Genomic DNA, 144,179 nt, shown 5'->3' with positions numbered 1-144,179 from the left:
CCAAATTTAACTTCTGTAGAAACTGAGCCAAGCATAAATTTTGCCTGAGGTGCTGAATGAAAATAGAGCAAGCCAATAATGAAATTTAACTGATCTGTCTTTCCACTTCATGATATATTTAAATCTCAGCCAAGTCATTTTTCCCCTTGTCTCTCTAGTATCCTACTATAAATGCACAAGGCTGCAGTGTTTGAATGTTCATATTCTTACTACTACTACTACTACTACTGCTTCTATTAAAACTATTGTTATTAAATATTACTAACAATCAGGGACGTGTGGTCAGGGGAGGCAGAGGAGGCAGAGCCTCACTGCTCTCATCATGAAAAAAAAGGGAAAAGGGAAAAGGCGCTGAGGAGCCTCGGGGAATGGGATTGCGCGAGCCGCGGTCCCCTTCATGTTGACTCAGGAAGGCGGGGAATGGGACCACGTGTGCAGGACAGAGGGAGGTGCAGGAGGCTCCTCTAGCCTCAGCCTCCCGCTTGCACACATGGTCCCATTCCCTGCCTTCTGTCGGGTTCTGACGCTGGAGCTCATGTTCCAGGGCGAATGTGCATGCGCAAGCGGCTCTCTTCCTCACACTGAGCAATGGCAGGTTTATGGGAAGTTGCTCTTGAAAGCAGAAAGTGCAACGGACTTTTCGGACCGTCGGCTACCGTTTCCATGCCAGCTCGCTCGCGAAAGGACCCTGGAAACTGAGTCGTGGCTGGCGCCTTGTTAAGAATTCCCTGCCTTCCTGATGACATCACCAGCCTCACCAGCCATAAACCTCACCACACGTCACTGCTAACAATACAAGCCATCTTAAAGAGCTCAGTTTTTTATGTTGTTTATAGCACATATTCAGACTTTTTACCTGCTTATTCTCTAATCTTCTCCTTCCATAATTATAAATTTGCTAAAATCAGATGGGCTGTGGTTCCTATAAATGTTCAATCTATATGGAAAAATATCCAGTGTCAATCCAGTTTCACATAATGTAGAAACATTTCTTTATACTGTTGATTTATTTTCAGTTCATTAGCTAGCATAGCTGAAGCTGAAGTCCACACATCTTAAAGTTGCCAGAATTGAAAAATATTGATTTAAACTATGAAAAGAAAATCTATTTTATTTCTATTATCAGGTACTTATTTTGTGTTTCAATTTATTGTATTACAGTTCTTCCTAAATCATTCTAAGCAATCTTGCTTCATTACTTACTAATAACTGTAAAATATTCTAGTTGTGCAAGTATCATTGGGCCAATAACTGTAATGTAGTGTCATATATGTCTGCAAACAGACATGTTTCAATGATGAGTGGGCAACATTATGAACATGCTTTGGGTCACAAGTGGGGTTATCATAGCTTGGTTATCAGACTTAGCATAATGAACAAACCAGTCTAAATTATTGGACCTCTGGTTTCAATAACCACCAGGTAAAAATTAGCCGTGGTTTGACTTACTTATTCTAGTGGGAATGACATGCTTTTTATGTACTTTACTAATTATATTGTTCACAATATAGAAGAACACTCATAAAATGCCAATACATACACCTCTATGCATTCATGCTTTCTCTGCTACATTTGATTTAGATTTTTTTTTAATTTTAGTTGATTTCTTTTGGTATGTACATTATTCTTTTCTTCCTCCTTTGGTTTCTATTGCCTGTAACCTGTCAGAGTCTCTTGAAATTAGTAGCCTTCTAAATTTAATAAATTAAATTAAATTAATTTCAGCAGACAGAATTACATGAATTATGTTGCTCCACTAAGTATACCCAGATTTCTGGATCAAAACAATTGTCTGGGAAGACTCAAAAGCATTTGAAGCATCACTTGTCTCAATGAGAATAACATTATGACATGATTGCATTTGATGGGGATGTAGATTTGGTTTTTTTTAATCCAGTTACTATAGCTAAAACCAGAGTTTTATTGTAAAGTTTATAGAGTAGAATGATGTTGCTAGCTACCAATTTTAAACAATCTCTATATGTTTGCCTCTTTTATCTATACTGAAAACAGGAATTTTCATATAAGATTTAGATTCATTTTTTTTTAAATAGATACTATGCTTTTAGTGTTTAAAGGTGTTTTAAAAAGAAGATGCACTATAAACTCCAGATGCCACGGTTTTATGGCTATTTTATTTTGCTGTTTCAAATTTGGAAAGCTACTCTTTTGAGTAGAAAATGAATAGTGCGGAGTCCCATTGCTTACTGTATTACCATAAAATGTATGAGCTGAGCAAATATGAAAGTACTCTTCCAAAAAGGATGTGAAAGAATGTTTCCCAAAGTAAAATTCAAGTTGAAATAAAAAGTTCAGAGTTTAAAGTAATGGGATGTGCCAGGATTTTGATTGGAATTGGGGCAGGGGGTGGATTAGGAGGATGTGATTCTGTTTTTCAATTTACTTATTACAATGCATTTACCGGGCAGACCACTGCAACCCATGATAAATTTGTATTAAAAACACCCTAATACAAAACATTTGTATTAAAAACATCCTAATACAAAATACACAATACCAACAAAGGAAAATATTTGTGGCTCAGGATTGAAATGAGGAGTCCTTGGTGCTCTCCGAGCTTGTTTTCTTGCAGCCATTTCATTATCCTAATTAGGTAACATCATCAGTGCTAGTAAGGAGTGTTGTTTGCTGTCAGTTTATATTCTGGTGACTTGTCTGTCTGTGTGAATGGGAGCAGATTTAGAGATTCTTTGGTTGGGCTGTTTACTTGTGGTTTATTGGCGGTTCCTTGATTGGGGTATTATTTACTTGATTTTAGGTTCTGGGTGGAGAAGTGCTGGACTCTTTTTATTCTCTTTTGGGCTGGTTGGTTGTCTCTTTTGCATTGTCTATAGATTTGTTAATGTCTCTGTGTCTATTGATGGGTGATTCATCAGAGTGCCAGGCTTCTAGAAATTCCCTGGCCTTTTTGAACTTGGTCTGATCTAGACCTGTTGGCATTGCAAAGATCTCTTTGTAGTTTATCTTTGGTCTTTATAGGCTGCAAGAAAATAAACTATTAATAAATGTTTACCATTTCACACATCATGGCTATAGTTTCCAGGACATTGTTTTATATGAATAAATACTTGACTTCTATCAGCCAGAAAGACATCCTGAGTCTGAGGAACCAATAACCAAAGAGTTCCACTTTGTTGTTATAATTCACTGAAGCAGCAACATGAAACCACTGCCAAGTGGTAGTTGGTGGTTTTTTTTTTTTTGGCCTATCATCAAATAAACATTCCAAAATAGAGATGAAAGACAGACAGTACTGTGGAAAGGCATTGTTTCAGTAAAAGGATATCTTGTAGATGTTCTCTTTTGCAAATCGAGGGCACAATTTATTTGTTAGATTTTTTAAACCAAACCGGAGGTGGCTTACAAATATTCTCTTCCAAACCATATAGAATTACAATTCTTCAGTTTAGCTGAGCAACCTGTCTAACATCACCAAGCTAGCTTTGCAGAGGAGTATGATTTGAATCTGGAGCTCTTGGACCAAACCCAACATCCACAAGACCTCACCACTTGATCTCTATGTTTCCTTTGTGATGTTGGAAGAAATGTCCTTCTGGGTTCAGCTCCAAGTAGGGAAAAAGACACTTGCGACATGGAGGCTGCTTGGAAAGATGGTTTAATGGAGGAGAGGACCACATGGCTTGAGTCCTGAACAGAAAAGGGGGATCACATGCTTCAATGTTGGGTGAAGAAGAAAAGAAGAGAGGAAGGGGCTTGCTGGCTTTTTATAATCTGTTCAGTCCCACCTCACTGTTTCCTGTTCCTGTGTAAGAAATGTATTCCGAATGGTTGTCAGACTCCCTTAAGACCATGCAGGGGCAACTGTCTAGACTCTAGGCTGTGTTTTGAATCCCAAGTTTGTTTGAGTTTCCAGATTCTGTGAAAGGTTGATATTACCTTTATTATGTAAAGTAGACTAGCTCAGGCTTTAATGGCTTATTGACAAAAGGGGGTGGGCAGGAAGCTGACGGAAGCTACTTTGTCTTTAAAACATGTTTCTACCTTTTCACATCCAGGGCAATATAATATTCTGCCTTTTCAATATTTCCTAGGATATTTCATTTTTCTAGGAGAGGGGTGGGTGCTAACTTCCTACAGTAGCTTCAAACAATAAAAAGACCACTGTGGAAAAACTTCAGCAAATTATCCAAATAGATCAAAATAGACAGTGGGAACTATACAACATGGTTCTTATGAGAGGTAGGTCACTGAGTCAAAAAGAGAAGTCATTTGCTCGTGAAACTAAATAGAAGACAGCACCTAGATCAGAGTGCTAAACTGTATTTTAAATATTGTAAGAAGATCTGGGGTTTCTTTATGGAGGCTGTTATATGTTGGTGTGGGAAGAAATATCCATCTGGTTCAGTTCCAAAGGGGAAAGGCACTGGAGACAAAATGGAGGCTAGAGACTGTTTAGAAAGAAGGTCCATTTATTGATGAAGAGGACCACATGTTTATTATGGTTATGGTGCAGCTGACTACATGGAGTTGAGAGTGAGAGGTTTTTGTATTTTCTTTAAGTTTTGCATTTGAGCTTCCTGTTCCTGTGCAAGAACATGTATTCTATTGTAGGGGTTATGTAGGGGGCATAGCTGCCTCTGTAGGTTGTCTGAGCTCCCAGGCTTGGTTGAAGTTTGGACTGCTGAGATGATGCAATGAAGAGACTTGTGTTCTAAAAGGGTGTTGGGAAATTCCTATTATGGCTGAATGGCTTTTTCCTGTGTCGGATATTTGCTTATGAATAGCACTATCTATCTCTTTATCTCTTAAGTGCTGACATCTGCTGTGGGCTATTAAGAAAAGGTGGGGGTGCTTTCTCCCTCTTAAAAACATGTTTCTCCATTTCTCATCCAGGGACATATAATATTCTGCCTTTTTAATATTTCTCAAAATATTTCATTGTTCTAGGAGAGAGGTAGGTGCTAACTTTCTATATTGGGAATATTGGAAAGAAAAGAAGAAGAGGATCATCAGAAACAAGAGGGTGGATATGACCCCAACAGCAATGGGTGCACTGTTGGAAGGCCCCGTTATCTATTATCATATAGAAGTCTATGCAATTGCTAAAACACCAACTTCATGCTTCATAATTCAATCACCTAAGTGTGGCTAGGCATATCTATACACATACATACTATTTCTCTCTTAAAGGAATTAAAAAACAAACTCAGAACATAAAAATAAAAAAAAATGTGCCAAGCAAGAAGATTGGAAAAACGCTTCCTTTCATATGATCACCTACTCTCACAAACGCACACGCAACAGATAATTTTAATGTATTTATTATCTTACAATTGTCATATTTTATAGTATCATTTTATTTTAAGCCACCCAGAGTCAAGAAGACAATCAGATAGGGAGTGAATAAATTTTATAACTAAAATAAACAAATAACATTACTAGAACAGCTCTTGATAGATTTGTTATTCCTCAACTGTACAAGGCACCAGTAAGATGCCTTCCTCTATCTCCATCTTTTTTATTTAAAGGAAATCAGTGTGATTGGAAGGAAACCAAACACCATACTCTAGACTTTCTTTTACTTTCCAAGAAACATTAAAGGAAAATGTGTCTAAGGAGATTCTCAGTCGTCCAGATCATGGTTGTCCCAAAGGTGTTTTTTCAAGAAGCAACTGTACTTTCTGGGTTTTCTTTGAAAACGTTTCGCTTCTCATCCAAGAAGCTTGGATTTAGTCATGCTGGCCAGTTTGGACAAGCTTCTAGTTCACTTAAAGACTTGTGGACTTCAACTCCCAGAATTGAAGCTGAAGAATTCTGGGAGCTGAAGTCCCCAAGTCTTAAAGTTGCCAAGTTTGGAGATTCCTGATGATCCTGAAGCATGATGTTTGCTTTTGTTTCCTTCTCCTGTTCCTTCACTTGGGATGGTCCCCTGCCCCTTTTGAGAATGAAGGAAGGAAAGGAAGGAAGGAAGGAAGGAAAGGAAGGAAGGAAGGAAGGAAGGAAGGAAGGAAGGAAGGAAGGAAGGAAGGAAGGAAGAAGGAAGGAGAGGAGGGCAGAGAAACAAAATCTCAGCATTTGTTGTATTCTCCCTCTTATGCACAAAGAAAAGTTTTTTAAAAGAGCAGCAATGCTGGGGAAAAAAGTCCCCCCCCTTCTGAAATAGAAGATTAGTATGGTTGTATTTCTAGTAGATGCCATTTGCCATTCCACTGCTTCATTTTATCCCCTAATCCAGTTGGCTTCTGCCTCTGGAGCTTTGACATCATGAAAGCTCTTAGGAAGAAGGATCCACTGGCTGACGAGGACAAACAGTCAGGAATGTCATTTGTTACTAGTTGGGAGCCCCACCATTCCTCCTCCTCCACCACCACCTCTTTCTCTACTATCATTTTTATACAGCTCTGGTCAATTTCATAGCCCATAGCAATACTGAATGGGGAAATTGGAAACCTGCAGAATCGATTTGCAGAAGTGAGGGTCTATTTTCTTTTACAGCTCTCTCATCAGAGTTGCTATCATTCTCGTGTTAGGGGGTATTATAATCGAAAGCAGCCTGGCTGCTACTAGTAATTGGTAGGAAAGGCTGGAGCTGTTCTCAGAGAGGGAAGAGAGCCCTGTTGTGATGCTCAGAAGAATTGAATATTTCGTGCAGCTGTTGATCGTACTTGGAAGGCTCAGGGCTCAATTTTTAAAAATGGGGTAGCTACTACCCGAAATAGCACCAACCAAGAAGATTTCTCTGTTCAATTAGACAGTGTGCTGTAGTTAACCATTAATGAATGAACAAAGCATGTTAGAAATGCTCAATAAGTCTATGTGAATCAGCCCTGATTCAACTTTTACTTATTCAACTACTTTTACTTCAACTGCAATAACACAAGGGCTATCAATAGATAAAAACTAAATGTAATCTGTTCTAATCTTGATTGCAGGAAAAAACGATTCCAGCAATAGAGTAGTAAATGTGTGGTACACCCTACCTGATCCTCTTGTTAGTTCCTCTAACCCCCATACCTTTTATCTTAAGCTGTCTACCCTGGATTGTACGCATTTCTTAAGAGGTCCCTAAAGGGGCGTGCATAAGTGCACTAGTGTACTACCATCCCTGTTCTACTGTCCCATTTACAGGTACTCTTTTTATGTGTTTATGGGTAGGTTTTGCTTATTTTATCCATTTATTTGTGCCATTTTTCATGTGTTTTTCATACTTTCCTTGTACTTATTGACAAATAAAATAAAATAAATAAATAAAATAAATAAAAATAAAACTTGAACTGGAGAGTGGCATGAACTCATTCTAACTTTGTGGTTCCAGGGCAAAGCAATTCAATCTGGGCTCTTCAGTTTGTGAGGGTGGGGGTGGGGGAGGATACATGCATAGGTTTTACTGGGCAAACATCAAATGCCTTCAGAAGTTCCATTGTTTAATAGAATGGAAATAAAATAGCAAGGATGGGAGTTTTCAAAGGACATTAATCCTGCCTGATAGAACAGAATAGAGTAGAATAGAATAGAACAATAACTTTATTGTCACTTTGAATGTACACTAATCAGCATACATTAAAATGAAACTTTGTTGCATACAGCTCAAAAGGGTCACCACCTCCAATATACATTACATAAACATGACAAAATAAATAAATAAATACATACAAAATTATGTATATACCTACTTATATGACACAGAGGAACAACACAGTCTAGTTTGGATATATAATGTACATGATGAGAAAAACTAATCTTGCAAGTTTAACAGATGAATGGCATAGGGAACAAAGCTGTTACAGAATCTGGTAGTCCTGCTAGAAATACTTCAAAACCTCCTCCCAGAGAGGAGCAACAGAAGCAGACTGTGAAGTGGGTGTGTGGTGAGGTCTCTAACAATGCTTTGAGCTCTAAGCACATAGCGCTTATAAGCAATATCCTGAATAACAGGAAGTGAGCTTCTTATAATCTTCTCGGCTGTCCTTACTACTCTCTGTTTGGGCTTTCTATCTGAGGCACTGCTGCCACCAAATCAAACAGTGATGCAGTTTGTTAAAAAGCTCTTAATTGTGTCTCTGGAAAAAGTGGCTAGGACAGAAGGACGCAGGAAATGCAGAAGCTGGTTTGCACGCTTCACTAATGATGATGTGTGGAGAGACCAGTTCAGACTGTTAGTTATCTACACCCCAGATATTTAATACTGTTGACCATCTCTACAGCTGCATCCTTGATACTGAGTCGAGTATGACCATGCCGTCTCTTTCTAAAATCTACAATGACCTCCTTTGTTTTTTTTAACATGTAGAATCAGATTACTTTTATTGCAGCAGTCTACCAGAGCCTGGAGAATGAGTTTTGCATTAATTTTTAAAAAGCACAACCTTGCATTTTTTTTAAAGCTACAGGTAACAAAATGAGGAAAAGTCAACAAAGCAACCTCCAGATTTTTGAGTATAGAACACCTTTTTTTTCTGAATTCATGGTTAAGATAACTTTAGCCCAATTTAAAAACAAACATTTGTATAAATGATTTAGACCAACATTCTGGGAGTCTACACATCTTAAAGTTTCCAAGTTTGAGAAACTGGTTTACAGAGTAGATTTCACACACACAAACACACACACACACACGTCTTTCTAAGATACCAAGTTTAGAGACCACTTTCATTTGTGTGGTGATGCATCTTTTCTGCTTCTAATTATCCGTTCAGAGTTGACTGGAGAATTAGCTTAGTTCTTAGTTCTTTCTTTCTAGGAATGTTCTCAGTGGATTTGACTGGGTGCCAGGCTGGACAGTTGCAGTGGCAAAACATAATTCTAAAGCAAGATTGAAGATTTTTATTCATTTATTTATCATTTTGTCATGTTTATGTAGTGTATATTGGGTGACCCCTTGAGAGCTGTATGCAATGAAATTTCATTTTAATGTATGCCGATTAGTGTACCTCCAAAGTGACAATAAAATTATTCTAAGTCTAAGAACCTTATAATAGGGTTTATTTGGGAAATAAAATTCATTAGCTGGCAACTCATATCCATATCAGATAGCTATCAACTCCAGCATTCTTCAAATAAAGAAGTAAAGTTGCAATGCTGTATGTTGTTTGTAACAATCCCAGGATCAAGTCATTTATTGAACTTGTAAGTTGCTTTGCACTCATCTGATTCAATTCATTAGTATATTGATCTTTGATCCATGAACCTTTTTAATGCTGTCATTCAAAGACATCTTTGTCAAAACTGAAGCATCCTTTCAAAACTTTACAATCATTGTCTTAATGCATAATGGTCACAACCATTCACTATGGCAGCATTACTATTACTATTAGACTTCTCATCGTTCCTATCACCCATCTCCTCAATTTCCTCTGGGTCTGGTTCACGGGCATCCTGAGCCCACCTCACCCAGTCTATCCACACTCCATTGTTGTGGAGGACAACCTTCTCAAAGCTTCTCATGATGCAGCTAGCACAGCCAGAGACAAAGAAGGAATACACCAAATATACTTTTTTCAAGGTGTCCAGCCAGAGCTGAAGAAGATTCTTGGATGAGAAGCGAAACATCTTCAAAGAAAAATCAGAAAGTCCAGTTGCCTCTTGGAAAAAAGCACCCTTGTGTCAACCATGACCTGGATGACAGAGACTCTCCATAGACATTAAGAGACATGTCCCCCCCCACCCCGCCCCAAACCCCCGCCCTAAGAACTCTCCTAAATGGAGATTTCAGCAGCAGAAATCGCAGCCCTGCGAAACAGAGCTTTCACTGACGGACAGAGCCTAAAAGGACCACAACTCCCAGTGTGCAATTCGCGGGACGTTGGCACCTGGACCTTCGGAGGGAGGGAGGGAGGGAGAACTAATGGATTAAAAAAAACTACAATTCCCAGCAACCTCTCCGGAGCCGCCGCCGCTCGCCAATCCCGGCTCGCCTAGTGCTCGTGGGGCGTTCTTTGCCGAGCCGACAGAGGCGGCGAGCACCACTGAGGCGGCGGCCGACGGAGGTGGAAAGGCGGGAGCCGCGGCGGTTCCCCTCCGGTAGCGGCAGACTCTCTTGAGGCCCGCCTTCCCCTCCCCTGCAGTATGGCTGCCACAGGAGGTGGGCACGGCGGGATGGAGCCTCCAGGCGGTTGGAGAATGGGGGGGGGGGGACAGGCGGGCGAGGGGCTTTCGAGGCCTTGCCCGGTGGACCCTTGGGAGGAGGAGGAGGAGGAGGAGAAGGAGGAGGAAGAGAGCCGGGCGGGATACCTCCCGTGAGACCCTCTTTGTGAGGGGAGGGGGTGGCTCGTCTGAGGGAGGCCGGGCGATTCGTTCTTTTCTTTCAAACTCTTGTTAATGACAACTCCGCCCATTCCCCCCCAAAAAACCCCAAAACTATCCCCTCCCCAATACAGTGGTCGCCGTAGGCTTTTAGGAGAATACTTGGGTGGGGGTATTTTTTAGGCGAGCGTCAGTCACCCCTGCTGTCATCCAGGGAAAGAAATGCTCTACAGATTGGGGTGGGTGGGTGTTTCTTTCAGAAGTAACCCGGCGTTTTCTGACAGACTTTCATCGCTTCAATGAGGACTAGAAACCTAAATTTTAATATTTTTTATTGAACAATTTTCTTCATTTTATAACAAATGAGGACTAGAAACTCTCCTGAGGGAGTCCTGTTTTCTCTTGGTCTCGGAGAGGCGCTGAAAGGAGGAGGCGCGGGGGTGGCTTCCGTTTTTTCAGTCCCATTAGCACCGAGGGGTTAAATTTGGGTTAGTTAGAGGACCACAAACAAAAAACGGCCGCGGGGAGTACGTACCTGTTGCCAGCGTGGCTGATGGTTGCCAGAAGTTGTAGCTCAGAAACGGGGGCAAGCCACTGGTACCTCTACCAAAAAATGAAAATGCAGTCATTTTGAAAGAGGAAGCCCTTTGTTTTTTGGAGTGGAACGTCATCAGAGATAGGAAGAAGAGTTTAGAAGCCACGTTTCAAGAGGGTTAATTAGACCATGTTTAAAACCAGGAAGTTAATGAGAGATAGACAGACAGACAGACCCTCTCTCTTTCTCTCTCCCTCCCTTTTTTAATCTCACAATTTACAAATAGTAAGAAAGTTGAGAGAGAAGTTGGGTTTTGTTCTGAAGGCACATGGGGGGGGGAGAGTGGGTAAAAAGAGTGGAGATTGGTGGCACTGTTCCTCCTTTTCTACCCCACACTTTGTATCTCCACCCTGTCCCCTTAATCCCAGACTTCCCTATACTGGAGCAAATCTACACGTGCAAAGTACAGGTCTCGTTCAGGTTCTGTGGCTTAGCCAAGGGAGGTCTGGGATTGAGAGAGAGTGTGTGCCCCTGCCTTTCTATATGCTTTTGTAATCATGCATTCTCCTGAACCCCTAGAAGAAGATACATTTATAGATAATATGTATAGAGGTTTTTCTGTTACCATCAAGGTTAGGCATTTTGTAGAATGTCTAGGAAACCTAGAGAATGCCAAAAAAATGGGATGTTAAGGTATGAAATGCTTAATAGTTCACACATTTCTTAGGCATTCTATGCAATTCCAAAAGGCAAAGTATAAAATACTCCCACTAAACTGCCATTCTAGCCTTCCTTGTTGTAACAAGTAGGTCAATACTTGACTTTTTCTCTGGTTTTTTTCAGTAAGAAAGTTCTCCTTACTAAAGGACTTACTGAAATTTCCATAACATAAAATTGACACAAAAATTAGTCACCAGGAGTTGAGCTTCGCCTGAGAGTATCTTGCCTTTATGTATATTACTACCATAATGTATGTTCTAGATTAAAAAGCAGCAGAACCTGATTTGTAAAATCCTCAAGTACGTCATCTGTCTTCTCTCGGAATACTGGCTTCTTTCATTTCTTTACCATTCAATTCTTTATACTGAAATACTGCTTGATTGTCATTTTGCCAGATATTCTGAAATGTTTCTAAGCTTGGTGTTCTTTCTGGTGATGTGCTAAGAGTCAATGTATTATTCTGTTGTTATTTTATCATCTATGTTGCATGTTCAAAACTGCTAACAAATAAAAATCCACACCATAATCAACCATTTATCAGTTGGCAAAAATATTTTCTAAATTCTGAGAAGACAATGCCAGAAACAACTCCCAAATGAAAACATTTCATGTTCTCTGAGTAAAGCAAGATAAAGTCCTCTTGACTCACATAAGGTTTTAAAAGTTAGTACCATTTGTTTTAAATGATGCCAAACAATATTTGATAGCTTGTACAATTCTTTCCATATAGGATTATGACCCCTTGTGTGTTGCAGCCTAGTTGCTGCATTGTTTGCCAATTACATATTTGGGACATTTTCCTGGGATAGGGTTTTATAGAGCACACTGCATGAATAATGCTTACCATATTTTACCAGTTCACATCATACATGATTCTTGTTAAAACTATCCTTGCAAGTTGACTAATAGATGAGGATCAACAACATACCCAAAATGATAGCTTACTTCTTTTAGAAGGAGTACACCCCTATTCTTATTTAGAAAACTGAATATGTGGATTTGAGCATTTTTTGGGGTCACAGAGAACAATGACTTGATTTTAAAGCTGGGACAGAAGACAGAAGTTTTAAGTCCTTTTCACATAAGTGAATTCCTCTATCCATCTTCAATAAAGGAATGTTAATCATTGTCAAATACAACATCTTGGTATTTTGTACATTCTTACTGGGTGACCTTCAGCAATCTTGTTGTGCTCCATGCACACAGAAAAGGCTCTCCTTCTCATCTCTGCATCAGCCTCTTCTGAGATGTCCTTTAGAATTAACAGCACATTGTCAAAGAACATAGAAAATGTATGGTTTGTAATTCATACATTATGTACAGTCAAATTGATGTTGACTTCTAGTAACCACAAACACTGGTTTTCGCCAGGATAATCTATCCAAACCTGACCCTTCAAGTCTCCAACAGTGCCCTCATCATCACTGTAACTAAGTCATTCCACCTTGTTGGTGGTTATCTATGTTTTCCCCCTTTTCTCAGATACAGACTTTTCAGAAAAGCAAGTACTTCACATGAAGTATCCCAAATAAGATGGTTTCAGCTGGTCATTTGTGTCTCAAGTGAGAACTCTGGAATAATTTTCTTCTACGATCTATTGGTTTGAATTTAGGGGGACAGGACAGCCATCCGTTCTTGGGAGTCTTCTCCCACACTGAAGTTCAACACTCTCTTTATTCCACATCCTTCAACTTTCATGTCCATAAGTGTCATAGGAAAAAATCATTGCGTGATTTTGATTTCTGTAGGTATGGACAAGATTTTTACAATGTCTTCATCACTACTTTGTAGCATATTTCTGAACTGCTGGTTACTGTTGATAATTGATCTTAAAAAAAGCTGAATGTACCTACCACTTCAGTATCTTTACAATCATTGATTAAAAAAAATTGGATGGAAATATTTATTTTGAAAAAATATTTAAAGCTGAAGTTTAGAGAATTAAGGAAACCTTGTTCAATTAGACCAAGTGGCCATCTAATTAGCTTGCAATTTCCAGCAAGCCTTTCTCTTGAGATCCTAATGAACAAGACAAGAAAGTATCAATAAATTAATATATAAGGACATTTTGAGGGTACCATTAAGGAATTTTAGTGATGCACTTTCTCTATAGTTGCCTCCAAACTCTGAAACAGGTATTTTGAAGTATAGAGTGTGACTGACCTCTTGACCTTTAGGAGGGCAGTTAAGAACCTATTACTTCACAAAATATTTGGGTGCTAATGGTGTCATGATTACTGTTCATTAATTTTGCATTTTTATTTGAATTTCTGTGTTGTTATATACCTTATAATTTCTATGTTGTTTTGGTTATTATTTACTACCTCTTTCCTAAGAGTGCTTTGTGTCTTAGGAAATAGTGGTATATAAAATTTATTATAAATAAATATACTGTAGATTAAATAATTGTTAGCCTCTAATACTAATAAGTTGCCCATCATAATCAGCATTTTCTTTGTTTTTGTCTCAAGTGTTTATGATGTGGCCTATTGTTGATTTTAAAAAGTCACTTGGAAATCTTTTACATTGAGTAATAGATGAGCGAATAAAGATCACAGTATTCTGAAGGAATCTCAGTAAAGCTAGACCATCAAATGAATCTGCAGTATGATGAGTTCTGAATTCTAGTTTCTAGATACTTTTTGAATGTGCTTCATTTTACATTAAGTCAAAGGGAGATTTGTTTATTTATCTCCCAACATCAGTTCGCTACTTTGTCTTCCAATTAGTCTTGCCTCTACTGAAAATTAGTACTTTGATTCCTGAGGATTTATATGGCATGTTGATTATTTCAGTTAAAAAATAAGTGCTGTAAATATAGAAACATTGGCCCTATTAATAGGTTTATGGTAATAAATCTGGGTATGCAACCCCTTTTACTTTCTGAGAGCAATCAGACAAATAATAATTGTAGATTTAGACCTAAGTGAGATAACATGAGGTATATAGAATGTTCTTTCCTTTGGCTAATTCCTAGAGTAAGCCGTCTTACTCTATGGGTGGTCCAAACATATGAAATATAAATAAAGTCCTATTGTCAAACTAGGTGCAAGCCCAACTTGGAGTGCTTCCTGCAATCTGCTTCATTGAAGAAGATTTAGAGTTGAGTTGCTATTACTAGCTCTAAAATACTATTGAAAAAAGAAAGACTGGAAACAGTACACTAGTTATCTGTGGTAGTGGGATTTAATGCTGATTTCTTTAGCAAGTATCTTACAGCACTATTCTAGAAAATAATGTAACCATCTTTCAATTACTGTAAGTATTAACAATATTTGTCACCTAATTGGTTAAGACTTCCTCTGGTAGCTCTTATCAGCCAGAATTAACCAAACAAACAATACTTTATCACTCTTGCATGGGGGCAGAAGGAAAACATCCTGATATAATTACATAAATAGTTGCTTTAAAGACATACTCAAATCTCAAAGCTGAAGTCTAAAGTTGAAGCAGATTCAAATATTTTACCAACAAAAGGTTTTGACATTTATTATTTTTACTAGTTTTCTCATATGCATGCTATTGTTTTAAGCCTATTTCATGTTTTTAAAACTGCAACATCAATAAGATACTCTCCTGAGAAAAGTGGTGAACTTATTGCATTCCTTGACAATGTGACAAAATTAGTGGACTAGCGAAATGCTTTGGATATTATTTACTTGGCCTTCAGTAAGGCACTTGATAAAGTAGACCACAACATATACTTGATAAGAAAAATATGGGTTAGACAGCATCGCCACCAGATGGATTCATAATTGGCTGACTAACTGTGCTCAACGTGTAATCATTAATGGAACTGCATCTACATGCAGGGAAATATGCAGTGGGGCATCTCAAGGCTCTGTCTTAGACCCAGTACTCTTCAGCATCTTCATAAATGATTTAGAGGAGCAGGTAGTAGAGGAACTCATCAAGCTGGCAGGCATAGCCAACATTCCAGAAGATAAACTCAAGATACAGATGGATCTTGACAGAATTAACACTGGCTCTTATCTTAACAAAATGAAATTCAATGGTGAAAAAAAGGTTCTATTTTTAGGAAAGAAAAACCAAATGCACAGGTACAGAACAGGTGATACCTGGCTTAATAGTAGTAACTGAGAGGAATCTTGGAGTCCTACTGGTAAAAGTTTAAAGGTAAAGGTTTCCATGTCCAATTGTGTCCAACTCTAGAATGTGATGCTCATCTCTATTTCTTGACTGATGGAGTCAGCGTTTTCCCAGCATTTTCTGTAGTCATGGGGTCAGCATGGCTACATGCCAAAGGCACATGGAACACACTTACCTTTCCATGAAGCGGTATGATTAATCTACTTGCATTTGCATGCTTTCAAATTACTAGGTGGACAGGAGTCCTAGTGGACAATCATTTAACTATGAGCCAGCTACGTGCTGCAGCTGCCAAAAAAACCAGTGGAGTTCTAGGCTGCATTAACAGAGGGATAGAATCAAGATCACCTGAATTATTATTACCACTTTATAATGTCTTGATAAGACCACACTTGGAATATTGCATCTGGTTTTGGTCACCACAATATAAAAACATACGTTGAGACTCTTTAAGAGCAACAAATATAATTATGGAACTGGAGGCTAAAACATAAGAATGGTTGCAGGAGTTGGGTATGTCTAGTTTAAATGAAAAGAAGGACTAGGGGTGACATTATAGCAATGCTCCAATATCTAAGGAGCTTCCACAAAGAAGAGGGAGTCAAGCTATTCTTCAAAGTAACTGAGGGCAGGACAAGAAGCAGTGGGTGGAAACTAATCAAGGACAGAAGCAACCAATAACTAAGGAGAAATTTCCTGACAGTTAGAATATTTAATTAGTGGAATAATTTGTCTCTCGAGGTTGTAGGTGTTCCAATACCGGAGGTTTTTAAGAAGGGGATTTGACAGCATTTGTCTGAAATGGTATAGGATTTCCTGCTTGAGCAGGAGATTGGACTAGAAGACCTCCAAGGTCCTAACTCAGTTATTCTGTTACTTTGCTATGGAAAAGAGTTGCAAGTCAGAACATAATGAACACATAAGAGCAAGAGAATATAAAGTATAGAAATTACAATCTAAAATGATTGGATCTTAAAATAATATATTTATTATGTTTATCCTCTAATATAATATTTCTTGTTTTTCTTGTTTGCAGAATGATAAAAATAAGATTTTCCATGTATAATTTTGAAGAGATATCTTAGCATTGTACTGAGGTTTGTTTTTTTCAACATTCAGAAATTTGAATTGTGCAGATATTTTTTAAACAAATGTTTAGGGTGTGAGGTGTTATTTGGCAAAATTTGGGAAGATATCTCTACTTTTGTCGGTGTACAAAATATTTCCCAGCATTCACATCTAATGAAATATGGTTCACGTCTTCATCCATGGGAATCGATCATAATATGTGCCATTCTTTCTCAAGTTCATTTATTTCAATTTTTCACCAGAACAAAGCAAATTTACCCAAACATTGTATGGAACTCCTTCTTCAAGCACAGCCATTGGTGGGATGGATTCTTTTCATGCTTGTAGCATTCTCCAACAGCTCAAAATGATGTACGATGAAGGACAACTGACAGATATTGTGGTAGAAGTGGATCATGGGAAAACATTTTCCTGTCATCGAAATGTCCTTGCTGCAATCAGTCCTTACTTTAGGTATATAATATTTTATTTTTAGTCTTTTATTTGTATTGTAAATAATGTATTTTTGTTCTGGTATTTATATGTGTGTTTGTGAGAGACAGAATGGACAGCAGATTAAATCATTTGAACAATCTGATTTTTTTCTACCGTATACTAGCATTCTTTTATTTACTACATTAACATAGGAATTAAAGCTGTTAGAGTCATTTGGCTATTTTTAACTGCTTCATTTCTTGTCCTCTGAATGTTCAGGGTCTATAATTATTTCCCCCAAATTTATTTGCAGGGCATTTTGGATATTACTACAATTAGTGACAACTTGCAGAAGTTGGATCACATGTATTGTTAATGTGCTTTTCACATTCATTTCCCTTTCCCAGCTTAGAAAGTTATTAGAAATTACAATTGACTGTTTAAAACTGAAATTAACAGATAAACAAAGAATAGCATTTAATGCGCTTAAGTTTCCTAACGGAGCCATAGGAAAGAGTTTTTGAGATTAATATGAACCTCTTGCCATACAGTTGGTTACTGAGTTGAAAGTATATTTTCTTCAGCTCTGATCCAGTGCATTAATCAGGTCTGTGGGACTTCTAGTTATGCCTTTGGCATCGCCATTACTTTGGCACTTGCAGGCACCATTACTGGAAAAGGCCAGGAACAGCAAAAGTTAATGTGAATTATGCCTCTATCTTGCGATAGAGAAAAGAAAGGTGTGAGCCAAAGCAGAACTCATGCTGGCAGGCACTTTAGCTTCTGTTCTAAAATAATTGTTGCAAACCTATACATATATTTGGAAATATAAATATATAGAACTGGTTCCCTCTGATAGAATTGGTCTATACCACCTGTGCCAGCAGAAGGAGCATGTCCCTGAGCCTCAGCATAATAAGCAGCACTGGAGCCTTGCAGAGGGGGAAAAATAATTGTTGGGGGAAGTTGAACAGTCCCTTACCTTGGAAGAACCGAGGCTGGAGTTGGGAGGAACCAAGCCTAGAATGGCTTGTATGGGATGGTCTTCACTGCTGGAATTTGGTTAATGACAGCAGCAGGAAGTTCTGGGATTGCTTTCACTACATGATGCAATTATGTGATGTCATGCTTTATGACCGCATAACTTAGCAACATAAATTCTTATCCGAATTACTGTTCTCCCCATAAGAGGAGAGAGGGTAAATTACATTTCAGTCGGGTGGTGTTACTTAGTTTGGGTAATGAACGTCTGCAAGGAAACAAGCAAGCTCAGAGAGTACCAAGGACTCTTCATGTCAACTCTGAGCTACAAATCTTCTCCAGTATTAATTGCATTTCTATACTAAGTGCCAATATGCATTAAACACTGTAAGAATAATAAAATCCATAAAACAATCTAAACAGTTGCCACAAGTAACGCCACAGTGTGTGTGAAATACCTGGGTAATGTTCTTGTGAATGGATGCCCTGTTTTGGTTTGATCCCAAAAAAATTATTCTAAAGCAAGATAAACCATTTCACATAGTTTATCTTACCAAAGCACCTGAAGGCAGAACAAGAAGCAATGGATAACTAATCAAGCAACCTAGAACTAAGGAGAAATTTCCTGATAGTTAGAACAATTAAACAGTGGAATGACTTGCCTCCAGAAGTTATGGTGCTCCAACAGTAGAGGTTTTTAAGAAGAGACTGGACAACCATTTGTCTGAAATGTTATAGGATGTCCTGCTTGAGCTCTTCTGCTTGACCTCCAAGGTCCCATCTAATTCTATTATTCTGTTAAATAATGTGACATTGGGAATTTTTAAAATCTGAATCATCCATTATAGCATCTCCTACTAGTGCTATTTGTACAAGGAATATTAATATGGATATAATCTGTTTCCAATAATTTAATCCCACATACTTCTGAGTTCAAAGCAACTGAAAATCTACACTGGAATAAGCTTTCACACTTGTATTTATTGTGCAATGTTTAGCTGCAGAGTTTAGTCACTGTAGTTGAGACAGCCAATTTCTTCTGAAGATGACCGCCATAGTAACCAGCAAAATACCAGGAAATCTGTCAGACCACAGATACTAAACCCCCAAACTGCCCAGTTTGAGTCACTTTAAGAAAGAAAAAACAACTGAATAGTTGTTTTTTAAAACAACTATTCACATCAAAACTCATCCCAACCTGCTACAACTATGGTGTTTGTTTATTTCAACACCTGTATTATAATCCTATACATATCTTATTAGAAGCCTTTTTAGAATTCAGTGAGACTTAACGTTGGTAAATTTTTCTAGGGTTGTGGCTTAATTCTTCAGGGTTAAAAATATTATTTCTTGTTCAAGTATTCTCATGACTTTTACCAAGCCAAATCTGTGCTTTGTGGTATAGATAAGCCAGTTGCTAATAACAACTCTTCAGGTAATCATTCGTGATGTAGCTGTTCTGAAGTTTTGTTTCCATGGTATACAAAATGTAAGAAAACACTGAATTTATTGAAGCAGGAATCGCAAATGTTTTAGTCTGATTGTTAGGAACATTGAAAATCCAGACAATGTAGGCAGTTCTCTCTTAATGGTTGCAAAAGGCATTTTGATTATCCATGTTGCAATCCTTATTTTTTAGCAGTAGCATGCATAAAGTAAGTGTTCTGTAACTCTCAACTAATATAAATGTGTTAAAAACCTAATGGTAAGATCTTAACAAAGTCAGGATTTTGTTGACATTTAAAGTCTAATGTGTTTTGCAAAGAAAATTAAGTCTGAGTATTAATAGCAGTTGAAATGATGGTTGATACATTAATTGTACTTTTTATTAATTGTATGCACATCCTCATTTTATAGATCTATGTTCACTAGTGGCCTTACTGAGAGTACCCAGAAAGAGGTTCGGATTGTTGGTGTTGAAGCAGAATCCATGCATTTAGTACTGAACTACGCATATACCTCCAAAATAACATTGACAGAGGCCAACGTCCAAGCTTTGTTCACTGCAGCTAGTATCTTCCAGATCCCTTCCATTCAGGATCAGTGTGCTAAATATATGATCAGTCACCTGGACCCACAGAACTCCATTGGGGTATTTATTTTTGCTGATCACTACGGACATCAGGAATTGAAAATCAGATCTCAAGATTACATTCGTAAAAAATTCCTGTGTGTCACCAAAGAACAGGAGTTTCTCCACTTGAGGAAAGACCAACTTGTAAGCATATTGGACAGCAATGATTTAAATGTTGACAAAGAAGAGCATGTCTACGAAAGCATTATAAGATGGTTTGAGCATGAGCCTAGTAAAAGAGAAGACCATCTGCCAGAAATTTTTGCCAAATGCATCCGTATGCCCCTACTGGATGAAGCATTCATAGAGAAAATTCCTCCCATGTTTGCACAGGCTATAGCCCAAAACTGTGTACAGAAAGAACAAAGTGGTGCCAATGGCTATACCCAGAGGCTTGGAATGACTGCTTCAGAAATGATCATCTGCTTTGATGCTGCCCACAAACACTCAGGAAAGAAACAAACAGTGCCTTGTTTAGACTCCATTACAGGGAGAGTGTTCAAACTATGCAAACCGCCTAACGATTTAAGAGAAGTTGGGATTCTCGTCTCACCTGACAATGACATTTACATTGCTGGAGGATACAGACCTAGCAGCAGTGAGGTTTCTATAGACCACAGAGCAGAAAGTGATTTTTGGCTATATGATCACTCCGGCAATAAATGGATCCCTAAATCTCCACTACTTCGTGCTCGGATAGGTTGCAAACTGGTTCATTGCTGTGGTAAACTGTACGCAATAGGTGGTCGAGTTTATGAAGGAGATGGGCGCAACTCCCTGAAATCCGTGGAATGTTACGATGGTCGAGAGAACTGCTGGACAGCTGTCTGTCCAATGCCTGTAGCAATGGAGTTTCATAATGCTGTGGAATATAAAGACAATATCTATGTTTTACAGGGTAAGATGCTTTGTGTGTGGGGATATGGTGATATTTGAAGTTAACACTGACAATTGCAGTATTGGAAGAAGAGTAATTTCATTAGATCTTGATTGTTGCTGGTAGTTTCCCTGCTAATTGTACCATACAGGATGGATGATCCTAATCATATCCAGGCAGAGGTAAATTATGCTATGGTGCATACCACTTGTTTTTATAGATGATAATATTTTGGTTTGCTGTTGAGATGTTCTGATATAACCTACAATAGGAATTACTTAACTCTATAGGCAACAGGGAGAACCACTGACAGAAGTATAATTGAATGCTGTTTAAAGGTGGTATATACATAGTTCTACTTCTGAAAGTGATATTCCATCATTCATCTTACTTTTTCTTTGCAAATTTCTTAATGTTTGGATCAGTGTTTCTCAACCATAGCAACTTAATTACTTTTAGGCAACTTTCAGAATTCCCTAGTCTGCATAGTTTGGGCCAATAGTCCATGGTTTGGACTATTGGAGATCAGATATATTTAATAATTAGCAATAAAAAGAGAGGCGAGCAAGAGGTTCACCCAATTATAGGATTCTGATACAAAGAGTATTAACCCTGTGCCCTTACCACAATCTGAATTACTATCATCATCCCATTCCCAACTCACCTACATATGCACACCACCTATTTGCATAGAAAGGAAACTCCTCTTTGGCACTAGTTAATATTTCCTTCAGTTGTGAATAGTAGTCAGGACGGAATTCAGATGGACATAGTGAAGGTAGGAGATAAATATCCTCATCCTCATACCATATTCCTAGATGAGCTTGTCCAACAGTCTTCAGATTGTTTTGGTTTTAAAAAATGTGCTTGAAAATTTGCATATTTTGTTTGCAAACCTTTCACATGAACATCTGAATCTAAAGACATCTTAGAAGCCTGCTTCTACTGGACTCCTTTTCTCCTCACACGGTCATTACTATTAATTAACATGTGGGAAACATTCTAAAGTTTTGCTTTAAACAACTTGATTTGTATCTTAAAAGACACAATATAAAAATTGCAGTTGTGATAATATCAGTACTCAACTTTCATGAAGTCAGTAAACCAAAGGAGATAAAGATTTATTTTTACAGCTGAACTATTATTTTGTTATTTGTACCAAACATTTAAATGCTGTTTGCACAATAAATGGAAAGGTTTCTACTGAATGCTTTTTGACTCATCCTCCCCAAATTATTAACATCCAGGTGTGTTGAATAGGTGATAGTTGGCTCATGTACATGTGCCAACTTTTCTGTAGAGGTACAAAAAAGATAGACTTATAATAATAATAATAATAAGTTTGAATTTATTAGCCGCTCCCTTTCCAAGTAGGACTCGGGGCGGCGTACAATGGGGCATATAAAACACAGAAAATATATAAAAACACATAGGCGTACATACAGAACATACATACAGATACACAAACACGGACTCGAACTCGGAGGAGGTAGACAATTTACATCATATAGACAGTTAAAAAACCCGCATTAAGATACCCCAATTATAAAAACCCCATATAGAATTAAAATTTAACGTTTAAAATACAATTTAAAACCAGTTAGGAGGAATAAGAATAATTACGATTGAGCCAGGCCAGATAATTGAAAGAGGTGGGTCTTCAGCTGTACACGGAAGGAGCGGAGATCGGAAGTAATCCTGATGTCACGGGGGAGGTCATTCCACAGGGCTGGGCCCACCACAGAGAAGGCTCTGCTCCTGGGTGTCGCCCCCCGGCACTGTTTGGCGGACGGCACCCGGAGAAGTCCCTCTCTGTGTGAGCGAATTGGTCGTAGGGATGTGTGAGGCAGGATGCGATCCTGCATATAACTAGGCCCTGTGCCATGGAGCGCTTTAAAGATCATAATCAAAACCTTGAAACGCACTCGGTAGACCACAGGAAGCCAGTGCAGCTCGCGCAGGAGAGGTGTTACAGGGGAGTATCTAGTCCTCCCCATAATCACCCGCGCGGCCGCGTTCTGGACCAACTGTAGTCTCCGAGTGCATCTCAAGGGAAGCCCCATGTAGAGAGCATTGCAGTAATCCAGGCGAGACGTCACTAGCGCATGGGTGACTGTGCGTAGGGCATCCCGGTCCAATAAGGGGCGCAATTGGCGCATCAGGCGAACCTGATGGAACGCCCCCCTTGCCACGGCTGTTACATGGTTATCCATGGACAGCCGGGCATCCAGGAGGACGCCCAAATTGCGCACCTGTTCCATGGGGGCTAGTTGGACGCCCCCGATGGCCAGAGATGGAAGCACCTGGTTGAACCGGGAGGCCGGAAGCCACAGCCACTCCGTCTTGGAAGGGTTGAGTTTTAGTCGGTTGCCATCCATCCAGACCCGTACGGCCTCCAGACACCGGGACATCATTTCGACGGCCTCATTGGGGTGGTTCGGAGTGGAAATGTATAGCTGAGTATCATCAGCATACAGATGATATCCCACTCCAAAACCACGGATGATCTCGCCCAGCGGTTTCATATATGTGTTGAACAGGAGAGGCGAGAGCACCGATCCCTGTGGCACTCCACATGTGAGTGGCCTCCGGGTCGAACTCTGCTCCCCTGTCAACACACGTTGCGTCCGACCAGAGAGGTAGGAGCCAAACCACTGTAAAACGGTGCCTCTGACTCCCAGCCCCTCTAGCCGGTGCAACAGGATACCATGGTCGATGGTATCGAACGCCGCCGAGAGATCTAATAGGACCAGGATAGAGGAACAACCCCTATCTCTGGCCCTCCAGAGATCATCAACCAATGCGACCAAGGCCGTCTCCGTGCTGTGACCGGGTCGGAAGCCGGACTGGCGCGGGTCTAGATAATCATTTTCCTCCAGGTGACGTGGGAACTGCTGTGCTACCACACTCTCTACAACCTTCGCCAAAAAAGGGAGGTTGGAGACTGGACGATAATTGACTAGGTCCGTTGGGTCCAGGGAAGGCTTCTTGAGCAGGGGCCTCACCACCGCCTCTTTCAAGGCGGCCGGTAGAGACCCCTCACCCAGCGAGGCGTTCACCAGGCCCAGGAGCCAGTCACGCGTGACCTCCCAGGATGCCAGTACAAGCCAGGAGGGACACGGGTCCAATAAACATGTGGTGGGTCGCAGACGTCCACGCAACCTGTCCAAATCCTCGATGGCAACCGAGTCAAACTCCTCCCAAAGCGGTCCCTCAAGACTCGCAACGGGCGTCTCTACTGAACCACTGAAAGGGGTCCATCCCATCCGGATTTGAGCGACTTTGTCCTGTAGATAATTCCCAAACTCCTCTGCTCTACCCTGTAAAGGGGCTTCCCGTGGTCTCTCAAACAAGAGGGAACGGGTCACCCGAAACAGGGCGGCAGGGCGGTTATCTGCAGACGCAATAAGAGCAGCGCAATGTTGACGTTTGGCCGCTCTTAGTGCCACAAGGTACGTCTTCAAATATGCTCGTGCCTGTGCTCGGTCAAATTCGGAACGGGAGGATCTCCAACGACTCTCTAGGCGTCTCTTGTGGCGTTTCATCACCCTTAGCTCCTCGGTAAACCAAGGTGCCAGGGTGGTTCTTCGTCGCAGGAGAGGCCGCAAAGGCGCCACCCGGTCTAGGGCCCCGGTAGCCGCACTATTCCATGCGACTACCAGGTCCTCTACTCGGGGGCGGGTCAGGTCCACAGGAGGTGGCCCAAGTTCCGTCTGGAACCTATCCGGTTCCATCAGGCGCTTGGGGCGGAACCATCTAATACCTTCCAGTTCCGCCTCCTCGCGGCGGGGGGTAGCACCAGGGAAGTCCAGCCGGAGCAGTGAGTGATCCGACCATGACAGGGGAATAGTGTCTAGATCCCCTATTCCCAGATCACTCATCCACTGGCCAGAGACAAAGACAAGGTCCAGCGTGTGGCCTCCCTCGTGAGTAGGGCCCTGAATTAACTGGGTCAGGTCCATGGCTGTCATGGAAGCCATGAACTCCCGAACCCCCTCAGACGCTTCTCCCATCGACGGCAGATTAAAATCCCCCATCACTAAAAGTTAAAGCTAGGGTCTGCTGAATAATATGGGTTCTGGATTAGCAGTTGCATGTCTAGAACCAATATATTCTCCTTAGAGAAGTTAATATTTTTTATCTTTGGTTAAATGCTAGTGGAACAGACTATAAGAGATTTAATGTGGTGATGTAAGGCAAATATAGAAGACAATAAAGTTGAAGGTTCCTGTGAATATGCATAAGTATCTTATGCATATTCTTAGAGTGGTTTTTAAGTCTTATATCTTAAGAGTGGTTTTTAAGTATATAGCTTACACTAATTTTAAAATTATATTTTGAAAGGATCTATAGGCAGGATTATATAAAGATTTTGCACTTCATTACTTTATGCTTTCAGTGGGGAGCTACTCGTTTTTAATAAAATTGGTTGATGTTTCCAATTGGCTGGAATTTTAAAAGCTTATGTATATATTTATTTTGATGAGTCGTGGTGTCACGGTCATTAGAATGCAGTATTGCAGGCTGACTCCCACTGCCAGGAGTTTGGTCCAGATCGATTCAAGGTTGACTCAGCTTTCCATCCTTCCAGGTTGGTAAAATAAGGACCCAGATTGTTGCGGGTAATATGCTGACTCTAAACCACTTAGATGGGGCTGTTTTTGTTAACATTTTAATGAACAAGGTATAGATACTTGTGTTTTATTAACTTATATGTAGATAACTTATAGAACAAATTTTGTGAAACTTCTGCTATTCTTTCTCCTCACTTTACTGACTTATTTTGGGTGTTAAAGCATAGGTCTTATGGTGAATTCAATAGAGTTCAGGTCAGCATTTAAACTTGCCTGTAGTGGTGACCTTGCTTCTCCATATCATTGCATTCACATTGTCCCCAGCAGGGTTTTCTCATTTTATGACCAGGCTACTCTAGTTTTGTCCTTTAAAAGGTTTGACTGAGTATTCAGTAGCCAACTAGGATAGGTTTGTCTGGCATTTAGAGAAAAGAACTGAACTATAGTCATGTGGGAAAAAAAGCACACTCTCTTTGAGTTCTATGGTTTTATGTATCGGGACACAGTAAAAATCATCTAGTCCTTAGCAGTTTTTAAAAGTAGGTAAGTACAACATCAAATGAACAACAACACATAACATATTCATGTCGTCATTTATTTTACAAAAAGAAAGCCAAAATGGAGAAGTCATTTCATATGACTATCTGCTTTAAATTTGTTGTCACAATTACCGCTGTTCCTGTGAGCTTTGGGACTGCATCTGCAGATACTAGGAGATTGTAATATCAGTTTTTTTACTGCAGCCAGATACTTAGAGAAATAGGCTACCGTATTTTTCGGAGTATAAGAAGCACCGGAGAGTAGGTAGGTAGGTAGATGTTTCCAGTTGTATTTATCCATGTGCTGGAGAAGGAAATCGCTGACAAACCTTAAAACTTTGTTCTGCTGGCACAGCACTTGATCAATGTAATTCTCATCAGTTAAAGAGCTTTCCGAAAGGGAAAAAAAAGTTTTTGCACACTGCAAACCTCCAAAAAATGGCCTGTTTTTTTGTGAAATCGGACCCGTTTTTTTCCAAATAAAAGGCATGACTAGTCGGGGGGGGGGGGGCTTGCAGAGTGCTTCTGGGAGGGTGGGGTGGGGCAAAACCAAGCAAAAAACAGCCCGTTTTTGCAAAAACGGGCCCGTTTTCTGTCAAAAATATTGCATGCATTCCCTTATGGAGGCTTATAAGAGTGCTGCTGGGGGCTGGGGGGGGCAGAAATGCCCCGTTTTTGCTTATTTCTGCCCTCCCCATCCCCCAGGAGTTCTCTGAAAGTCTTCATAACACTATGAACAGCCATTTTGGTGAAGGGGCGGTGCTTCGGGAGGCAAAAAAATGCTGTATTTGGTGTATAAGACGCACGCAGATTTTCAGCCTCTTTTGAGGAAATATGGTACGTCTTATACTCCGAAAAATATGGTAACTAACTGTGCCCTTATTCAATGTGATTGCTAAGTTCCAGGAGGAAGAGTATGATTGCATGTCTCCAGGGAGGAATCACTGTCTTTTAACCTGAGGGTTGCATAACTGCCTTGAAGAGCCTGTCCCTGAACCTAGGAAGTTTAAACCAACCACCCAGTTGCAAATATTCCGTTCTTGGGCAAGTTGCTGAAGAGAATGCCTATTCAGCTACATTTCTCTGATCCATTTTATGTCATCTTCTGAATAACATAGCAATAGCTTTGTTTGCCCTGATTTCAAAAGAGAGACATGGGAAGTGTTACTATGTTGAATCTCTTGAATCGCTCAACAGCTGGCTATAGCACATCACTGGAATGGTTCAGTGGGTTTCAAACCGAAGGTACTTTGTTAACATTCCTACGTGTAGGATGATCACCAGAGAGTAGCTGTTTGGCTCCTCTTTAATGCATACTACTGCCAGAGATGGGCATCTATAGAGATTTGGAGTTATCATTATGCTGATGGCATTCAGCTCTGGCTTTTCCTAGCAGTAAGGAAGGTGGAGCTGGAGTGCGGGGGCAGCAGAGAATTGACAGGTACTGTCAGCTTATTCCATCAACTGTGAGTCGTGCATCCTCCCTCCCTTCCCCGGCTGGACAGCTGCGAGGTTTTGGCACTGTTTGGGGATCTTTCCCCGGAATGGGATCGGCAGGCACAGGCCGAGGAGAATCAGTTGGAAGGTCTGTTGAGAGGCCCGCGAATCCCTCCACATACTCGGAAGACAAATGACTCAGCAACTTTAAGTGAGTCAGCTCCATGCCGGGATAAGGGATTGGAATTGGAGCTTCACAACTACAGTGGACCAGTTTTAGGGCTTGAAAAACAGCTAAGTGATAGTACAAAGGAGTTTATCAGATGACACAGCATGCTCACTTCTCAGACAGTCTTCGCCATTTTCGAGCAGTTTGAAGAGGTGCGTTTAAAGTTGGACTCTGTGATCAATCTTATTGCAGCGGAACAGGTGGAAAAGCCGCAGGTAATATCGACTGGTTGCCAGACAGAAAGATCTGGTCAGATATCATTAACGAATCAACCGAGGGAAGGAGTAAGCAGACAGTATTTTGACTGTAATTGTGGAAGAAAAAAAGATGGTGAGCTGGTGAAGACCGAAATCCCACGGTATAGGAGTGGGGGAGGGGGGAAATAGGCGACTGTTGAAGGAGCAGATTGTATTGAACATAACATAATTCTGAGATAAATGCGGGTAGACGGACATCAAAAAGATGGATAACGACTTCTCTGTCGGAGCTTACGCGGAGTGATAAGGGGGCAATAGATTGGCAGCATATGAATATCTTCCGCAATGTGATAATTATTCCAGAATCCTTCTTAAGTTCAAACAACAGCTCTTCCCAAGCCTGCTCATGCGAATGAGAGGATTCTTGGCTTTCTTCCAAATTTTACCAACTTGAGTTTTTTCTAGTAGTGAAGTCAGCCCGCTGATCCAGAGAGCCCCCAGGGAGAGCATTGCAGCGCATGGAAAAGCTGACTCGAAAAGTAAACCAAATAGGGAAAGCAAGTCAACTGAAATTGGGAGGAGACCTAGCATTACAAAGGAAATGTTGGCTGAGGTCTTGGATCCAACTAATGTGAACCTTCCTTCAATTGGCTTAATGCAAGATGAGACATTCGACTCTGCTTGCTTAGAAACTTTTTCTCTACTTTCAATATTGGAGCAACAAGAAGTCTTTAAAAAACTCAAAGAGACGAGAGCGTTTATACAGCACATAGTGCCAGAGACAGTTGACCTAACAGTGCAAAGTGCTGTGGGACGAGCACCGGAATTGGAATGTACCCAGGAAGGAATTTCCCAGTCCTCCTTAGTGGTGAAAATGATATCAAGGAATGACATAAGAGTGGTGCCGCAAGAAAAATCATTTATCGTGGAGGCAGAGATTAATAGAATTTACAGATCTGCAAGCCAGAAAACAACAGGCAGAGAAATGATGCCTAAACAGTCTTTTATGGAGCTCAGACGGTTAAATGGGTGTGTGAATGTAAATGGGGAAGGATGGGTGGAAGAGATTACTCAAGAAGCCTGACTTGGAAAAGCGTACAATCACCTTCTTCAAGAATACATTTCCTCTCATGGAATGTGGCAGGATGGAAAGGAAGTTGGTGTACGGATGACTGTATTAAATTTCTAAACAGGTAGCAGGTAATCGCCTTGCAGGAGATTTGGGTTAGTGGTGATGAGGCCCTTAATGAGCTCCCTGGGTTTAATATTTGGCAGCTACCAGCAAAGAGGGTAGCTATAAAGGGAAGAGCTTCAGGAGGGCTGTGCATTTTGATAAAAGCCGAATTAGGATGGAAGGGAAGTGAGATATGCTCGGACTCTGGCCCTTTATTTTTTCAAGCAATCCATTTGGCATATGGAGGGAGGTTAATAGTATTTATAAATGTGTATGTTAACCCAGCAATGGGCGACCTGTGGGAGGCACTGGAGGTATTATATATACGGAAAAAAATTATAAAAACACCTCTAATTTTGGCTGGAGATTTCAATGCCTGTGTTGGCCCCTCATTGGAGCCTTTTGATGAAAATGGTACAATTCCAGATGGTTATTTACACAACCAACAATCATGGGACTCCCAAGATAGGAAAAAGAATAAAGATGGGGAGAAATTTCTAACAATGGTATACAACTGTAACCTTCAAATTGTAGGCCAGTACTCAGAGATTAGAAGGTACCCCATAACCTTTTTTGGTCCCAAGGCATGTAGCTCTATTGATTACTTTTGTGTTTCTCACAGCTTAGTCTCAGGGGCTACTTCGGTCTCGACGTTACCAAGGCCTGAAAGTGATCAGCTTCCAATTGAGATGTCCTTGGTATTTCCTTCTGATTTAAGGAAAAGGAATTAAATAATTCAACAAATAGGCCACAACTTGGAAATAGCCCAGGAGAGAAAGCTAACATGGAAGAGGGTTGACGGGAAAGTAGTGCAGAATTTTTGAATTCACCATGTATGGAAACACTAGCGCTTATATGCTCAAATAGTACAGGTGAACAAGAGCTTTTAGTATATTTTGCGGAAATATGCCATAAATTGAAACATTTTTTCATGGCCACTAAGCCAAAGGGCCAGTCTGATCATAGTCACTCAACATGGTTTGATAACGAATGCAAAGATAGGAGAAAACAGCTCAGGAAATCACTTAGGAAATACTTAAACAGCCCAAACATGGAATTACAGAAGGAGTATATCACCATGAGGCAGAAATATAAGCAGCTAATGAAAAAAAAAAGCCTCTTATACTGATAATTTATGGGATGGCTTAGAACAGGCAGCAAAGCTGGCCTCACCTACACTCTTCTGGTTGGGGGTCTCAAAAATTATTGAAGATAGAAAATCAACAAGTGACCCAAATATTACTGCAGTAAGTTGGGAGAGGCATCTGGCCACTCCAGCAGTAGCGGAAAGTTCTGATGACGTGATATCTTCTCTTAGCCTGAAACAGCCTTACCCCAGTGGGCAGAAGTCTCAAACATGGAGGTGAGGCGTTTAATCTCTTCCCTGAAGTCAAACAAAGCTCCAGGACAGGATGCACTCCCGGCATCGTTATTTAAAGAAAACATAACCTGGTGGGCGCCTGTCCTGGCGGCTCTCTTTACTTTTATTAATAGAACAGGGCAAATTCCTGCTAGCTGGCGCACATCAATAATTATTCCACTACATAAAAAAGGCTCTAGAGAGAACCCAGATAATTTCTGGTTAATTAGTTTAATCGATATTTCAGCAAAAATTTATGCTAAGTATTTACTGCATAAATTAGAAGATTGGATAAAGAGAGATAACATTCTAGCTGAAGAACAGACAGGCTTCAGGAGCGGAAGATCTACTATCGACAATTGTTTTGTATTGGACCATCTAATAACAAAGTTTAAGTTTTGGAAAAAAAAACCACTGTATGTGGCATTTATAGACCTAAAGGCTGCCTTCGATACAATTAATAGACAAATATGGGATAAATTAGAGGCCATAGGAATAGAAAAGAAATTGCTATATTTAATTAGATTGTTATACATGGAAACCCAGGTTAGAGTTCGAGTGAACAGGACAGGATCAGTAACAAATGCAATAAATAAGGGCGTAAGACAAGGTTGCATTTTAGCTCCAACACTTTTCAATTTATACTTAAACGACTTGCCAAAATATTTGGAAGACATATCACTCCATGGGCCTAGTATAGGAACAAGACAGGTAAATTGCTTGTTATATGCTGATGATATAATTTTGATGTCGGCCTCACAGGTGGGGCTACGAAGGTCACTCGGGAGGTTGGCAGCATATTGCATAAAGAATCGCTTGATAATTAACGTAGAGAAATCAAAGGTAATGATATTTAGCAGGCAACAAAAGATGAGATGGATTTTAAATGGCAGAGGAATAGAACAAGTTCAGTCATTTACCTACTTAGGGATAGTATTCCAGACAAATGGTAAATGGAATAAACATGTAAAAGCCGGAGCTCAGAAGGCTCTGGCTCGGACAGCTCAATTAAATAAACTTATTTTAGAGAAAACTCCCATCTTCATTAATCCCAGTGTTAAAGGTCTTTCAGGCGAAAATTGAACCAATACTTACCTATGGGGCAGAAATATGGGGCTTACTTAAGTTGCCTGGGTTGGAAATCACTCAAAATAAGTTCTTGAGGAGAATCTTGGCTGTGTCCTCTGGAACTCCAGCATGAGTAGTGAGGGCAGAATTGGGAGTACATGCGATTGGCACAAGGGCCATGTTGAAGACTGTTTATTACTGGCTAAGAATAATCGAGATGGAGGAAGGGAGGTTAGTAAAGAGAGTGCTAATGGAGCAGATTAGGTCAAGTAATAAAAATAATTGGTTATCAAGAATTTTGAAGCAGGTATCAAGCTTTGGTATTTCTTTAAACTGGCAGCAGTACGATTTTAGGCAGATCAGATCTTGGATTGCACAGAGATTTATAGACATAAGTGCACAATCAGATATTGCACAAGTGACAGCAGCAAAAGCTTGCCCCTGGCTATCAGTAAATAAACAATTTTTTTTTAAAATAGAAAAATATTTAACTTCGCCTTTATCTCCCGTCATAAGGAGATTTTTTTTCTAAATTGAGATTGGACCAACTTCAAACAAACATGCTTTGGGGCAGGTATAAGGGGATCCCTGCAAGTGAAAGAGTCTGTTTATGTGGGACGGGGAAAGTCGAAACAATATACCACGTAATTTGCAGTTGGTGAAATGGATTGCCAAATTTACTATAAAGTTGATGGAAACAAGGACAAAGTTGGTGCAACAGAACGCTGTAGATTGTAGGAAAGACCACTTGATGGGGTAGACGTAGGGGTGATATTGTAATATAATTTTTAGCATATTTAATTTGTAATTTAAATTATTGCACTCCATTCTGTTTATATTTTAAATTGTATTTTATTCCATTTACATTTTGAATTGTGGTTTATTTCAATCTCATTTTAAACTGCAGTTTTTTGTCTTTGGAACGTAGTAATTTGATATGGCCCAAGGGCTAATCAATAAAGATTGATTGATTGATTGTGGACCCACTGGTGAGTTTGTCTCACATTTTGTAGCCAGAAGTAAGGCCTTCATAGAGACAATGGCCCAGTTATGAACACCCTCTTAAGAGGTGTGAAAGTGCCCCCCCCCACATCTCTTCAGAAAACATTTCATACCTGTTCACCCAGACATTTATATAGTAACAACTATTTTGGGACCAGATTGCCTAAGGTTGCCTTTATTTTGGTTTTTCTAATTAGAAAGAACTTCAATATTTAAATTTTTATTAATTTAACATTATTTTTTAAATACCGGTATATTTTTCAAACATTACTTGACTTATCATAGTCAAAGTGGTTTAGACCTTTTCCTTTGTTTGAAAATGGTTCTATGTTGCTCTCGTTGAAAGCCGTATTAAAATAAAAAAGCTTTTCTTCTAGTGAATGAATGTATATTTTATAATTGGCTTTTCGCACAATGATAGGGATGTCCTTAAAATTACAGATGTGGTTTGCAACCCCTGTAAGTTTAGAGGCTTCTGAGTCACAAGATTTGGTAGTATACATAGTTAATAAGTAAGCAAGTAAGTAAACATATTCTGGTATTGCATATTGTTTTGCAGAAATATTTTAGGACAAGTCTTTATTTTTCTGTATGATGCACAAGTATCTGATAGCTCATTAGAAATTGTTCTTAATATGGTTGGGTGAGTTGCTTTGTGGAAAATAGAAGCCTTAATCCATTTCTTTTGGAGGTTGCTTAATAGTGTCTTAAGGCAAGTTCTTTACATTTTAGTTTCCCTTCCTTTCTGTCCCTTAGGAGAATTCTTCCTCTGCTATGATCCTCGAAAAGATTATTGGGGTTTCTTGACTCCGATGACTGTGCCTAGGATCCAGGGTTTGGCAGCTGTCTACAATAACTCTATCTACTACATTGCTGGAACCTGTGGAAACCACCAACGTATGTTTACTGTAGAGGCTTATGACATTGAATTGAACAAGTGGACTAGAAAGAAAGATTTCCCATGTGATCAGTCCATTAATCCATATATTAAACTTGTTGTCTTGAAAAATAAACTTAATTTGTTTGTTCGAGCTACTCAAGTCACAGTTGAAGAACACGTCTTCAGAACCAGCAGGAAAAATTCTCTTTATCAATATGATGAAGCTAATGACCAGTGGCAGAAAGTGTATGAAACTCCAGATAAGCTTTGGGACCTTGGACGTCATTTTGAATGTGTTGTTGCTAAATTGTATCCACAGTGTCTTCAGAAAGTTATTTGACTCCTCTCCCCTCTCCCTTTCATTGGTAAAAGGCCTTAGTGACTTTGGTGTTCCATGCTACCAGAAACATCTGTTTTTAAGAAAAATTCATTCCTGTCAGTATTTAATGTAAGCTGAAATTGATAGCTTTTGGGTTTTTTTATACATACATACATACATACATACATACATACATACATACATACATACATACATCTACATATATGTGGGAATGGGTGCTCTTTAAAGGTTACAGTGGGGAGAGGGAATTAGTTTTAGGTTTTTAGTGGATGTTTTCCTGCAGAGTATGGAATGGTGCACTTTGGTACAAAGTGCACTTTGGTACAAAGTGCAATTATCAACGTTTTCTCATTTGATCATATTCTATCTAGAATGACAGTTTGACTAAAAGAAAAGAGGAGATGGATTGGGTAACTATGCACTATAATGAGAACAAATTGAATATAAATAGGAAAGGTGAAGAGACCAAGCTTGAAGTGACTTCTTGTTTAAATACGGGTAAAATCTGAGGCAATATCGATGGGTTACTATTTTCGATTTGGTGACAGTATATAAATAAATAAAAATACCCAGCCCTCTTCCATTTATTGAAACGGTACTGAAATATTTGAAGTTTCTACACTTTGGTTAGTTGTGAAAGTTTAGGCAACCAACGTATTTCAATGAGTCCCTAAATGAAGAAAAGGTGATATAATCTCTACATAGTACAAAATTCATAAGATTTTTCTGCAAATTTGAATGTATAATTACTATTTATGTTTGTTTACAGATTCAATGTAAGGTTATAGCAGGTTTGAATGTTCCTTTAACCAAGTGTACATTGTAACATTTCCTTTGACAGAAACAACAGATTGCAAATATTTTCTTTTGTCAGCTGTAAGTGTTTCTATTCTTGCTTTTGGATTTTTTGACCCCATTTTTTTCATTGCAGAATTTCTGTAGCTTGCTATTTTTAAAAAAATTGTGAATCGGTAAACAGCTGCACATAAAGAGTGTGCATTTATATTTGCAGAGAGAAAGTGTGGGTTTTGAATCAGAGATTGTATCACCTTCTCTTCACATGGGGCTTCCTTGAAACCTACAGTTTGTTGAGGGGTGTCTAAAATCTTACGTGCAGCTTTTAAAGAAATGGATTTAAAGTCACAGGAGAATATAATTTCCCATTTAAGAAAGAGCTGCCCTACTTCAGATGGCTACATTTCTTCTCTTCTGTAGATTTAATTTGAAGTGTGGCTCCTTAATCTTCCATTAGTATTAGGAGAGCTATTTTTGCCAATTATATGTAGAGGTTCAAAAGCAGCTGAATAGGTTGGTCACTCCATAAAGGGCTCAAACCCATTGGTGCTAGTACAATTTTCATATTTGTAAGTCCAAAATAGGCCAAATGGGTGGCTGCTATGCAAGGCAGTGGGTAGTATTCATGTCTTGAGTCTTAAATACACTTGCTGCTTTGTACGTGGACACCTATTTTATTTAAATATCTTATATGTTGCTGGTTCCTATATAACATATAGTCTTAATGGCCTTTTGGAAATAGTTCCATCTTTGAAAGTTAAGCGCTAAAGGCACTTTGTTTTGTCCACACTCCGATAATTTTGACAGTGTAGCTTAAAACAGTTCTACATAGTTGACCATAAACGTCTAGTTAATGTATTGGAATGCATTGCTATAGGTAGCTATTGGGAGTACGTAATATTGGGCCTTCTTATAACAGTAGAGCAAACTAATGTATTTATTGTTTCCACTATTGCTAATTTGGCATGAATTGTTGATGAGTTGTTACTCAAAAAATATATTCCTACACTCCAATTCAACAATGTAAGAGCATGTCCAGCTCCATTTGCTTCTGGAGTAATGTGAAAGTTTGCACTACTGAGCTTTCTTTGTAGTCCTAGGATAGTTATTTTTGGAAATCTACCATAAAAATATGTGCGGAATTGAAAAAATAGAGTCCATAACTTTTTATATTACATTTCTGCTTTCATATTTGAAATAACTTAGAATTCTTCTTGTTATTGTTTTTTTTTTCATCCCTAGATAGTATTGGGGCATCTGAGAATGCATTTGCTAGCTGGCAATTCTTAGAGTAACATTGATCCTCAAGAAAGAAATATACTTGACTTTCATCTTGGTTCAGCTTAAGGCTTGTTTTAAATGATAAATTGTCCTTTTTCTACAATGGGTCTCTACTTTTGACTGAGTCAGATCAATCAACCTTTAGTTAAGATAGAAAATTTAAAACCACAGATTGATAAATATGATTCACACTCTCCAATAGATAAATATTATCTCACTTGGTTTTGTATCTTTTCAGTCTTGCACAATATTATATGTAGAAAACATGACTGTGAAACTAAATGGATAAAAAAGCCTCATTCTGTTACATACCTCATTTTCCAGAGATTCAGCAAGCAGCTTTTTCTTTGGGCTTTTTCATATACCATGCTGGAGGTACAATAGTCTAGACATTGATGTGTGTGTGTGTGTGTGTGTGTGTGTTGTATTATTATTGCTTAAGCGCATTAAGATACCACGAATACATGCTAGATAATTGCAGTTGGTATTTTACTTAGTGTTATGAAAGCTGATAACTTCATTTTTAACTCTTGTCTCAATAGTGCTCAGGTTGGGAAACTCCAGTAATGCAAAACTGCATAGTCTACAGTATCTAATCTTGACCCCTGGCCTTTTTGCCGCCAACTAGAGATAGGAATTGGTGCTACATATTATGGTTGGCTTCACATTGTTTTCATTCAGGAGTGTAAGGCTATGTAGTTTACCCTTATAATTGGAAAATAATAATGGAAAATGATTGAAGAGTAGCAAATGCTCTTTGGATGCTGTAGGATTAATTTCCAAGATGACTTAAGTGTGTTCAAGCTGCAGTGCAACATTGTAAGGCACTAACCTGCTACTGTAGAAGTGAGTTTAGATTTTCTGTACATGGATGATTAAGGCTTTGATGTCTTAAGTGTATTTGCCAAGACTGAATTTTTAAATAAGTTATAGTTTCTTTGGCATTTGTATAAAACTGTTTAGTTATCATACATGTAATTGTTGTTATTATTTACTTGGCTGTATTTGCGCTGTTGTAAGCCTCTTAGCTGCAAACTTTCTGAAGCACCCTCCCCTTAATGTTGCATTATTTTTTGCAAAAAAAGAAAGTGTTATGTCATTTTCAAAAAAACCTTACAAAACACATTGCTGCTTGTTGACAATCTTCTGTATTTATTTAGAAGTGTCAATCGGACTTGAAATTTAAGAACTTAGCTTGTTAGCAAATGAAGTTGTCATGTGATGAATAGGAATAGAATATGCTGTGGTTAATTCTGCAGTAGGTTTGATCTTAATTTTTGTTTTTTTAATCTGCACTAAATAACAAATTTTGTCTAACCATTCAGAGAGGGAAGGGGAAAGGGTGAGAGGCTGTGGACTACAGTGCTTAAGAGTTAAATCTTGAAATTTTTACCAGGGGGTGAAATACCATGAGTCTTACGCATGAATAATTATTTAAGCAGTAATATTAACTGAGGAATTTAGTTGTTTACATGCTTCTAACTTATCTAATAGGAAATTTCCTGTGTAAACTTTTTTTCTGAGTAACATAATTCTGAAAGAACCTTGCACAGTGTGAGACCAGATGGACATAAGTCCCCATAATTGTGCTAAGCGGTTCATTTGTTGCATTTGATATTTCTACTTATATTCTTTGTTGTTCTTTTTGTTTATTTAGCTTATTTTTTGGTACATCACTCTTCTATTTTACATACGTTTTAAAAACAGACATGGAAAACATTCTCTGTTTTTAATTCCACAATTTGTTGTCTTAAAGGCATAATCCACCAAGCACATTTGTTGCATATTTATCACAATCTTGCACTTGCCTTACAGAAGTGGAGCGAGGCTGTGCAGCTGGACTACCACTCGGTGGGTTCCTCTCAACCTGCCAAGCCGGCTCTCCTCTGTATGCAGTATATTGATTTGTGTAATATCAGAAAGCTCCCAAATCTGTTTAGAAATGGTATCAGATGTTCAGTGCTGAGGTATGCTAGTAAAGAAGTACTGTAGTCCTCTGAGGGCAAATGCGTGGATTTTTAAACATTTTGCCATAATTGCACAATTTTGCAATTCTATGTAATGTCATGTTAATTTTCTTATAATAAACCTGTTGTTCAAATGCAGTTGTTTCCAGTAATTTTATGGCTCTTGCTTGCTTTTCTCTTAGGTTTATAGAACATCTGTATTGGCTAAGGTCTGAGGACCGCATCTCTTGACATCTGTCTCATACAACTACTAACGACCCATCCTCCTCCCTTTTCTTCAGTTTTCAGATTCTGAAGAACATTTCAATTATTATTTTTTCCGAAAGCATTCCTCAGTTCGGTTATGGATTGTTCAAAGTGATGTTCTGAGGGAAAATGGTGGGCTAGAGTTGGATTCATATAACTTGGCCCATGTCATCCAAATATCAAATGATGCTTTTTCTGGATCTTCTCTTTCCCACCTTGGACAGTTGTAATATCCAAATGCCAATGTACTCATCGTTTCTTAGAGAGGAATTGATGTTCCCACTGTTCAATGTCTTCTCTGCTGTAAATCACCCTGCTGCAAAATGTTCTTCCTCAACTCAGAATTAACTTCTGAGGAAAAACAGTGAGTATTGCAGCAAAAAAAAATGCTGCCCTCCTCTCTCTTTTGGAAGCACCGGGACCAAAGGTTTGCAAACCTGAAAAATATAATGGCCTTTGCATTGTCCATGGAACCAAGGGCTTCAGAGATTACCTCCCTTGAATTTGTTTGGAAGGAAAATTTTGGAACTATTGTAAATACAGGTAGTCCTCAACTTATGACCATCACTGAGTCTAAAATTTCTGTTGTTAAGTGAGACATTTGTTAAATGACTTGTCCCATTTCACAACCTTTCTTGCCACAGTTGTTAAGTGAATCATCGCAGTTGACAAGTTAGTTACACACTTCGTACAGTGGTGGGTTGCGGGCAGTACGTCCCGGTACGGGCATACCAGTGCCTGTTGGGAGCAGCAGGCACCGTTGCGGTACGGTGCTTCAGAAGGCCCGTCCTCCCAGGTTCCTGAGCTGTATTTGACCCAACTGGGCCATTTGCGCATGCGCACTTAGCATACGGCACCTGTGTAATGTTCCGCCGGGCAGCTGGAGCATCGCGGGTGGTGGGTATGCATGCGTGCGCAGCCCGCGGGCACGTGATGGACGCCCGGCCCTGTCGCAGCATACCAGTTGTGATGGGATCCAGAACCCACCACTGGCTTGTTACATGAAACTGGTTTCCACATTGATTTTGCTTGTCGAAAGGCTGCAAAAGATAATCACATGGTAGAAATTTCAAGCGTGAATTAAATATTCTGGTCTTGTCTTTTGACAAAAAGAAAGCAGCTGCTTTCCTCTTTTGTGAGAGAAAGAACTTTGCTCCAGCTTTCTTTTGACTTATACAATACAATAGCAGAGTTGGAAGGGACCTTGGAGGTCTTCTAGTCCAACCCCCTGCCTAGGCAGGAAACCCTATACTGTTTCAGACAAATGGCTATCCAACATCTTCTTAAAGACTTCCAGTGTTGGGGCATTCACAACTTCTGGAGACAAGCTGTTTCACTGATTAATTGTTCTAACTGTCAGGAAATTTCTCCTCAGTTCTAAGTTGCTTCTCTCCTTGATTAGTTTCCACCCATTGCTTCTTGTTCTACCCTCAGGTGCCTTGGAGAATAGTTTGACTCCCTCTTCTTTGTGGCAACACCTGAGATATTGGAACACTGCTATCATGTCTCCCCTAGTCCTTCTTTTCATTAAACTAGACATACCCAGTTCCTGCAACCGTTCTTCATATGTTTTAGTCTCCAGTCCCCTAATCATCTTTGTTGCTCTTCTCTGCACTCTTTCTAGAGTCTCCACATATTTTCTACATCGTGGAGACCAAAACTGAATGCAGTATTCCAAGAGTGGTCTTACCAAGGCATTATAAAGTGGTATTAACACTTCACGTGATCTTGATACTATCCCTTTGTTTATGTAGCCTAGAACTGTGTTGGCTTTTTTGGCAGCTGCTGCACACTGCTGGCTCATATTTAAATGGTTGTCTACTAGGACTCCAAGATCCCTCTCATAGTTACTACTATTGAGCAAGGTACCACCTATACTGTATCTGTGCATTTCATTTTTGTTGCCTAAATGTAGAACCCTACTCCTTTCACCATTGAATTTCATTTTATTAGATAGTGCCTAATGTTCAAGTTTGTCAAGTTCCTTCTGTATCTTAAGCCTGTCTTCTGGAGTGTTGGCTATTCCTGCCAGCTTGGTGTCATCTGCAAATCTGATGAGTTCCCCATTTATTCCCTCATCCAGTGGTTCTCAACCTGTGGTTTGTGACCCCTTTGGGGGTCAAATGACCCTTTCATAGGGGTCACTTAAGACTATCGGAAAACACATATTTACGAAAAAATACAGAAAACATAAAATAATTTTATGGTTGGGGGTCACCACAACATGAGGAACTGTATTAAAGGGTCGCAGCATTAGGAAGGTTGAGACCCACTGATGTAGAGGACTACACGTTAAGTGTGGTTGGTCAGCCAGTTACGAATCCATCTGGTGGTGATGCTGTCTAACATATGCTAAATAGGTATCCATTTATATTATAATGATTCATTATATCATCTTCAATATATCCAATAATAAAGAATTTTTATATCCTATTCTCATTCTATTATTTTAGCATTGATCACATTCTCTAATAATTTTCAATTCCATGTTTTTTCCATTATTAGTATCATCAATCTAATATACATGTATACAAATTGTTATAATTGTTAAACATCCATTAAGCATAGCTATTATTACATCCTTTTTATATGAAACATATTAAATTTGAAGTAAATTTATATTATGGCATTCATTACATCATCCTGAAATCATCCAATGATATTACATCTTTATATTCTATATAGAATTATTTATCTTTTATAAAAAAGTTTTCAACATCATCTCCATCATCCTCACTTACAGTTTGTATAAAATTTCATATCAATCTAGTATATATAAATGCTTTATTATCATTATTGATCATTTATTTGACTATAGCTATTATTACTTTGTCATACATAGTACTCAAAGTTTAAATACATTTAACTAAATTTTATTGTGACATTTCATTTCATCATCCTGTATCCTTCCAGAAATAGTGCAGTCCAATATCTCTTGCCATTTGTAGAATCTGTATTCTAAGTGTTTTCTTGATAAGTCTTATGTGGACTTCTCTTGACAACTTGTTGTTCATTGCATATCTTATAAGGAGTCAAAACCCTCATTCTGTTCCTTTCATCAGCTTGACTTTTGTTATGGCTGGTGCTTCTGCCGAAATTACTCTCATTGATCCTGCCAAATTTTCTCCCCTTTCTTCATCTATATTTTGACATCTGAGATAGAGTTCCAGTTCATTGATATCTCCTTTTCTTATTTCGCACTTATCATTTCCCTCCACTCTCGATTTGCTGTCAGTATCAACAATTTTCTTATCATTTTCATATATCTCTGTGGTTTTTTGAACTCTGTCCTCAAATTTCATCATTGTTTTATAAGTATTCTCAACTCTTCCCTCCGTACTTTCTGTATATTGATCTATAATTTCAAGCCTCTTTTCAATTTCTCTGTAATTATTAAGACTTTTTGAATTTCTAGCATAATTCTTTGCAATGTTAATTCCCTTTCTTCTTCATATTGCGCCATTTTTCCACGTTATAAACACTGCCACTAAAACATCCAAGGCTTTTGCTAGGTTTCAAACAAATTCAGTAAAGTTTTTCAGGTCAAAGCTTTGTCTTTCCTTCAAAGGAAGACCTGTATAAACAAAACGTTTTCCACTGACTCTTTCACTAAACAAAGCCAATAGCTTTGTAATATTGGATGTTGCCAAGCCTCTAGCTTCCAGACGGCAGTGTTGCATCTTTTCCCTCTGTTTTTGCCTCTTTCTAAGCTCCGAACTCCAGAAAAGAAGAAAAAAAATAGTTTAAAGATTACGATCCAGCCGAGCCTTGTGAGGAAAGAAACTTTTAATCCATGAATGCAAAAAAATGGAAAAAGTATAGAGGAAGAAGGAAAAAAAATACCAATCCAGTTTAAAAGTAAGAGGCTTTTTTAAAAAGTCCATCCATAGAAAACAAACAAAATTAAAGTGGAAAAGATAACAAGATAGTTTTAAATCAGGGTTAATCCGCCGCTTGCTTTCTTATGTCTTCAATTTTATTTTAACTCTAAGTCTTTTGGGTTTTCTCTTCTCTGATAATAAAGATTTTTCTCACCATTTGACACACTATCTCTCCTATTCTGCTTCCGTTTCAGGGATCTTTCCTAACCTTCTGCAGCCATGGCTGCTCCTCTTGTAGCCAACAAAAATAGCTTTTTCCTAGATCGATCAGAGGCTTTTCGATGCCCCTGAGATGAGCAGGACGTGCCTTTCTCTATCACCGTTCCTTCAGAATGGTTTAGATACAAAAAGGATCGTCCCGCAACAGAGATATCAACAGCAATCCTGGAGCCCCAAGATTGCATGTCGTGTTGTAGCGACGTCAAGCCCCGCATCCCCATATTTCTTATTCTTCGTATTGCAGTCGTTAACTAGCACAAGAGAATGGATATGTACTGTAAATGGACAACATATTCAAAACTAAATGGATAATCTCAAGGTATTTGAGAAAAGCACACACAGACAAAAAACATTGTCTTAAAGACAATGTTAAATCAAAATACGGTAAAGGTTTGCTCAGGCTACACAAAGCCAGAAGTTAGTATTTGATGGAAGTCCCAAAGGTGCTTTTCTCAAGAGGCAACTGGTCTTTCTGGTTTTTCTTTGAGGAAGTTTCATTTCTCATCCAAGAAACGTCTTCAGTTCTAACTGGATGGTGGGGAGGACCATCCAGTCAGAGCTGAAGAAGCTTCTTGGATGAGAAGTGAAATGTCTTGAAAGAAAAACCAGAAAGATCAGTTGCCTCTTGAAAAAAGCACCTGTGGGACAACCATAACCTGGATGACTGAGAATCTCCATAGACATTTGACGGAAGTGTGTTTCTGAGGGATACCTGACATTGATAATTTGTTACAATTTATCATAATTCATCACAATGTGTGATAATCTATACAGAATGATAATCATTGATTTATTATAATTTGTGGTGTTTGGTACAATTACATTCCATAGGGATATTTAAAAAAAAACAACAACCAGAAAACAACAAGTTATTTGCATCGCAGTGCTCGAATACAAATGATGTTCGTAGGTTTTCACGGGTGCAGGTATTCTGGTCTTGTTGTATTTGGGTCTTTTCCCATGTAAGATTGAAATTGTCTTGGCAACCTTTCAACACCCCCACAACATGAATAAACGTGACGATACCTCCCGCCTACCAGACATCTGGAAACCAGCCCTAGTCAACAAACGAGCCCCACCCACCACCCAGACCATTACAACATGAAACAACAATGGACACACAGCCAGCACCAATCAGCACCAATCTACCAATCATGATACAACCACACAACCAATCATTCCACAAACAAAGCCAGCACTCCACACACCCACACACCAAGATTTACAGAAAGACGGCAGCCCCGACCACTCTTTAAGCCCAAAACCTAGCCTGAAGATGGCGAGTGAGACCTCGTCAAAACTTTGCCAAGACAATCTCAATCTTGAGTTATTTTGACAGCCATTTTATTTCCACTATCCAATCATCAGAGTTATTAAGCAAAGGGTTGGATTTCGTACTCTATGCCTTGGCACCATTTCACTTCATATTAAAAGGTCCCATAATGTTGGTGTCAGCATTACAGTGCAAGATAAATCCTGTCCTCAGCAAGGCAATACAAGGATTGATTCAGCTGCAGAGAAGAAGGTTTCTTGTTTGTTATAATGCTGGCACCAAAGGTTTTATTGCTCTTTGCCTTTCCCCTGGCACCCACTTAGTCCAGTATCCCTTAATAGCAATAGCACCTAGACTTATATTCCGCTTTACAGTGCTTTACAACCCTCTCTAAGCGGTTTACAGAGTCAGCAAACTGCCCCCAACAATTTGGGTCCTCATTTTACCCAGCTTGGAAGGATGGAAGGCTGAGTCAACCTTGAGCCTGGTGGGATTTGAACTGCCAAATTGCAGTCAGCCAGCAGAAGCAGCCTGCAGTACTGCTGTCTAACCACTGCACCCCTGTGGCTCTTAACCCGGGCTACTGGTGGCAACTCTATAAGGAGAAAATGTCATCACTAGCCTTTCCACCTATGAAATGGAAGAGGAGCCAACAGATACTGGCAATCTCCAGAAGTCATTCCTGAGCATTTTCAGTCCAATTGTTTCCTCTTTCTTCTCCCAGAGAGCTTTTTCAGCCTCAGAAGTAAAACGTTTCCCTTAAAAGAAGTACCCTTTTCACTTGATTGTGTAAAGACTTTTTGTTCTGACTTCCACTGGGCAGAGGAAATCAATATGTACTTTAGATGAAGACCTAAGGACACCCCCAGAAGAATTGGGCCAAAAGGTGTAATTATGAAGCTGTTCAGTTTTATTTTCTTAGCTTCTGCTGGACAGCTTCTTCTTAATCTTGAATATCTCCGTCCCTCCACAACAGGAAGATGGAAATCTAACCCATGCTAAAATATCCAGGTCAAATAAATCCTGTGCCAATGGTTATTTCATTCACTTTATTATTCTTTGTAGGCAAATATCTCATTTCCAACATTATTCATTTGTTTGCAAGCACATGCAGACAAAGCAAAAGCTCTTCAAAATGAAAAGAAGAACAAAATGTGCTATTTTTGAAATATTTAATCACTTCAGTTCCAGGAAAGAAAGAAAAAAATGTAGATGTTTTTGTTTTGGCATGATTGGTTCAAAGCACCAACAATGCTCTGGACATTTCACAATTTATTCCAAAGTGGAATGGAAAGTAATTACGAAACACGAATCCATTTTTTCCTTCTTCTTATGAAAATGAATTTCTTGTGAGAACATGGAATACAAATTTAGCTCGTTGTTTTCAAAAATGAAGCAACAAATGTTGGATTCATGCCTAATCCTGCATGAAACAAAACCACTGAAATCAAACTTAATAATGATGGGTTGGGATTCCATTGCTTAAGACTGGATCTTACTTGAAATAACAGGCCTTGACTTTACAGATCTAGAGCACATTGATCGCTTGTGGGTTTTGTTTCATTAATCACAAAACTTTTATTTTAGCACCACTATTCTGAATATTTTTTGCCAATTCATTTGCCAAACTCTTGAAAACAGGCAGCTACTGGATTATATTACTCAAAGGACTATTTCTTTCGCAAAGTTTCCATCTATCAGGTGAGGTTATGTAGTGTGAGCATACTACATGTTTCATGGGCTATGGAGAGCTTCAGTCTTCAGGTCATGGTTGCCCCAAAGGTGCTTTTTTTTCCCCAAAAAAGCCAACTGGACTTTCTTGTTTTTCCTTCAAGATATTTTGATTCTCATCAAGGGCGAGAAGTGAAATGTCTTCAAGGAAAAACAAAGGAAGCCCAGTTGCCTTTTGAAAAAAAAAACACCTTTGGTACAGGTTTCATTGTTTAAACAATGACAACTTACAGGATCCAACATAAAACCATTCCCACCACTGTGAAGAGACATGCTACCAGAGATCCATATTGCTTCTACCTTAGTGATCTTCTGAAGACTATTAAAAATCTGGTTGTTTACCCAGGCTTTGGAATAAGTTAGTTGTGAAAAGAAAAGTAATAAAAATTCCTCTGCCATAGGAAAAAGCCATCCATGAACAGAAGATTATGATCATATATAGTCCAATAAATCCAGCATTTTGCATTGTATCCAAATTCCTGGGTTTAACGTTTGATTCTACACATCTGCACACATTTGTTTTATAAGGAATGCCATCATTACCTATGAACTCTTACCTGTAATGATGTACCGCATTCTAACTCAGTCATGCATACACCCATATTCATCATACTATTTTCTTTTAGAGTAAGTAATACTATGTAAAGTTCAGAAAGAGAATTAGACAAAATTTTGACAGGTGCTGATGAAAAAGTAATTTTAAAATTATATGGACACTTACTAGAGGTTAAGTTGAAGGAAGAACAAGTTAAGAAACTGTGATAGCTTGGGGGAAGAATTTTGGTTATGGGATTGAACTAGAGAAATGGCAGAAATTGTGGTCTCAAAATTATAAAATGACAATGCCAATAGCATATAAGGAAAATTTGTATAAGATGTTTTACAGGTGGCATTTACCCCCAACGAGAATAGCAAGAATGTCCAAGAACAAGTCGGAAAAGTGTTGGAAATGTCATCAGACATCGGGTTCATATTACCATATGTGGTGGACTTGCATAGAAGCTAAAAGATACTGGACTAAAATCCACACGTGGTTGGAGAAAATGATACAAAAACACATAGACCTTAAACCAGAGATTTTTTTTATTGGGAATTATACCAGAAACATATAACAAAGATTTGAAATATTTGATTGTAAATGTTTTAACAGCAGCTAGAATTGTATTTGCAAAAAACTGGAAAAATGAGAAAATACCAACACAGGAGGAAGTTATTCGAAAAATAATGGAATGTGCTGAAATGAGTAAATTGACATTTGAAATCAGAGAACAAGAAGATGTACAATTTTATAAGGTATGGGATTTGTTTTATCAATGGCTAGATAAGAAAACATGGAAATGAAAAACTTTGGAGAAGTTTTACATATAGTAAGAATAACAAAATAAAATAGGTGATACTATAAAGATATATTACTATTAAATAGACTAACAATGATGTAATGGAATATTAGCATATATATGAATTGAATATCCAGAACATTTGTTTAAAATGAAGGAATATCAATTATAGTTGAACATATGATGTATAATGCTAACAATGTATCTATGTATTCTGGATGGTTAATTCGCGAGTTTATATACAATTGAAAATGGTGATGTATAAGTATTCTTTCATATTGTAACAACAATAGAATGATATAGGTGATACTGTAAAGACATATTATTACTAAATAGATTGATAATGATGCAATGGAATGTTGGTATATACATGAATCTAATCCTTAGAATATTGGTTTAAAATGAAGGCATAACAATTGTAATTGAATATATGATTTACAATGACAATAATGTACCTATTTATACCTGATGGACAATCTGTGACTTTATATGCAATTGAAAGCAGTGATGCACAAACGAGTTGTAACCAAACGGCATGCTACATGTAAATTTAATTGATGATGATTTTATGTTTTATGTATTGTTTGTCCTTGTCTCTTTTTAAAAAATAAAAAAATTATATAAAAAAAGAAAGAGAATAAGCAATAGCAATAGCACTTAGGCTTATATATCACTTTGTAGTGCTTTCTCTAAGATGTTTACAGAGTCAGCATATTGCACACAACAACCCGGGTCCCCATTTTACCGACCTCAGAGGATGGAAGGCTGAGTCAACCTTGAACTGGCCAGGATTGAACTGCTGGCAGTCAGCAGAATTAACCTGCAATACTGCATTCTGACACTGTGCCACCAATAAGAAGCAAAAAGAAAAAGAAAAGAAAAGAAAGGGATAAGAGAAAAGATAAATAAATTATCCAAGTCTACTTTACACCATATCCAGGATATCTCTCCATATTTGTTCATCCTTGCAAACCATTTTTTCCACAAAACCATTCACAACTCCATATACTGCCTTTTGTTCTTTAATGTGTTGTTACATACACCAAGCTTTCTCATATACATCTTTCAATAACCTTTGAATGGCAAAAATCTGGTCTGCACGCCCCTTTCTAGAATTAAATCAAACTGCACATTTCATTTTTCCTCTCATTTTCTCCTCTTAGAGTAGAATAGAATACTTTATTGGACAAGTGTGACTAGACAAACAAGGAATTTGTTTTTGATTCGTATGCTGTCAGTGTACATAACAGAAAAAAAATGCATTCATCAAGAATCATAAGATACAATTCTTAGTGATAGTCACAGGTTACTAAATAAGCAATCAAATCATACTAGGAAAAAAACACTCCCCAAGGCACACTTGACAAACTAATCATTGTCCTGTTGTTTTTACACTCACTCTTGCTGCCTTTTCTTTGGTTCAGCCTGGCAATCTATAAAGGGAGAAATTTCATAGCCGATGTGCACACTCCTGACAATATTTTGCACTAGAAATGGAAACACTTAAGAGTCTGCACATTCCCCCAAAAGATGAAGAAGAAATGTTTTGGACCTTATGAAATAGTAGTCCCTTTTTGCTGTTCCTCAAAGCAATGCAGGTAGTCCTCGATGTACGACCACCATTGAGCCCAAAACGTCTGTTGGTCAGTGAGACATTTCTTAAGTGAATTTTGCTCCATTACCACCTTTCTTGCCATAGTTGCTAAGTGAGTCACTGCAGTTGTGAAATTAGTCACACGGCTGTTAAGTGAATCTCGTTTTCCCATTGACTTTCCTTGTCAAAAGGTGATCACCTGATTCCAGGAACACTACAATGGTCATACATGTGAGTCAGTTCCCAAGTGTTGATCAGGTGACCCTGGGGATGCTGTAGCGGTCATAAGTGTGGGAAATGGTCTTAAGAGACTTTTTTCAGTGCCACTGTAACTTTGAACGGTCACTAAATGAACTGTTGTAACTGCATTTCATTTTTTCCCAATCTTCCATGGTTGATGGGGTGGGGTTTTTGGTATTTTTTGCTATTTCAAGGCCTCGCTTTGTGAAAGTTACGGAAACTCTTAAAGCAGCTGTATTTTTTTTCTTTTCAGGATTGCATGGTGGCCTAAATAAAGTCACAGTGCTTTAATGACTAGTGTCAGGCCTGGAAGTCATCTTTTGCATTGGGCCTTCAGGCCTGCCACATGTGGGGAAAATGGGAGGGGGGATTATATGGACTTTGGGAGAGATATAGTCTAAATAACATTCCCTTCTCAGAGAGTCAAGGACATCTTGCCCTATACTGGAGTGGTGTGACTGGGAGGCATCTCCAGTTGGGCCTGATTGGAGCATGTGATGGTCATGTGGGTGCTGGGCAGGGACTTGGACTTTGGTTTGAGTGGGGAACACCTGGAAACTTTCAGATTCGGGTTTTCCAAGATGTTCCAATATGACATCTCTAATAAAATGGAATTGAGGAAACAAGCCTTGAAATCTTCTTTCCTTAAGGTGTTACTTGGAACTTTGACAATTAGCACAGAGGTTGTTTGCTTATGGTTGCTACACATCCAAAGCACATTTTGTGAGTTCTTTTCAACACCAATTCTGATTTCTACAGAGAAGATAAAAAATACTTGCTTGGGAACAAAACATCTTACGGATAGTCCTTGACTTACAACCATTCAGTTAGTGCTGTTCAAATTTAGAACGGCCCTGAATAAGATGACTTATAACCAGTCCTCACATTTACATTGGTTGCAGCATCTCCAGAGTCACATGATCAAATTTTGGACACTTGCTAACCAGCGTGCAAACCTCAAAAGATGTGGTTCCAAAGTTCTTATGGCCACTCACCCTTCCTGATCATGTATCCGAATTTTGGGCACTCAGCAATCACCCTGCATTTTTAACAATTTGCAGCTTGTCCATCTTGGGACTGCAATTTGCAACATTTTTGCCAAAAATGCCCCATAACTAACAATGGGTTTGCTTAACAACCATGGCATTTGTTTAACGACCATGGTGCTCACTAAATGATCATGGCATTCACTTAAGAACTACCGCAAACAAACAAATAAGATCAGGTTGGTCAAAGGCCACTCGGTAATTGATTTAACTCACATGGGTGGTTTTTTTTAATATATTGGCTGTGAGCCCCACTGAACTTAACTCTTAACAACAGAAACTTTGGGTTCAATTGTGGTCGTAAGACCAGGGCTACCTGTATTTGAGCCTCCGTGGCATAGTGGCTAAAGTGCAGTACTGCAGGCTACTTCTGTTGACTGCCGGCTGCCTGCAATTTGGCAGTTCAAATCCCACCAGGCTCAAGGTTGATTCAGCCTTCCATCCTTCTGAGGTCAGTAAAAGGAGGACCTAGATTATTGGGGGCAATATGCTGATTCTAAACCACTTAGAGAGGGCTCTAAAACACTGTGAAGCGGTATATAAGTCTAATTGCTATTGCTATTTGCCACCTCATGCTTCTCCAGCCAATAGCAGTTAATTTTGTTAGGGAATTTGGATTTATGTATGAAGCATTAGGGCTGGGGAATGTCTTCTTGTTTTAAGAATTGCTATGGACTTCCTTCATTGCTTTATTACACTGTAGATTGGAATCACTAAAAATAATGCAATCTTTAGGATAAAGGTTGGCTGTACTTGTCTAACTCCATCATTTGACCAAGTTGGTAATAGCTTGATCTCTTTTATGTATTCACACTTCATATGAAGTAAACCTGGCTTGTTATCTTGGCTTTGATTAAATTAACTTGTGGGGTTGCCTTGTTTTGAGAAAATTCTCTACATTGACAGACTTTTAGCTACCAAGCAGTCAACCTAATCCTAGCAATTTCTCCATTTTATAATAAAAGCATTGATTCGCAAGGGCAGACTTTTGTTCCCATCAGTTTCAAATTATCACTTAATAGGACTGGCTTAAAGATAACAGTGAATGTTTTCCAAATTGGATGCAGCTTTTTGAAAAATAAAGTGTACCATTTCCAGGCTCCATATCATGTCTGTTTGATCTTGGGAAAACTAGCTGTTAACGTTCATCTATTTATTGCCTCTTTCTATAGACTCATTGCTGCTTATTATAGAGATAGCACACTTATTATTTTTACTGCTGCAAAATACAGGAGGAATTAGCCTGCCTGAATGAAGAGGGAAAAATACAAATAACCAGAGCACAAAGAAAAGCAATAAAGTTAAGAAGAAGCCAAAGAAGCATTTCAGGAAGAGATCAGAACGACAGACAAATTTTGCATGCTCTTAATACCATTCAAAATAGAGGAACTATCTCATCAAAAGCCAACAGGTGAGTTTTCTGAGTTTTCTGTCATCTGATATATGCTGAGATAGATGGGGATAATGAAAAGCTACCAGAGGAGGCTTGTAAGTAGAGAGTAGACAATTATTTGCACAGAAACATTTATAATGAGCTCTGTCAATTAAAAGGAAGGCAATATTACTCCATTTGGATTCTGATTTGGATTTAATAGGTTAAAACTGTTTGCCCAGTCTCAGTTTATGCTCAGTTAGTGACCACTAATAATAAAATGGGTCAAATTAATGTTCTTTTTGAGAAAGATACAATTAAGATTACAAGAAGAAAATAAATGAATATCAGAGAAAGATAGAACAACGGTCCAAATTGGGAGGTGGGGAAGGCCTTAAAGCTGTTTTGGAAGAAAGAAGAAACAGAAGTTAAAGAGAACTATTTCTCTTCAGTCCAATCCTTCTTTGAAGCCAGTACTCCAAATATGTAAACAAATATCTCTGTCTTAACAATGTATAACTATTGTTGCAAATGAAATTAATAAGGACAGAGGCTTAAAGAGCAAGCAATAATTACTCCCTTAATGTTTCTGCTGCCCATCATAACAAATGCAAGAAATTATAAGTTTTAAATAAGCTGCTTTGATAAGGATAATGTTAGGATGAAAAAGTTCTTAGTGCCATTTTGAATCACCTTTTTTGAGTTTTTAAATAGGGGTATATTTACCTGTTCCTGAATCTTGAAAAATTTTGAACCTTGGGAGTGAATTGTAGAAGAGGTATTTATAACTCTATTAATCCATCAGAGATAACATTTTGTCAACAGACATTTTCAAGGCTAAAAGATACCAAAGACAAACTGTGCAGAGCAGGGAGAGGTGGAAAGAATGGGTGGGGGAGGGAGAAGATACAGAAGAAAAAATATTTTTATTTTTGTAAACTCTTCCACCAATAAAGCAAAAACAAAGCCCTACTGGTGAAAAAAAAAGCAACCGCAACACAACCATTTCAAGTGATTGTAACCAAACAAAAGATAAGCAAGGGAAGACAGGTCTTGTAATTAATAAACATTGAACAGCTCAGCGCATTGGCAGATTTAAAAAAAATAGAGAAAGGGAAAAGAGGAAATTGGATATGGAATAGCTTGATATGGATCAGAAAGCATAGCAGAATTTATGGGCAACCTACAGTTATCTAGATGAGGAGCAATGTTTATAGGATTTATTGATTGATCAGTACAAGTAAGTGAAGGTTATAAATAACCAGAAATTAACAAAACTGATTGACTGCTAGCACAAATAGACTGAACATTTCCACCAGGGGGGAAAAATCCCTATTCTGGAAATTAGCCATTTCAGATTATACTGAACAATTGGTGGAGTAGGCATAAAATGATAGAACATTGGAGAAATGTGGTGTGAACTTGCATAGGATTTGAAGGCTTTAACAGAAGAACATAAGCAAGAAGTTGCCAACATTTTAGACCAGTGTTTTTTTCAAACATGGAAACTTTATGATGTGCGGACTTCAACCCCCAGAAATCCCTATCCAGCATCATCTATCCTGATTTGCAGGGAGTCTTCCTAGCTGCCTATCATAAATATAATAAATCATCTATGATGAAGCAGGTCCCTGTAAATCTACTGATTCCAGAGACACAGCAAACATAACATTATAAAATGAAAGCTCTCCCAACTTCACTCTGCCCATTTATATAATCATGTCCTGAATCTTTGACGATGCAAAACATCATACAGGCATGCTAATTTTATCAGTTATCCAAGCTGGATATGGTGTTTGGGCAGCAGACCAGAATATGGGAGAATATTAAGTTAGATGAGATCATTCAATCTCCATCTGGGACTCACTGGGGAACCTAGTGAAGAGCTAGAAATGTGTTTAAGTTTTAAATAAGTTTTAAGTTTTAAACTTAATGTATCAAATTGTGCCCCTGGAAGAGTATATCTTATCAGCATTAGTTAAATGTAACTGTTGCAACTTCCTACTAGTTAATGTCTATTATCTCCCCACTAATAGCCTAGCAAAATATTTGGAGGAACTGATAATAACTAAAAGCAATAGCACTTAGACTTAAATACCGCTTCACAGTGCTTCATAGCTCTTTCTAGGCGGTTTACAGAGTCAGCCTATTGCTCCCGACAATCTGAATCCTCATTTTACCAACCTCAGAAGGATGGAAAGCTGAGTCAACCTTGAGCCTGGTGAGATTCAAACTGCCAAATTGCAGGCAGCCTGCAGTACTGCATTCTAACCACCATGCCACCACGGCTCTCCAATCACATACTGTATATGATAGCAGGTAGTGAAATGGATCCAAATGACACGATCCTGTATTCTAGAGCCCATTGGGATTCTCCTAATTCAGAGAAGGTCCCACTCTTCACCATCTTGCTAAAATATTGGACATCTTTTCTTGTTGGTTTGAAATGTTTCCCTGCTTATCCAAGTAGCTTCTTCGGACTTAATCCACAGTGATCTTCGCTGTCAATTTTAAGGCTACTTGTGCATCGGTTGTTATCAGTTTTAGCCTTCTTCATATTTAATCGCAGTCTTATTTTTCCTCTGTGCTTCTTGACTTGTATTATTAGAGCATGCAGATCATATATGTTTGTGGCTATCAAGAGTAGAAATAAAGCTAAAAGTAGCAATTTCAAAAAATCTATAGTTGCAGTTCTAACTATAATTGGAAAGAAACAGTGTCATCTTAAAACATACACAAGGCACAGTGTGGGAGTAAAGGGGAAATTACGGTAAAAGATTTCCACCACTTCCAAATCCTCTTGGTTTATATTGTCCAGATGTGTTCATAGGTGTGTCTGTATTCATGTGTTTGCACCTGTCCATTTCCTTTCCCTGGTTATCTTTTCTCTCCAAGCCATCCAGTGCAAACATCCTGATTTTGCAGCCCAATAGATAGTAGAACTTAGATCTAGTAGATTAGGGGTGGGTTGCTCCCTGCATTACTGCTGGTTCGGTACTGACTTTACTCGCACGTGCATGCACATTTGCTCATAAATAGGTCTGTGCATGCACAAAACGTTAGAAAATGGAGGAAAAAATCTAAATTTGTGCAATGAAAGTTGTTCTGTGCATGCGCAGAACCAAAAATCAAAATGGCGCCACCATGGGAGAACCGGTTCGGGGGCATGGCAGGCTTGGGTCACTGCCAGTTTCAGCGACCCAGGCTGCCAAACCACTACCGGTTCAGCCGAACCAGTCCAAACAGGTAGGAGCCCACCACTGCAGTAGATCCATAAATGCAGGCTGCTGTCAGAATACTCTTCTACTAGTAGGATTGCTCTCTAATCTGTTTTTTTGTGTTTAAATGCTACAGATTAATTTTTGTTGCACTTAAACTGTGTATGATGAAAAAGACAGACAAATGTATTTTAAGTGTTTGTTTATTATAACCTCCATCCCAATTAAAAATTCCCTCCCTCTTTATGACCCTGTAATCCCTTAATTCGGGGTAGAGTCAGGACAACTGGATGAAGCTGAGCATTTACTGGCCAGATGCCCTTCCAGACACTATATGGAATTTGCAAGAGATATTTTTTCTTTGCACCCTAGGAGAGAAACATCTGCCCCTACCTAGGATTGAACTCTTCACCTTCCAAGTTGGAGGAGGACATCTTCACCACTAGGCCACCAGGCTGCTCGGCCTCCATCCCAATCAAACAAAATTAATCATATACTGAGTGGAAAAATTTGTGTTTGGTGAATAAAAAATGGAAGGCAATGCTTTTGACATGTCAAAGTTGGGCTTAATGCACTACACGCTTGTTTGAATGGTAGTGGATATTAATCTGATTAATCAAATAGATTCATAAAGGAAAGAAACAGAGTGTGTTTATAAGTGCTATTTCCCAGAGTAAAGGGGCACAAAGTAACTCCCAACTTCTTATGGATGTTTGGAAAACACAGGAGCAGCAGGTTAGACTTTCAAGCTTTTAGTCAAAAATTCATAGTAAGCAAACACTCAAAGTTCTCAGATATTCTTTACAACCTTCTCGCTCATAAATAGCTAGTCACATAGTTAGATTTGAGATTTTTGGTACATATTGTGGGGATTTCTCAACTGGGGACATGAAAGAATTTCCTCTTAATTGGAAGGAGAATAGTTTTGAAAATACAGCAAAAGATCTTCTGGACTAGGTATTTATAAATGAAAAAGAATGAAGGGCCTGGACAATGAGCCAAATCTTCAAGGTCTTGTACCATTCAATTTTTCACAAAGTTTGTTCTCTTGTGGATCAAATGATTTGTCATCATTTCATGCTGCATTTTACTCCACAAATACTACAGATTCATATTTTATAAATGGAAGGTTGTTGTAGTGGGCTCTTATTTGCTTTTCTGTTTTATTCTTTCCTATGCTTTTGTTGCTGTTGTTGTTATCTTGGTTATCTCGGTCTGTGTAGTCCCTATGATAGTCAGATGCTGTTTCTTCTTTATGCCTTCAGTTGCTATTGTTCCTAATCTAATCATTCTTTGTATATCTCCATAAGCTGAAGCTCCTTCTTTCTTTTTCTCTGCTGGGATCTTTCAAAAGCATGCTGATTTTTATGATTCTTTGTAAAGAGTCTTTCTGAATGACCTTCTAAAATCCATGGCTTTCAATGCCATTTATAATCCAAAATCCATGCTGGGACATTATCTCTATTAAGCCAATTGTACTTTAAAAGCAGTTATCTTTTGCAGTTCCAAGAACTCCTCATGAGGCAAAATCATTAAAATCTGGGCAATGAAATGTGGAGATGAAAAAATATTACCAATGTTTAAGTCTTGTCTCAAGTACAAGGATAAGCAATATAATACCTGTCCACAGAGTTTCCTTTAATTGTGTGAGAGTTTATGTCTTTTTAAAAATCCCTCTCTCTCTTCTATTGTATTTTCATTCATTCCCTCTCTCTCTCTCTCTCTCTCCCTCCCTCCCTCCCTCCCTCCCTCCCTCCCTCTCTCTCTCTCTCTCTCTCTCTCTCTCTCACACACACACACACACACACACACGCATCTACCTATCTTCCTTCCAGGGCTGAGTTGCTGCCAGCTGGTTCGGTGCGCACAAAAATGCTCCAAACATGTGCAAAATGTTAAAACATGAAAAAAAATTGTGCAATGAAAATTGTTCTGCGCATGTGCAGAACCAAAAATCAAGATGCCAGCACCATAGGAGAACCAGTTCGGGGATATGGCAGGCCTCTGTCACTGTCGGTCCGAACTGGTAGGAGCCCACCACTGCTTCATTTTCTCTCTCCCCTATGTACTTACCTAGTAGCTACCTACTGCTTAACCTATCTATCATCTATGTATTTATCATCTATTATATCTATATTTATCTACCTTCCATCTTTCTCTCTCATCTAGTAACTTAACTACCTACCTCTTACTCTATCTCCTCCGGGTGCCGTCCACCAAGCAGTGTCAACGGGCGGCGCCCAGGAGTAGAGCCTTCTCTGTGATGGGCCCAACCCTCTGGAATGACCTCCCCCCCGATATCAGAACTACTACCGACCTCCGCTCCATCCGACAGAAGCTCAAGACCCACCTGTTCCAATTAGCTGGCTTAGCTGATTTATAGTCCCACTTTCAACCTCCTGGCAAACATCTTATTTTGGGGTAGTTTTTAAGGGTATTTTTTATTTTTTATTTGAATCTTAATCTATTATTGTACAGTGCATATCCTACTTCCTCCGTCTATTTATCTATGTATATGTATATTTTTGTATTCACATTGTTTTTAATATGACTGTACACTGCCCCGAGTCCTGTTTAGGAAAGGGTGCGGTCTATAAATTAAAGTATTATTATTATTATTATTATTATTATTATTATTATTATTATTATTATTATTATTATTATTATTATTATCTATCTCTCTAACATCTATTTATCATCTCTCTATCATATCTATCATCTACCTATCCTTCCTTCCTTCCTTTCTCTTTCTTTCTTCTACTTCTTACCCACCTACCTACCTATCTCCTACCCCATCCATCCACCCATCTTGAACATGAAAGCACAAAACTGCGCCATTACATTATTAATAGAAATGTCTTTAAGCTTCACAAGGTCTCCATGGAAGAAAGCATCTGCAAAATTAGTTTACTTTCAAGAACATGGTGGCATCGTTATTCTTCTATGCACAACCTGAATGTCAATAGATGTCTACAGTATAACTAAAATATAATGTCTGTGGAGAAATCCTCATTCTTCTATATTATGCATTGGCCAGGCCAATGAATATAAGGATACTGCATTTTAGGAAAGTCATTACGAAACTGGGATATGTTGAGAGGAAAGAAGTCAAGATGATAAGAGACTTGGAAGTGAAAAAGTACAAGGGAACTTTGGAGGAACTGAGTATGTTCAGCCTTGAAAAATGATTATGGAAAAACAGCTATCATAGGAAGGGCTGCCATATAGAAAACAAGAGTTGTCACAAATATGCCATACAAATTAAAAGGAAATATATTTTGGTTAGGCACCAGGAAAAAAAATCTGGAAAGTAATAGCTGCCCAAGAACAGAACAAACTGCCTTAGGAGGTGGTGGATATGATATGCCTAAAATATCCCTTTCTGAACCAGGAAAGCTTGCTGTGAAAAATTTCCATAAACTTGTTGGAGCTCATTTTAGTAAATATAAAATGTAACACCCCTTTCTGCAAGTCAAATCAGGATAGACCCCCCCCCCCCCCACACACATCTAAATGTAATTTTAGAACACTTGTCAGGAATCTCGAACAAAACTCTAAGATACTGTATTCTACTCATAAGTATATCTTTATATTTAAAAGATTATGTCCAAATTCCAGAATATAACCGTCAAGGATCTGTATTCTTGTTTAGACTGAATCATAGATCTTATCTGATGCAACTGGTTGGGAATGATAAACCCACATAGGCCTGTAACTCAGAGTAATGGAAAACATCCCATTATTTTAGTGTTTTATATAAGCAGCCTGGGGGGCTGCAGCAAACAAGTGAAGCATTTTATTTTGTTTATTCTGAGGAAAAATCAAGTTGTTTTCTGTTAGGTTTTTTTCTTAATATGGTACATAACAAGACACAAAGACTGTAATTGTTTTTCTCAAACTGGGTTTTGTTTTGTTTTTGTACAAAATTAAACTTTCTTGACATATCAACACACAGGGGTGCTTTTGGTTCCCTTTTTATAAAAGACTCTCCAATTTTAGGGTGGGGCTATTTTAAGCCTTCTACCCAGGTAATATCAAAACTCTGCTCCCAGGAGAGGGAACAATGCCTGTTCAATCCACTTACTTCTTTTAAGTAACAAGACCTTTTCTTGGCACTTTCGTCACACAACTTCCATTAGCTATTTCTTTATTTGTTTGTGTTCTTTTTCTTGATGTGACACAAGTTTTGCAAGGATATTTTCCCCCATTGTGTGCTGGATAATGAACTTTTAGGGTTGCAATGATAGATACCACTGTGTAATTCATGGATTACAGTCTTTCATCTGTTATATCCATATCAAGGGTTGGCAATCTGTTACAACTGTAAATGTGGGGTCCTTGGTGCCCTCTGAGCTTGTCTTCTTGCAGGTGTTTCATTACCCAACTAGATAACATCAACGGTGTTTGGTGATACCATCAGGGCTAACCCTAGCCCCGATGATATGACCTACTTGGGTAATGAAACGTCTGCAAGAAAACCACCAAGCTCAGAGAGCACCAAGGATCCCTTAGTTGAACCTTGAGCTATAAATATTAGTTTCTATGGGTACAACTGTAAATTCTGGCCCGATAAATATACTTTGATGACATCTATGACCCTCAAAGCTAATACTTCCTTTTCAATGGTGTGGTACTTGGTTTCTCATGGAAATTTGTACTCCAATCAGTTAAAAACCCAAAGGTTTAACTAATTTTCAGCAATCCTTCTAGCTGTGGTTGTACTTCAAGGTATCAGGTTGCATAATCACATGAGACAAGAATATATTGATGTCCTTGTTTTGTCTTGGGGAGTGAGTCACAACATCCATTGCCACTTTTGTAAATGGTACTGGTCCTACCAGGGTTCTCACTAATGGTGCTAATCTTGTGGTTCTTTTTGCCAGACTAGTTGACACTCTGGACATGATTTACAGTGGTAATTGATATCTCTGAAAATGCCTGGCCATTAGACTCTCTAGTATCCTATATAATGTCCTATCTAGGTCTAAGTGTCCTGACCAGAGATTCTCATGAGCTAATTGGAGACTCTGCTCTCTGTACTTTTGAGACACTGTGATTGATTCATTTTTTTTTATTTAGTTAAGAGATGTGCTCTAACCCAATGTTAGATTCCATTTCTTACTTCAAACATGGGTTGCTTCTTCCAGTCCTTTCCTTTCTCCTCAATTAGGCTATTCTTTGTATTGGGCTAACACCCATTCTCCCGAGGAAACATGAAATTCCCTATTGGTTGCCCTCTAAGCTTATCTGCATTATGCAGATTACACTGATCTCCTGCATTTTACCCTCCTCCTTCTCATCTGGTGTCAGGCCTGCAGCCATCTTCCTTTTGGATCTTTGGCCTGCCACACTTTCCATTATTCTATTGTGGGAAAATGGGAGGGGGGTGGGTTAGATGCTATGTAGCCAAAACAAAATTCCTTCTAGAAAGCCAAGTTCATCCTTTGTCTCTGCACCTGACCAGAACTGGATGAGTGTAACTGCCAGCATGGCAGTGGGAGATTGGACAATGTGATGGATTTGTGGATGTGGGGCAAGATCATGAACTTTCAACTAGGTGTGGAAAACCTGGAACCTTTCAGATTCGGGTTTTCCCAGATGTGCCAACATGTCTCTCTTAATAAATTGGAACATTGAGCAATATTTTGCCTTGGACTCTGATTTATCTTTGGATGCTATTTGGAACCCTGACATTTGGTTCTTTAATTAACTCCCAATGTCTAAGAAAATAAATTTATTTATTTTATTTATTTATTAGATTTCTAGACCGCCCCCTCTCCCCGAAGGGACTCGGGGCGGTGTACAGGTATAAATTTAAAAACCATACAAACAATAGTATACATAGCTAAAATTAGATTAAATAGCCCCTGTACGAATTTATAAAAATTAAAAACTTAGACCATAAAACCAATCATAAAAATTTAAAAATAAAACTGAGGTGGGAAAGCTGGGATTAGGCCAGGCCGGCTAGCTGAAACAGGTGGGTTTTGAGTTTCTGACGGAAGGAGCGGAGGTCCATAGTCATTCTAATGTCACGGGGAAGGTCATTCCAGAGGGTCGGGCCCATCACAGAGAAGGCCCTTCCCCTAGGCGTCGCCCGCTGGCACAGCCTAGTGGACGGCACCCGGAGGAGTCCCTCTCTGTGTGAGCGAATCGGCCGAAGGGATGTATGGGGCAGGATACGATCCTGCAAATAACTAGGTCCTGTGCCATGGAGCGCCTTGAAGATGATGGTCAACACCTTGAAACGCACCCGAAAAGCCACAGGCAGCCAGTGTAGCCCGCGCAGGAGAGGAGTTACGTGGGTGTAGCTAAAGACTCCCGAGATTGCCCTCGCGGCCGCATTCTGAACCAGCTGCAGCCTTCAGGTGCATCTCAAGGGAAGCCCCATGTAGGGAGCGTTGCAGTAGTCTAACCGGGACGTCACAAGCGCATGAGTGACTGTGCGAAGGGCGCTCCGGTCCAATAGGGGACGCAATTGGCGCACCAGGTGAACCTGGTGGAACGCCCCCCTGGCCACGGCTGTCACATGGTCATCCATGGACAGCCGGGTATCCAGAAGGACGCCCAAATTGCGTACCCGATCCACGGGGGCCAGACGTTCGCCCCCAATGGCCAGTGATGGAATAAGCTGGTTGAACCGGGGCGCCGGTAGCCACAGCCACTCAGTCTTGGATGGGTTGAGCTTGGTTTCTTACTTCCCATCCAGATCCGTATGGCTTCCAGACACCGGGACATCACTTCGATAGCATCATTGGGGTGGTTTGGGGTAGAGATGTATAGCTGGGTGTCATCCACGTACAAATGGTAATCTACCCCAAACCCACGAATGATCTCGCCCAGCGGCTTCATATATTCGTGAACCCCGAGAGGTGGAAGAAGAGGAAGCTGAGGGGCTTTTTAGTAAAATGTTTTATACTGTTTTTAGGGGGTCCCAGGGTGGGGGGAGGGTTAATCAGACCGGGAGGACGGCCAGAGCCGGACAGACGGGTGAGTCCAGGAAGGACGGGGATGCGGTGGAGGGGGGGAATATAAAGGTCACGATAGCAGAGGGTTGTCCTATTACAACGGTCGCGGGGAGGAGGGGATGCGAGGACAGGATAAGATCCCAAGGTCGGTTGGGAGACCGTGGCTGCTGGTTACGCCCGGTCGCTTGTACCAACCCCTGCAGCCTAGGTGGACAGGTGCTACAGAGCCAGGGCCTGCGGCTGATGCTTTGCAACGCAAGGTCTGTCATCAACAAGGCCCCCCTCATTAATGAGTTGATCTCAGAGGGGGAGCTAGACCTTGCAGGGATAACGGAGACCTGGTTGGGCCACGAGGGTGGTTTACCCCTCGTGGAAATGTGCCCACCGGGTTTTCGAGCATTCCATCAGCCTCGGGCCCTGGGTAAGGGTGGTGGGGTGGCGGCGGTTATGCGGGAATGTTTAGAGCCGAGGGAGTTCACTGTTCCTCAGATACCCGGGTGTGAGTCCCTTGGTGTGAGTTGGGGCCCAGGGAGGCAGTGGGGCTTGCTGATTGTATACTTGGCTCCTCGCTATGCATCAGCAGCCCTGCCCGAGCTCCTCGAGCTAATCTCAGCGACGGCAGTTGAGACTCCCAGACTTCTGGTCATGGGGGACTTCAACTTGCCGTCAACGGGAGCGGCTTCCGAGGTGGCTCGGGAGTTCATGGCTTCCATGACGGCCATGGACCTGACCCAATTAGTGCAGGGCCCCACTCACGAAGGGGGCCACACACTGGACCTCATTTTTGTATCTGAACAGTGGACGAGTGATCTGGGAATAGGGGATTTAGTTATCACGCCCCTGTCATGGTCAGACCACTCATCCCTCCGGCTGGACTTCCCTGGCGCTATCCCCCACCGCGAGGAGGCGGAACCAGACTCTATAAACTGGTACCGCCCCAGGCACCTGATGGAATCTGATAGATTCCTGACGGAGCTTGGGCCAATACCTGTAGCCTTGTCCCGCTCCCGTTCCGAGGACCTAGTGACTGCCTGGAATAGGGCGACGACTGGGGCCTTGGACCGGGTTGCGCCGTTGCGACCTCTCCTGCGGCATCGACCCACCTGGGCTCCTTGGTTCACTGAGGAGCTCAGGGTGATGAAGCGCCACAGGAGACGTCTAGAGAGCAGGTGGAGATCCTCGCGCTCCGAATCTGACCGAACACAGGTAAGAGCCTATTTGCGGACTTACCTTGTGGCAATAAGAGCGGCCAAACGTAGACATTGTGCTGCTCTTATTGCGTCCGCGGATAACCGCCCTGCCGCCCTGTTTAGGGTGACTCGCTCCCTCTTATCGCAGGGGGCGCGGGAGACACCCTTACAGGGTAGAGCAGAGGAGTTTGGGGAATATCTTCAGGACAAAATCGATCAGATCCGGAGCGGGTGGACCTCCGTCAGTGGACCAGACGAGCCGCCAACAGCGAGTCTTGAGGGACCATTCTGGGAGGAGTTTGACTCTGTTGCCCCCGAGGATTTGGACAGGCTGCGTGGACGGCTGCGACCCACCACTTGTTTAACGGACCCGTGCCCCTCCTGGCTGGTACTGGCAGCCTGGGAGGTGACACGAGGCTGGCTCCTGGGCCTGGTGAGCGCCTCACTGAGTGAGGGATACTTACCAACCGCCTTGAAAGAGGCGGTGGTGAGACCCTTGCTCAAGAGGCCCGCGCTCGACCCAATGGAGCTAGCTAACTATCGTCCAGTCTCCAACCTCCCCTTTCTGGCGAAGGTTGTCGAGAATGTGGTGGCGCAGCAGCTCCCGCGACACCTAGACGAATCCGACTATCTAGACCCACGCCAGTCCGGCTTCCGACCCGGGCACAGCACTGAGACAGCCTTGGTCGCGTTGGTCGATGATCTCTGGAGGGCCAGAGATAGGGGTTGCTCCTCTATCCTGGTCCTATTAGACCTCTCGGCGGCTTTTGATACCATCGACCATGGTATCCTATTGCGCCGGTTGGAGGGGATGGGAGTCGGAGGCACCGTTTTGCGGTGGTTCGGCTCCTACCTCTCCGACCGGAAGCAATGTGTGTTGACAGGGGGGCAGAGATCGTCCCTGAGGCCACTCACTTGTGGGGTGCCACAGGGGTCGGTCCTCTCGCCTCTCCTGTTCAACGCATATGTGAAGCCGCTGGGTGAGATCATCCGTGGTTTTGGGGTTGAGTACCATCTTTACGCTGATGATACTCAGCTGTATATTTCAACCCCAAACCACCCCAACGAGGCTGTTGAAGTGATGTCCCGGTGTTTGGAAGCCGTCGGGGTCTGGATGGGGGACAACAGACTTAAACTCAACCCCTCCAAGACCGAGTGGCTGTGGTTACCGGCGCCTCGGTTCAGCCAGCTGACTCCATCGCTGGCCATAGGGGGCGAACAATTGTCCCCTGTGGAGCGGGCGCGCAATTTGGGCGTCCTCCTTGATGCCCGGCTGTCAATGGAGGACCATGTGGCAGCCGTGGCAAGGGGGGCGTTCCACCAGGTTCGCCTGGTGCGCCAATTGCGCCCCCTACTGGACCGGAGTGCCCTGCGCACGGTCACTCATGCGCTGGTGACGTCTCGCCTGGACTACTGCAATGCTCTCTACATGGGGCTTCCCTTGGGACGCATCCGGAGACTGCAGCTAGTTCAGAACGCAGCCGCGCGGGTTATTATGGGAAGTACACGTTACTCCCACGTAACACCTCTCCTGCGCGAGCTGCACTGGCTACCTGTGGCCTTTCGGGTGCGTTTCAAGGTATTGATCACCATCTTTAAAGCGCTCCATGGCAGTGGACCTAGTTACCTGCAGGATCGCATCCTACCACACACGTCCCTGCGACCTATCCGCTCACACAGAGAGGGGCTCCTCCTGGTGCCGTCTGCTAGTCAATGCCAGCGGGCGACACCTAGGAGTAGATCCTTCTCTGTGATGGGCCCAACCCTCTGGAATGACCTCCCCCCTGACATGCGAACTACCACCGACCTCCGTTCCTTCCGGCAAAAGTTAAAGACTCACCTATTTCAATCAGCTGGCCTGGCACTTTCTTAGTTTTACCTCCCGGGGATTTATTCATTTTAATTGGGTTTGGGGTTTTAAAAAGTTTTTAATATACTATATACTATATTTAATATTTATTATTCTATGTACAGTCTTGCAACCTCCTCCACCTACGTATTTAATTATTTAACTGTTTGTATGTATTTTATAACGTATTTTAGTGACTGTACACCGCCCCGAGTCCCTTCCGGGAGAGGGGGCGGTCTATAAATATGAATAATAAATAAATAAATAAATAAATATGCATTGAACAGGAGAGGCGAGAGGACCGACCCTTGTGGCACCCCACAAGTGAGCGGCCTCGAGGTCGACCTTTGCCCCCCTGCCAATACAAATTGCACTCGGCCAGAGAGGTAGGAGGAGAACCACCGCAAAACGGTGCCCCTCACCCCCAACCCCTCCAATCGATGCAATAGGATACCATGGTCAATGGTATCGAAAGCCGCCGAGAGGTCTAATAGGACCAGGATGGAGGAACAGCCCCCATCTCTGGCCCTCCAGAGATCATCCACCAACGCGATCAATGCCATCCCCATGCTGTGGCCGGGCTGGAAACCGGACTGGCGCGGGTCCAGATAATCAGTTTCCTCCAAGTGGCGTGGAAACTGTTGTGCCACCACACTCTCTACAACCTTCGCCAAATCCCAATGAGAAGGTGAAAGAGGAATTTTGGTACAGTCCTCACGAAGAGCATCTTCTTAATTCCCTTTACTTGTATTTGGACTTCCACTATAGGGACTTTTTGATGAACACTGGATAGAAAAAGGGGAAATAAATAAATAAATAAATAAATAAATAAATAAAATTATTTGACCACTAGAGGGAGGTATGAAGATGTGTAAGTCTGAAGTGGAATCTGTCCTTAAGGAAATTTTTGAAAAGTCAATACAAAAAATCATTTTTACCATAAACCAGTTAGGGTCTGATTATACAGAGATATTTTTTTTAAATGACACAATTAGGTGTAGAAAATTATCAACCCACTCTGTCAACTCTACAAATCCTGAATAATTATTCATAATTATAAGAGAATAATTATGGAAGCTATCAAAATAGAGAAACACCCTCACAACATGAATAAACGTGACGATACCTCCCACCTATCAGACATTTGGAAACCAGCCCTGGTAAACAAATGAGCCCCACCCACTACCCAGGTCGTTACAACACAAAACAACAACGGACCCATAGCCAGCACCAATCACCACTAATCTACCAATCATGATATAGCCACACATCTAATCAATCCACTTGCTGAAATGGGACCACACACACACACACACACACACACACACACACAGAGACACACACACATATAATCACTCTCTCCAGTTTATCTTCATATATATATGCATTATAGATATAATGTAGAGTGACTCTGTAACTATCTGGTTTGGCTTTGCAACCAAGACACAGGCTTCAACGGATAATTAGAACTGCAGAAAAAACAATTGCTACCAATCTGCCTTCCTTTGAGGACCTGTATTCTGCACGAGTCAAAAAGGAGACTGTGAAAATATCTACAGACCCCACACACCATGGACATAAATTGTTTCAACTTCTACCCTCAAACGACGCTATAGGGCACTGCACACTAGAACAACTAGACAGAAAGACACTTTTTTTCCTGAATGCCATCACTCTGCTAAACAACTAATACCCACAACACTGTCAAATAATTTACTAAGACTGTATTCCTATTATTATTCTTTTCCTTCCTAGTACCTATCACTTATGACTATAACCATGTTGCTTGTATCTTTAAAATTTATATTGTTTTATTTGTTTCCTAGTATAATTTGATTGCTGATTAGTAACCTATGACTATCACTAAGTGTTGTATCTTATGATTCTTGACAAAATTGAAATAATATAGAGCAGTGATGGCGGACCTATGGCACGCGTGCCACAGGTGGCATGCAGAGCCATTTGTCAGGGCACGCGAGGCGCTGCCTGTCAACTGGCCAGCGTGCATGCGCGTGCTGGCCAGCTGAGTTCACCCTTTTTTAAAGCCATTTTTCGCCCTTCCCAGGCTCCAGGGGCTTTATAGGAGCCTGGGGAGGGTGAAAAGAGCCTCCCCCGCACTCCCCCCCCTGGAGGCCCTCCGGAGGCTTCATGAGCTTCTCTGAAGCCTCCGGAGCGCAAAAAACTGGTCCTACGGGCAAACTGGAAGTTCGGGAACGGACTTCCTGTTTGCTCGGAGGTTTGTTTTGACTGCTCCGGAGGCTTCAGGAAAGCCTCTTGAAGGCTCCGAAGCCTTCAGAGTGCTTAAAACGACCCTCCGAACAAACCGGAAGTGACTTCCGGTTTGTTCGGAGGGTTGTTTTGACTGCTTTGGAGGCTTCAGGGAAGCATCCTGAAGGTCCCTGAAGCCTCCGGAGGGCTTCTGGGGGGCCCGGGGGAGGCTGTTTTCACCCTCCCATGCTCCTATAAAGCCTCTGGAGCCTAGTGAGGGCGAAAAAAGCATGCAAAAATGGGGGTCACGCCTGTAGTGCACGCATGCGCACTGGGGTGTCATGCATTGCATTATAGGTGTGGCACACCTGCACATGACCCCCCCTGCGCTTCCCCCACTTATGGTACGTGAGCCAAAAAAGGTTCAACATCGCTGATATACAGGATTCTCTTACCGTGTTTCCCCGAAAATATGACAGAGTCTTATTTTCTTTTTACCTACAAAATATGGCTTGGGCTTTATTATGGGAGGAGGGTTTATTGTTTTGGGGTTGCCGGGCGGCTGCTCTCTTGCGAGCGGGCTCCCAAATAGCCGGGCATAGCCTCATGGGCGAATGGCTGTGTTGCGCTGTCGCAGCAGCACAACACAACAGCCATGAAGCAATCACGCTCACGAGCAGCCACCTGGCAAACCCCCTTTGCAGCCGGGCACAGTGCCATTCACTGACCTAGGAGTATCGCCAAGCCACGTGAATGCCTGTTCACCACTGCCTGGCTCCCGCGGCTTGGCACCTTCATGGCTGGAGAGGGGGGTAGCGCGAGCGGCTGTTCGGCAGTGGTCATCTGGCGCACGCACTATGGTTGTATGCTCTGCAGGCAGCTGGGCCACAACCATAGAGTGTGTGCCCAGAGCAGCCACTGCCGAAAGACTCGGGTTGGAAGCCACAGAAAAAGCCAGGCTGGGATGGCAGCGGAGGTGCCCTGGCTCCGTAATGAGAGCTGGGTCATGCATCGTGAGGCTGGGAGGTGAGTGAGCGAGAGCAGAACAGCCGCTTGTGCAACCCCCCTCTCCAGCCATGCAGAGCACCATTCACTAGCATTTGGAAGGTGCCAAACCGCGGGAGCCGGGCGGCAGCGAACAGGCGCTGACATGGATTGGTGATACCCCTAGGTCAGTGAATGGGGCTGTGCCCAGACAGCGCAACACAGCCATTCGCCCATGAGGCTGTGCCCAGCTCTTTGGGAGCTTGCTCGCAAGACAGCAGCTGCCTGGCAACCCCCCTCTTCAGCTGGGCACACCGCTGCTCACCAACCTAGCGGTATCCCAAAGGCACCAAGAAACGCGATCACCTTTGCCTCTCCCCAGGTTCCCGCGGCTTGACACCTTCGGGATACTACTAGGTTGGTGAGCGGCGCTCTGTCTGGCTGAAGGTGGGGTGTTGTCCAGGGGGCTTATATGCAGGGGGGGGTTATATTTTTGGCCACCAGAAAAATGTGGCATGGCTGTACTATGAGGACATGTCGTAATTTCAGGGAAACACGGTAATATGAATTACGATAAAGATTAATGAGTTATTAATATATTATTCCCCACAGCAAAGAGGATGAGATGGTCAAATTGATTCTTTTATCCAAAGAATATATTTAACCTTGTTTCTATTTTGAAATTGCTTCCGGATTTCAGGCGTGCAATGAAAAAAAAATTAAAACTTTTTTTTTTGCTAATTAGATTTATTGTTATAGAAATGGCTTGTACATGCTGTTGTGTAAAAGTGAAAAGTTTCAGTTTTAATGTTTTTATCTTCTACTGTACTAAAGAGAGTCAGAAGTCAGTGCCTTTTCTTTCTGTTTCCCTCCTTACACCATATTTTTCCCCTCCCCCTTCCTAGTTTTTCCTTTACTTTTTTGAATTTCTCTTTGTATTTCATATTTTGATAAATTAATAGAAAAGTTTAAAACAAAAACCCATAGCAGGGGTGTCATACTCAATGTCATTGAGGGCCGCCTCAGGGTTGTGTGTGACGTGGCCCTCAGGGTTGTGTTTGACTTTGGAGGGCCAGGGGGTGATGGCCGGGGGTGAGAGGGTAGCCGGGGGTGGGGGTGGGCATGGTGGGCATTTGACGCAGGCTCAAGATGCACTTTTTCCCTTCTTTCTTTTCATAGTTCCTGGAGAGGCCCTTGTACGGCCTATTTTGGCCTCACCAGCCTCCAGAAGCAATGATGGAGGCAGTGGAGGCAAAAAATGGACCACGTGGGGACCGCACGCGGGGGCCAAGTGGCCCGTTTTGGCCGGCAGAAGCACCGCAGCCCAGTCCTTTGATATGTCCAGGCCAGCCCCACAGGCCAGATTTAAGAACCCCACACGCCAGATTCAGCCTGTGGACCATAAGTTTGACATCCCTGCCCTATAGCGACTTTTTGAGTTCTCCTTATCTACTTCTTTAACCACCATAGGGACTGCCTTTACCAACAAGGGCATGCTAAAGTCCAGCTTTAAATCTAAATCTAGGAGACCAATCACATTACTCCCATTTTCTCTTGCTGAAACGATCCTTTCCTTTCCTAGAGCTTCTCATAAAACAGCTAAGCTGGAACTTTTCAGAGACGTCTTGGCCACTTATGTCTCACAATCGGTAGTTAAGTACCCAGGTTTACTGCATTTATAAAGCCCCTTTTTAGCACCCTAATTTTGAACTTCAATATGGTAGAGCCACAGGATTTCTCTAATTCTCATTCCATTTGTTAGGGGTCCCCCCCCCCTTAATATGTACAGAATTCAGATAAAAAATCTCTTTGCTTCCCTCCCTCCCCCAAAACTGTTTTATTATACAAAATTAAACTTCTCTCTTTTTCTACTTTCTATTACAGTGTACACTCTGGGTGATGAGTTCATTCACATTTTCCATACTATAAAATTGTTTAATTGCTATTCTACAAACAATAGTGCAATAAATAGACTGGCAAATATGTGAGACAAAACATTGATCTTTAAACTCCTTTACCCTCTAAAACATATGTCATATTTACTAAAGGTGATTCATTGTTGAATCTTTATGAACTAAAACAACACTTTTTTTTCAATGTAGAACCTCCGAGAAAAATGCATGCCTAATTCGTTTTGTTTTTTGTACTTTATAGTTGAAGCAAAAGTGGCCATCCCTTTCAGTTTATCATCCTCACCACATGGGAGGAGAAACCTGTACTTGCTCCTAAGAATTTCCATTTTAAAATTTCAACAACATAATAAAAAATATTATTTTTGTAACAGCATCTACAGTTTCCGGATCCAACTCAAGATCTTGGGACCAGGATATGAAGAACGTCTCTCAAACTTTGTAAGAACTGCAGGATTACTTTCTCTGGAACTTTTAAGGAACTTTCTGCTCTTGTTTCTGGAGAAACAACAGCAAAAAGTTCGATACCCTCCCCAGTGGCATGTAATTTTAAGTGCTCCGTCCTAAAATCTGAACGTTGTAGGGCTGATCACCTGCTGCTTATGCAATGGGCTTATCCTTTTAAGCCAGGATCATACAAACCCGGAAGACATTTTTACTGCTGTCTGAAAACTCTACAAAGTATTTTGCTCTTAAGAAGAAGTTCACATTAGAGGTGAAGACGGAAGAAGAGGGATCAGTGGAAGAGCATTTTAAGGTAGGAGACATGGTGATGGTCCCATTAGGGATGTAAGTGAAGCAGAAGCCCCTTGCCCTAATTATTTTTGCTTTAAATCTTAATATGTATCAGCAGGAGATTGGGAATGAGAAACCTAAGTGGAAATTTCTACTTTTTTTGGTTGATGACCAATATTTTTTCTCTCTTTTGTTATATTTTAGTCAATACATTATTATCTACATATATTGAAAAAGCACTAAATTAGAATGCAGAGGATTTATCTTAACTTCATAACGTAACAGTCATGGCCGAATGTTTTTGGTTGATGGGGTGGTGGAATTAGGAGAAAGGTAAAGAGGATCCTTATCCAGGAGTTACATAGATAAATCCGTGTGATTCTTTCTCATACATTTATAGTTCTGGTTTCTATGGTTTGGAGACATTTGGTTTCCTATAAGCTAAAGCAGTGATTTTCATGAAGGAGGGACAAAATTATTCACTACTGCAAATGAATATATTGAGGTGAGTTGAAGAGAGAGGTACACCTTGTAGCTCAAGGATTATATATGATCTCTGAAAGCCTTGGGTGCAAATCCAGAATATTTTCATAAATTGCCCATTTTTACATTCGGCCATGACTGTTACGTTATGAAGTTAAGATAAATCCTCTGTATTCTAATCTAGTGCTTTTTCAATATATGTAGATAATAATGTGTTGACTAAAATATAACAAAAGAGAGAAAAAATATTGATCTGAAATATTATTTTTTCCTGGTTGTAATTGATCAGCTGTGGAATCTCCTAGGACCTAGAATCTGTTAAAATAGCAAAAATAGAAATAAACTCTTGAGCATGTTGTCCGCTTTGGTTTTTATTTGTAGAGAAAGTGATCTGTAAAATATCCTTTTTATGTAGTTTGTTTAAATGTTTTATAAAAAGTGCTCGTAACAGAATACCTTATGTCACCAGACTTGATATTTTGGGCTTAGAAAACTTAGAATTACGAGTGTAGTACATAAAATTACCTGCTACAATGTCCTACCTGTCAATGATTACTTCAGCTTCAACCACAATAATACACAAGCACACAATAGATAGAAACTTAAAGTAAACCACTCCAAACTCGATTACAGAAAATACGCCTTCAGCAACAGAGTGGTCAATGCCTGGAATGCACTACCTGACTCTGTGGTTTCTTCCCCAAACCCCCAAAACTTTAACCTTAGACTGTCTACTGTTGACCTCACCCCATTCCTAAGAGGTCAGTAAGGGGGGTGTGCATAAGCGCACCAACCTGCCTACCATCCCTGTCTTAATATTTCTTTTTATTCATATCCATTTCATGTATTCAAATCATGTTTATACTTATATATGTCATCTAATACATGCTTGATGAAATAAATAAAATAAATTAATTAATAAAATAAAAATAAAGTGAGATGAAGTTAGGAGAAAACCATTCATTTTGTTCACTTCTCTTCCTAGTTGCCTTCAGCTGTCAACTATAACTTGGCTATGTCTTCTCAAGTTAAAAAAGACTTGAGCTATACCCCTCCTGATGGTGGATATGGATGGGTGGTCATCTTTGGAGCCTTCCTTTCAGTTGGATTTGCTTACTCTTTCCCTAAAGCTTTGACAATCTACTACAAAGAACTCCAGGCTATTTTTAATATATCCTATAGTCAAATTGCATGGGTATCTTCCATTATGTGCTCCACAACTTACGGAGGAGGTGAGTGAGATGTAACCATTTTCTTCTTTCTCTGTTTTTCCAAAGTAAAAGAGTGAATCTCATTTTGCAAAGTAAAATTTAAAAACAGCTATTTCTCAGTTCAATCCAATTAAGCCGACGGGGGGGGGGGAGGGGGGGAAATCTTGCCTTTCTTAATTTTAAAATTGTACGGAAGAAATACATTAGATTCTTTGAATTCTGTGCTATTTATAAAGTGTTGACTGGAGGTTATTAGTACTTTAAAGTTTAAGCAATTCAATTATTTAATGATAAAAGTAATATCAGTATTAGTTATAATTTCTGAAACATTAATGTTGTTAAGCATAAAGTTGTTTAAATTTTACATCTAATGTGAAACGTACCATATATTTTAAATTATTTGTTATGTAGTAAAGGTTTATTACAGTCTCCACTGTAGTGTTATTTGTTATTGCTTATGCATATTAAAAAAAGAAAAAAAGAAACAAAAATATTGTATATATGGGGACCATTCTTGCTTGAGGGTGCTTACATTTCACTTGGGAAATATGCTCTTAATTTTGCCATTCATGCTTTCCAGGTTTAAGTTCCCAATACCATCACAATTGAATTTTTCTTCTAGTATTGATCAGCTCTCACTGCTCTGAGCAAATATCTCAGTAAATGTAGGGGAAGAACAGGCAGAGCTGGAGCTGATGTTAGGCACATCATCAGCTTAGATTCATTACTTTACCACAAACATCTAAGTCTTGAATTCCACTGACCCTTATCTGATACCAATTTAGTACTGAACTTTAGAGGATTAGATTCTTGTGTATAGGTGTGAGTAATAAAGCCTTTTTAAATGGCAACTGAATGTATAGTCGTGATTCTTTGCACCTGACAGTAAGTTATGACCTTTACTTTGTTATTCTAGTATTATACCTAGTTAAAATAAATTGTGATTCGGTTTCAAATTTAACTTCCAAAATTTTCTGCATTGTACTATGTATATTTTTCCAGTACTTTTGAAGGTTTTTGCATATCCAGCACATGAGGTAAAAAAAACCCAAAACCTCTCTGTTTCATGACATTTCTAACATTTATTACTACATGACTTAATATCCTGTAGATTATTGTTGTGTGCCATCTGTAAAACATTTTGTACCAATTTTCTTTTAGACTGTAGTTTGGAGTAAATTTTATAGATTTGGTCCATAGTTTTTCTTCTGTTGTATTCTGACAGTTTCTTCAAAAAATTTGCATCCATTTTATCATACAGTTTTTAATTAGTTCTCTCTTTGGGACATACCTAAATAAGAATTTAAGTACTGTATTTTTCGGAGTATAAGACGCACTCCTCCGGCCAAAAAAGTAGATGGAAATGTCTGTGCCTCTTATACAGTGAATATTGTATCGGGATGGGGGTGGGAGGGAGGTTGGTGTGGCACCAATCATCTGTTCTAGAATGGACCATGGCGGTGGTGGCAAACAGGACACTGCAGCTGCAGCAAACAGGCCACAGTGATGAATAGGCCGTGGCGAATGGGCCGTGGTAGCGGTGGTGAACAGGCGAAGGTGAATGGGTGGTGGCGAACAGGCCCTAGCGGTGGTGAACGGGCCATGGCAAACAGACCAAATGAATACCGGATGGATGATGGGAGGCAGAGGCAGATATTTTTTTCTTTGTTTTCCTCCCCAAAAGCTAGGTGTGTCTTATAGTCCACAGCATCTTATAGTCCGAAAAATATAGTCAGAATGGAACATTCTGCTCATGTTCCATTGAACAGCACATTCACACGTGCATGTCTGGCATTCATATGGGTCGCGAACCGGTAGTAAAACAGGCAACAACCCATCCCTACCTAGAACAAACAGATAGTATTCATTTTGAGTATGTGTTTTAAATTCTGTCATTTTTCTTAATATCCCCGCCTTATTCTAATAATAATAATAATAATAATAATAATAATAATAATAATAATAATAATAATAATAATAATAATAATAATAATAATAATAATAATAATAATAATTTATTTGATTAGCCGCAACCCTCTCCCGAAGGACTCGGGGCGGCGTACAATCAAAACGGATAAAATACACATAAGACAAACATATATACAAAAAGAACAGAGACATATACATATGTGCATGGAGGAGGTTGACTTATAAGTGAAAGACAGTTAAAAACACAATTTAAAATCCCCTTAAATAAAATTACTAAATTAAAAAACCCATCAGGAGCGATACGAAGTTATGGTTGAGCCAGGCCAGCTATTTGGAAAAGGTGGGTCTTGAGCTTGACACGGAAGGAGCGGAGGTCAGTAGTGGTCCTAATATCCAGGGGGGAGGTCATTCCACAGGGCTGGGCCCGCCACAGAGAATCTTAAGATTAGATTTTGCCCTTCCAACAAACACATCCTTCCATGACCTGTTCCAGCCTTCACTGAATTATTTTTGCTTTGTTTTTAATCAATTCATTAAATTTGAACAGGCCATGTCTGCATATATAATTATATTTTTATTACTGAAATTATCTCTAACAAGGCTGATTGTGAAACCGAGCTATTTTCCTTATAGATTCCATGCTCTTATCAACTTTCGTCTGATAATACATTCTTTTTATTTTTTTCCCATCCTCTTGTATCTCTGTAACATAAATTTCTGTGAAGTCCATTAGCTAGGCCAGGTCCTTTCAATACTGACATTATACTATTTTGGAATATCATCCACTCTATTACCCTTTACAAAAAAAACTTGTTTTATAATAAAGTTTAAAATTTGAATGAGCAAGACCACCTCTGTCTTTTGAATCAGGTAATTTTTAAAAATTTAATTTTTGTCCTTTTACCATTTCATATAAAGTTGCTGATAATTTCTTGCCATTCTTATAAAGCTCTTTTGGAGACTGTTAAACAGCATTACCTAGAGGTGGGTTGCTGCCGGTTCGGTCCGGTTCGGCTAAACTGGTAGTGGAATTCAGGCCTGGGCGCAGAACAGGCAGCGACCCAGGTCTGACCCACACCCTAACCAGTTCCCTCAACACTGCTGATGTCGCTGCTTTGTCAGATTTTAATGACTGCGCGTGCGCAGTTCACTGTAAATTATTCTGCGAATGTTCCATTGAACAGCACATTCACATGCAGTGCTTGTCTGGGGTGCATACGGGTTGCGAACCGGTAGTAAAACAGGCAGCAACCCACCCCTACCTAGAACAAATGATTTATATTTTAGGGGACTGGAGACTAAAACATATGAAGAACGGTTGCAGGAACTGGGTATGTCTAGCTTAAGAGAAAGAAGGACTAGGGGAGACATGACAGCAGTGTTCCAATATCTCAGAGGTTGCCACAAAGAAGAGGGAGTCAAACTATTCTCCAAGGCACCTGAGGACAGAACAAGAAGCAATGGGTGGAAACTAATCAAGGAGAGAAGCAACTTAGAACTGAGGAGAAACTTCCTGACAGTTAGAACAATTAATCAGTGGAACAGCTTGCCTCCAGAAGTTGTGAATGCCCCAACACTGGAAGTCTTTAAGAAGATGTTGGATAGCCATTTGTCTGAAACGGTATAGGGTTTCCTGCCTAGGCAGGGGGTTGGACTAGAAGGCCTCCAAGGTCCCTTCCAACTCTACTATTGTATTGTATTGTATTGTATCTTTGGTAATACGTTCATTTTACTGACTGCAGTTAAATTAGAAGCGGGGAAAAAAGAGAGAGAATACACAATTAAAAAAAAAACAATTAAGCCAAAATAAAAGTCTGCCAAACAGAAGATTTTTGAACATGCAAATTAACCAGGACATGCTTTAATTAATCAACCTAGGAAAAAGAAACAAACACAGAGAAAATCAACTATAAAGATCCAAATTGTTACATTCAAGTTCAGAAAGTACTTGTAGGTTTTTTTTTAAAAGAATTATATTCTACAATTATCATTGACGAAGCCACAATGAACAAGTATTTTGAAAGCAAAGATGGGTTTCTGCCGATTCGCCCCGGATCAGGCAAACCGGTAGTGGTGGCAGCTGGAGGATCTGCCCACCTGCCCGAATGCTTCTGCGTATGCACATGCACGAGCCAACTGGTGGTAAAATAAATTGAAAACCCACCACTGATTGAAAGGTCAGCTATCATATAATTCAGTGAACAACACAGGCAAATATGTAATTAACTGTCCAAGAAAGAAAGATTCCACTAAGACAAATCAAATTAGGAAAAGTACAAGGTTCAAATGGGTCAACGATTCAATATTATAAAGAACTTGAGGAGTGTCACGATGTTAAAAAGTTTGCTAGGCCTGAACTGCCTGAATTGACACTCAAGAGTTAAACTAAGAAAGCTTTATTGCGCAGGTCATAAAACAAAAAAAGGGTTCTTATCTGAAAGTGATTTATTGCGCACGCGTTACACATTCCAAAATTCCTCTCTTCTTTGTTCGGCAGCCAACTTTGGCTAACGAAGCTTTTCATTATCAAAATGTAACCAATTAGTTATTTTCTGTTTTATTTTATTATTAAAGTTTTGTTTATTAATTAGAATACTTTTAAAGACTTATTTTTCTAAATATCTCAAAAGATATGCAGAAGGGAATCAGCCACGGTCCATCGGTCTCTAACAGGGTGTTTTTTCCCCTGACAACTTGGTAGCAGAGGTTTGGCTGACAACTTGGTAGCAGAGTTTTGGCTTTTGATGATACCAGCTGAGATGGTTACAATTTATGGCTGTATTTTCCCTTCATGCTATCTAAAGATAACCGACTAAGCCTAATTAGCAATGTCGGAGAAAAAGAAAAAAAAGAAAAAGAAAGATGGGGCGAGCACAGATGGATCAGCTTCCTCTGACAAGGAGGCTCCCTCGGACACAGAGAAGCAAGACCAAAACGTGCTTCAGGAACAACAAATTCCTTCAGGTGCCGAGCCAAATATGGGAGAAGGAGCTACAGGACGCGACATCCACGAAACGAGGTCAGTGGTTCCTCCTTCTAAAATATCTCCAGGAGATTATGAATTTTTGGGGGCCAAGCCAAAACTTCCCACTCTGCCAGAGCCACTCCATTCCCAGACCCTCGCAGATTATCAAGATACAATTAATGAACGGCAAAAGTCTAAACGGCAACTGCCGGCAGAGGAAAATTCCTCCCACGCAGAAAGCAGATTTTATGAAATTCCCCCAGATGGTGAGCAAGAAATGCAAAGCTATCTATATCAAATAGAACGTTTAGAAAGATATGTTAAGGAGGCGAGAGTGTGTTTTGAGGAGATAAGGCGAAGTAGAAGAAGCTCCCCCACTCCCAAAATGTCTGAGGACGCCATCTTGTCTTCTTCAAAACAACAGCCTAAGACACACCCCACAGAGTTCATTGGTCAATTAGAACAAAGAGACATGTACACGTCACCGAGGTCACGTGGTCCCTTTGAGTCAACCGAGCTTCCGCATACGTATAAAAAGGAGAGGCAGCCAAAAAGTGAAGCTGCACTGCCATCTGCTGGCGGAGAAAAATTATTACAGCAAAAGATTAAGCAATTGGACCAGATTTTCAGAGATATGTCTATGAGTCCTTTAGAAGCCAAAACTTTGTCTCCAGAGGTTAAGTCTTCAACACCTCCTGGCGGTGTGGAATTCTCCCTAGATGGAATAAGGCAAAGCCAGAGGCAAATTCGAGGAAGCCAATTTGATGTTGCCACGCAAAGGCCAATGATGCAACCCCAGCATCCCCTGGTTCAACAACCAGATTTGCAACCAGAGCAACAAATTATTCCTCAGCAGGTATTCACAGTCACCCCCTTGACTGGTGAGTCCAAATTAAAGGAGTCAGGAGAGAATTATAAAGCCTGGGTCAGTGAAATTGCGCTCTTGCTTCGAAGAGAAGGCACATATTCCATGGTTTTTAATCCTCCCCGTCAACCCTGGACACCTGCAATAAGAAACCTCGAAAACAGAGCTATCACGACTTTACTCATGTCAATGGAAATTGAGATCCAAGGTATCTTTCCACCTGATGCAACTGCCCAAGAAATATGGGCTATTTTGGAAGATTGCTACAGGCCCGTTTCAATTGAATCTTCATGTTTGCTCATGTCTGAGTTCCATGGTTCGAAGTTGAAACCTGGTGAACGAATTGGTGGACATTTGACCAAACTGAAAAGAATGAGAAGTGAATTGAGACAAAATGGCCATGTAATCGATGATATCCAAATGATTAGCATCATCATTAACTCATTGAATTATGAATGGAAAGATGCTGTTGCAAAGATTAACTACGTGCCTATTGCTCAACGCACAGTTAACCACGTTTGCAGACTTTTAGTGGAAGACGAAGCTATCAGGTTAGCTACCCCACATCTGCAACGACCTCCAACGTCAAAGGCTCCAGCCAGACGTCCCTTCCGAGGAAGAGGCTACGCTCCAAGGATGCCAAAATGCTATACCTGCAACCGTGTGGGACATGACACCCGGGATTGTCCCCAACGAGTTCCAGCTCCCGCCACGTACCAGCCCAGAGGAACAGATTCCAGAGGCAGAGGTAGAGGCGGAAGACAAGGTCGTCGTGGTCCAAGGCATGATTCACAAGCTCCACTTGCAACACTGGCCATAACCAACGTTCCACAACCTGATCCAAAGTTCGACAGACGTCTTTTGTGGACTTTAGATAGTGGAGCAGCTGTGCACGTTACCCATAGAAGGGAACTTTTCACAGAGATGGGCGAACCAGAGCCCGAGTATCGAGAACTGTATTCCTTCACCAACCACACTTGCAAGGTTATGGGAAAAGGAACTGTTTACATTGAAGAGCTCGATACACACATCCCTGATGTTTATTACATACCTTCAGCAACCAGTAATTTGCTTAGTCAAAGTCACTTGTCTAGAGAGTTAAAGTTCCAGGTTCACCACCTCGAAAAAGCAAGTTACTTAGTTAAAGATGGTGATATTGTTGCTGAAACCATGCTGATTGGTGGTGTTTATTACTTAAAGCCAAAGCCTAAAGGGCAAGCACAGGCAAGTATGCAAACTCCAAAAAGGCACAACGCAGACCCAGAGAGAGTTCTCCCAGAGAGAGAAAGCGTTACTGTGCCAAAGGCTCCTAAAGCCAACAAACAAAGAAAACAGAAACAGATTGTTCAAAGCAAGCCTGAGGGTCCTCATGAAACTGTTAATGTTGAGAATTCACTAACTGGTAAACCTTTGCATTCCAGGTGTATTCACAAGTGGCACAGAAGATTGGGGCATGCCAGTTTCCGTGTTCTTAGAAAGATGCCGGAGTTCGCAAAAGGTTTGGATCTAAAGGGGTGTAAGGTGTTTTTGGATTGTGCGGTTTGCAAAAAGGCTAAATCCAAGGCGGCTGCAATTCCCAAACACGCTACACGCCGGTCAACACGCATTTTTGATTTGGTACACACTGACATAGTGGGTCCTTTCCCACCAACACTTGGTGGCAGAAAGTATTTTTTAACAATTGTAGATAATCATTCTAGATATGGATTTGTATATCCTATGAGAGAGAAATCTGAGACCTTTCAGATCTTTAAAGACTTTGCAGCGTTTGTTTCTACACAATACCAAGTTCGCATCGCCAGAATCCAGAGTGACCGTGGTGCAGAATTCATGTCTCAGCGTTTCCAGGACTGGATGCGTAAGAATGGAATTCTTCATCAGACATCTGCTCCATATACACCGGCTCATAACGGAGTCGTAGAAAGAAGACAAGGGGTTCTACAAACCATGATGCGTTGTCTTCTAGAAGATGCCAATCTCAGTAACGCATACTGGGGTGAAGCAATCAAATATGCAAATTACATTGTCAACCGTACTTGGAGCAGTGTAATCAATCAAACTCCTTTCTACATGCTATATGGCTACAAGCCTAATCTCAAGAACCTCCATATTTTTGGTTCATATGCTATGGTGAACACTCCCTTAAGTCAAAGAAGAAAGGGAGGTGCAGTAGCAAAGAGACTGAGATTTATGGGTATTGATGATAATTCAAAATGGTACAAATTCATTGATACTAAACATGTGATTGTCATTTCACAATCTGCTAATTTTGAGGAAGACATTGACTGGTCCAGGATTCATTCCAATGATCCTGAAGTTTATTTTCCTAGAGATGGTGTTCCAGATGCCACGCAGCCTGATGATAATTCGCAGGCAGATGTTCCTTCTACCAGTTCTTCACAACCTGATGTTCCGTCTTCTCAAGCCGCGGATGCTGATGCTAGCGACGAACGTGAGGACGAGGATGATGATGAAGAAGAAGAAGAAGACTGGTCTGTTGTTCCTAGACGCTCCAAGAGGGCCACAAAAGGAATCCCTCCACAACGTTATTCATGGCAACTGACAAAATCACCATTACCTTTGATTTGCAACGTTACTCTTCCTCCAGAGACATTCACACAAATCAAACAGCTTCCTGATTCAGAACAAGACAAGTGGTATGATGCAATGCAGGATGAAATGGACAGTTTAAAGAAACTTAATGTATTCACACCTGCAAAACCTCCAGCAAACAAGAAAGTCATTGGCACCCGATGGGTCTACAGAATCAAGAAGAAACCAAATGGTGAGTCTTTATATAAAGCCAGACTGGTAGCTCAGGGTTTCGCTCAACGTTATCCTGAGGACTACACAAACACTTACTCACCAACAGTCAGAACTGAAAGTGTAAAAATTGCTTTAACCACTGCAACTATTCTTGGTTTAGAAGTTTTCCAATTTGATGTGGACACAGCTTATCTACATGCAGACCTAGATGAAGAGATCTACGTGAGAAGCCCTCCAGGATTCCGAAAGCAAGAAGGGGATACCTGGTTTCTGAACAAAAGTCTTTATGGTCTGAAACAGTCAGGTTTAATGTGGTATTTATGTCTTACTGACAAACTAAATTCAATGGGCTTTATTAAGTCCGAAACTGATGAATGCGTGTTCACAAAAAGATCTAACAATGCATATGAGATAATTCTTGTTTATGTTGATGATATTGTTTATATTGGTCCAAATAAGAAAATGAGTGAGATTTTTGCTAAAAGTTTGCAGAGATACTTCACACTAAAATCTTTAGGACACATTAGCACTTATTTAGGTGTTCAAATTGAAAAGACACAGAAGGGGTTTAGTCTTTCACAAGAGGAGAAAATTGACCACATTCTACATCATTGCAACATGAAAGATGCTAGCACAACAAAGACACCCATGCAAACAGATTTTCACAACTTAACACATGAACCAAGTCCTGAGTTCGAAAATCAAACACTTTATCGTTCAGTCATTGGTTCACTATTATACATTAGTAGTTGGACCAGACCTGACATCGCACTTAGTGTTAATCTTTTATCACGACACGTAGGTAAGGCAACACAATTTCATTGGTCATGCATTAAGAAGTTGTTGAAATACCTAAAACACACTAAGCACATGAAGTTATTGCTAGAACCAACACACACTGATCAACCAAAGTTGATTTGTTTTGCCGACGCCGACTGGGCGAGCGACAAGAAGTCACGCAAAAGCACTTCTGGTTACATGATGTTCCTAAATGGTTGTCCTGTTTACTGGCAAGTGAGAAAACAGAGTTTTGTTTCATGTTCATCTACTGAAGCTGAATATGCTTGTGTTTCAGATGCTTGTAATTCTCTAACGTGGTTTGATGCTTTGATCACAGATATCTGGACACGTCCGATTCGACCAATCACCGTGATGGAAGATAATGTATCTGTTGTTTATATTTCTGAGTCACATTTTACAGGTTCTAGGTCCAGACACATTGACATTCGTTATCAAAACACAAAGCAATTAGTTAAGCAAGGTTTTGTTAAATTGCAATATGTTTCTACACATGATCAGATCGCAGACATGCTTAACAAACCACTTGCCGCAAATCAACACGAGTATCTGCGAAAGAAGATGTGCCTTAATTGATGATTTGATGACGTCAGCCCAGACTAGCAAAAGAAGGGGTGTCACGATGTTAAAAAGTTTGCTAGGCCTGAACTGCCTGAATTGACACTCAAGAGTTAAACTAAGAAAGCTTTATTGCGCAGGTCATAAAACAAAAAAAGGGTTCTTATCTGAAAGTGATTTATTGCGCACGCGTTACACATTCCAAAATTCCTCTCTTCTTTGTTCGGCAGCCAACTTTGGCTAACGAAGCTTTTCATTATCAAAATGTAACCAATTAGTTATTTTCTGTTTTATTTTATTATTAAAGTTTTGTTTATTAATTAGAATACTTTTAAAGACTTATTTTTCTAAATATCTCAAAAGATATGCAGAAGGGAATCAGCCACGGTCCATCGGTCTCTAACAGGGTGTTTTTTCCCCTGACAAGGAGGATCCGCTAGAACTATTAACAAATATGATGGATGACCTTAAAGAAACAAAGACAATGCCACCAACAAGGGAAGAGGCATACACAACCCTGATTACAAAGAAGGAAATTATCCAAAGAAGCCAAGGTCATATAGAGAAACTCTGCTGCTGAATATAGATTACAAAACTTTTTCAATCAATTGTAGAAATGTGTTTCAGATATAATACATATTGATCAAACAGGCTACATTTGAAAAAGAAATATAAAGGACAATAGCAGATTCATAATCAATATAACAGAACACATAAATAAAGAAATGAAGAGTTTCACTAATCTTTTTAGACGTGGAAAAAGCCTTTATCAATGTGCAAAGGCAATTTCTGTCGACTCTATTGAATAAAATCAATGCCAGAGAATAGTTCCAAGGCTGGGTCAAATGCATGTGTCCAGAAAATCCTGGTCAAATGGCATCTTTTCTGTAGATTTTCAAATCAGTGAAGCTGCAAAGCAAGGATGTTCATTTCTTCCCTTGCTAAATTCATCATTGCTCTAAAAATATTGACAGAAGTGATTTGAGAATAGAATAGGATGGGATGGGATGGGATAGAATGGAATGGAATAGAATAGAATAGAATAGAATTCTATTCTATCGGTATCTGGGATCCCATCTCCAAGGCAATGGTGACTCAATGGTGTGTTGCGAGCAAGGATGAATGCAGCCTGGATACATTGGCAAGAACTCAGTGGTGTGTTATGTGACATAAGAATGCCAACCCATCTTAGATCTAAGATTTACAAGACAACCATCCATCCTGTTGCACTCTATGGCACTCAATGCTGGGCAATAACAACAGGGATCGAAAGCTATCTCCATGCCATGGAAATGTGAATGCTCCATTGGATATTGGGCATCTCCCTTCTTGACCACATCACAAATGACCCCATTTGGCAACATTTTGGTGTGGCACCAGGGGTGAAATCTACTTACTTTGGCTACCTTCTCAAATGTGAGTGCGTTCCTAGCAAGGCCTCTGTTTTTGGCCAGTAGACTGCTGCAGAAAATGGACCATGTGGAGCTTCTGCATGACCATTTTGGGCTGGCAGAGGCACCATGGGCCAGTTCTTTGATATTTCCAGGCCGGCCCCATGGGCTAGATTTAACCGTCCCGCAGGCCAGATCCAGCTCACAGGCCTTGAGTTTGACACCCCTGTGAATGAGAATAGTATATTCTGTGAAGTAACCACATGTGAATAAATGAATATGTGCTTATATTGATGTTCATACTATTGAAAAGTTTTCAAGAAGGATGTACAGATTTCTTGAAATCAGATAAACCATAGAAGAAAACTAGTTATCCTTCTGGTTACTCCAAATTGAACTCTATTGTAAGATTAATTTGCAACATTTTCAGTTTTTAGGTCAGTTTAACACTTGGAGAATATTACCTATATTTCACATGTGATATTCTTGCAACATAAATGCATACAAAGACGTGGGTATGATAATGTGAGGCTAGATAGGCTTGCAGTTTTTAACAATTCTATTGACTATTTTTTTTCCCAGATTGCCAGGCAGGATTTATTTTTCCACTCTAGAGGAAAGTAATCAAGATATTGAGATTTTCATAATCATATGCCAAATATAAGATTTAGTAGAGTGATACTAAGCTAGAAACATTAGCTTGGACACAGTATTCCAAAGCAGCAGCTGAATCAACACACACTTGTCCCAAGGGGGTTGAAAGCAATATCAAACTCCGTATTTTTCCAGAATAATTTATCAGTATGAAATAAACAGTTCCTTCTGAAAGTGCAACCAATATGATCTCTATAGATATTATTTTTTTCTATATTATTTTAGAATTACAGATGACTTGTGTCATACCTTTATTGTGCTTGGAAAACAAACATTTGGTTCCTGAAAATTTTTGGGTGTATCCTACAAATCTTTGGCTGCTAATCACAAAAATAACCTGTAATGTAACATCATATACCATTTTATAGAAATCTGTTTTTGCAATGTATACCCTTTAATACCTGTTGGCTATGCTGCACACATAAAACAAACATATGAAAACATGGGACTGTTGTTGAAGCACAGCTAGAATATCTGTAGTGAGCCACAAGTAATGGCTTTTCTGCTTGGAATACAGCTAGGATATACCAAGTATTGTTACTACAAATGCAAATAGGACAGCTGTGCAAGAAAGTCCCTTTACATTAAAAAGAAATGGCCACTCCAAAAGAAGTTGATTCCAGAAAAACCTGGACTGATGGAAAATTTTGTGAAAGTGTTGAACAAAGAAGGTGAAGTTTTGTTATGTGGGACAGAGTAATTGATGCCAAGATTAAGGAAGACATTTTCATTGGTCCATAGATCAGATACGTCATCAATGACAAAGAGTTTGAAGATTTGCTAGTGGGGCCAAAGAAAATGTTCTGGAAAACATTCAAGGGGGTCATTGAGAATTTTATTGGCAATTATAGAGCATCAAACTACATTCAGTTGGTTGACAAACTTCTTACAACATATAGTATAAGACCCCAAAGTGGAGGATGTCACTGAAGATTCATTTCCTACACTTGGACTTCTTTAATCTAGGTGCAGTCAGTGATGAACACGGTGAAAGGGTTTCACCAGGACATTGCTACAAAAGGAAAATGATATCAGGTCAATTGGAATCCATCAGTGCTGACTAACTGCAATGAGGTGTACTAGACACTGAATACAAATGACAATCAGAAGCAAAGAGCTGCTGAACTCATGTAGCATGCTGGAAACATTGTATGATTAAATGCACTATAGTCATTAAAAGTTAATTTCATAGTTCTCTAACTTCCTATTCATGCAGTCATTATGAATGTATATTTGTGTTCAGTTTGAGGGTCTCTATCATAATCATCAAAAGTTTTTCAGGAAGCAAAACTTTTGAAAAGAAAAATGTTATCCAGTGTTCTTGTTCCACAGTAAGAACCTGGACATCCTGGTGTAGAATAAACTGATGGGTAATAGTAGCCACAGAAATTGAACTCCCAAGTTAGTATTCGACACAACCAAGTCTTCTATGGGTTTTGATACTGATTTGGCTGTGAGCTCAAATGTACAACTATGTGCATAGCTGAAGAAATAGGTAAAGGTAAAAGAATCCCTGAGGATTTTACTCATCTCCATTTCAAGGCCATTGAGCCAGCACTGTCTGAAGACATTTCATCAGTCATGTGGCCAGTATAATGTCACAGAGCGTTGTTACCTTCCCACCATAGTGGTACCTATTTATCTACTTGCATTTGCATGTTTTAGAACTTCTAGGTTGGCAAGAGCTTGGGTGAGGATGGGAGCTCACCCTGTCATGTGGCATTCAGGTCTCGAACCTGGGCTTCTGGCTTTCTAACTGATAAGCCCAGCATCTTAACTGTTGAGCCATTGCAGTGCTCACATACCTGAAGATTCCAGTTTTTTAAAAAAATCTTCTTGCTTCTCTTTAAAAACTAGACATCCATACTGCATCATGAAGTAGTTTTGAGTTTTGCTGGAACTTTTGTTAAAATTAAGCATTCGGTCCTACTACCAGGACATCTCTTTTTATTTTTTTGTCGGCAACATTACTGAGTTATTGTCATTGTCGTTTTCTGGAGTATTTTTTCAGCTTCTCAGAATATAGGCCTGGGATTTCTTATTGATCTCCCAACCGAATACTAAGGCTAACATTGCTTACCTTTTTTTTTCACAATCAGTCATGGATAGTTAGCTGTTTTCATCTGAACTGGGCTAGGGACAAATTGTCCTTACAAGAACTGATAACTTGCACAGAAGTTTTGAAATTCATTGCAGATATCTGTGGAATGCTCATTATAAACTTTAGTACGTGTTTATGGAATTTATATGCCATCAAATGTTTTGAGAACACTTATAAACATAGAAAACATGCAATAAAAATGTAAAGCTCCAATCACAGTATACCACCCCTCAACAAATATATACACACCAAATTAAATAATGAATACCACCCAAACTAACAGTCCCCAGAAACTCTCTGAAAAACTTAGTTTCCACTGGTTTTCTAAAGGAATTACAGTGGTGTAATTGCTACTGATTACACTACAGTAAACTGATTGGAACACTTTATTTTGAAGATACCTTTGTGCCAACCTGGTTTCATAAGCCAACAGCAGCAATCTGCATTGTGCCCAGGAACTGATTATTGGCCAGCTCAGAGACTCCAAATAATATGCTTATACCTGAGAGAAACAGAGCATTCTAGCCTAAGGAGATTTAAAATCTAATGAGAGGTTTTCTTTATATATAAAATATACATAAAATGCCTGTCTGCACATATCACCAACAGAAATAATGTACTCTAAATGGAAAAGTTGTTTGATTTTCCTGAGAATATTTGTAAAAGAAGACAATTTTTTTCTGTCTTATCTCCTTGAGGAGTGAGGTGGCATTGAATTCAAAATTATTTCTGAATATAATAAATGTCTGTGTTTAATGGGGAAATGATTGTAGACTCCCATCTACGTGGGAAACTCTGATGCCAAAGAACCTGTAAGGGAATTGCTTTCAATGTTGCTGAAACACTTTTAAAGAGCATTTAAATTTTGGCAGTTTTGCTTGGCAAGATTGCATATGATTAAAATCAGTCCATTGCTATCTACTTGGTGGCCTTGGATGGACAGGCTTCACCACCCTCTAGTACTTAGACAGATGTTTTTCCAAGCTCCACAATGTTGCTTACTTTCAGCTAATCCTTCAGACTGTAGCAAGGAAATGCTTTAATCCTACTCAGGTAGCATCAAAACTCTGGATCCCAGGAAGGAAAAATAGTAAGTTCACTTTTCCGCAAGTAGATAAGGTGCCAAACCATGAATTGGCCCAGCCAAGGCCAAATTTTCCCTACTGCAAAGAAGCCAATTCTCACACAAGGCGAGAAATTGCAACCTGTTTACTCTGCCCAGCGAGATCAGATATACTCTCAGGACCACATCACAAATCAAGAGCCCCCAATACAGATAGTCCTCGATTTATGATCACAATTGAACCCAAAATTTCTGTTACTAAAAAAGACAGTTGTTAAGGAAATTCTGCCTCATTTAGGACCTTTAAATCACTTCAGTTGTTAAGTGAATTCAGCTTCCCTATTTACTTTGCTTGTCAGAAGATCACAAAAGGTGATAGCATGATCCAGCACATTGCAACTAAATAAATAGATGCCAGTTGCCAAGTGTCTGAATTTTGGTAACACTGCCGTGGGGATGCTACATTGGTCATAAGTATGAAAAATAGTTATTAAGCAAAAGGGTTGTAAGTCAAAGGCTATCTGGATACAAATTGGCATAATTTTAATTCACTTTTGGAAAACAAAGGCACATAATCATTAGCAAGCAACAGACAACAAGCAATGAAGTATTCTCAACCCTGCAGAGAATGGTCCTCCTAGGTCGATACATTACTATGTTGCCCTTTCATTTCCTGCTTAATAAGGCTGATAATTAAGTATGCAAAAACGTTTTAGCTCATTTATCTGCAACAGGAAAGGGAAAGTTAACTTAAGGGCCTAAAAGCAAAATTAAGATATATTTTAAAACATAATTTATGCTGGTTAAAACTAGATATACCAGTCCTACAAATGTCCAAAACAAGAAGTGCTTTGAGCTGTTGACTTGGCTAAGTAAATTTCATGCCAACCAATTGAATTATTCCTGGATGGACCAGAATGTTATTTTTTCTTGGCTTGTTAACAATAATTGCAAGAAATAAAAGGCAAAGGTTTCTCTGTCTACAGTAGTTGTATCTGACTATAGGGCAAGATGCTCATCTCCATTTCTTGGCCAAGGGAACCAGTGTTGTCTGAAGACAATTTCTATGGTCATGTGGCCAGCATGGCTATATGCCAAACATGCATGGAAAGCTATTACCTTCCCACCAAAAGTGGTTCCTATTAATCTACTTGCATTTCAGTGGTGGGTTGCAGGTGGTACTGGAGCCTGCCCGGAGCACCGGGTACCGTTCCAGTACGGTGCTCCGGAGGGCCCACCTTCCCGCCCGAGCTTTTTACCGTGTTTTAAAGCTGTCGGCACTTCTGTGCATGCACATGACATGTACAGTGCATGGCACATACAGCACTTGTATGACTGTCCGATGAGCAGCTGGAGCATTGTGGAGGCTTGCGGAAGTGTCATTTGAAGCTACAATGCATGCGCGTGCCACACGCGTGCATGTGGGTGACGCCGGGGCCGTTCCAACCATACCAGAATCCAGAACCCACCACTGTTGCATTTGTATGCTTTGGAACTGCTAGGTGGGCAGGAGCTGAGGCAAGTAACAGGTGCTCACCCATCACACTGTGTTCGGGTCTCAAACTTGGGCTGTCAGCTTTCCAACCGACAAGTTCAGTGTCTTTAACCACTGAGCCAGTACACCCTCCCAACTGCAAGGAATAAAGGACAACATCATTTTTGGATGTGAAGGCTTATGATTGCAGATATGTTGTGCTATCCTAGGAAAATTTCATTATAATGGAAGGCCAAAGGCTGCTACTGATGAACTTTAGAGAACTGTGATCCATAATGGGATCTCTCCTCTATTGTCCTAATTGCCGAATCTGATTCTGTCAAAAGCTTTTTGGAAAACTGAATAAATAATTTCTACCATACCACCGCTACCTGCGTAATTGTTTACATGCTTGGTACTTAATGAGTGAGAGACAGGATTTATTTTTAGTGATGCTTCTTTATAAAGCCTTTTAAATGCTTAATCATTTTATATGTAAAAAAAAACTTTTGCTAAAAAAAACTATTGACCCTTCATCTAACTAGTAAGAAAGGTAAACCTCACTCAACTCAATGATAAACCAAAGCTTCAGCTTTCTCAATAGTCTTTGTTTATTCTTACAATCCACAGGTTAGAACTGGAGCAAAGGTGGAGGGGGGGAACGGGAACCCAGAAGCAGATAATTTAGACAGAGGCATTTTCATGAATTGAACATTTCTAATAGCCATATCTGCTTCAAAGAAACACAACAATAGTATTTTGTATCAATTTGCCTGGAATAAATATCATGCTAAGTGATGTGTAATTTACTAGATTTTCCTGCCATCCAATCATTGTTTAAAAATTATCGTTATAAAGCATGTTTTCAGTCATTTGGATTTGAGGCTTACAATTACACAGGGGTGGGTAGCAGCAATTTTCACATGATAAATCCTTTAAGAGTTTGACAGCTATCAGCTGAACACAGTGATTTGCCAGTAAAATCTAAGAGTCAAAGGACTGGAAAGTAAATGGAAAAAGAAAATCTTCTAATCCAATCTCTTGCCTAATGCAGAGTGGCTTCATTTGTTGATACAACAGTATTTATCTAAGTGCAGCATCATACCATTTGTATGTAGAATGAGGCAAGCAAGGTCCACCTGATGAAAGCAGTGTTGCAATGCAAGGCCCACCTCTTTTTTGTGTGTGTGCATTGTGACATTACAGGCATGACCCCAAAGAATCAAGCTTGCCTTGTGATGCAGTGAGATCCTAAAGATACCGTTAACTAAGTTCTTCGGAAATCCTTCCTGAAATAAGTTTGTAATGTTTGACTTAATGACTTAAAGTCCTGTTTTGCAGCCTTCAGAAAATCATAGAATTTGCCCCTGAATCCATTGCCTGGTTCAGCATTTCAATACAATATCAGAGTTGGAAGGGACCTTGGAGGTCTTCTAGTCCAACCCCCTGCCTAGGAGGAAACCTTATACCGTTTCAGACAAATGGCTATCCAACATCTTCTTAAAGACTTCCAGTGTTGGGGCATTCACAACTTCTGGAGGCAAGCTGTTCCACTGATTAATTGTTCTCCCTGTCGGGAAATTTCTCCTCAGTTCTAAGTTGCTTCTCTCCTTGATTAGTTTTCACCCATTGCTTCTTGTCCTGCCCTCAGGTGCCTTGGAGAATAGTTTGACTCCCTCTTCTTTGTGGCAACCCCTGAGATATTGGAATTTCCTTCCATTACACACATTTATGTTCCTTTTTGTATTTCTCATTTGGCCAACATTTCCATTTTTTAAAGGATCTTTTTTTCTCTAAAGATTTTCTTTCTTTCTTTTTTAAATTAACCATGACATGAGTTCTTATCCTAACAATAACTTCCCTAACAAGTAACCCTTACTAGCAGTGGTGGGATTCAAATAATTTACCAATCGGTTCTCTGTCCTAATGACCAGCTGGGTAGATGTGGCTGAGTGGTCATGTGACTAGGTGGGTGTGGCCAACTTGACATCAATCATGTCGAGGGGTGTCTCACTTCTCGTGACCGTGGAGATGCTGCAACGGTCATAAGTGTGAAAAATGGTCATAAATCACTTTTTTCAGTGCCATTGTAATTTTAAATGAACTGTTGTAAGTCAAGGATTACCTGTACAAAAATACAAAAACCTTCTTTGTTTGCAAAAAGCTGCCCTAAATACAAATTATTAGATTAGAAATACCTACAAGCTAGAGTTACAAATCAAGCAGGGTGCCAGAGCACCTTGAGGAATTAAAATAGTTAACATACAATGATAACTAGCAGCAGCCAACTCTTACTCAAAGTGAAACCCTTTCGCTAGCAGAAAGGTCATTTAAGCTCCCCAGAAACTGCTTTTTTGGTGCTTTTTCAAGAGGCAACTGGACTTTCTGGAAACCAAGAAAGTCTAGTTCTTTCTTGAAAAAAGCAGCTTTGAGACAGCCATGACCTGCATGACTGAAGAATCCCCATAGACAAGAGACTCCTCTGCTCAGTGAACTGACAAAGCACCCTTTTCACACCCAGGAAAAGCAATCCTTAGATCCATTTGCACCACTTAAAGTTACCAGCTGGTCTCACCACACAAGATATCCTAAGGAAATCATCCAGATTTAAGGAAATGATCAGATGCCCCCAGAAAGGCAGTAAAAAAAAATCAGTGCCAAACTTGCATCCTGCCTCTTGGAAGTACACCCCGAAAGGACTGGCCAGGAACCACTAAAGCAGCGTAAAAAGCTTAAAACAACCCTTCCCCTTTAACAAAGTCAAGCCCCTAATAAAGCAAAGCAAAGCAAAGCAAAATACCAGCAAAGAAAAAAAAATCTCTGGAGAAGCTCAGGCAACAGTAAGTCTGGGCATACTGCCAAGGACCTTTAGCTGTACAATGTATTAAGGCTTAACCAAGAGGCAGTTTCTGTAAGCAGGGCAATAAAGATTAGGCTAGAAACAACACCAGAATGTCCCCTTCCTGTCTTCCTTACAGGATTAGCCCTGTAAAGTGAAAAAAACAAACAAAATGAGATTTCTTCCAATAACCGGTTCTCCGAATTGCTCAGAAAATTAACAAATGGTTCTCCTGAATAGGTGTGAACAGGCTGAATCACACCACTGCTTACTAGTAGCCTGCATTCTATGTGTGATTTTAAATAATTCCAAGATATTGAAGGATTTTGAGAAGTTTCAATTTTCCTTTCAACTTTCCTTTCCCACTTTTCTTATTTGTCAAAACACAATAAATTTCTACATTTTACTGTGGCAGTATTAGATTTCTAGTGTGATTAACATCTCACCTACATAATTTATATTTCCAGGCAGTTCACAAATTGTCTTTTCCATAAACATCTGAGTGCAGAGTCTTAAAAAATTAAGCCCAATATCAGTTTCAAAAGATGAGGTTCCAGGATCCTTAGTTTAGGGCAGCGGTTCTCAAATAGTGGGGCGCGCCCCCCAGGGGGGGCGCGAAGGCTCCCTTTCCATCTGGGTGCAAACGAGGGGGCCGCGGCCGCCGGTGCACAAAGAGGTCTTTGTGGCCTCGCTCGTGTCTCCTCTGAGCTAACTGGCGGCGAAGGCGGCAACGGCGGGTCCCATCGGCTCCTCTTCCTCGCCGGGTCGGGGGGAGAGCACGAAAGCCGCCGGGAAACGGGGGTCCGCCCCTCCGCCTCCGCCCTGCTGGCCGAGCAAACAAGCCTCTCGGGGACCGCTTTGGCCACGCCCTGTGGCCAAGCCGCCCCAGCGCACGCCCCGCCTGCTTGCCTGCCTGCCTCCACCCCGGAGGAGTGTTCACTTCGGAGCTCGCAAATACAAACCCAGAAATCGCTCCGTCCGGAACATCGCGGCTGCCGCATTGGGATTTCCCTTGCCCCCCACACCCAAACCGGGAAGCTTTGTGGGCTGCGGGGAAGCTGGGCCAAGGAGGGCTTGGAGAGGAGGCCATTAGGAAAGGCCAACCTCTTTGCTAGGGCTGGCAAGAAATGGGAAATAAATATTTTTATAATGTTTTTGTTGCCAAGTGCTCCTTGTTCAGCTTATTTTCCCTACAACAGCCCTGTGAGGTGAGTCGGGTTGAGAGGGAGTGGCTGCCCAGCCAGCTTTCATGTCTAAGGAGAGACTAGAACTCTGCCATCTCCTGGTGATTGGCCTAAAATCACCCAGCTGGCTTCCATGCCTCAGCCACTGGACCAGACTGGTTCTTTCAACTGCAGTTGATGCCATGGGCACAAGATCCCTCCATTTCACAGCCACTGAAAAATCAACATCCAGAAAAGTGGATGTTCCACCTCCATCTCAGCTCTGCCAAGAATCTACTACAAGCAGCCTATGAGCTCCAATAAGGTGGTAGTATTTCCAGGGATATTGTAATAATCCTTCTTCAGCTCTCCATCCTTTTGATGGGTTGGCCTTCCTTTCTTCTGCGTAGCTTTCAAGCCCTAAAACCATATTTTCTCTTTGTAGTCCATTATCCACTTCGCAAAATATGGGAGTTTGGTGGCTGGACATCATCGCAAGGGGTAACCGTCCTTATTGGGATCCATCATGGATTGACAAGGATACAGTGTTATGCAGAGGTGTACTTATAAGAATTTTATAGACAAATGATACTATTTACAGTTGCGCGGGGGGCGCGAAATGTTTTCTTCTTCCTAGGGGGGGCATGACAGAAAATAATTGAGAACCACTGGTTTAGGGTACCTACAGATGTTCAGGTATTTAAAAATGTCAATTTTCTCTACCACACAAATACATATGTAATGATAACTATCATCTTTCGGTAGTGCAAATTTTTCACTTAAAAGTTTATTTTATTGTGAACCTCAAAAACTATCCTTAGAACTTGAGCCGAACTATGATTCAACCACATTGGCTTCAGGTTTTGGACTGTGGAGGCTACTCCTTTATTTTTTTCAGTTTGTCCCAATTTTACAAACAGATTTAAAAAATAGTTATTTAGTGTATTCAAGAATCAGTTTGGGGTAATGGTTAAGTCTACGGCTTGGAGACCATGAGTTTTAATCTCATTTTAGGAATAAAGCCAGCTGGCAAGTTGCTTTCTTTCAGCCTAGGAAGGAGGCGATGAAAAAGCCATTTCTGAAAAACCTTGCTAAGAAAACTGCAGGGATTATTCAGACAGTTACCAGGAGTCGAAAAATGGCTCCAAATCAACTTTTTTTTAAAAAAGCTGGAAGTTGAAGTTCATACACCTTAAAAAAGAAAACCAGAATTGGCCATAACTCCCTGCTTAATGTAAAGAAGGTAACATGGTTATCTTTTGTTTCTCAAAATAATAATAATAACTATCCCGCAATTAAGATGTTGTGAACTCTTAGCAACCACCGCAGATTACTTAGAACAGTGATGGCTAACCTTTTTATCATTGCATGCCAAAAGCACATGTGCACAGGCGTGACAGCACATGCGTTGCCCACACCCATAAGGCAATGCGTGCGCCCCCCTCCATGCCCCGTTTTGGGCCTAGAACTGCACCAACCTGAAAGCCAAAACGGGCATGTGGGGGCCCAAAATGCATTGTGAACGCCCCCCAATGCATGCGCCCTGTCCCACACACATGCAGAGACCTGAAGACCAGGTGGCTGGTGGGAGGCGCACACATATGCGAGGTGGAGCTGGCTGGGGCGACAGCTGGCGTGCCCGCAGGGAGGGCTCTGCTGGCCACCTGTGGCATGCGTGCCATAGGTTTGCCATCACAGACTTAGAAGATATTTAATCCTTGATTCAAAGTGTGATATAGAACCAGCTAAATGTCTCAAAATTTGGATGTTGTTGTCCTTATTGGCCTCGCTCCCGGTTGTACTATTTTTCTTCTCTTGTGATAGTTCTCCATCGGAGGAACCAACCAGGAAATGTGGTCTATCACTAAGTTTGGGCCTTGTGAAGGCATTTCTCATTCTCAAAGGGAACTTGTTCTTACAGCATTTCTCAATCCCGAGGCAGGGGTGTCAAACTGGCGTAAGGTGTTTAAATCCCAACACCCAGAATTCCCCAGCCAGCAATCTGAGAGTTGGAAGTCCACAAATCCTCAACTTGTATCAGTGTTTCAAATTGAAACATTGGCATAATAGTACAGCAGGCAGCACGGAAGCCAAAGGCAAAGCACCAGCAAGAGACTCCCAGAAATTAAAGCCAAGAGATTTCCAATCATGGAGATTTCCAATCATCTGGGCCATGATCTCAAAGGTGCTTTCCCCCCAAAAGGCAATTGGACTTTCCTGTTTCACTTCTTTGAAAACGTCTCGCTGCTCATCCAAGAAGTTCTGAACTGAAGAAGCTTCTTGGATAAGAAGCGAAACGCTGACAAACAAACAACCCCCACCTCAGAAAGTCCAGTTGCCTTTTGGAAAAAGAACCTATGGGGCCACTACGACCTGGATGATTGAAAATCTCCATAGAGAGGCTCTTTGCCTTAATTTCTGGGGGTCCCTGCTGGTGCTTTGCCTTCAGTGAAGTTCCCGAAAGCACAGCCAGACTTTGCCCAGGGCAGCGTGAGGCAGAGCGTACCCATTTAACGGATGCAGGGCGCGCGCGCTGACCCGGGCAAGGTTTCATCCCAAAGAGGGCGAAAGCCTGCTAGGAGCTCGCCCTTCTTGCGTCAGATGTAGGGCCGAGGGAGTGGGGAGATTCCCTGCCATCTCCGCCTAAACTCCGCCTATCTGAGTCTCCGCCTTCCCCCCTCCCCCCCGAGCGCTTCGTGTCCCCAGCGCGCTCAGGCAGACTTTTTGTCTGGCCTGAAGCAAAAGGTAAGAGCTCCTGCCGGGTGCGGTCGCCCGCCGGCTCCACAAGCAGAAGCTGCGGGAGGTGGGGAGGGAAAAGCGCGCCAAAGTCGCTCAACTTTCCCCGCAGTTTCAAAGTCAGCGAAAGAGGAGGAAAGCCTTTCCGCAGGCGCTTTTTAACACGTGCGTGGAGCTCGGAGGGGCCGGGACTCGTGGGCGCGCGTCATCTGCCAGCGTGTCCTGTGGGTGTGCAAGAGTACGCGTTTACAAATGTGTACTCGGTGGTGTCCCGAAAAAACTAGGGAAATGTTTCGTCGTCAGCGTGGTCTGTTACCATGACTAGGGCACTAACAGAGGCTACGATTCAGCCTCTGACGGCGCCATCTGCTACAGAGTTGCATGTGCCCATCACGCTGAGGGATGTTTGGTCTAATAGTGGTTAAGGCACCAGGCTATAAACTAAGGGACAGCGACTTCTAATCCTGCTTTAGGCATGAAAGAGAAGAAGAAAGAACAGGGAGCCAAACTATTCTCCAAAGCACCTGAGGGCAGGACAAGAAGGATGGGTGGAAATTAATCAAGGAGAGAAGCAACCTAGAACTAAGGAGAAATTTCCTGTGTTGTTAGAACAATTAATCAGTGGAACAACTTGCCTCCAGAAGTTGTCAATACTCCAACACTGGAAATTTTAAAGAAGATATTGGATAACAGTTTGTCTCAAATGGTATAGGGTTTCCTGCCTAGGCAGGGGGTTGGACTAGAAGACCTTCAAGGTCCCTTCCAACTCTGTTATGCTATAATTGTAAAGATTGCTGGGTGTCTGAGCCAATCGTTTTTTCTCAGCCCAGCTCACTTCACAGGATTGTTGTGAGGGGAAAAATAAGAAGAGGAAGGAGTATTATATATGCTTGCAGCCCCCGGTTGCTTATAAAAATAATAAAGCCAGGATAAAAAATGAAAATAAACAATAGTTAATGCCTTTCATCGAATGCTGGTGTTGTGTTTCTTCTTTTTTTTTTTTTGCCATTTGGGCAAGGAGTGTTTCAGTCTGGGAAAAAGAGAACTGATGTGTTGCTTTTGGGCTGCAAGGTAGAAGCAGCATCGCTGAGAGGCATAAGCTGATGCCTTGTTTTACCTGCTTAAATCTACCCGTGTGTACTAGTTTCCAAATACAGGCAACAGATGATATGCCTCTAAACAGCAATGTAGCATTTGTAAGCTTAAACTGCAACCTGTTTTGATATGAAAGCACATCATCTGTAAAGAAAGGCAGCGTGTGACACTGTGCATTTTTGTGTAGGTGTTCCTCCAAAAGAGTGCCAGCTCTGTACAAAAAATCTTGTTATTTGAGGATTATGACCTATATTGATTTCAATTTTAGAAAGTAAAGCTAGAATCTGGAGAATAGCCAAATAGTTTTAACTGTCTATGGATGCAGTCAGCTATTGCCTTCCTCTAGGATGCTTTTTTTTCAACTACCCATTCTGCCTCACAAGGCTTTTCCTGGTGGTCTCCCATCCAAGAAGTATGCAGGCCCTACTTTGATTAATTTTGTGTTGCGATCAGTCACTAGCTGTTGTGTCTTACTATCCAGTTAGTTATATTTAAATAAGATAAATAGCATGCAGATAACTGCATGAAAATCAGGTCTTTGCCAAACACTTCTTTAAACATGAATATTTACAATGATATTCAGCTCACATGGTCATTTTCCTTAGTTGAAATTTGCACCAATGTTTAGATACCAGTATGAAGAAAGAAGCAATAGAAGCAGCCCTTGGGAAAAACACCAATTGATTGCATCAGGTTTCGGCTTGAATTGCATCTTTGGCCAGTTCTTTGTTCAGGAGCAGTTGCCTAGAGGCTCAGAACTAGTTTTAACACAGCCTTTGAGTCTTAAATAATAACTGATTCTGAAGTTAATTAATAGCATTTTGTTGTTGTTGTTGGTAGTTAACATAAGCTATTTTGATGCCAGTAGAAATGTGGAATTACTTTCTATAGACTCTCTGAAAGCATCATGACCACAATACACTCAGTACCCTAAAACTTGACAAATGTTTTACTGTTGAGATAATAGACCTTCTATTTACCTAAAATGTATGTTCTTCTAGCCACATCCTTTGAAATGAATTGTTGCATTAAAAAAGCCCCAAACATCCAACTAAAAGTGACTTCAAAATATAGTGAAAGTTCAGCATCCAAACTGAGAGCAGGAGGACAATTTGTGGAAGTGTACCATGTCATTGTGGTGCAAACCTTGTGATTTTTGAGTTTGTCTCTAGTGTCATCATTAGAAGTGGATGCCTATGCTCTTAACCAGGTTTAAAAAGCAGGAAAACTTAGTTTGTACAATATTTTTGCAAGGCAATAATCATTTTAAATCTAATACTTCAAGAAAATCAAACAAATACCAAAAAAGGGGGGGGATAGGTAAGACCTATAAAGAATTTCCTTATGTTGAGATGGGCAGCAAATAAATTTAATTCCGTATGAAATTGAAGACCCACCTGTTCCGACTAGCCGGCCTGGCTTAAATTTAGAGCTTCTCCACCTCTTGGGCATTTTTAATTGTTAATTTTAATTTTTAAATTTTAACTGTCATTGGGGTTTTAATTGTTTCAAAGTACTGTAATTTATTTATTTATTTTTTACCTCCTCCATATTATACTGTTGTGATTGTTGCTATTGTACATCGCCCCAAGTCCCTGGGGGGAGAGGGGGCGACTAAGAAGTCAAATTAAATAAATAAATAAATTAATTAATTAATAGATAATTAAAAATTATATTTCCTTTCCCATAACTTTACAGCTGTCTTCTCTAACCATCAATGGTCATCTCTGAAGAAGGTGGTATGGGTTTCCAATTTACTACAATAGCAATAGCACTTAGACTTATATACCACTTTGCAGAGCTTTAGAGCTCTTTCTAAGCAGTTTACAGAGTCAGCATATTGCCCCCAACAATCTGGGTCTTCGTTTTACTGATTTTGGAAGGATGGATGGCTGAGTCAACCTTGAGCCAGTGAGAATCGAATCCTGGCAGTCGATAGAATTAGCCTGCAATACTGCATTCTAACCATTGCGCCATAGAAGGTGTGTGTGTGTGTGTGTGTGTGTGTGTGTGTGTGTAGAGACTAAACCAAGAGAAGATGCGCTTTGGTTTTGGCTCCTGCTTTATGGAACAGCATCCTTATAAATATTAGATTTGTGCTCCTGTGATTCCCTTCCAGAAAACACTAAAGACTAAATTATTCTGAAGCGCTTTGAAAGTTGAATATTGCCTATTATTACAATTGATAAGTTATTCTCTTGTGTAATTGAGTTAAAATTGTTTAATTACTGAGTCTACTTATTTGTACAGTTCTTTGTAGACATTATTTTATTCTTCATGCTTACCATGATGTTTGAATAATGACATCATCACAGCATGTTCTGATTTTTGCAAGGTTTCATGAATCTAAACAGAGTTGGCAATTCTGTGTCCAATAAATAAATAAGGACAAGTAGATCGAAGTAGACTATAAATGAGGTGCGTTCTCCAGTGTACTACCCAATGAGGAATCCAGAGAGAATCCCAAAGGAGTTTTTTAAAAGGCAATTGGACTTTCTTTGTTTTTTTCCTTGAAGACGTTTCACTTCTCATCCAAAAAGCTTCTTCAGTTTTTAGATCAGGAGCAAATCATCTTCAAAAAACAAAGAAGGTACAGTTGCCTTTTGAAAAATACCTTTGGGACAACCATGACCTGCATGATTGAGAATCTCCATAGAAATCGAGAGAGAGAGAGACTTTTCTTTTTCATGACAGTCCTTAGTGCTTGAGCAAAACCATATGTGAATGAATAATTCCTTGCATCTCTTGAGTTCAAATAAGTTATAAATGAGAAAGAATCAAAGCATTAATCCTAGAGTCACTCAGCCCAATTTTCAAACCTAGACCATGCAAAATAATATCAATGATTTTTTTCCATTAAACTTAACAATTCAAAGTTTTTTTTATCGTACCATTGTTTTGTTTATCTGCTTCTTTATATATTTGGGCTATTTTTTTCCTGCACTTATTTAAGCAGTCCTCTTGTTTATTACAAATGAGAGAAAAAAATGGAACAGATCCTATTTCAATAGTCAAAGAAGTTAGAAATGTTTGAAACTGAAGCCTGGATAACCAGTTAAATAAGATGATTAGATATAACAAGATACAATGTATGAGCGAGAAAACATGTAAAGCAAACTGGGGTTGTTCAATAGAAAACAAATTCTTATAATAATAAAAAATCAATTTTTGTGGGCTGGATAGCATGATAATTAAGTGGATGCATAACTGGATTGAAAATTCTGTTTAAAAATACTTGCCAAATCCTAGAGAAGTATCAAGTGGCAATTGGACTTTCTTTGTTTTTTCCTTGAAGACATTTTGCTTCTCATCCAAGAAGCTTCTTCAGTTTTTAATACTTTAAGTGGAGTATTACAAGGTTTAGCCCCATACTCTTTACCATTTTGTTAATACTTGAGTTAAGTAGAACAAATGTTTATTAAATTTCCAGATTACACAAACCTGTGGGTGATAGCTAATATCCTGAGACAGGGGTGTCCAAACTTTTTGCAAGGAGGGCCAGATTTGGTGAGGTGAAAATGTGTGGGGCCATTCATTCAGCCTGACACTCTTTGAACCCTTAACATTAAATGCGAATTAACTACTGTATTTTTCAGAGTATAAGACGCACCAAGATTTTGAAGAGGCAAATTAAAAAAAAGTTTTTGCACTCTCCCAAAAATGGCTCATTTTTCATGAAAATGGGCCTTTTTTTTAAAGAGCATGAATAGCCTTTAAGAGGCTTCTAGAGTGCTCCTGGGGGCTAGAAGGGGCAAAGTTGAGCAAAAAATGACCTGTTTTTTGCTCATTTATCCCCCCCACAGCCCCCAGGAGCACTCTAAAAACCTCCTAAAGGCTATGCGCAGCCATTTTGGTGAAGGGGGCAGAGTTTTAGGAGGCAAAAAATGCTGTATTCAGTGTATAAGATGCACCCAGATTTTTAGCCTCTTTTTTGAGGGGAAAAAGATGCATCTTTATACTTCGAAAAATACCGTATTTTATGAAAGACTAAACAAATAACTCCAGTGGGAAGAAGAGGCTGCGGGCCGCTTGAAATTTGAAAAAGGGCCACATTTGGCCCCCGGGCCGCACTTTGGACATGCCTGTCCTAAGAGGTAAGGCACGCTGAAAGAAACTTGGGGAAGAGTGGAAAGGAAAATTAGAGGTTTAAAAACTAAGGCCCATGAAGAGGAATTGAAGAAATTGAGATGACAAGAATAAGTCACTCGCCAAATACTTAAAAGATGTTACATCAGAGGTCAGGTGATGTTTTCCATCATTCCAGAGGGCAAGATGTAAAATTATGGACTTACAGGAGAAACACCTAGCAAGTTTAATTACTGCAGTTAATAGATAGATAGAATAAATATCTCTTTGTCTGCATGAGTATGCAGTCCAATACAAAAAGAGGATCAGGGATGGGTTTTCCCCCCCCATCAATAAGAAAATTTCCCCATCAATAAGAAATCTATGTAGCTTTCCAGTGACAAATGAATGTTGAATGTTTTTAATTAGGTACCAACACAAAGAAACAAAGTGGAAAATCATCCAGTAAACCCACGTATTAATCTATGTGACAGAGCTAAAAAAAACCGCAAGGCATTTATCCCAAAAGTATTTCATTTCCCATGCTGCCACCAACTGAGATTTCAGGCCACGGTGACAATCATGACAGCGTCTTACCTTATTATAAGCCTGTCATCAGCTGGATATATTCTTCAGGACACAGTATAGAAGTAATATTTGAGACTGTGTGAGATGGTATTGAATTGGGAGGAGAGGGATCTTATTAAATTGGTTCTTGTTTTCAGGCTACTCCCTCATGGAGATTGAATTGTCAGCGACAATTCCTTTTTTTTTTTTGGCAGAGATGAAAAAACTGTAGTCCACCTCTGGAAATTAAACTGAATTATCTGGAGCACCTTAGAGAGTTTAGAGTAGGACACATAGCCAAAGAAGTTTTTGCTTCTCCCTATTCTGACGGCCTCCTTCTTGATATGGATGGCATTTTTGTTACATCAATAGATTTTCTGTGGAAGGGTGAATTGGAAAAAGTCATAATTAGCATTAATGGTTAGAAAGTGGCACAAAAATTTATTACTTACTTATTTCTTAATACAAATACTTTTCAAATGTTGCCATCCTATGGGAGTTATTATCACAGCTAATAACTTGCCTTCTTGTTCCTTTTTGTCCAAGCATTTCAATTTATTTTAAAAGCTAATTATTAACTTGTTTGCTGATGAATAATTTCTGTACTACTTACTTATTATTGTATTGTTATACGGGCACCTGATGTTAAGAATAGTCTCACAGGTTAATTTTTCACACAGTTCTGATTATGTTTTAAATCCCTGGCACTTACTCATAGGACAAGTTTCAGTCTTTAAGCAGGATTCATGTGCTCTAAAAATCATAGTGAGTAAGGAATGTAGGGTTTCAGGCTAGAAACCAGGAGACTGGGAGTTCTAGTTCAACTTTAGGCACAAAACCATCTGGATGATCTGGGGCCAATCACTCTTAGCTTTAAGGAGAAAGAAATGGCAAGTCAAGTTTTCTGAAAAACCATACCAAGAAAACTTAAATGAACTTGTCCAGGGAGTCACCTGGGATGACTTAAAGGCACCAAGAGAGAAAGAAAAACAACAACAGTGATTTGTGTCAAAAGAAGGGGTTCTAACTAATCTGTGATAAAGTTAGTCATTTGGGATATTATAAGGGATGTAAGTAGAGATACAATATTGCATTGAAAACATGAGATAAAGTCCACAGATAAATCATTTCATGTTCTTGGAGATTATTTTTTATGATTTTGAGAATCCCAAAAGTTACGTGAAGCTAGATGAAGGGCAGAAACAATCTATCAATTCTTCTAGTCAGATGCATGCTGCAGAGTAAATGTTTTCTTGAAAATAAGATAAAAGATTTCTAGGTATCTCTAGCAATTGTTTTGTGTATTAGAGGAGTTCAGAAACAGTGCATAGAGAAAGAAGAAAACGTTATGCCAAAGTAATTATGAGAATGTGTCATTAGCTTATTATGGGTATGCACTTTGTTTTTCAGGGTTTCCAGAAAAGTGCTTACGGGAACTTAATTTAGTCTTGCCATGCCACCTCCAGCAGACACGGGTTTGACCTATACCCCTCCAGATGGCCAATGGGGATGGGCAGTGGTGTTTGGAGCGTTCATTTCCATTGGATTTTCATATGCTTTCCCAAAAGGAATAGCAATCTTCTTCAAAGAAATCCAGGATTTCTTTGGTACATCATACAGTGAGATTGCATGGGTTTCTTCAATTATGTTGGCTGCTATGTATGGTGGAGGTAAGTAGAAGAGAGTAATCTGTTGACTTGGATTTGATTTGTAAAAGTTAAACGTCCCCAAATTAAACTGTGTATGCTATTGAAATTGGCAGGTACATTATGTTTAATTATAATAGTCCATGGTTTATACCAGGATAAAATAGTTGTTCAACCAGATATTTCAATTCCTCAGATCTGATCTTAGGTAATCTGGTTGGGTGTAAGATGTTTCATGTTTGCTTTGCTGCAGTAAGAATGCTGGGAGACGTTTACGTTTTATTTTATTTTATTAAAAAAAGTTAAAAAGAAAGATTGAAATGAATTTCATTTCATACAAAGTAAGAAAAAGAAAAAAAATGAAAGAAAGCTAAATGCGCAATGGAAAAAAATAAAATCAGAAAAAGAAAAAAAGACAGAATGCAATAACTTTCAATCCATCCCGTCCGGATGCTTCTGCGCATGCACAGAAGTGTTGCATGTGCGTATGAGCACGAGCAAAACGGTAGTAAACCAGTTAGCAACCCACCCCTGAGCTTTATCTCTTACTCTGTGGTTGTCAAAACATAACTCCCTTCTTTCTATAATTTACCCTGTCTAATTATCCAATCCATAAATCATAAGTGAATTATTTATGTTAATCATCATTAACATAAATATTGTCTTTTCTCTGATAAAATAATTCAATCAATCAGAAAGTACCATCATCTTCAACAACTATTCCTCCATTGTGGGTAGTGCTGAATCTTTCCATCTTTGTGCACACAATAACCTCACTGCAGTTATTATGTAAGAGAACAAAGTTCCCTAACTTTTTTCCAACTGTTTATGCATCGATCCCAAAAGAATAACTTCTGCTCTCAATTGTATATTAATCTTTAAAATCCTCTGAATCGGTGAATGCATTTGAATCCAGAATTTTCAAGCTTTTTTGTACATCTTACAAACATGATGAAATGTTTCTTGTTCACATTACACTATAAATTTAAAGTGCCTTTATGCATTCTAAACAATTTATAACCTGAGTTATAAAGCAATATAAACCGATGATTCACTGCTGTGCAGCAATATAAAATGGGTAACTCACTGTGATTGCAAGAGAAGGGTGCTGTCTCCCACATACTGCTGGAAGCATCTCCCTTTGTAAACACAGGTCAAGTGCTATCTGGTTGCAGACATATTTGAAGAGTCCTTAAAATTTTAGAGTATTGAACTCCTTTTCCAAAGGATCACTTTGTGTTTTTGCATTGATTTTTCAGTTGTGCAGGCAGAATTCTCAACTTCTAACTAATGAATCATGACATTCACTAAAGCCACTGCGTCCTCATGAAAATGTATAATACTTTACATTAGACTAGCTTGTGTCCAGTTTCTTTCTTCATCTGCACATGGGGTAGTGCTCAATCAGTTTACGGAACCATTATGAATAAGGGTAATAGAAATAAAAATTTGCAAAATAGTATCTCACAGAAACATATGAATTTACAGTAATGCCATCTTGCTACAGGTAACCGTTTTATAACCACTGATAATACTAAAATATATTTCGATTAAATAATTACAAATAGGCATCATTTAATGGTCCTTTTCTAAAACTCGTATCTGTTAATGTTGCTCTAAAGGTTTAATTTTCTCATGCTTTTTACTTTAAAATATTTAACATTCTGTATTCCTGCTAATCATTGAACAGTATCATGAAGCCGCAAGATATAGGTAGATATATATTATCATTCTGTGAACAGGAAGAATTCCATTTATTTTAGACTGATTAGATACTAATTCAGATAGGATTGCACCAATTCAGACTGAATTGCAGGGTTAATGTTTGATGATACATATTGTCATGTCAGTGCTCTTCAGAAATTTATGCTGAATACAGCAAATTGGATCAATATAGTTTCATGTATAATAGGCTGTTGCGTATATAAAGCATATAAAAGAATAAAGGGTGATATGTATTTTATTCCTCCTCCCCCCCCCAGGAACTTTTACTCTGAGCCAATGACAAGTAGATGTCCTTGAAAGTAGATTTCGCTCTGCAGTATTTGTGTTGTAACAAAAGGTCAAAGAACAACTAACTCACATCTTCATACTCTTTCCAAGTATGCTCCTGTTATATACAGTACATGAGAACCCTACTCCTTTGTCTAAGCTTGCTGTTCCTTACAGAGAGAGCGGGAAAAAGTAGAAAGTGGAAATTTACATCAATTGTATTTTTAGATATGAAGTTTGAGTATTGGCAGTGCCTGTTGGCTTGAAGGACACCATGCTTTGCACAGCATAGTGAGGGTCACATTTGAAAAACAGGCAGAGCCTGGACCCAAAACAAATGCAAATTTCTGGGAGAGGCCTTGGATTTTTAAGAGGTTAAATGTGTGCCAAATACTGATTTAGCCTCTTAAAATCCCTCTAAAACTTATGTTAAAGGCCACCTTTTCGACCCCTGCCTACTTTGATGGCATGAAGAGACTTGTGTAGCTAATTGTCAGCACTTTTTGCATGCATGATTTAGAACTGATTGTGTGTCATCTTTTAACAATCAGATCAATAGACCTTCTCCAGAATGATCTGTCCCCAACCTGCCGCTCCAGTTCCTGTACCTGGGAAGAGGCAGTCCTTCAAATCACCTGGCCCCAAGATATGTAGGGCTCTAAAGGTGAAAATCAGCAGCTTGAATTGTACACAGAAACAAATTGACTTGACGTGGAAATTTTGACTTGTTTAAAACTATGCAGATATGTTTTGAGCAAATTGAGTCTTCCAGATACTCTTCAAGGGCAGCCCCAGGTAGAGCGCATTACAATAATCCAAACAGAGATGACCAGGGCATGGGTCACTGTGAAAAGGGCCCATTGCAGAGGTGGTATTCTGTTGGTTCACCCCGGTTTGGGCAAACCATTAGCAATGACTGCCCATATGTCATCACGGGCGCTCTGCGCATATTCAGAAGTGCTACACACAAGCGAAGTGACTGCACACACACACTCCCGGTTCTGAACCAGTAGTGAAGGTAAGAGAAAACCATTACTGGCCCATTGGTACAGGAATGGGTGTATCTGGTGCACAATATGAAGTCAGGAGTTGTGAATCTGGGAGTCATGAATCCAAGAGAATCCTCAGATTGCACACCAAGTCATCTGGGGCAATTCAACCCCATTGAAGACCAAATATGATAATGGACTTTTCCTCCTTACTGTTTTCAACTTTATTGTGCCAAGCTGCATTCACCAGTAGCACATCATTCTTTCATGTTCTGGGAATTTCATATTGCTCTTGACTAGAAAATTAAGCGTTTTTGAAGTGGTTGTGATGGAGACTTAGATAACATAAGTTGTCTGCAAAGCCCCACTGATAGTGTTTGTTCATTGACTGCATTGTATCCATTGTACTGCCTTTGCTGTATCTCCCCTGCCTTTGAAAGCAATGGCACACCTTTTTTGTGTGTCCTGAGTTTAATCTTTTGACAGAAACTGCCCAATTCCAGTCCGCTTCAATTCATTGATACCTAATATGTAGAAGGATGAGTTCATTTTTCACTATATTGAGTTTTCTCGTGTTCATGCTTCTTACATTCTATATTTCCATTATGTTTCTATCTTTGCAGCTTTAGATTTATTTTCCTGTATGGCAACATCAGCACCTAGAAGTCCCAAAGGTGTTCATCTAGCTGCATCATACTGTTGGCATTTTGAAAGATCTCAGTCCACCCCACCAGTATCTTATTGAATGCCGTCTGACCTGAGGGGTCCCTCATCCAATACTGTATTGGCAGTCACTTTATGTAGCAACAGCACTCAGATTTATATACTGGCTGAGGGTATTCTATAGCACTCTCTGAGATGTTTACGATGTCAGCATATTGACCCCAACAATCTGGGTCCAACCTCAGAAGGATGGAAAGCTGAGTCCATCACGATCGAACTCTAGGCTGGGGGCAGAGTTTAATCTGCATTCTAACCACTGCATTACCGGGGCTCCTATATTGCATTGTCTGTACCTATACTGTAGGGCAGTGATGGCAAATCTTTTAGACACCCAGTGGCCAAACTGCGTGCACACATGCCCAAACTGAAAGATGTGTGCACACGAATATGGGCATGTGCAGGTATGCGTGCATGTGCAGCAGAGACCCGAAGACCATGTGGCCGGCGGGAGGTGGGGCATCCCAACACCGGCAGCGTGGTAAGAGGTAAGATCTTTTTCTTTCGTGAGCTTCTGTTTCACTTTTTGCAGGGAAACAGAAGCTCATTAAGGAAACGCCACGGAGATCTGACCTGGGGACGACGGTATGCGTGCCAGCAGAGAGGCCTCTGTGTGCCACCTCTGGCACATGTTCCACAGGTTTGCTATCACGGCTGTAGGGTTTCTCGATTAAAGGAGAGCCTTTTCTTATACAATATGAAATGAACCTTGCTATTGTCACTAAAGGGACCACCTACCTCTGGTGTCTTCCTATATTGCTGCTATCCAATAGGGCTGCCTGCTTCTTTAGCTAATAGCAGAACTTAGGGGGCTGGTTTATATTACTGAGTGATTTGCTGCATTTTCAGTTGCAGTCCTAGACTTCCTGAGGTATGTTATGCATTCAGGTCCCATATCATTCTTGACCATTGCATGTGTGGCTGTATTGCTGTCAGGCTACATTAGCATTAAACCAGAAACGCTGGAAGGAGTGTCAACAGGAAAAAAGGAAAATCCAGAGAGACAGGATTGAGTGCAACCTTACTAATATGCCTCCTGTTATTAGCTCTTTGGATCCAGCTGACGTGCTTCGAGTACTTGGACAATCAATAAAACATAGTTTATGTAAATAGCAAATGTAGGTAACATGATTTCTGGTTTTTCAAATCCCATAAATGTCTAGAAATTTCCAATGATTCTAAAGCAGAGTTCCCCAACTTTTCCAGGTTGGCAGCCTGGAGGGGAGAAAGAGGCATACCTGTTATTCATATGAGTGGAGCTGCAAGCCCCCAAGATGTTAAAAGTGAGTAGGGCTGTGCATGCATGTACCAACCAGCCACTCACAGGTTGGGGATCCCTGCTCTACAAGACATCTGATGGGGGAGGTTTGTCCACTTCGTGACTGCAGGTACCCTCGACTTAACAATTCATTTAGCAACTGATCAAGGTTACAACGGTACTATAAAATATGACCTACAACTGGTCCTCACATTTACAACCGTTAGAGTATCCCCACTGTCACTTGATTAAAATTTGGGTGCTTGGCAACTGACATGTATTCACAATGACTGCAGTGTCCTGGAGTCATATGATCGTTGCGACTTTCCCAATCTCCTCCTGACAAGCAAAGTCAACGAGAGAATCTGGATTCGCTTAATGATCGAATGATTCACTTAACAACTAGTGATCTGCTTAACAACCATGACAAAATGTCAGGTGTGAATCATTTAACAACTATCTTGCCTAGCAACAGAAACTCTGATGCCAGCTCTGACCATAAATAAAGGACAACTTTGCATCTTTGAATGGTTTGGGTGTGGGAACGGGGGAGATCTTGCAATGTCTTTCTTATTACAGTTAGCATCCTCTAACATTGCTCATGTGCTTTTGTTGGCTTTATTTATTATATTTCCCATTTCTAAACTTCCCATCTCCTTCAGAGGAGCTTATAGTTTTTGTGGTTTTAAAAGATGACTGCTTTTATAAATGTATTGGTTTTTCTTTTGAATTAATTGTCGTGACTGCTCAGAATTACACTTTTGTATAGTAGGCAGCTGTACAAACATACCACATACATTTGAAAAATCAAACATACATATTAGAAATAAAAAACAAAAGGACCTGTGAGGACTTACATATTTTAGATCAAACTTTTCATTATAAATAACCAGTGAGTTTCTGTTTGCTCTTTCCTGAATAGTTTTCCATCATGTGCTTTTCTTAACATCATATATCAAACCATAAAACAACTTAATTCTACAGAAAATGAAGACAGAAGGGGATGCCTCATTATTGATGAATTTCCATCTGTATAGGAATGACTATGCAAAATATTAACATATTTCCATCTGCGTAAAACTGAATAGGCAAACTTATGGTACAATTTTTCAGGAACAGACTTCTTTAAGCAATGAAAATATTTACTTTGGATAGATTATTCAGGAGAAAAATAACTTTGATGACCAGATGCTGTATATCAGTAATATGCTTTTAATAATGTGATTTTTGCACTGATTTATGTTAGCTAATGCTTGGCTGCCTTTGATATTCTGACAATAGTTGTTTTGATTAGTAGACCTCTTAAATGTGCTGTTATTCATAATTTCTTTCTGAGCCTCACTACAGAGATGTTCTGTCATGGACATAATATCCACGCCGCTCAATTTTGTCTCTTTTTGGCGTTTGAAACAGAAGAGCTATATTCTTGAAGCTGTTTTAATCTGTAGGCATTCATCCCAAGAAGAATTTGAAAACTAATTCTTAGTTGAAGGAGATGTAGTTGTAATTAAGCATATCAAGAAATAGTAAATATTCTGGTTAAAACTGACCAATAAAGTAAGGATATTTTTAAAGAATTGGGAAGAAAGGAAGTAATGGATCATGCAATTTGGAAGGTTAACCTGAGTTCAAAAATTATATGCTTCCCTGTTTTGCTATTTAAAATGAGACAATTATCTTTAGTTCCTAGAACAAGGCAGGTAACCTTTTTCTTAGGGTTAGTTTATAAGTTTGAAATCTAAAAAAAACACTTGGTAAATGTTATTATACAATGTCTATGGAGATTCTCAATCATTCAGGTCATAGTTGCACCAAAGGTGTTTTTTCCAAAACACAACTGGGATTTTAAAAAAAATATTTAAAACATCTTGCTTCTTATCCAGGAAGCTTCTTCAGTTCTAACTGTCTGGAAGGGAAGGGAAGAATTTATATTCTTTGCAATCATCTGGTCATTAACACTCTTCCATTTTAAACAGAAGAGTGTTAGTGACCAGATGACTGCAAAGGATAAGAAGCCATCTATGTCAAAATTGAACAGTCCTCCCTCAACAGAGGAGCAGAGATTAGAGCTGGAAGGGACCTTGGAGGTCTTCTAGTCCAGCCCCCAATGATGGAGCACCCACGATTTCTGAAGGCAAGCTATACCACTGGTTAAATGTTATGACACAATGAGTGCCTGGGGCAAAAATGGAGTGTGATGGAATAGGCTTGTCTGCTTTGAAAATGGCTTCCATAGTGGAGATACCCAGACACATTTATTTAGAAGCAGCTCTCTGAGGTTGATCCCCATTGCTCTTAGTCCACCCATCCATGAATCTTTCTGCCCCCTTTCCTATTGTGAGATTCTGAGTGTAGTTTTGAGTTTTGTTTTTAAAATAAAGGAGAAAAGAAACAAATTGGCTTGGATCAAAATCACTGTAGCTGAAGTTCTACATGTTCTGTCCCTGCTTCCCTTTCTGCGCTGTTCCTCTGAAATTGATTATATTTTTGTTCAATCTACAGCAAGCCTAATGATGTTTGTTGATCAGAGCTACTTTCAAATAAAGCTGTAGACTTTCCCTGTAAAGTAATACTTAGATATTTTAGGAATGTGCTTTTATTAGGACTGTGCTGTGCTTTGGAGTCTTACAAAAAGGAATATAAATAGAGTACATTTCTGCAGCATCTTACCCCAAACCTATTTTTTCCTAAGGTTTGCAGTAGCAGTGGGGAGCAGCCTATAGTCTTGGGAAAAGTTGTAGCTATATAACTGGTTGCAGACAATAACAATCACAATACATTAATATATTCAGTAAAATCGACAACAGTGGTTTTGCAAGTCATACTACGGGCCACTTAAAAGGACCGTTTTTTGCTAACTTTTGGAAAACTTTTTTAAAGAGTGGGGTTGTCCTACGTTTGGAGTGCAGACACAGAAAGGAGTTTTAGTAGACAACATTTGCCACTATATGTCCTTTTGCTTTACCTCCTGATAGGTATGAATCCTCATCTGTCTGAGTCAGACAAGCAGAAAACCTCTATGGTAGCATATTAATTAATTAATTAAATTTGCCTGCCACCCATCTTCTCATGAGGTGATTCTGGATGGCTTACAAAATTAATATCTATGTCTCCAATAGGTCCATATCTGTACCAAAGTATTTGAAATGTTGTTAATCTGAGACACTGTACAGATCTCCTAATCACTGGCCTTTATTATTTATTCTTTGAAAGTATTGGATTAAACTCTGGAATATATAGCCCTGAAACTCTTTTTATCCCTGTGATATTAACAAACCTTTTCTTCAGCCAGCAGTTTCTCAACTGGTGAAACTCTGGCCTGTAGGTCATTGCACTACATGTAGGAAGTTCAGTAGGCAACTGACCTTGAATATTATAGATACGCTCAAACCTGTATAGTTTTATTACCTAACGTTTATTATAAATTGTAATGGCAGTTACAGAAAGCCTATTCTAACTGGGACATAAATAAAGCCTGAGATTGTAGTTGCAACTCCCAGTAGATAAGCAGATCAGTAAAGAACACCGAAATCATAGATTTATAGAAATTAGCATCTTAAAACCAGTTTTTAGTTCCTGAGCAAGTTCCTAATGAAACATCTGTTTCTGCATTTTTGGATGAAAAATATCCATTCACTGTTATTAGCTATTCCATGTCTGTGATGAAGAGATGACAGTAGCTCATTAACTTGTCAGTGACATCACCGTGTGTGTTATTTCTGCTCTACCTATTCATATAAACATTATGCTACCTTATTAATAACGATTAAGTGACTTTAAGTTGAAGATAAATGGCATGGTGTTGGTGATATGCAAGTTCTCTGGAGCTTAAAATTTTGCATAGAATCTAAAGCGAAGAGCTATAATGCTACCTTTCTATAGGGTTGACTGATACTATTGCGTAAAGAGAAGCAGCTATCACTATATAGCAGCTATCTGCTATATGTGCCTATTTATGTTCATACATTTTGATGCAGGAAAAAGAACTGGTTCCAGAAGTTATAATGAAATGCAGCCAATGTAGCCCAGTATCCTTATAGAAGAAAGAAAAAAGACAGATAAGAAAGTAATTCTTTCATTTCCTCCCAATCAGTTGCGACACGGGAGTCAGAGAATAAATGGGGGCGGGGCCAGTCAGAGGTGGTATTTACTGATTCTCCAAATTGGTCAAAATTTCCGCTACAGGTTCTCCAGAACTGGTCAGAACCTGCTGAATCTCACCTCTGCCTCCCTCCCTTCTCAACGGTGAAAGAATTTCCTTTGGGGAAAAACCAGTATGTGCATTTCTATTCTTTCTATTTTATTTGGGTTAGCAAAATAAATTACATTCTTAAGAAAATTATATTTTCTAGGGCATGCTTGTCAAACTTGCTGCATCATGTTGCCGCAATGTGGCACAACACTTTCCCCATTTGCAGAGCTGGAGTGGGCGTGGCTTGCACGTGACACCCCTGTTTTATAAGGTTCCAGCTTTGTACTCTTAACAGCCAAGACATGGATCACAAGATTGCATAATATGTTTCTTGTAAGGCTCTGCAATATATTTGAAACAATTCTTTTTAAGGTTGAACTGTCCTCTGAGCTTCATTGTTTGCTTGCAGATGTTTCATTACCTAAATACGTAACATAAGTAAGTACTGATGATGTTACCTGGTTAGGGAATGAAATGTCTACAGGGAAACAACCAAGGTCAGAGGGCACTGTGAACTCCGCAGTTCAACCCTGAGCTACATATATTCTCTTCTATTGGAATTTCCAGTGGCTGGAAAGTGTACCATTCTGTTCACGTAAATGATTGCAATAGTCTACTTATGTAGAGACTTTTCCACAAAGAAGTTTCATATGATGATCTCATTACCAAGGAGGACTGGAGTGGGACAGAGGGAGAATGATATCTTAAAATCAAGCCTTGCATAAAATATTTAGTAACAACTTAAACAGAATGTATCTCTAGAAAACCTTTTGATAGAAATCAAATACAAATGCTAGAAATGCGTTTAGTCTGATCAGGCAAAAGACAAATTCAATTATACACAAATACAGAAATTGGCTTGTATGGACTCAGATGAAAGTGCAATATCATAAAGCTAATTATGCAATAGTATTTGCTCCAATAATTTTAGTAGAATGTAAATAAATAGTTTACAAAATATTAATACAGTGTAAATTAAATAATGCATTAGTTTAATTGGAAGACTACAAACATGTTTAGGAACTAGAAGGAGCCATGCAAATCTTTTATCTAAGATAGAATATTTATGATGGAAATAATTAAAACTCCCACATTACAACTTAGTGTAATGTATGAATCCGGGTGAATAATTTAAGCAGAACCTTGAGTGAAGTTGAAAGCATGGTTGGAAAGAGGTTGTAATGGAATGCATAGATAACTTTGAGGAATGGAGAGAGGAGATGATGCCTAGGAAACTATCAGACAACAGAAGCAGGAGGTTTTAATCGCAATTGGTTAACAGTCAAAGAGCGAAACTTAGGAAAGTCCCGCCCTAATGGGTCCAGCAATTAAATGTGGCAGGTGGGACATTTGAACTTTCAGACTTGCAAGTTTCTGTTAATGAAGCCTTACAACAAAATAGATATAGCTCATCTAGTCGTCTTTCCTGCCTGGCTTATCCGAGAAGGCTGACCTAGGTAGAGATAAGATAATAAATATTATTATTTGGACAAGGAAGCAAAGCCTATCCAAGTCAAACAGCCAGGGAGCCATCAAGACTGTTAGTCTGCCCCCTAATCTGAGTTTCCAAGATAGAGCTCAGCAGCATTAGTGTGTTGAATTCATGGATTGAGATTCTCCCTTTGCATCTGATAGATATGGGTGACAATACCCAGAAAGCATGACCATTTGGGAATTTGGGGAAATGAAGTTCACATGTTTGGTGGACACAGAGCTTGGGGAAAACTAAGATGGAATTTACACAGTCTCTTCTCCAGATTGCTCAGAATCTCCTGATCTTTCTAGTAGTGTTGAATTTATGTTTACCGACAAAGAAATAAGGGGAGACTATATATTTCAAGCTATTTAGCTCTCATCAGCTAGCCTTCTGGTATTCGAATCGACTGTCTGTGAAGGCTCCTGGATTGGGGCTGAAAGGCGAAAGCAGAATCAGTATGCTCAGTCCCACAGTTGTGTAGACCAGATTGCTCTGATAAAAAAACACTCTAGTAGTGGAATCAGCTGAGGGGAACATTACAGTGAGACTTAGAAGCTGCTGACCAGAGATTCTTTTCTGAATCAGTGATTTTTGCAAACACAGAGATGGCATTCCAGCTACGCTATAGTTATTCACAGGTCAAATATCTTTGTAGGAATTTTGTTCTCATTCACCTTTGTCTATAAGTTCAGCCATAGTGATGTTGTTTGCATAATTGTTTAGGTAATACTTAAAATGGATTAGCAAAGGATACCTAATTTTGTTAACGGTTTTTCTCAGATTCAAGAATAGATTCAAAATATATATCAAGAAAAAATACATTAAATTAAGAGATTGGTTTGCAGCCATTTACAAATGTTTTAATCAAATTGTTTTAACAGTGGATGAATGAGTTACTGTGTTAACAACATTTTATTAAGCTACAATGCCAAATCAATCAAGATTAATGATGTGAAACAAGCTACAGTATATGTGCCATTTCTAAAGCAGTGTAGGTCCTTCATGTTTTTCCCTGTGCCAAATCAAGAACAGTTCTATTAAAACAACTTTCTTTTGAATGTACAGCTCAAATGATACAGTGAGATGAATCCTCCAGTCCCTGAAGATCAGATGGAATTGTATCCCAGGTTTCAAGCCCCTATATAAATTGGAAAAAGTTATCCAGAGACTCAACACAGCAAAGTTAGATAAGCTAGATAAGGAAGACATTTTAAACAACTAATTGCTCACTGTCAGTAGGAGTTTTCAATGATTTCTAAAAATCTAGCTTTTCTTTTTCCTATTGTTCCTATGACCTAATAAATTTCCCTTTGTTTTGTATCTCTCAGACTTGGTACTAAGTGTCAGTTGGTGTCTAAAATAGCTATCATTTCTGTTCTGGCAATTCTAAACTTTAAAAGTCAGTATTCCTCTACTAATGGCATGGAAGACAAGTCCTGTTTAGGGCAATATTGTAAATTGAGAAACACCAAATCATTGTTTTATGCATCAGGAAATTGTCTCTGTTGTCATTGGAATGGATTCTTGACTCATCTCATAGTTCTGCGATCCATTGTCAGAGGCTACTGGCTTGATTAAATAATATGAAAATGAAATGCAAATGTTCAGGTGGAGCAGCATTGAGAATATATTGATTTAAAAGACTTGTATGCAACCAGCCTCCACAAAATCTGGGAAGCTAATAATAAATATTTTCAAACAATGAATTTATAAAACTATGAATTCCTGAGATTAAAAACCTACATAGGAAATACCTGAAGCCCCAAATGGAAAATTGTTCTTCAATTAATCATCTGTGTACTTTGGCTTAGCATGATGTGTGAATTCAGCCATGTGTGGCTTATTCATTATACTGTTATTAGTTAGTTACTTTATTGTCATTGCACCTCATACAATGAAATCAAATGCCATCTTTAGTGTACATCATTCATAAGAAAACTATAAAAATAAAGCACAAACACACATTCTTCACATTCTGTACAATTGAATTGAAAACCCGATATTGCATTAATATTGCACTATACATTAGAATATAGTTACTGCTCTGGGATAGAAGCTGTTTTTCAACCTATTTGTCCTTGTTTTGATTGTCCTGTACCATTTGCCAGATGGTAATAGTTCAAAAAAAGGCTGCCCAGGATGAGATGGATCATTAAGAATGGTTTGAACTTTCTTAAGGCAGCAGGAGCTATAAAGCTCTTCCAAAGAGGGGAGAGGGCAACCAATGATCCTCTGGGCAATAATGTTAACCTTCTGGAGAGCTGTCCTATTTGCCATTGTGCAATTGGCAAGCCATACACAGGTGCAGTAAGTTAAAACAAGCGATGGCTTGTCGTGATGCATGAACCCAGCCAACATGAGCATATGATGCTGCCTTACACTCTCTTGAACTTCATTCATTTATCCAAGGTAGGGCTTACTGTAACCTCCTTTGGTGGACATACCAAATATTATTCTAAGAGCCTCTGGCTATATGTGAACATCACATTTACCCATTGTTACAGATTTGAACTTCAGGAGCTTATGCAGTATGAAAATATTCAAGGGAACCCAGAACACAGAGAATCTTCAAGTGTTTTATTAATTACAATTGCTCAAGCAATATTCTCATGCGAAACGCATGCTTCTACTTGCTTGGTCTGCTGTATTCTAGCCAAGCGAAACCTGAGAATTCAAGAAGAGTAGTAGTAACGTTCTACTATGATCTTTCACCTACAGCTTGAAGCTTAATTCTGATAATAGGCACATTTATGTTTGGGAAAATTCCTACAAAGTGAGGATTGCCATCTTTATTGACATAAACTATAGAGAGTCATAGGGATAACCTTGATGGGAATATTCAGAAGTGGTTGCAGAAACGAAAAGGACAGAAACATTCCTTCAGCCCTGGGAAAGGAAGATAATATCAGGAAGAGACTGGTTGGGCCCTTCCTGACTCAATGCAGTATAAGAGGAAGGAAAGGTAATATACAAGCAGACTTCTAGAATGCTGTTAATATAACCTCTCTCAAAAGAAGCTTAGATTTAACGTTCCGGTGGCATCTGATTCTTGGTCTAGGCAACTTTCAAGCATTAACATTTTATCTTTCATGTTGAAGTAGCATATCGTAATAAAAATAAGAACTTTTCTTAATAATTTTGTTTGGTTTTAGAGCTACATTTTATCATTTCAAATTGTTTTTCAAGGTAGAACATACCTGCTTTTTGGGTCTATGTTGATTTCCCCCCCCCAGCATTATTCCCTTTGGCTTGTTATATGATGTCATGGGTCAAGTGGGTGAAGTTCAACTGGATTATTATCCATAGACCTTCTCACAGATAATCCAAGAGTTCCAGACAGAAATCCAAGTACACATATTCAATTTCTCCATGGTTGAGGAACATTTTCTTGTAATATGTTTAGAAAGGAAGTCAATTAGAAGAGATGTGTCTGTGGTATACAGGCACGCATACATATATACATACGTTTACACATTGCATAATTAATTTTTGGAGTTCACCACCATTCGATGTGATGGCTACCAGCTTGGTTGGTTTCAAAAGAGATTGGGATCAATTCTTGGGGATCTAGGTCTATTAGCCTTGATTCAGAGTGACTGGAAAACTAGTGGACTTCCTGTGCAGTTGGTTGGCCACTATGAGAACAGGCTGTTGGGCTATCCAGCAAAGCGCTGCTTATGTTCTTGTGTAGGAACAATGGAAATGGAGATATGGACTACCTCCCATAGCTCTGGGTGTTCTCCAATAAATTGCAAAGCTCTTCTAGAGTCCACGGATATTTATAGAAGCCATTGTATCCACCATTCCTGGTTTTTATAAACCTACAAGAGCTTACAATTGCATAAGCATTACTCACACATTTGTTTTCACTTGCTCATTATACTTTGATTAAGTGATGTACAGGGCCTGGGAAAAACAAGAGTGCCCTGTATACATAGTGGTGTGCATGTATTAGGAGTTTTTGACTTGTTCCATTTTCTTTTACATTTATTGACAACTGTGATTCATCATCACAAAAACTGTCCTTTTGTTGAACATTAGGTTATTAGGTCAAATGTGCCTTGCAAGCTACATGGCAGGTAGCATTCTTATCTCTGGTTCTTGTCTAATGTCAAAATTGACATCCTTATTTCTTCATCTTCTTACATATACTCATTATTCTCTATGGTCAGACTTTGGTTGGTCTACTCATCTGCTTCTCCCAACAATTTAGATTTTGTAATACTATTATTAACTTTGGTTTATTCAAGCCCAAATCACATGGGCTAGGTTCATGTGAAGCAGGGGTGTCAAACTCGTGGCCCATGGGCCAGATTCATTACAAACTGGCCATGCCCACCTCCATTTTAGTGAAGGGAGAAAAGTTGTGATAGGTCACGTGACAACAATGTGTCATCGCGAGTTTGACACACCTGGTGTAAGGTATTAGTCTAAAATATGTTTGGTGTATATGTGTTTGTATACACAGACTTCATATGAAAATTGTGAAGTCTATCACTGTGTCTCATTTTAGTAGTTTCTGGTTCATAATTTAATTGCAGCATAAAAATCAGAAGCCTGTTCTTTTTTATTTTCTGTGGTTCCCCCCCCCCCAACTCTTTTGCCTTCAAAGAGATGATGCATAAAATATGTAGAAAATGATGGACAGCATTTGAAAGATTGCCAAAGTTGCATACATAATTGTTTTTCCCCACTTGGGTTGGAGACTAAAAGAAAATAATTAGTCTAATTTGCTCACTGAGATAGTCGTTCTTAAAATCCTGCATTTGGTTTATCACGTCAGGCAGACAACTGTCCTTAATAGATGGAAGGGTCAATACAGAATGTTCCAAGCTCCCTATTATAAGGAGCCAAGCATTTGTTTGTTTGACTCCAGATAGTAACTAGCAGTGATTGTTCTCCGGTGGTTTCCCTTCCTCCCATTTTTTAAAAAGCTGCAGGCTGTATTGATAGAACTTTCAGCAGCTGTTGACTAGACCTCTGAGGCCACTTCCTCAGCTCTCAAATGTTTCATGGGAACCTATCAACACAACCATCACTTCCTCAGCAAGGTCAAGATAAGTAAAGAGCAGCTTTATGAGTAGACCAGAAGATCCTTGCCAGCTGTTTCTTCTGCGTTCATTCTCACCTTGCTTTCTTAATTAAGAAGCAGACATTTAAACACCTTTTAAAGCCTTTCATAAAAAGTAAGGGGACACTTTAACAGAGATTATACAATGAAGGACAATCCAAAATATAGTCTGAGGGTATCAGTTCTCTTACATAGAACTATAAGAGTAAGGAAGCTAATTCTCTTTTCCCAAAAAATCTTAAAATAGCAATTAAAATTAAAGAATTGTATGGTGCCTTTCATCCAGTTTAGCCTGAAATCATCATCAGATATTTTAAATATATCCTTTCAGTTGGTAGATTATATGTAGAGTTATGTATTAGGAACAAAAAGTCTGCATAAAGGGATTTTCGCATGGCTTCAGGAATGTTCACTCCTCCAGTTCTTGGGTTGGATGAAAAGTAGGCTGTCCTGATTTTTGTTGGTCTGATTATTATTATCTGCCATCAGTTCAGTGTTAAGCAATTAGCAACCACATAGATAAATTCTCTCCATGATGAGAGAATTTATCCATAACCTGGTCCTTCAAATCTTTCTTTTTATATTTTTAAATGTAAATTTTAATATTTTTCTTAAGGGTTTTGGAAAAAGAAAACTTAGCAGAACTAAAATAAAGGAAAAAGGGAGAATATAAGACAAGAGCAAAAAGAAAGAATAAAGAAAAATAGAAAATAGCTTCCAATATAGTTTCAAAATTACCTTAGTTTTGCAGCAAATGTAACTACTACTACAAAATTATTTATTTATTTTTCTATTATCTATTTTCTTTCTAATAAACATAGCCATAAATCATAATTTCATGAGAAAGAACCAAACCCTGTAGAGGTGAGGATGGGTCCTCTCTTTTCTAGCTAGGAGAACGCGGACAAACAGAGGTGAGCCAGGACTTCAAGTCAGCTAACAGTTTAATAGTAACAGGTTGCCAAACGCGGCACTTCACATTTCGCGCGTCTCAGCTAACTGGCAGCACCTCATCCCTGTTTGACAGCTCTTTATATACGGTGGCTGTCAAACAGGTAGCCAATCAGAAACAAAGACAGCGCCCCCTAGTCAACGGACCAGAGGGAAAACTATAGAACACAACACTCTCCTCCCCAATCATTATTGTCAGAAAATGACCCTGAAGGAAGGAAGTGAACCAGCACAATACCTTGGCTTCCACTCACAACCTTCTGACCTGATCCAGAAGGATATCATGGTCAATAGTATCAAAAGCTACTAAGACGTGAAGTAGGGTCATCTACAGGGTAGGCTGCTACGGGTTCACCCGGGTTTGGGAGAACCTGTAGCTAATGTTATGGCTGGAGAACCTCCAAATCCCACCCCTGGATGGCCCCGCCCACCCTTGCCTGCCCCTCCCAGGAGTCTCCACACTGGCTGTTTTGGATGTGAGATAAGTGCAGGGTCTATGCAGAGGCTTGAGAAGAGGGAAAATGGGCCTCCTGGAAGTTCTGGAAGGCCGGAATTGGGCCCATTTCTGGCCTCCAGAGGGCCTCCGGAGCCCGGGAGAGGCAGTTTTCACCCTCCCAGAGGCTCGAGAAAAGCCCCTGGGGCCCGGGGAAAGCAAAAATACCCCCCCACCATGGTGCGGGGAGGCCCACTAGCCACCCACCATGGCCACACCCACTCCAAATGGGCAGAGAAGCTGTTGCTGAAATTTTTGAAGCCCACCCATGGTTATCTACCCCCCATTCTACCCATGCTAGAGGTCACCCAGAAGTATGACCAACACTATTTTCATTTCATACCCATGTCTGAATCCTGATTGAAAAGAAACCAGATAATCTAATGCTCTTCCAGAAATATGTTAGACTTGTGAAGTAACTAAGAAGCCCAGGACTGAATCCTGACTGAAGTCATTCATATGGCAAAACTTGTGTTGGGAAAACAGAAAAGCATTAGTGGAAAAAACAGCTACAGGATCAGCTACAGAAAACTTTAATCTAACTCTAGGCTTGGCTGAGAAAACAAAATCTGCATTTTGAGGCTATAGCCTCATAAACAATTAGCGGGGCATTGTTTTGGTATGGTTAGAAGAGCATAAATGAGCTCAATGAAGTCACAAAGTCAGAACATTCAGATTTTGCCTATGCTATTTCTATATAAAAATATGTGCAATGAAGGTAAGTGAATATTAAATGCTCATGATATCATCTTCCTAGCATTTGTTAGGTTTTGCTGTTATAGATTATCACTGCATATTTCCAAATCACATTTGAGCTTTGAAAGAAATTCAAACAGGGTGACTTGCATTTCATGTGCTTTTTCTCCACTTTTAACATTTTTCCTGTATATTTATGAATATAATCTCTATCCATCTAGTATGGCATCTCTATTACATATAAATGTATATTATAAAAGATTGGTTGGAGTTTAATGTCTATTGTTTTCATTTTGGTAGACTAATGCATCTAGCAATCTAGTAGCAAACATTGTATTATCTTCGTGATAAAACGTGTGTGTTTCTATAGTGAATTATGATAGTTCCTATGTTATCTTACGTTTTGCGCTAACTTCTGGGCAATACTCTGTTATGGCTATCAGATCTGACCTTTAAAAACCAGACAATCACTAGCTGTCAGCAAAGAAATGGTCTATTACCATTTATAATCATCTAGAGTTTTGCAGTTCAGGTACGGAGCTCTAATGAAAAAAATCAACACTGCATTCATGTCTTTACCAATATATCTTGTTCTGGCCTACAAATGGAAAGACGAGCTCTGACTGCATTTGAAATAGAAAGATTGAGTGTCATGAACCTATGAAAAATACTGTGTGGTTATGCTCTTTCTGCATTTAAGGAAAACAAGTTTTTCTCAAATTAAGTTTGACACACTCTTTCTCAAGTTCTCTCTCTCTCCCTCCCTCCCTCTTTCATCCTCTCTCTTGGTATTAGCCACCATCAGATGCTACAATCTTCTCTGATCTTACTGTGTCATGGCATGCAGCTATGCATCATACGATAATGATACTTACTGCTAAGCAGGCCTTGTTTTCCTGTTTTCCTCTGCTCTCCCTCCCCTCCCAATTTCTTTCTAGATGCCCCTATGTCAAATGTTATTTTCTCTTTTCAAATGCTATGGCTACTGGTTCAATTAGCCGGCTACATAAACAAATGTTTCCAAGAATGACATTTTTGACAGACTTTGTACAAGTATCTTTCTTCTTCTATTCAGCTGGGAGACATCCCTACACCTTAATTAATCCTTACTCTGATTTATGAATTTAAGAACCTATCAGTGTAGCCTATCGATGTTTAAAGTATGTCCCATTAGACATACTGTATTTATAAAAATTATTCATTCCCTCCTCCCCCCCTTAATATTTTTAGGTCCCCTTAGCAGTATTTTGGTGAATCGTTTTGGTAGCCGGCCGGTGGTCATATTTGGAGGGCTACTATGTGGCATAGGAATGATTTCAGCAGCATTCTGCACCAGCATTTTTCAACTATACATTTGTGCTGGATTCATCACAGGTAATTTTTTTAAATTTTCTATAGCAATAACACTTATACACCATTTCACAGTGCTTTCTAAGCAGTTTATAGAGTCAGCATATTTCTCCAAACAATGTGGCTCCTCATTTTCGGGAGGATGGAAGACTGAGTCGACCCTGAGCTATTGAGGAACGAACTCCTGGCAGTGAGCTAAATTAAATTGTAATGATGCATTCTAACCACTGTTGCCACCCCGGCTCAGTCTATAGAAGTTATATGTCCCAAAAGGAAGACCCCAGAGATACCTGATGATTTTTATTTACCTATGGCCATGGTGAATACCTAGGATTGCTGTAGTAATATACAGTAGTGGCCAAAATTGTGAAACCTTTTGGGGAAAGTGCAGAGTATTTTTGAGGTTTGATGGCTAATAATACCACTTTCTCCATAGCGCTGCTTGGAGAGTCCAAGGAAGGGTTAACACAGCCTGTTTGCCCATGGACTGAGTAGATTTTTCCCCTCTGGCCACGCCTCCTTTGCCTCTTCTGGCTCAGTTTTAAAAACTCAGTCCGCCCGATAGGACGAGTTTTGGGGAACCCTCAGCTTTGAGTAAATAGACTGGGTTCTCCAATAGTATTTTTAGAGTATTTTATGTGTCAATATTAAGTTGTTATTAGGATTTTCCCCCAGATTTTATTATTTTGACTTTTTATTTTCCCTTTCTATTTTTTACCAAGAAGAAGATTTCCAAAAGTAAGGCTGAGGCAGCGATCGGTTCCACAGCTGCTTAGTCGCAGCTGGGGGAACAAGCGAGGCCGCTCGTCCGGCGTCTGCTGGCGAGCACAGGGAAGGACGGCAATCCCCGTGTTTCCCTGGTCGCTTTGGAGAGGAGGCTTTTAAAAAAAGCCCTTGCCTTTCCAAACGGCGTCTTTTGCCGATCGGGAGAGCGGCGGCTATTTTGAAAAGCGCTGCTTTGGCGCACTTTTCGGCTGCAGCCAATAGGAAGCGCCTGGACCTTAAGTGAGGCTTTTGGCGCGCAGAAGAGCCGGCGGCCATTTTTTTGGAGCATTTTACCCACCGGAAAGCAGCAGCAAGCAGCAGAGCCTCTCCGCCTCAAACAGACAGCCGCGGAGGATTGCGAGGGCTTGCCTGGGTCTCCAGCAAGCCTGAAGTTCCCCAGACACCTAAGGGGAAGCGGCAAGGAGTGTCCTGGTGCCTGATCCAGCCTCCCATCTGAGTCTGCAGACGCTTCTGGAGCCGTCGGGCCAGCGTCCACTGCCCTTCCCTCAGCAGCAACCTCTTCGACTCAAGATCAACCAAGGATGGCTGATGAAGGTTTGGAGCGAAGGGAGGAGCTGGCAGGGCCATCTGCAAAGCGCAGTAGGCCAGATCCCTCAGGCCAAGGGAGAAAGGGAAACAAGGGCGATGGGGGGAAAGCTTCCCACTCTTCAGCTGGGAGCAAGGCCCCCAAAATTCAAGGGGACAAGGGGCAGGACTCCCTAAAGGACAAGTCTGCTAGGCCCCAGGTTCCTTCTGCACCCTTACCAAGTGAGGCTGGGCCAGTTCCTTCCCCACCCATTCAGAGGGAGATAGAGCAGGGGGAGGAAATGGGAGATAGATCCCCATCCTTCTGTGATAGGGATTCCATGTCAGGATCCCCTGCAGCCTCTCTGGGTTACCCAGGTTCTCCTAGCTCTTCAGTCAGGGAGGATATCCCCTCCTTTCAATGTTGTTTTCATGCAGAGGATCAGAGAGATCCTCCTAGGGGTGCCAGGGGACAGGCCTATGACCAATCCAGGCCTGTAGAGGACAAGGGCCCAGCTATGTCAGCAGAAATGAGGGATCTCATCACGCAGGCTATTTCCCAGGGTGTGGTAGAAGCCATGAGGCTACAGGAAGGCAGGGGTGGCAAGGCCTCTAGGCCTGTTCGTCCCCTGGGGGAAAAGAGGACCAGAGTCCTCGATTCCCCGGGCACTTCTATCACCACAGAGGTGTCTACGTGGGAGGAGGAGACTGCTGAGGACTTTGCTCTCTCGGAGGATGAGGATATGCCTCCAGACAAGCCCTCCTTCACAGGCCTCTTTAAGCCATCCTTATTCAAGGCCATTTTACACAAGGCCAGAGCCTCTACTGAGCTTGGTGCCAAACCTAAGGACAAGGAAGTCCCCTCTACTTCCCAGGACCTCATGGCAGGGCTGTTCAGCGAAACAACCCCTGACCCTGAACTGATACCAGTCCCTGACATGTTCATGGAGGTTATTCAGCGCCAATGGGCACAGCCAGGTACCCTGGCCAACCCCAGTGGCGCAGACAAATCAATGTACCCCCTAGAACCTAGACTGGAGGATGTATTGAAACCTCCAGAGGTGGATGCCCCTGTGGTCTCTCTGACCTCTAATTCTAATCTCCCGGCCGAGCTATTAGAAGGGTTAAAGGCAGAGGATAAGAGGGCAGAAAAGGCTTGTCTCAAATGATGAACCAGAGGCTGCCTGGGCGATCAAAACATCCACTTCTGCCTCGTTCTTTACGAGGGCATCCCTATTATGGCTGCACCAACTCAGATCTCAGCCCCCATCTGAAGCATCTCGTTGGCGACATGATCTTAACAAGATCATTACGGCTGTGGAATATGCCTCTGATGCATCCCTGCATGCAGCGAAATTCGCCTCCAGGGCACTAGCGTCTAACATCACTTCTCGCCGCCTGCTTTGGCTCCGGCACTGGCAGGCGGACATGAAGGCAAAGTGGAAGCTGGCTTCAGCTCCATTCAAAGGGGACAACCTCTTTGGGGATTCCCTAGAGAAATTCCTAATTGAGACTAAGGATAAGAGGAAGATTCTCCCTTCCACCTTCAGGAAGCATGACAGGAAAGGTCAGGGCTCGTTCAGGAAACAGGCCTTTCGGGCACAGGAAGGTGCCCAGGCCTCCACCTCTTCCTATTCCTCCCAGAGACAATTTAACCAGTCCTCTGACAGGTCCCAGGAACGAAACAACTTTTCTTCCAGGGGCAGACAATCCAATCAAGGGTCCTTTCGGAAGCCCTTTCGTGCGGGCTCCCACAACCGTCAGTTTAGACGTGGGAAGTGACCGTCTGGGGTCTCCTCCCATCGGGGGCCGCCTGCAATTCTATGCAGACCATTGGGAGGAAACAACCTCGGACAAGTGGGTCTTAAACACCATCAGGAGGGGTCTAACCTTGGAGTTTCTATCCTTCCCTCCGCGAACCTTTGTTCGCTGCCCACTATCCAAGAACCCTGTAAAGAGGGCTCTCATGCAGGCAGAAATAGATCATCTTCTGCAGATCAACGCAATAGAGTCAGTTCCTCCAGAACAGGAAGGGAGGGGGTTCTACTCCATTCTCTTCCTGGTCCCCAAGAGTTCAGGGGGGTGGAGGGCCATTTTAGATCTGAAGCGCCTGAACAGACATCTGGCCTACAAGCGCTTCAAAATGCAGTCTCTTCAGTCGATCCTAAGCTGCATGCGACAAGGGGATCTGCTCACCTCCATCGATCTCAAGGAGGCGTATCTGCATGTGCCCATCCATCCCGCACACAAGAAGTTCCTGCCCTTGTGTTACAACGGAAAGCACTTCCAATACAGGGCGCTTCCGTTCGGACTTTCTTCTGCACCCAGAACGTTCACGAAGCTTCTTGCAGCTGTGGCGGCCCACCTGCGCAAGCTTCCAGTCCGCCTGGAGTGCTATCTGGACGACATCATCATCCACTCAAGGACTCATCAGCAAGCGGTGAGAGATGTAAACATCACAGTCCACACCTTACAGGACCACGGTTTTTCCGTAAACATGGAAAAAAGCAACTTGACTCCTGCCACACGCATACAACACCTGGGCGCCATAATAGACTCAGTATCTTGCCAGGTGTCCCTGTCTCCGAAAAGAATCCGCAACCTCAGGAGCAGAATCCGGTTGTGTCGCAGGAACAGGTCCTGGCAAGTAGTGCAGCTATCCCAACTGTTAGGGATCATGATTTCTTGCCTCAACATAGTTCCCTGGGCACGTCTTCATGCAAGGGAACTGCAATGGTTCTTGCTTCCAATGCAAAGAGCAAAGATCAGCAACTCCACCAGGAAAGTTCGCATCCCACCAAGAGTGACTCGGTCTCTGAGTTGGTGGCAGTCTCGAGCAGTGGAGAAGGGTTGCCTATTCAGAGAACCCGACAGGATCGTGGTAACGACCGACGCCAGTCTCTACGGTTGGGGGGTGCATTGCCAAGGTCAGTTGGCGCAAGGCAGGTGGTCCAGCGCGGAGGCAGCCCGGAGCATCAATTGGCTAGAACTCAGGGCAGCCCGGCTTGCGCTGAGGAGATTTGCAGAACAGCTGAAGGGGCACCACGTTCTGCTACTGACCGACAATGTGGCCACAAAGGCTCACGTGAACCGGCAAGGAGGGACCCACTCCAAAAGACTCATGTCAGAGGCGGAGGCCATAGGACGATGGGCAGAGATCCACTTAGCGTCGCTGAGGGCGGATCACATCTCCGGAACCAGCAACGTGAGTGCGGATTGGTTGAGCCGTCAGACCATCGACAACTCGGAGTGGCAACTTCATCCGGACCTGTTCGCAGAGGTGGTAAGGAGGTTTGGTCTCCCACAGGTCGACCTTCTTTGCCACGGCAGCAAACACACAGCTCCAGCGGTTCTTCTCCCGCTACAAATCAGCACAAGCGGAGGGGACGGATGCCCTGAGGTCCAGCTGGCCTCCAGGTCTTCTTTACGCGTTTCCGCCCCTCCCTCTGATCCCGCAGGTGATCTACAAGCTGCTGAAGGAGGGGGCGGAGCTCATTCTGGTGGCTCCACATTGGCCCAGGAGATCCTGGTTCGCGGACTTGGTCGATCTGTCTGTGGAACAACCGTGGAAAATTCCTCCAGACCAGGTATCCTTGCGTCAGGGGGCCATCAACCATCCAGAGCCCCAATGGTTGCAGTTAGCCGTCTGGCACTTGAGGGGCAGCTTCTGAAAGACCAGAGCCTCTCAGACAACGTCATTAAAACTATCCAAGCTTCCAGACGTCCGGCCACTACTTGCATTTATGACGCGACTTGGGCTGCCTTTTCTTCCTGGTGCAGCCAACGGGACATTGACAGTGTGGAAGCGTCCATCCCTCAGTTATTGGACTTCCTACAAGAGGGCTTGGACAAAGGACTGGCGCCAACCACACTCAGGCGCCAGGTTGCTGCATTATCCACCATCTTAGCCAGACACCAACTTCAATCCCTGAGTCACCATCCTCAGGTCAAGAGCTTTTTGAAGGGGGCCTACAACATTCGACCCCAGGTGGTGCACAGGTACCCGACCTGGAACCTACCCTTTGTCCTGCAGGCATTGACAGCGGCTCCCTTCGAACCTTTGAGGAAGGTCTCTCTTCGACATCTGACTCTTAAGACTGCCTTCCTCATAGCCATTACCTCAGCCAGAAGGGTATCTGAGATTGCGGCCTTCTCGGCCAAGGAAGAACTGTGCATCATTCACCCAGACAGGGTCATCCTACGGTTAGACCCCGCCTTCATGTCGAAGGTGAATTCTTTTTTTCACAGGTCTCAGGAGGTTATCCTCCCGAATTTCTGTCCCAGCCCTCAACACTCCAAGGAGCGCAGGTGGCACAAATTGGACGTGCGAAGGGCAGTCCGCATTTACCTGAAACGAACTAAGGACATCAGGCACTCCGAGGCCTTCTTTGTGTCTTTTCAGCCAGGCTCGCTGGGTCGCAAGGTGTCATCTTCAACCATAGGTCGGTGGCTGCGGGCTTGCATTAAGATGACATATGACCTTCAGGGCAAGCCGGTTCCACCTCGTGTAACGGCACACTCCACCAGAAGTGCGGCCACGACCGCAGCCACGTGGGCGTCTCCCACGGCTTTCATTAGAAACTACAAGATCGATTCCTTTGCCTCTGCTGAAGCCTCGTTTGGACATAGAGTATTACAGAAGGTTATTGAGGCTCCGGACAATGTCACTTCTTCCCGCCCTGGGACACCATAGCTTGGGCATGTCCCTTCCTTGAGCTCTCCAAGCAGCGCTATGGAGAATGACCGTTGTCTTACCTGAACGGTCGTTCTCATGGCGCTGCGGAGAGTCCAAGACCCACCCAGGGTAATTGTTTAGCTCCGAGATTGTATCTTTACACAGGTGTGAGCTGAAGACGTCTTCGTTGGAGAAGACCTCGTTTTTAAAACTGAGCCAGAAGAGGCAAAGGAGGCGTGGCCAGAGGGGAAAAATCTACTCAGTCCATGGGCAAACAGGCTGTGTTAACCCTTCCTTGGACTCTCCGCAGTGCCATGAGAACGACCGTTCAGGTAAGACAACGGTCATTTTTTAAAAGTAGTACCATAAAATTAGATATCAGTGGAACGATAATTTAATCAAGAATGTAACGGAATAACTTTTATGAAGGATTTGCTATTAGAATAGCAGATATAAAGAAGAAAAGTAAAACACATAGAAAAAAATGAAATATACAAAAATTATTGCCAGGTCAGTTAATACTTAATTAGGTAAATTTTAGCATGAATTACAGCCTTATAACGTCTTACCAACCAAGTCTTTTTGTTCTGCAGCTGTTATAATGTGAAACCAAGAATGAATGATTGCTTCTATTAACTGGGTTTTATTTCTGGCTATGTTTGGCTATAATGTTTCATAGAATACAGATACTTGAACAAACTTTGTTGCATTATATTCACGATTAAATTATCTTTCCATTGATATATAATTTTATGGTACTACTCCAAAAAAAGGTGGTGTTATTAGCCATCAAACTTCAAAATACAATTTCCCCAAAAGGTTTCCACAATTTTGGCCACTACTGTAGAGCTCTTATGATCACATACTATATTATGCCACTTTGCCAAAAGCCCAAGAGAAGAATCTTCAGAGTCAAACTAAGATTTGGCATATATGTTCATGAACAGGTTCAAGTGAGTTGTAGGTAGGAGATAAATTCTTTCTCCAGTAGTATATTTTGATGGTTTCCACCATTCCCTTCATCAGTTTGTTGTCTTTATTGGCATGTTATTTTGGGCTCTTTCTACAAAAGCAGTATAAATATATATTAAAAAAGCACTTAGTATTCAGTGGCACCAAATGTATAAAGCACAATCAAGAACGGACTATTCTCATTTAAAAGAAGTTATAAAACTTATTTAATTTCCTGACTACCGTGTCCTCAAAACCCTCTATGACAATATTTACCTTTTTTTCAGACCAAGTTCAGAAATGTGTTATAAAGAGGAAAAATAGCTGCCAGACCTCTTTATTTCACATGCTGGTCATGATTTATAATAGACCCAGAAAATGGATACAATTTCCTTTGTTTTCAAAGCACAGTCATGAACCTTCTCCTATAAAATGTTCACCCCCTTATATGTATTTCTGGCTCTCGTCATGACTTTAAAATAATGCCCTTTTCACAGCAGTTTATTCTTCAGATAGGGCTGTCCAAAATACCGCTGCATGTATAGAAGAGTCTGGTTACAGATTTTGTTAGCAAACCTGTTGTTTACTTCTGAAAAGTTTATTAAAAATAAATCTCGCATCAGTTTTCACGCAGATGAGTTTTAGAAATATCTGACCTGTAAATGGGCCAACCTTCCAAGATCTGATGCCGAGGATGGATTTTGGGGATCCACACAGGCATGAAATCCTCTTACCTTCGCTACTGGTTTGGAACCGGGAGCATGTGCATGTGTACACTCGCTTCGCTCACACACGGCATTTCGGTGCATGCCAGAGCATCCATGATGACGTCTGGGCAGGTGGGCAGAGCCTCCCACCACCGCCGCTACCGGTTCGCCCAAACCGGGGCGAACAGGCAGAATACCACCTCTGGATCCATCGTTTCAAAACATGTAGACCACTAAGTTTCAAAACATGTTTTGAAACAATGTTTCAGCTAAACGATGTAGACCGCTAAGGAATCTTGAGTTAGGGCAAAGTAGATTTTGTAATATGCTTCTGCCACAGAACTGTTTGGAGTGATCAGTCTCTATGATAACAGAACATGTTGTTTTAATCTAATGAGGTAACATTCCTCGTTCTTATTCTCTCACTACAGGACTTGGTCTTGCCCTGAACCTCCAGCCTTCTGTAATCATCATTGGGAAGTATTTCCTGAAAAGACGTCCCATTGCAAATGGAGTTGCCATGGCAGGAAGTCCTGTCATGCTTTGCACCCTTGCACCCTTGAACCAGTTCCTTTTTGACACTTTTGGATGGAGGGGGAGCTTTTTTATTCTTGGGGGAATTCTGCTGAACTGCTGCGTAGCTGGAGCCCTCTTCAGACCAATTGGACCAAGACCTGAGAAGCAAAAAAGCAAAGATGCAAAAGAGGCCGTAAGAGAAAAACCTGATGGAGGCCTTGCTGAAATGGGGGACCAGGATAAGGAAACAAAGGAAGACAGAGATTGTTGTGAAAACTTCAACAAGTTCCTTGACTTTTCACTTTTTAAACACAGAGGCTTCCTCATCTATCTGATAGGGAACGTGCTGATGTTTTTAGGATTTTTTGCACCAATTGTCTTTTTGGCTCCTTATGCCAAGCACCGTGGGATTGATGAATATTCAGCAGCTTTTCTCCTTTCCATTCTAGCAATAGTTGACATGATAGCCAGGCCAGCTACTGGGATCATTGCAAATACCAAATGGGTGAGGCCAAGAATTCAGTATTTTTTCAGCTTCTCCATTACTTTTAATGGTGTTTGCCACCTGCTGTGCCCATTGGCAACAAGTTACATGGGTTTAGTCATCTATGCTATCTTTTTTGGCCTGGCCTTTGGTATGGTTTGTGCAATGCTCTTCGAAACTCTCATGGATCTTGTTGGTGCCAGCCGTTTCACAAGTGCTGTAGGACTAGTCACTATAGTGGAATGTTGCACCATATTACTTGGGCCGCCTATTGGGGGTAAGAACATTTATATTATTTTTTTCCATTAGTCTGCAGAACAATAAAAACAAGCATTACTTTTAATTTCAAGAAAGAAGCATTAGATATTAACGCTTTCCTTCCTACTCTTAAAATCTGATTTCTTGATTCTGCACTGTCCTGATCAATTCCATATTCTCTGAAGTTTTCAAATTTCATTTAAACTAGGTTCATCAGAAGTATGCCTCAAGGAATAAAACTATCATTCAACAAGAAAATTCATTCCCTTGGAATTTTCCATTCATTTAAATGGATGTTGCAGAACTAAACTGTTAAAACTACCCAAAGGCTGTCTAAAATTCAGTTCAGATGAGCCTTGCTAATGAAATGTTCTATGCCTTGCAAAACTTCAAATTTCTTTGCTGGCAAGTTAATAGTTAGATTTTAGATAAAGATTAACATAATAAATTCATGTAATTTCTTTTCGTAAATTTATAAATAGGATCTCAGTTCGCTCATTATATTTCTGTACTGCTCAGTAGTTAATCATTCTTAATATAAAGTTAAACAGACAAAATACACAAATAAACAGTGTTCATAAGATTAAAACTAGCAGCAACCAAGATAAAACTAGTCTTCAGATAGCTAAGGTATTACATTAGGACTTCACAGACATAGTTCACCATCATGGTAATATGTTTAAGGACTTCAGCCATGTAAGTAATCCTGGGTTTTTGGATAATGAATATATATCTACAAAAATTGTGTGTGTGTGTGTGTGTGTGTATTTATTGTGTCACAGCCCCTGGTATGCCCAAATATGGGAGGGAGTATACTGCTTCCCTTTTCTGTCTTTCGGATCACCCTAGGAGCCATCCAGGCAGAAAGCCATTTTTTTAATGTTGCCTTGTTACATTTGTGTTGCATTTGTGCTGATAAATAAATAAAGGGAGACTAGTATAGATCTATTTCAAGCTATTTAGTTTGAGTGTGTGTGTGTGTGTGTGTGTGTGTGTATGTATGTATGTGTATATACACACACATACCCTGGAAGCAATGCTTCCATATCTGAACTGCAAAAATCCAGATGACCACTGGATGACATTAAGATACATGGATATTTCTAATTATTAATGATTATCTAGCAATCATTTCAAACTTCATTTATTTTTATTGATGTCTTTCCATCTCACTGATAACGTGACTCAGGGTGCCTTTCAAATAAATATGTGTATATTTATAGCAATACTATTCACATGCTAGAAATATGTTTAATACACGTTTAGCAATTTCATAAAACATTTGAAATCTTTATCAGAGGATATTGCTAAGATAAAGTGAAATGGAAGCAGCTGGGTCAAAGGTAAATTTTAATTTTCTTAATAAATTCTTGGAGATCACTGCTGGTAATTGCATCACTTTTGAATCATAGAATGTTTGAGTTACATATCAGCTTATGTGATTCTCTGGTCATTGCAGGAATCCATTAAACCATTCCTGAAAGCCATATCCCTATCTGAAAACTGCCAGCAATAGAGTAACAGCTTTTATGTGCCCATTTCCTTTTGGTTTATTTTAGGATGATTTAGCTAGATTTTAAATCCTTACACAACTATTAGCTATACTGTAGAGTGTATCGTTGTTTCTATTCTAGAAGAGCAGTAACATTGAATCAAGGAAGCTAAGGACCATGTGTGGCAGGTTCAAAATTACTGCAATCTATATTAAGTTATTGCTGTTTGCTGTTAAGAAAATAATTGCTCCACGGGATTTAATTTAATTTAACCCTGTTGACTGTAGTGGAACTAAAATGGCTTTGGACAAAAAGCTGTACCCTTAAAGGCATGTGGTGTAAATGAGAGAATTGTTGAAACAGATGTTCAGTGGATGATGATATTTCAATTTATGCCAGATGACCATTAATTGTTAAAAAAGTGAAAAGGAATCTCAGATTTCAATGGCTTTGGAAAAAATATTTATTATTCAATTATCCCTTTTTAATGTGAGGACTTCGCTTCTTCCTGTCTTAGAGTGAGAGGTCAGCATACATGTTTTCTTCAGTATGCAGTTTTAAGAAGCAGATTAGGTTTAATTGTTGAAGACTGTTAATGAGGCTAGAAAGTGCTTTATAACAGTTTGCAATATGAGTTCAGTAGGCTGCTCCCTATTTAATAAGTGGCAAATTGATTGGTTCTTTGGCATTTAACAACTTACTACTGGGTTTTGCTTTAATGGACTAAGTAATTTTTCCTGGTGTGTTTTATGACTTTCTCTTATTCTCAAAGGAGGAGGTGGAAAGACTCTTCTACTGTTGAATTTTCCAGTACTCTTCTCATTAAAACTCTCATTGAAATGTATTTTGCAGATCTTAAGGTCATCCTGATTAGCAGAAATTGAGAATAGCTGCAATTAGCCTCTGCTTGATGTTTTTGCTAATGCCACTATATTAAAGCATAAACGTGGGCTATGTTGCTCCTTGGTGCAGTATTTTTATCCACCCAAGCTGGAAGCATCTCATCTTTGTTATAAAATGTGTGGTTTGTTTGATTAGTCATTAGAATAATTAAGTACTACGCTTTCAATAAATGGTCGCCATAGTGGTTATTAAATGCACAGTATCTCAAGGACAAGAAAATGGTCAAAGAAAACCATGATTGCACATTAATTTGGAGGATGAAATGCATGTACCCCAAGCCAAAAAGGTGGCAAAATATTGATTCAAAATTAGCTGAGGATTTGCTGATATTTCTTGTTTTAAGAAAAGCCCATCCTTAATTGTGGCATTGAGTAGATACCATTTTCTCTAACCATTTTAGCAATCTAGATTCAAAATTTGACTGGAATCTGTGTAGCTTTGTTCTATTTTGATCAATAAGTTTCACTAATAATTAAGATGTCATTTTTCCATTCACAGGTACTCTGATTGACACCTTTGGAGACTACAAATACATGTTCATTAAATGCGGGGCAGTAATGGTCTTGGCTGGGACATTCCTCTTCATTATGAATTACTACAACTATAGAATGCTTGCAAAAGAAGAGAAGAAAAGGATGAAGGAAGACAGAGAAAAGAAAGATCATCAGGATGCAAGGACAGAAAAGGATGAAGGAAAAGCAGTAGAAAAAATCCAAGATGTTAATGAAACAGCTCCTTTGAAGACTGATGAGAATGGACTAAAGAATGGGGCAAACATCCCAACTGAACCCTAAATCTAATTCAAAGTTTTCTGAATAGAAAACTGTTCCCTAAAATGACTAAAAATATGCAGGTAGTCCTCAACTTAAAACCATTTGTTTAATGATTGTTCAGAGTTACGCCACTGAAAAAAAGGGACCTATGAACATCCCCACAGTCACATGATCAGATTTCAGTTGCTTGGCAACCAGAATGTATTTACAGTGGCTGCAGCATCTCAGGGCCTTGTGAGTGTCATTTGCAAGCATAATTAAGAAGCTTGTGACAAGCAAAGTCAGTGGGGGAAAGCCAGATCCAAAGATTAATAACCACATGATTCACTTAAAGCACGGGTGTCAAACTTGCCATGACATGTTGCCATCGCGTGATGTTTCACAATGTTTTTCCCATTCGCGGAGCTGGGGTGGGCGTGGCCTGCACATGACGCATCTGGTTAGCAGGCCGCCAATTTGACACCCCTAACTTAAAGACTGTAATGATTCAAGTAACAAGCATAGCAAAAAAGGTTGTGAAATGGACATGACTCACTTAACAACTGCCTTGCTTAGCAAAGGAAACTTTGGGCTTAATTGTGGTTGTAAGTCGAAGACTACCTATAGTATGAAATCAGATTTTAAAATAGTCACATTTTATATGGATACATAATAATTACTTAGAGCTGGCTTTACAGTACTAAGCCTTATCTTGTTTTTACTAAAGAGCCGAGAGTATACTTGTCCTAGCTGATGAAAAAAAAATGTTTTAGGATAATCTTTACTTGAATTTTTGACCTGTACTCCTGTTTCTATTGTAGCAAAACTAGAAGAGTAGAAAAATGTTGTATAATAGAAGATGCAAGATTTTTTTCTTCAAAAAACGCACAGCAACCCACAGCACTTTTTATACTGGAAGATCCAAGATTTGGTCCTCAACATTCCAGTAAAAAAAAATACCATGTCTGCAAAAAGTTTCGATAAGAAGAATCCCAGAGAAGTTTTAAAAAATTCTTTTCTTTCCAGGGTATTTTTATTTCCTTTGTATTTGAAAGTGATCTTGTACATAGAATAAAATAGTGAGATATGCTTGCTGAAAGAGAACTCACAGAGACATGTCCCATTGCCTTTTCAGAATATTGATACGTTCATTGATTTGAACAAACACACAGGGACCAAAGCCTGCAAGAACTTAATATAATGCACTTATCTTAAAAAAAAAGAACAATATTCATATCTAAGCATTAGGTTAACCATTCTATTTTACTTCTGACTTTATTTTTGGGTTTGGTGAAATTAAACCCCTTAAAGGACCCCATCAACCATAGTTGCCAAAATATCAGTGAGTTAGTTTAGGGTATAAACATTTGGGAACAGTAGATTAAAAAAAGGGAAAACCCCAATTTCTCACTTCCCAAAGGAGCAAATCTTACACCTAGCCATATAGAGCCGAGATGGCACAGGGGTTAGAGTGCAGAACTGCAGGCTACTTCAGCTGACTGCTACCTGCAGTTTGGCAGTTCAAATCTCATCCGCTCAAGGTTGACTCAGCCTTCCCTCCTTCTGAGGTGGGTAAAATGAGGACCCAGATTGTTGGTGGCAATATGCTGACTAAACCGCTTAGAGAGGGCTGTAAAGCACTGTGAAGCAGTATATAAGTCTAAGTGTTATTGCTATATGTATTATATGATTCTACTTTGCATCATCAGTCAATACCATTTGCCTACAAACAAGAACTAGTAAGACCACAACATTGCCAAAATAATAGAAAATGGGGAAGCTAAAGTGCTCTAGGACTTTAGAATGCAAACAGACAAATACCTGCTACATAGCACCCCGGGTTTAACAATTGTTAAAAAGAAAGATAAGAAAATAAAATTGGATAATGGACCTGACCGTAGCTGAAGACAGCTGTAAAGAACAAAAAGAACAGGAGAAAATCACAAAATACAAAGACTTGCAAATTGAAGTAGAACGACTGTAGCAAAATAAAGCAGTGATAGTACCAATAATAATAGGTGTCTTGGATGCAATCCCAAAATGTTGGAAGCACCACTTGAACACCATTGGTATTGACAAAATCACCACCCGTCAATTGCAAAAGGCAATGACTCAGAGCAGCTTACATCCTGTGACAATCGCATTAGCATTACTGAACATCAATATCTGCTGATTCCTGGTCTTTAAGAAGCACATGTTGATAGGTGGACAAAAATGCCAAGTTCAGTGTAAACATCTGACTTGGCTCTCTCACTAACCATAATAATAGAAACCGTGGTGATGCAGTTATTGCAGGCTAACTCTGCCCACTGCCAGAAATTTCATCCTAATGGGCTCAAGGTTAACTCAGCCTTCCATCCTTTGGTAAAAAGGTAAAATCCTTCCATCCTTTGGTAAAATGAAGATCCAGATTGTTGAGGGCAATATGGTGATTCTGTAAATCACTTAGGGCTGTAAAAGCATATAGAGCGGTACATAAGTGCTATTGTTAACGCTATAGTAATAAGGTATTTGTTGTAAAAGATTTGCTATTTCTAATTTAAAAAGGACATATTTGAATAACTCTTAAGGTAAAAGTTCTGAGTGATTCTTTCCTAATAAGATATTTTGCACAGCAGTTTCTCAAGACGGAACTCAAGTACTAACCATCAGTCCTTGAGCTGACTGAAAAAAATATGGTGGTATAAATTGTGTGGGCCCTGCTGCTGTTTTCTGCTACAACCAAGTCAATGGATGGTTCTATTCTTACTGATTTGTTGAAAGGCATTTTAAAGAAAGGGATTAGTTGATTTTCCTGGCATCTTTTTTTCCCTACCAATCATCATCTGCTAGCGGAGATAAAACTACCAATCACTCTTTCTCACCTGCAACACGGTTAGATGAATGTAGGCAGATGCTTAAAATGGTGGGTTTATGTACTTGACAAGTTGCCTAGCAAATAAGGGGAAACTACTAAGGGAGTGGAACTGGCAGAGTAAAAAGCTTTCCATTGCTCTTGATAACCTCTCCTTCATGCCTACTACCTATCAGATGATCTATTTCTGAAACTAGGTACAGAGCTCTTACAAATACTAGTATTTATAAGGTCCTCATGTAGGATATGCTATATGTTGTGGAATATACCAGATGGCATGACACAGGCAGATAACTGTTATCACTCTTTTTTTTGCAAGCTAAAATGTTAGTGGAGGTCTGTGGGCAATAAAACTGGACAGATCCTGACCCCCAACTGCATCAGCTGCCAAAGAATCAGTGAATTATGCAGACCAAATCCACTGTGAAGTCTGAGTTGGAAGAAGAGGGAAAGCTCTTTAAAGCTATGATCTTGATTCCTTCCCCCTACTTATTAAGCTTTTGAGGAAAAAACATACATAAAACAAACACAAAGAGAATAAAAGAGTAAAGCAAAAGGAAGAAGGGACCTAAAAATATCAAAAAGAGGGTAGTTTCCTGGTATAAATTAATTTTGAATGATTGAATGTATCATTTAAAAATGACTAAAATCATAATTAAGCTTCAAGCAAGGAGAATTAAGAACAATGATCAACAAGTATAATTCACCAAATAAAATCATAAATTACAATATATTTGATCAAAATTAAAAAAATCTGTTTTACTTTAAATATCCCTTAGGACTGAAATTTTGACAAAACTCAATTTTTGGATGAGGTACAAATCCTTATATTGAGTTATAGACTAGAATTGGTATCCTATTTTAATTATTTTTTTGTCAATTTAAAATTATTTTGCATGTTAAAGCATGTTGGTTAAGGGTGAATTAGACATCATTTTCCATGTGAAATACATAATAACCTTGTTTTAACATATACAACACTAATTCAGTATAGCCAGGGGAAATATATGTTTTAGTAAACTTTAATAAGACTACTTCAGGTTAAAATGGGAATTCGGCTGTTAAATTTTGTTTCATTCTAGTACAAACCCTTTTCCAGAAATGTTGAAATTCACAACATTTCCACCAAATTTTTGTGGTGGGGGAATGATTCAAAAGCTTTTAAAGATATTTTAGAGAATTAACAATACTGGAATGATATATCCATGATAAAACATCTTTACCAATCTTCTCTGTTCAATGTAGAATTTATTTCCCCCGTTCTGTTAAAGCTAGAATCTTTAAAGGATGACTTAAAATTGCTTCAGGTACAGTTTCAGTCATTGCCAGCCCTATACTCAGACCAGGAAAAAGCAAGATTGGGTATTGGGCTAGCAATCCATCCCTGTTTTTTTTTTTTAAAAAAAAAACCTTTGCTATTGCAACAAGTGCAATTCAACCAAATTGGCAGATCAAAATTATTGAAGAACAATTGCTGCCCAATGTCCTGTACGGCATAAGTGGCCCTAAGTCATAAGAAAGGTATGTTCTGGGACAGAGATCAAGTCAACATTATAAGGACATCGCAGAAACAAAAATGATTATCAAGATGTGGCAAAGTCCTTTGTGAGAGCCAGCAAACAAACATTGGACTCCAAAAATTTAGAAAACCTGTTGCAGTTTGTTCTTCTCTCTCTTCTCTTTCTCAACTCTTTGGTGTGTCAACAGCCCAAGCCAAGCATGCTAAAGAAAAATTCTCAGACAAAATATTCAAACCAAGAGAGACAAATGGGATAAGCAATTCCAATAGAGCAGTGTTTGTCAACCTTAGCAGACTGGATAGACTTGAAGAATTCCCAAGGTAGTAATTGTTGATGGTGAATTCTGGAAGTTGAAGTTCACCTAGCTTAAAGTTGCCAAGATTTAGAAATGCTACATTAGAGCAGGGGTGTCAACCTGGTGTACCCAATGCGAAGAGGAAACATGCCAGCAGTTTGGGGAATAGTGTCAAGCTGGCCATACCCACCCAGTCAGCAACCCTACCTGCCCCCCTAGGTCAGCTACAGCCCTTAAGTGGCCCTCAATGACACCCCTGCATTAGAGGAACCAGTTATATTTTGTGCCTGACAAATGAACTGGGTTCCAACCAGGAAGTAGGACAGATGGAAATGTCTGTTTATACAGGCCTCAATAAGAGAATTTCCAGTACTTCCTATGCAAGCTTCTTTGTTATTATTTTCTGATAGATATCATTTACTCTGTCTTCTTCTCCAGCCCCACATCTGGCCTTTCAGCAGAGCAGCCTTTAAGCTGAGCCAATCTGGAGCCTGCAGCACTTACTTATGAGAAGGCTGGTGTTTTCCCTTCACCATCTAAGATCAATGTCATACTACTGATAGGTACAAGTGAGGCAGGGATGGGTTCCTGTACTGGTTGGTACCGGTTCGCTTCTCACGCCCGCTGCGCATTGCTCACACATGTGCAGTTGACTGTAATTTGTTTTGCGCATGTGCAGAAACATGCCGGCAATGGCAGAAGAGACCAGGGAACCAGTTCGGGGGCGTGGCCAGCCTCGGTCACTGCCAGTTCTGCGACCCAGGCCAAATTACCACTACCAGTTTGGCCGAACTGGGCCAAACTGGGAGCAACCCACCTCTGAAGTGAGGAATAGCCCATAGTTCTAGTGCAGTTGGTTAACGCAATTTGCTCTGTTATTATTATAGTATGAAACAAAGAAACAAACTCCATTATGTGTTTTATAGTAAATCTTGTTTGCAAAATATACATTCCACTGAGTCTTTTCCAGAGCAGTTTTATGTAACTATACAAATTATAAACATTGTTATTGCAAATGAAATATACTTTTAATGCAACTATGGATTTTATTATTACGAAGGTTTTTGTTATAAAATTAATTAACATAGAAGCTGAATTTCATGAAATACTTTTTCCATAAGGAACGACAATAATAGTTAGAATCCCAGTTGGCTTAAAATTTGCAAGGTCTGCCCTTAGTTTTTGAATTTCTTGTCTTATCCCAAAGTGGGAAAATGTATTCCCCTCACATTTGTTGATATTCTCATTATTTTTAACTGCTTGGTACATTTTTGTAATATTCAAAATTAATCCTGGGTATTGAGTATCCTTGTTCAAATTAAACTCTCTTATAAATATCTCCCTGAAAGTTTTCTTTTTATTGGAGTGTTTTTTCCATGCTTTGTAATATTTAATTACTCCTAGGATACTCACTGTGTACTCATCACATCTGAAGTGATTGAAAAATAGATGCACTTGTGTAGAATGAATGATCAAAATCAAATACGATCTGTAACAGGAAAACAAAGCATTTCAAAAGAATTTCCAAGAAGGTAAATACATAGTTTCCCTACAGGGGGTTTAAACCTCATGTAGCTCTAAATCTTAGTGCTTTCTGAGGTGAAGGTGTACTGGCAAATGATGTTTATCTTCCTCATGTGATGAAATATCACCATCTAATGTATCCATGGTGTTCAAGTAGAATATTTTCCCCCCTAGGTGGTTGCCAGCTGTAGTTTATAAATGGCTTCCCAGGAGTTGTGCAACCTGTATAGTAGTCTGTCAATACTAGAGTGTTACTGATGCTCCTACATTTGTTGCATTCGACATAATGGCCTGACTTTAATAAAAATGCAATCCATATGTCAGGGGTGTCCAAACTTGGGAACTTTAAGACTTGTGGACTTCAACTCCCAGAATTCCCCAGCCAACCATGCTGGCTGGGGAATTCTGGGAGTTGAAGTCCACAAGTCTTAAAGTTCTCAAGTTTGGACACCCCTGACATATGTGAATCCATTCAACCAGCTCTGGAACGCACCGAAAGCAGCAGGCGTTTGAATGATCACGATGTTTCCTGACATTCTGGCCGCTTAATCCTGATCCACACATTAAAAATGAGAACAATCACACATGTTAAGACTTTACTGTTTAAAACGGAGTGATGGGCAACCTTTCAAGGGCTGTAAGATGCACTTAAATTAGGGGAGGGGGCACAGTGAGTGGCAATATGGCGAAGCAGGGAGAACCCTGTCTGCACACAGACAGACACAGACTAAGAAGTAGAATATACTTGATAGAGTAATGTATACATTAATATTTCCCCCCCTCTCTTTATGCAAATGTTTCTGAGCACTAACAGAGCCTTTGCATATCTTTTATCAATTAATCTGTTGCTACCTGGGCAAATGTCAGGTAAAAGACTTCAAAGAAAACAACAGCTGTTATGCAAGCATCAAAGAAATAGCATGCTGGTGTTCTTTATGAGTTTCAGTATTAGACAACACTAGAATGAAATGCTAGTTTCTTTTATTATGGCCAGTGTTCAAGGAACAGGACAGTCTGATAGGACTCCAGAAGTGGGCATTCTTTGAGGCAGCACCTGGTCTCTGGAATAACATCTCTTCCGAGATACCCATTGTCCTCTACCCTGACATTCAAATAAGCCCTGTAAACCTGTCTGTTCTGCTTGACTTGTGGCCTAGTATAATACCCTATAGGCCTCTGGCCTAGAATTAGTGTATTTGTAGCATAATTTTGGGCAGCTCATAGGCAAATGAGACTGCCTGAATGGGCTGCTAGCAGATGTAAACCTTGCCATTCAGCTCAAAATGTTTCCACCGCTTCATTTACGTGTATCACTTGCTTTGTTTACACTATTGTGGTTGCCATTTTGAATTTCTTTTAAAATCACAGTCTGCAGTGGTACCAGTAGAAGCTAGCTGCAGCTCTTGGGAAAATGATATCAGTACAATAAAAAACTCACAAGCTTGAAAAGCTGTAGATAAAGGCATGCCTTTATTTCATTCAAGTTGAGTCAATAAAATTGGGGACGAGAAATTAAAGAACCCTCTAGCTGTTAATCTAATATGCATGCAAGGGGGAAATACTGTTTTTTGATCACCTTGAAAGAACAAAGGAAGACAACAGGGCCCGAATAAAACAGAGACATCTTTGATTTTGATTTCCGAATAGAGAGGATTTCTGTCTAGTGCTAGAAAACCTCTCTTTCACTACCTTTATTTTGGAAAACATATGTTACTCCTCTGCACGAGTATTTTGACTACTGGTTTGATGTCTTCCGCAAGAGCTGGAAAGCAAAATATCTGTTGTTGGGAGACAATGCACAAAGCTGTTTGCAGTGTTTCAAAAGAACCACTAGAGCTCAATCTTGTGCTGTCTTAGACATTCTCCTTGGTATATGAACTTTGCCTTTAATTCATTATAGGACCTTTGGCTTTTTAAACATCCAATTTACTTCATTTACCCATTTTTCCAAAGTACTTAAATGCTAATCATTTTGATTATTACATAGGAGTCGAGTGACGGCCACAAATCTAGTTAAAGGTGTCAGATGAAGCACCTATCTTTTAAGCAGATGGTTGTGCAAGGCCCTTTAAATGTGTTTAATGCAGCCGATGAAATAAACCAGTATTTTTTTCTTTTAAAAAATGTAGTTGCTAAGGTTTGTGATCTTACTGTGAATTGAAGTGGGAGATAGCATGCTTAACTGCAAAGCTAGCTTTTTATAATAACAGCAGAAATGGCACTAACCAAATTGCCCCTTGCTTTAAGTATGAATTTGTAATTATATACAGACAATATGCAGTTATATGTACATTTCCCAGCATTTCCAGTTAGCATTACCTTTTTCTTATAATCCAATATCTCTCTTGAACAAGTGCAAAATTGAAATGCAATTTTGTATGAACGTTCAGGATTTAATGATTTTGTAAAGTTTTTGGCCCAGGCATGGTTTCTTTGTGCTTTTGTAGGGGCTGGGTATTGAGAAGAGAACAAAATATGTAATATTAACTATGAATGCTAAGGATGAGCAGCTGGACAATACATAGCAGCAGTCAAGATTTGATTCTAACTTTCAATGTAAACTTAGACTTGTTTTTTTTTTCATGGAGACAGAAAATGGTGTGTAACACACAGTCATTTCTGGAAAATGATGCTATTGACATAAAATTGGATACCCTCATTCAAAACGGAATCATCCATTTCTGTGTCAGCACTTAGATCAATCTTAGCATTAAATAAATTCAATTTCAACCAAGGGATGGTAATATTGACACAATGTTCCTCAAGCACTGAGCTCTGCCATTTAATATACTTAAATAAAATCTCCTTGAGTTGAACTTGGTGGCTACGTAGATATATATCTTGGGCTGGTTGATTTATTTATTTGATTCCTATAGCCACCCATGTCTTAGGTTGGCATACATCATCAGTAGAATAGCAATAAAATCCAATAAAATGGCAGTCAAAAACATCAAGAAAAGAATACAAAGTGTTGGGGGGGGGGGAAATCATCCACTGCAATCATACTGAGGAAGGACAGCGCTAAATCTTAAATGCCTTTCTTAGCAACAGTAAACAAGTAGTTTGTGAATGCCTTTCTCCAATATGTCTTTCGACTTTCCTGTCTGATCTTGATATTTTTTGGTGGTCTCACATCTAAATACTAATCAGGCTTAGCTTTTTGTTTTTAGATTAAGTGCTATGACTTAATGTATTGTATATATCGCTGAGGATAATGGCATTCTCCATAGACATATTTGTATTGCTCTAATATATGAAAGGTAGCTCCGATCAAACCCCCCACAATGATTACCCTGTAGCCAAATGCAAGTAGACATCCTCTTTTCGTCATGATTATTTTCCTGCTCTGAAAATACCTCATTAAGACCAAAGAAAGGTCAGCAACATGATTCTCTGTTCTTTCCCCCTCAATAAAACAAAAGGTGTTTTTTTTTAAAAAGAAAGAAAGCATAATCCTTTCCATGAACATTTTTCATGCACAGCTCAATGAGAAATGGCAATAATTTTGTCACAGCTGTCCTTAGAAAGGTCAGTACTAAAATTCAGAGTCAGTACCACTGAGAGTGAGGGACTATACGAAGATCAGTATACAACACAAGGTTGCATCTTTCTTTTAGAATATAATGCTGAAAGAGTAAAAAGAGAAGATTTCTATGGCAATTTAAATGAAAAGCAGGCCTGGTTGCAAATTCTATTTGCGATCAATAGATAATCCCATATTGTTTTAAAGTGCTTTTAAAATTTTAATTATAATATATTTGATGAACTGTAAGTTGCCCAGATAAGTAGGTACCACTTCGGTGTGAAGGTAACCGTGCTACACGACATCATGCTGGCCACAGGAACCTGGAAATGTTTTTGGACAGTGCTGGCTCAATGACCTGGAAAGATGAACATCACCATAGTAAAATCCATAGAGACCCCTTTAAGCTGCTGAGAGTCATTAACTGAGAAGGCAAGTTATAGTAAATGAATGAATGAATGAATGAATATCAAGTTCTCCCAGTCTTTCCCTAATTTCTAATGGCATAATCCTGTGTGGGTTTTTTGGGAAGCAGATCATCAGACTGTGTTAAGATAGGACTCTTTGCAGTTCATCTCAAATCCAGGGCTTTTATTTTATTGACTTAATTTTTTATATCCTATAAAATATTATTTTTATAGGACTCATAATGAACAAGCGGTATGAGCACAGCCTTGTTTTTGCTTTCTTTTGCCTTTGATTCTGGTGATGTTTGGCATTGAAAAATGACCCACCCAGAGGGTGCCAAGGTAGGAGAAGCTGGTTAGTTGATGGAGTATCTGGATCAGGCATGAAATCCTCTTACCTTTGCTACCGATTCAGAACCGGGAGCTCACGCGCGGTTTGCATGCACAGAGCGTCCATGATGATGTCTGGGCAGGTGGGTGGAGCCTTTTTCCTCATCTCCTTTTTCCTCATCCTTTCTAGGACTTATATATCATTGTTTTCTGCCTAATGACTCCAAATATGTTTTCTGTACTTTGGTTTCTGTTTCACCTCATCTTTTCA

At 40.1% G+C, this 144,179-nt stretch overlaps 2 protein-coding genes across 3 annotated transcripts; both read left to right on the top strand.

Annotated features, from left to right (window-relative positions):
• Positions 1-9,898: 9,898 nt before the first annotated feature.
• On the top strand, positions 9,899-38,005 carry KBTBD8 (kelch repeat and BTB domain containing 8). The gene is made up of 4 exons (XM_081934726.1): positions 9,899-10,063; positions 16,921-17,131; positions 19,931-21,045; positions 33,361-38,005. The coding sequence occupies exons 1-4, from the start codon at positions 10,048-10,050 to the stop codon at positions 33,822-33,824; spliced, it is 1,806 nt and encodes a 601-aa protein (XP_081790852.1). The 5' UTR covers positions 9,899-10,047; the 3' UTR covers positions 33,825-38,005.
• Positions 38,006-94,748: 56,743 nt separating this feature from the next.
• Positions 94,749-134,565, top strand: LOC309383369 (monocarboxylate transporter 2-like). 2 transcript variants are annotated; one of them, XM_081935849.1, is made up of 5 exons: positions 94,749-94,873; positions 102,002-102,261; positions 121,307-121,450; positions 129,481-130,326; positions 133,202-134,565. In XM_081935849.1, the coding sequence occupies exons 2-5, from the start codon at positions 102,045-102,047 to the stop codon at positions 133,495-133,497; spliced, it is 1,503 nt and encodes a 500-aa protein (XP_081791975.1). In that variant the 5' UTR covers positions 94,749-94,873; positions 102,002-102,044; the 3' UTR covers positions 133,498-134,565. The 2 variants fall into 2 exon arrangements, with proteins under 2 accessions (XP_081791975.1, XP_081791976.1); XM_081935850.1 differs by lacking the exons at positions 94,749-94,873; positions 102,002-102,261 and adding an exon at positions 107,171-107,221.
• Positions 134,566-144,179: the final 9,614 nt, after the last annotated feature.

This window comes from Natrix helvetica (genome assembly GCF_964273705.1).
Source record: "Natrix helvetica genome assembly, chromosome: 1".
NCBI classification, from domain to species: Eukaryota; Metazoa; Chordata; class Lepidosauria; order Squamata; family Natricidae; genus Natrix; species Natrix helvetica.
Note: the sequence above shows the minus strand (reverse complement) of the source record. Positions and strands in the feature narration are given on the sequence as shown.

Excerpts from the sequence above, each read along its gene's own strand:
- KBTBD8 (XM_081934726.1), top strand. Across the intron at positions 17,132-19,930 it reads GCAATCAGTCCTTACTTTAG|ATCTATGTTCACTAGTGGCC; the intron begins GTATATAATATT and ends CTCATTTTATAG. Across the intron at positions 21,046-33,360 it reads CAATATCTATGTTTTACAGG|GAGAATTCTTCCTCTGCTAT; the intron begins GTAAGATGCTTT and ends TCTGTCCCTTAG.
- LOC309383369 (XM_081935849.1), top strand. The coding sequence starts at position 102,045 with ATGCCACCTCCAGCAGACACGGGTTTGACCTATACCCCTCCAGATGGC. Across the intron at positions 121,451-129,480 it reads TTGTGCTGGATTCATCACAG|GACTTGGTCTTGCCCTGAAC; the intron begins GTAATTTTTTTA and ends CTCTCACTACAG. Across the intron at positions 130,327-133,201 it reads ACTTGGGCCGCCTATTGGGG|GTACTCTGATTGACACCTTT; the intron begins GTAAGAACATTT and ends TTCCATTCACAG.